The sequence below is a fragment of the Hakea prostrata genome, chromosome 5 (genome assembly GCF_041222555.1).
Source record: "Hakea prostrata isolate BN-2017 chromosome 5, UWA_Hpros_2, whole genome shotgun sequence".
NCBI lineage: Eukaryota > Viridiplantae > Streptophyta > Magnoliopsida > Proteales > Proteaceae > Hakea > Hakea prostrata.
The window spans coordinates 21,263,532-21,407,710 of NC_142604.1; the positions used below are offsets into that span (position 1 = coordinate 21,263,532).

A 144,179-nucleotide genomic window follows, 5' to 3' on the forward strand; every position below is an offset into this window, starting at 1 on the left:
TTCGCTTCTTTTTTTTTTTGTTGGTAATAAAACTGGGTTTTCCTCTTTTGTTGTCTTTTTCTTCTTTGTTTGCTCGCTCCCAAGATCACCAACTTTATCGCACTTTAAAATCGTTTTTGGCCTCTTGTTTCCTGTGAATCCTCGCTACTTGCCTGTCTTCTTTCCCACAATTTCTTTATTCTCCCCTCCTTTCGTGATCGCTCTCTTTCCAGATCTTGATCACCCTTCTTCCCCCCTTTTTCACTCTTTCCTTGTGTGATCGTCCTCTATTTCACTCCTTTTTCCTCCTCTCTCTTTTATTTGCACTGTCGTGATGCATCCTTCTTTGGTGTGCTCATCCTTCCATTGTGTCACGTTTCTTTCCTCTCTGCTCGCTCTTTACTTCTCGTCCTGTGTGTCTTTCTTCATTATCCTTTGATTCTTACTTTTCCTCTGTTCGTTTTTCTTTCTTACAACCTCTCTCCTAGTTGGCTGTTTCGCTCCGCTTTGTTCTCGCTTGTCTTCTGTTTCCTTCCTTGGTGATGCCAGATCCCCTTCCTCTCTCCCTCTTCTTTCCTCCTTCACCTTTCCCCTTCTTTTCCGCCTTTTTGTTTTGATGCTTTAACCTTTACTTGTCTATTAGAAGGATCCTCATTTTGTACACTCCCTACTTTGTTTCATCGTTTTCCCTTTCCTCTCCTGACCAGGATAAGATTGATCCTCCACCTTCGATCCTTCTTTCAGTTCTCCGTTCTTTTTGCCCTTTTTTGTATCCTCATTTCTTCTCTTCTTTTCCTTGAATCCCCACCTTTGCTCTTGTTTTTCTGCTCCTTTCTTTATAACTTCTCCTCCCTTTCTTTCTTTTTTGCCAGTTGTTCCAACCTTTAATTGTTTTGTCCCTCTTTGATCTTTTGAAGAATAGATTACTTTATCTTACTTTGCTAGCCACTTGAATCCTTTGCTTGGTCTTGTTGTTTGAACATCCTTTACTTAGGTTTCGAGAAATACAATAAGTCTAAGAGGACTCACGTTTTAAACCTCTTTACTTGTTTCCGAATACAATAGTCCGGAACTACTCGTTTTCCTGCCTTTACTTGGATTTGATACATTACTCACTTTTACCCTTTACTTAGTTTGTACATAAGTAACTCACTTTTTCCTCCTTTACTTAGGATTTCGAGATACAATATCCGAAGGAACTCACTTTTACTTTACTTAGGATTTCCATCATAGTCCCCTTTTCATCCTCCTACTGAGTCCATTTCCATGTGTTCCCCTTTTTCCTCTTTGTTTCTTTCTTGTTTTTCCCCCAATCAGTGTTTTTGCCATTGCTTTTGTTGTGATTACATCCAATTAAATCATCCTCGGATAAACTTTTGAGATGCCTCATTCCCACTCCAACTCTTTCGTGTTGTGTTCTTCCTAGCTCCCCCTTTCCCCTTTCCTTCCTCTTTTCTTTGGTGTGCTGTTTTCTTACACCAAATCTCCGCTTCCCTCTTCACTTTTTATGACCTTCCTCTTTGTATGTTGGTTTGTGCTTTCCTTTGCTCACTCTCCACAAATCGACTATCACCCCTTGTTCTTTCTTTTCCTCACTCACGATCCCTTTCCATTATCTCCACCTCCCCTTTTCTCTGTGGGTGTTCGAACCGTAGTTCTATAAGCCCACAAGACATTATGAAGTTCTTCGACCCAAGAAGCTTTGTCACTTCGAGTCTTCTCTTTATTCCTTCCAGTAGCGTTCAGTTAGTAACCTCTACCTGTCCACCGCTTTGGGGGTATGCCACCGAGGACATACGATGCTCGATCATATATGTTCCACAGAATTGCTCAAATTGTGGACGATCGAGCCGAGTACCATGGTCGGTGACAATAATCTTTGGAATCCCAAAGCGATATATGATTGATTCAAGCACAAATTTCTCCACTTTTTTCTCAAGAATTGCCGCCAGTGCACCGGCTTCTACCCATTTTGTGAAGTAATCAATTGCTACTATCGATATTCCCGTCCGCTTGATGCCTTGGTGAATTTGCCCATGATATCAATTCCCCACATTGCAAAGGGAATGGGATTTAGAATTGAAGTCATAGTTTCCGCCGGGCGCTTCGACATCATGTAGCATGAATTTGACAGTTACCACATCGACGAACGTACTCCATAGCAACCTCTTGGACCTTAGGCCAATATAACCCAAGTCTCAAATTTTGTGAGCCGTGGCTCGTCCACCCATGTGAGCTCCACAAATTCCTTCATGAACCTCAGCCAAAGCTGATTTTGCTCCTTCGGGGCCTATACATCTCATAAGGGGTCCAGCATAAGATCTTTTGTATAGTCTCCCATTCTGAATGACAAATCTAGCTGATCGAATCTTGATCAACCTTGCCTCTACCGGATCCTCGGTAATTTTTCATCCCTTAGATACTCGATTATTGGATCCATCCAGAACGTTCGCTTCAATATAAGAAATTTCTTTCTCATGATAACTTGGAAAAGTTATCTCTTCAATGTAGACCGAAGGATCTAGATTCTTTTCCTTGGCATTGGCTAGTCGGGATAGCTCATCCGCCACTGAATTTTCATTCCTCGAAATCCGAGATATCTTCAAATTCGAAATTGGTTTTGAAATGCCCGCACTATCTCTTGATATTTCTGCAAGCTTGGTTCTTTAATACCATACTCCCCTGGACTTGGTTGACTATAAGTTGAGAGTCACTATAAATAGTAACATCTGCAATAGATAATGCTTTTGACAACCGAAGTCCCGCTATCGAGCCTCATATTCTCGCTTCTATTATTTGCGTCAAATGCGAATCTCAAAGCATATCGAATAATAAATCTGTTGGACTTTTTAATAGAATTCCAGCTCTGCTCCATCTTTATTACTCGAACCATCCACATATACCTCCCAAGTGGTTGGTATATGGGATCCTCAATGGTGGGTTCCACTGGTGCAGTAGTTTCTACTACAAAGTCCTATGCCCGAGCCTTGATTGCGCTTCGGGTTAAAGCTCACTTGGAACTCGCCGAGTTCAACCGACCAACACACCATCCTTCCGGACAAATCAGGTTTGTTAAGAACTTTACTAAGAGGAAAAGTTGAAAATACCTCAATTGGATGAGCTTGAAAATATGGCCTTAGATTCTGCGCCATCATGAGAGCCGAGCCCCTTCTCAATCTGTGAATATCTTGTCTCCGCATCTAGCAACACTGGCTTACATAGTAAATCGGCCACTGTTTTTTATCTTTTCCCGAACAAGTCTGCTCGCCGCTAGGGACGTCGCTGATATGCTGTTATTTCCCCTTCTCCGTCCGCGGATCTTTGTCAGTGCTTCTTTTAATTCCTCAAAGCTTTCTCGGCACTCTTCGTCCACTTTGCTTCCTTTGCCCTTCGTCTTTAAGTGCCTTGAAGAAAGGCAAACATTTTTCTCCGACTTGGAGATGAATCGATTTAGCGACAACTCTCCCCGTTAAACCCTGCATCCACGTTTTGGGAGCCTCCATATCAATCGAGCTTGTATTTTCAGTTAGCCTCAATTCCCTTTGTGATACCATGAAGCCCAAAAATTTGCCAGGAGACTCCAAAGGCACATTTTTCGGTTTGCTTTATTTGATGTTTCCGCGATCGAATACCTCCAAATCGTATGTTTGCTTTTGTAAGCTTTTCACTAGCATGTCTCAACATGCTTCAACTTCTTTCCTATCAGCTCTTTGAAAATCTTGTTGCCCCTCCGATATGTTGCTCCCGCATTCTTCGCAAAGCATGACCTTGTAATAATAGCTCTCACGATCAGTCATGAAAGCCGTATACTTCTCATCCTCCTTATTCATAAGGTTTGATTATACCCGGTGGCATCCATGAAACTTAAAGTTTCATATCCTGCATCGCATCTATCAAGAGGTCAATCCGAGGCAACGGGTAGCTCTTTTGGGCAGCTTTGTTAAGATCTGTGTAGTCCTACACATCCTCCACTTCCATTCCCTTTTTTACCATTACCACGTTGCCACCAGTTGCACTCATTGGTTCTTGAAACCGATTCTTAAGTTTTTCAACTCCTTCACGCTTCTACTTTTCATGGAGAAATTTCTTCTTTTCCGTATCCGGTTTCCCTTGGGTCTATCCGGTTTGTGCTCTGCTGGCCCGATCGATTCCGGCTGTCCTCACCATGCAATACATCTTTATTCTGTTGAAGAAAAACTTCAACTCATCTTTAAATTCTTCCACTTTCAAACCCGATATAAGTAATCTTTTTCTCATCCTCGGCCTGTTTGTTCTCTTCTCCCATTCTTCATCTCGTCTCTTCCCATCATCTCGACCTGGCTTCCTTTGGCCCTCTTTTTTAAATAGGCAACATACCCAGAGTCTTCCTCGGACTCCATTCCCATTCTTCATTTTATCTTCTCTTTTCACATAGCACCTATCTTGGATAAAGATGGTCCAGGATCATATTATGTCCTTCCCAACCACCAAAATTGATTCCTTTTTCCTTAGGAAAACTTCCATGGATAAATCCAACGGACCAATCCTTCCCCCGTGCCCCGCAAAACCATATGATGTTGATGGTTTCATCAAGTCCCGATCCCGTTCATTTTTGATACACTTCTGATTGGTCCTCCCTTCATTAAAACTCTATCACTTCCCGTCGTGCATCTCTACCTTGATGACTATCATCATCATGGGTAAACAAACATCTCTTTCGTCTTCCTCTAGGTGATAGATCTTCACCATTCCTTCTTCCCTCTGTCTCTCGTTCCACTTTGGATTTTTTTTCACTCCGTGTTCCTTTCCAAGATGTGATCTACCGTAGCTTCAATCACCTCCTTGCCTTCTTGACCCTCCTTATCTTCTCCGACTCCCTTTTCCCTCCCCTCCTTTTTCCTTCCCGAGATATCAATCTCTCAATATCTACCTTCGATGCGCTCTTGTTATCCTGTCCTTGGTCCTCTTTTCTGTCCCTCTCTCCGTTCATTTTGCCCACTTTAATATTTTTTCTTTTGAGGATATTTAAAATATCCCCAGGAGCTTCATGAGTGTACTCACTTTTACCGGGACCTTTGGTGATTTTCCACCCATCCACATTTTCTTTCTTCCTCCTCGAGCCTCCTTCCTTTTGGACTTTATTATCTCCTTGCGCCATCTGATCTCCATGACTTCCCTCTTCCTCTCTGTCCAACTCGTTCCGCTTCCCTGTTACTCCGGTTTCCGTTGTGTCCTTCTTTGCTCTTGTTCTCCATTTTCTATCTCCATCGTCACTTTGTTGAATCTTTTCAAACTCTCGATTGTTCCTCTTTCCTTGTTTGACAACAGGTTTCTTTCTTTTCTTACCTGTATTCCACTATCGCCCTATGTTCCCCTCCTTTCGTTCTCGGGGTTCACCACTTTGTCTCTCCATGTGATGACCAAAACCCCCATAAATTTCATCTTACCCCCTTCCTGTTCCTGTGGCTTTGGATCTCCGCCATCTGTTGGTGGCACGTTCCTTCCTTGGCTTCTTGGGTCTTCCAATGACCGGTAATATCCTCCTATTCTTCCCTTAGCCCCCCTATTTCTCTTGTGTTCCATCCCCATTCGTGTCTTCCAATATGATCCACCTCTTCCATCATCCCGTGCTACTCGATCATCCCCCCTCCTTCCCCTTCCTCTTCCTCTCTCCCTTCTTCGTGGTGTTCTTCCGTATCCACCTTGTGTTTATCATTTACTCTCTTCTCTCACCTCCCCTCTTGTCTTTCCTCCTAGTCCTCTCTCCTTCACAAATTCTCTTTCCTCTTCACCCTCCCTCTTCTCCCTGAATCACCCTCTTGTACCACTCTGCTGTGCTCTCCCTCGTTTCTTTCCGATCCATTGATCTTGGTTTCGGGGTTCTCGACCATCTCCTTTTTGCCGGGGAATATCTGGATTATTCACTCCGGGATCCGAACACCGGAATTGCGTTGTGCAACGGCTGCTGCGGCTGCTGATCTAGTCACCATGGCTTTTCAAGTTGTTTCCCACAGATGGCGCCAATTGATGCGTCCAAAATCTGCTCAGCCCTTAGATCTCCTCGTGATGTCCTGCAAAACGAAAGCGTCAGATGTGGCCCGACCGCCGGGGTCGGGAGTCCACCTCCGAAGGCTAAGTCGCTTGATGAACTTAATCACAAACGGCTCTGCTAGAAGCGTAGAGCTAAGGAATGAAGAGCTGGGGAAGGTGATCTAGATAGCAGATCGCTGATAGTTTAGGTCTATCAGTATGTATTTGAACCTGAGTCTCAGATAGTATTCTTTTCAATCCCCCCCTCTCCTTGTATGGTAGTGAGGTTTATATAGAGTGTACCTTCGAATCTCCTTCGTTGGATGCACTTTGAGCCTTCTTCGGGTAGTCGTTGGATCTTATCAGTTAGATCCGTTGAGCAATAGACTTCTACTAGTTTGGGCTAGTAGAGGACTCCTGAGATAACCTTTAGGTTATGCGATGATTATCCCTTCGATAATGATTATCCGCAGCCGTCAATTCGAGTCTGCCATCATTAGGGTGATTACCCTAATCCATAAGTAGGATTAGGGCACGTTTGCAGCCGAATAAGCTTTCTTCTCCAGCAAGCCATCTTCCGGATCCGGTTCGCTCGGGAACGAGTCGGATCTCTCCGTCTCGACCGGGGTCGAGGGTCGGACCAGGTTTGAACCTGGTCCGATCATAATCTCTCCATATCAAACCTACACAAAGCTTGATGAACTACACTATAGAGTAAGGTGATTTCAGACTTCTTGAACCTTTCCTCTTCATTGTAGTTAGCTAGCTCATCATCCATGTTCCACTAGTCGACATCCGGACTTTATGAATTAATTCAATGGGACATTCTAGGTTTATCTCTTATCTTGGTTTCATGAGAGTTTAAAGAGTTCACCTTAAAAGTCTTATCGAGGACGGCCTCTGTCTCGTGCCTCACCCTCTACTCTCATTCAGGTTAATGTCTACCATAGTTAACACACCCCTACCTTTTGTAGGATTAGTCTATTAAAACTTTTGGATGCCATTCTAGAGGGGATACTTTGTGGACTAAGGGCATGTTTAGTAACGGGCCAAGGAACACTTTTTGGCATTTTTTGGTTTATAGAAAGTTGAAAAATGCCAAAAATCTTTTGGCAAAATGGGTCGTTCTTAGGAAACGAACTTGTCCAAATCTCATGTATGAGAATGCTTTTTGCAAAATAACTTTGACTTGTTTTGTCGTTCTTAAAATCTAAGAGCACGTCTCAAATTATGCACAAAGAGGGACATTCAACCAAATTTCATTCACACAAAGCTTCTAACTCCTTCCAACCTTCATAATAATAAAAATAAAATGAAAATGAAATCTCTATCGTCACCCGTGAGAAGCCTGTTAAAACAATTTATCAACCTTCTCTCTTCTCGGCACAAATTTTACCACTGGGTCAAATTTGATAAAAAAAGAAAGCTAGAAAAATGACGCCATTTTTTAAAAAGACGGTTACCAACCACGCACTAAGACTATAAATGGTGCTGGAGATAGTTATATTTGGAAGTGAGGGAAGTGTGACTTAAACTAGTTAGGTTAAACAAGGGGAAAACGAAGTTGGCAACCGGATGTTTGTTGTGTTAAAATGCTGGAACTCTTGGCAGATCCACAAGGTCACTAGGAATTGGGATCCTCTAGGCATGAGGGTAAAGAATTGTATTCCCCTCACATTTTTCAACTATATATATCAAAGAAATCCACCTCTAGTCCACCTTATCACTTCTCAAAGATAGACTCCCTCCTAAGTGATGATAGAAAGGTACAAAGGAAGCACAATTCTCTACCCACTATCTAGAGTCCATCATTGGAGAGGATTTCTTTCTAGCATCACTTGTAGGATACGGACTCTAAAGGGCATACATATCTGCTGCTACCTTTTATAAAATCGCTATGTACTTACATGACGTGACTGTCTACCTTGGCCCTATGACTGGTTCCTGAAAACATGCATACCAAGATGAGTCGTTCTGTACCTTGCTTCCTTTGGTAATACATCTTAATTTCCCATCAAGCTACTCTCTCTTCTTGATTTCATCAATTGTCCTGCACGCTCCCCGATGGCTTTACCACCATAAATATAGGGGGACCAGGGGTTGGGTGATGAGATTTTTTTATTTTATTATTTTTTACTTGTGGTGGTAAAGCTGCCGGGGTGCTCCCCTGATGGGGTGATGATCCGGATTCCTCCGTCTATGCTTAAGTAGGTTAAAATGATCGCCCGACCCCTTCCCAGACGCCCTGCCCCAGCACAGGGTGGGATAGATCCCGGCTTGTACCTGGTTAGGAGAGTTGGCAAAAGCAGATGAAGTGTCGCCTACTTTGGACAAGCAACCAAACATTTACATTTGAACTCTTTTAATGTTCTAACAAGTCCTCTTAATCTCGGTACTTACAAGTGGTTTGTGCCTAAAATGAGAGAACCCGTTGGGCAATCCCATAAAACCCCTGATCTTCTATATGCAGAAGTCCAGTTTGAATTTGTTTTACCATTTTCTTTTTACAACCTCCAATATTTTTTTTCTTACCTTTTCTAACCTTCAATACATGTTTATAGGTACCATTTGTTTCAACATAAACTTTCACCTGAAAGATATAATTTTTTTGCAGCAGCCATAGTAAGTAGTAACTAAATTCTCAATCACGTCCCAGACATTGAACATGATGCCTCTAGTTTCAACACAGACATAAATATTTTCTTATTCCTTTTCCATTGAGATTTAGTTTCAATCACATTATCCAGCTACGTCTTACAGTAGTTTCTTGCAGTGATTGCAAGGGTGTTTACTGAGACCAATCCATTGGCAGAGAAGGTGACATGAGTTAAATCCGGTCATCCGGAGAAAGCAGCAGGATTATGGATGAATAACTCAGCATTGGGTATGAGTTGGCATCAAGGAAGTGGGCATATTGTTTGATGGCTGCATCCCTTTCTGGTATGTCTTCTGAAAGGAAGTCAAATGGTGATGGCTTGCTAGTATCAACCAGGGGTTCCCATCTATAACCAGGCCTTTCTGGTAGGGAAACAATGACAGGTAAATGGCTAGTGTTGAATGCTACATAAATCTCTCCATGCACTGAATCAATCTGCGGAAAAATAGAGAAAAATTAATAAGGACTAGTTGCATTCAATATCCACAAAATGATTAGCAGCACGAGGGTGAATTAACAATGGGAAAAATATTTTTCAGAGCCAACATGCTAATTCTCCAGGCTTGCAGTATCTTTCGACAGACAATCATAACCATCAGTTAAGGCCACAGAAGGAAACTGTATTGGTTGTTTGTTTGTTTTTTTTTTCTCTCAAAAGAATGGGAAGTTCCACCATTAAAAATGTGTGGCATGATGTCACTGTTCACTGGTATCACACCAAACCTGGCAGTTTGTGGGAACAACAATGGATTTTGACCAGAGCACAGTTGAAAAAATTGGTAGCACAATCCAATCATACAAGCAAAGTTCTTGCTTGTAATTAACCATAACAATTACAACAACATTCAAGCCTTATTCCAACTTAATGAGGTTGGCTATAATGACACAGCCAATTACCATTAATGATAAACTTGTGAAAATGAAACATGGTCAAGAAGCATAAAACTAGAATTGAATCAGAAAGAAAAACAGAGTAGCAACTCACCAACGAGAAGGCCACAAATCGGCTTGTTTCAGACCAGTCTGGGATTCCAGGTATGTGTCCATGCCACTGCAGTCTCTTTGCTGTAGGGAAGTCACTTAAACCCAGGGATTCACATTCACTGCATGTCATTCCATAAGGATGAGCTTATGCAGAGTTTAGTAAATGGAAAGAAAATTCTGTTTAAGAAATAATTGTATTGATAATATGAGGGAGGAATTACCGCCTAAACTTTGTCATGAGACGGCAAAACCTGAAGAAGTCAGAGGAGGACTCTTCCTTCTTATCCCAGCGAAAATAATTAAGCTGCAGTTATAACTGATTAAGCTTAGAAACACTTTGAAAACAATCTTGTTTGTGAAAAGCAAGGGGTTTCAGAGGGAGTAGAATATCACATAGTTATCATGGCAGTATGTATTATTGTTGCCTCCCTTTGTATGACCATACTCGTCACCCATGTAAATCATTGGCACACCCTAACAGAAACGGACAGCTCCAATTAGTGAAACCTTAGTACTGATAGAAATGAATCTACCATTACGTAATGAATATTAGAATGAAGTAGTACTGGGCAGAAAGGTACCCTCAGAATGAAAGTATCCATGCCTTAAACTGTATCCATATTTAACACTGTATCTATGACTAAAAACATAGGAGTGGACAAGTATGCTCTTGAGCTATATAATTTTTGACATTCCCCCTCAAGCTGGAGCACAAACATCACATCCTTGAACTTAATTTTTAAGCAAAAATTTACAGAACAAATCACCAAGCAGTTGAGGAGAAACCAAGAATTGGAGTTGGGAGTACAATAAACTTCAATATGCTCAGTACTTGTGGAACACTAGCAATGCATAAAACAAGTTTACTGCTATAGTACATATCAATTGAAAAACCAAGCTCTTCAAGAAAAGATTCAAACTGCACCGGTACAACTGCATTATGAGCCATTGCCCTATATTCAGTACCAATACTAGACATTACCACTATTATTTGTTATTTAATCTTCCATTGACAAGGTTAATTCCAATAAACATACAGTGACACAAGGCAGATGTATCACCCTCAGCACCAGCACAATCAGCATCAGAGTAACCAACAATATTAGCATGTTGAAGAGGCATGTAAATAAGCATTTCTCTTCAAAAGCACCTTCCAGATAGCAGAGAATGCAAGATGCTGCTTCCCAGTGTACATGCTTAGGTGATACTGTCAATTTTCTCATCACACCCACTGCAAAAGATATGTGGTCTCCAATAACTGTGAATTGATAAGATTACCAGCCAATCATCAAAACTGATGCCTGTTGGCAGGTTCTTGATGCCACAGATTGCAAGCTTCTGATGATGATCCTTGAGAACATCACCAGGTTTACAGGCTAATATATCAGTCTCAATCAATAAATAAAATGTCAGGCAATGCCCCTTTTTTTCTAGGTTTTTGGACGGATTGAGATTCTCTATAACTGAGAATAAATAAAATACCAAGCACTACCCTTGTTTTTCCTAGGATTTTTTGACTGATTGAGTTCCCTATAACTGAGAATCTGTAGGTCCAAAATTGCCAATATATTAGGTCTACTTAGGGCCTATTTACCAGGGTCCTTTGACCAAAATTTGGTGGCCATCTATAACATAGATTTTCTTCTAATTGAACTCCCAAATTCTGGGTTTGTAATTTGAGAATTGAGTTTTTTGGATGCTGGTTTTTATTTCTCAATTTAATCATTATGAATTTGTGATATTTTGGTTTTTGTTCTCTGTTGGATACTTTATCTCACCAGACTTAGTTATAGCCCATCCAAAACATATTTGACTTTGAGTTCCAGTGGTTACTGTCCAGATTTGGTTCTTTATTAGTACTACTCGTGCTGGGCAGTTTGTTTATTTCCTACAGGCTACTGCATTAGTTCTTTGTTATGGTTTTTTTATTGGTAATCACAAATCAGTTTGCTGGTATCAGTTCATATTTATAATGAGTGATTCAGGAACTCTGGCGGATGGTGCTAAATATCCAAATCATATCTATTATCTATCAAGCATATTAGTAAGCAGATAGCAGAAATTAGAAAATTAAGTTTCTAGCTAAACCAGCCATAGGAATGCTAAAGAACTTGGTTGGAACAATGCTATAGTGGACAGTAAATGCATGAATCTGATGTACCAAAAAATCTGCAGTTCCTAATGGAATAGGTAACAAGTGACTTTGCCGCCTATTGCTAATCTGCTACTAAATCACCCCCCCCCAAACGTTAAGCCAACGCTTGTTGTTGAGCCAGGGGCCCTTGCCCCAGCTGCATGGATGTTTTGTATTCATTGAGCAAAGACAGGTTGTAATTGTATAGGGGTATCAGAAAACATATCTTGGGGACACCCTAAAGGCTCTCATGGTATCATTATGAATATACACCAAAAGTGTGAAAGCCTAGAAATATACATGGCCAGTTGAGATGTGATATGCTTGCATCACGATGCCTAAGGACAAACAACAGCAATTAGAAGGTTAAGATAAGTACGCCAAACCAGTCAGATACTGGGCTGAAGGATCAACTGAACCTCTTGCAAATGAGATTTAACCCCTCTAAAGCCCTGCTGGAACAGAGCCCAAACTTGAGAAAAGTTTATTCAAATATTGCAAGCAGCAGAGCAACTTGGGGGGGGGGGTTGGTTATAGCTGTCTTGTGATAAAACATTAGTAAAAACGCTTATTATCGATTAAGGGACTGATTCAGGTATGCAAAGACTCCCAGTGAGATTGTTGCAGAGACAAAGAGACATCAATCAGGGTTAGGAGTAGAGCATGGTTATCAAAGTGTCCGCCTAGGCGGCAAACCAGTTTTTGAACCGCTTAAATTGTGACCGCTTAATTAACGAGCTGATTTCTTACCGCTTTTTTGCTTAGGCACTACCGCTTTGCCGTCTTTTGCGCCATATTGCCGCCTAGATGTTAAAGCAGCCACTTTTTTTTACATTTTTTAATTTGTGCATAGTATTTTTTAATCATAATTTATTCTACAATGCCGTATATAAATTTAAATATGTGAGCCATTTTGGAATCAATGCCCAATTTGCAAATGAACTCCGAGGCTCAAAATGCCCGTCGGCAACAGAATGTGAAGCATGAGCCATATTCAACATTGATAATCAATGAATCATTAAATAAACAATGACTTGGAAATCGAAATAATGAGGCATATTCATAATTGTGATTCTTGAATGTTTTTTTATTTTTATTTTTATGAATGTGATTGTTGAATGTATGTTCAGTACTTTAGTTTATTATAAAAAGTATTTGTATTAAAAGTAGTTAAATTAAAAATATTGACTAAACCGCTTTGGTCACTTTATTGCCGCCTAAACGCCAAGACGGCGCCCCAATTGCTTTGGTCGCTTTGCTGCTATAACCATGGAGTAGAGGACAAAGAAGAAGGGAGAATAGAAGGTAGTGGGAGATAATGAAATTTCTCATGCTCCACACAAATGGGTTTTGGCTCTCACCAGCCAGGCCTCTCAGATCTCATTCATCAAACTTGGTCGGGGTGGTCTTCATGGTTATTATATCTTTATGGGCAGCTATGCTTTCCTAACAAATAAGAGAAAATTATAAATTTGCAAGATATGGAAGAAACTCAAAATAAAAACTTCTAAACAAAACCTAAATTGCTTTTCTAAAGCTGGAACTAGAAACGAAAGAGATAAGGTTGCTTGATAGACAACCACAAAGCATCAAAGAAATTATTCAGAAAAACAAACAATTAAATTCTAATTCCCCACACAGATAAAATTGAGTCTTCTAGAAAAATCATCATATGATTTGGCCTTCTAGTAAAATTCATACCAAGTTAATATAAGAAGCTCTCCACTGGTCCTTGAACATTTGGCCTTGTTTTCTTTATATTTCGATTTGATCACTTCTCATCCTCTCACTGTATATATGGTGAAAGTATCTGTCCAAAAGGTCCTGTATGGATCCTTTCCCAGGAAGGGAGAAAGAGAGATCCACAAAATGTCAAACTGTGGATCCTTCTCCATGCTTTCACAAAGAGCGAGGGTCTTAGATATATATTTTTCTACTATTTCTTTTAATCTAATTTTGAAATTGTTGGGTCCACAGGATGATAACTTCATTACACCACTTGGTGGTTGGCATGGTTTAAAATCTCTTGAAATCTAGAATCTCAACCCCACTAAAATGAGATGGGGGGTCAAAGTTTTTCGTATATAATTTTGACCAAAATTTTGATCCTTTTTTGAGATTTCTACAATTCAAGGGGCATAATTGAAGAAAAAGGGACAAAACCAAGGTCAAACTAGATTGACCAAGCATTTTTCCTCTTTACTTTTGACAAAAAAAACTTCTAGGAGGGGGCTTTTAACCATTTTGAGCATGCTTTACCTAAAATCAAGTGGATTTTTTTGGGAAAAACACTGGCAGACATGTGGATATGGGGGATTGAAACTCCCTACACCAAGATTTAAGTAACCATCAAAACTATATTTTTTGAAAAATGTATAAGCAAATTGTTCACATGAGCACCGTAGCCGACCTATGAACTTAAAATCTGGAAACTTTGGGCCAATCTACAGCTTCATGGTGTCGAAATATTTTTCCATCCCATAATTATTTATTTTAGTTCTCAATATTAGAAAAATTATACAAAAATTATAAAAAATGGGAAACAGATACAAGTTTTGGATTTGAAAATTATGGAAAAATATGAAAGGGCTTTCTACAAGTTTTTGAGGTGCAGCCTATGTCATTTCATAGTCGAATTTGTTATGGTATGCCACTATCATTTTAAAAAATTGTTTTAGTACGGTAAAAATATACTGGTAACGGCAAAAGTGTTGTATTTTGAGAATTTGACACACCTTAAGTATGTACTTTTATTAGGTTAAGTATCTTTCTTCATTCTCAATTGAAATTGCTTATCATTTATGTGAATTTACAATTCAAGCATGTTTAGATGTGTCACTGTGTTAGTATATATTCAGATTTGATCACATTCAGGCAAGCATGAGGGTGAATCTGAAAAATCACTTTGGTTTTTTTTTTCTTTCCTAAACTAACCATGGAAGTTGTTTATAAGCCTTAAAATAAGCTGTCCAAGAAGTATCAGACCCAAAATGGCCTTAAAATAAGCTGTCCAAGAAGACTCAGACCCAAAATGTGCCTGAGACCACTGAAACATAATACCAGAATCTGGTAGACCTTGTATCAGATTTCGGCAAAATTCAGTATCTTGGTCATCTTGGCAGGGTTGAGAAACCAAGACAAGATGAGATCTTGACCTAGGGTGGTAAGGGAGAAAATTCAATCCCATGCTGGTGGTGGGAGAAACCCTCTTCCTGTATATAAACAGCAACATTCATGGTTTGGACATTCAGTCAAACAGGGAATTCTATTATTCAGGTTGTCACATCTCACATCACCTTTTACAAGAACTGATGCCTCTGATATTGTACAGAAATAAACTTATTCAAGAAAACAAGAGATACTTGTCAGTCTTCATCATGACAGCAAGTTCTAATTGGTCGGTGTGATTTTGAATACAAGTTGGTTCCATCTAAAAAATAAGCTTCAGATTACTTACTGCCTGTTGGTTTTCTATTAGTCTATATTTGATTGTAGTTGTTGAGTCAAAATGTGGCTCACACTGCTCACATCCCAACTCCATCAAGGTGGGTGGGTGGGGGGGTTGGGACGGTGGGGGAGAACGAAAAGGTGTTTAGAATGAATTCATTAACAAAAAAAGAATTTTAGTAGAAAGATTCAGAAAGCAAGAAAAAAGAATAAAAAAGATAAACATGACTTACTTGGGAAACCATAAGGCAGAGGAAGAAATTCCGCATTTGCCTTTTCCTCAATCTTTTGACCGGAAGGCTCACGAATTCTCCCTCCTACACATTTAAATAAATCAAACAAGGTGGCTTTTGTCTGGTTTGATAAATTAACATATAGGATCAAAGTGAAAGCCATGGAAACTCAAACCTTAAAGTATCTAAGAAATATTTTGCACAGAAACAGCTAATTCGAAACTGTAAAGTTGGAGGTGATATGTTCAGAATTATTACCAACTATTCAACAACTACAGTTGACAGACAAATTCAAACAAAACTTCAACACAATGTATGCATAAACCCTGGTCCAAGTTTGGTTCAGAGCCTTCAGGTTCAGTTCACCCCCATTAGTAAACATCTCTTCCAAGCCATGAGCTACACTATGGATCATAAGAACTCTCTCGGATGCAATTGCAGCCAAAGGAACCTAAGGGGACTGGCTATGATCCTAAGATAAGTGGACCCGACCAATGGGCAACTGAGCCAGTCCTGCAGCTGGTCTTTTTCGGGTTCACCCCATATCAGGTCATGTGGGACAGTTGGCTATGTTATTAAAGGTCACTCAGAGCAGCAGTAGCAGAGAAGAAGAAGAAGAAGAAGAGATAAGAGAAAAGAGATGGAGAAGAAAGAGGGAAAGAATTGCCCATGCTGTAATTCTCCCCCTCAAGCCATAATTATTACTTTTAATTTTCCAGATTTAGAAGATCGTGTTATATAGGAAACAAATAACATGCAGATCTGGGTATATGCTCATGTCTGGTTACAAAGGAAACAAATAAAATCCAATATTGAATCTTAAACTAGTCTTCCTTGACACCCAAGCAAAAGGAAGAGAAAGGAAACAAATTGAACAAGGAAAGAAATAAAATAAAAGAAGAAAAGTAATCTCAGCATGTGCATTAACCTTGTTAACATGCTTGTTTGTTTACTTCCTATTTCGGATCAGCGTAGAACTTCTTATCTTTCTTCCTAGCCATGAGTATCAAAGTTTTCTTGTGACCTAAAAAATTTGTATACTTGGCTTTAATTATAGAGGTGTATGATGAGCACATTTATGTGTGAAATCTTAGGGCATAAAGCATGCATTTTATACACTTAAGAGTGGAGTTACCTTGGGTTTTATGTTGTTTTTGCAGATTTTAGGACTTTTCAAGATTTAAGCAAATATTTATTGTTTTGGGCTTGAATCATGCTATTTTACACGTCAAGAAGTCCATTCAAATTCTCAAATGCGAAAATGGGCCTGATCTGGAGCATGATGGGCTAGAGATGTGTGATTATGGGCCAACTCCGAAATATTGAAGAGATAAAGAAGGCAAATTTGATCTACGGCTGAGATTTTAAATCAAATCTACCGAGATATTATTGAGAGAGTCCAAATGGAAAAGAGTCCTTGCATACCTCAATATCTTATTTCCTATCTTGGATTTAATTAAAGAAAGAAAAAGAGGAAAAATCCCGTTTTTGAATGCCTCTGTCAAGTTTCGATCGAACCCTTCATCGAACGGTCATCCGATGTCTGATCGTGCTGATTTTTGGAGGAGAGCTTCACGACTACTTAAACCTCAAATCCAACGGTGAAATTATGCATCCGATCACTCTAAGTCGGCGTGATTAGTACGTCAAAACCCTAATTGGCTAAGTTAGATAGAAACCCTGAGTTTTATTCAAATTCAGCCGTGCTTCATATCTCATTTAAACTCTATAAAAGGAGAGCATACTCCATCAAAGGAGAACATGTTCTAGAGCTTAGTAGAAGCATTCTTTCTTCTCTCTTCAGTTTATTCAGGCTTTCTTTAGTTTTCTTTGCTTGCATTTGTGAGATTTTAATTTCTAGATTGAATGTTTAGGTTTAATTTTTTTTTTATGTAATGCATTTGAAGTTCAAATTTTCAAGTTCAAGTTCAAGTTTTTAGATTCGTTTTTCTCTGGGTGTAGCAATTTCAAATTTAGATCATTCTAGATCTAGATCTGGTTGTTAGGGTTGGTTGAGATTCGAATCGTTTGTTCAATTCGCAAGTAAGTAACCTTCTTTATTAATCTTCTCTCCTCCCTCCATTCCCACTTCTATCTACCCCTCCATATTCTTAATTTAGGATTTACTTTCAGCATTATTTATTGTTCTCCCTTCCCCTGGATCCTTGATCAGAGATGCCTACAGTCGTGCCTCTTTTTGGTTAAGGTTTCCATTTACTTTTTGCAATTTCCTTTGAGCACTGTTTATTGTTCTCCCTTCCCCTGGATCCTTGATCAGAGATGCCTATAGTCGTGCCTCTCTTTGGTTAAGGCTTCCTTTTCCTTTTATTGCTTTGTTTATTGCTTTGTTATTTACTTTCTGTTATTTACTTTTTGCACTGGTTTTTTTCTCTTTAATATCCGTTCCCCCGATCGGTGGACTGTAAGCTACGGCAAAGGGTCCACGGTCAAAGTCATTATTATTATATTCCCCTTCCCTCGATCCAGAGCTGACACTCGGATCACTTCCTTTTCCTTTTATTTTTGTTGTTCGCATTTTTTTCTTGTCTTTTATTTTTGGATTGATTGTGTTTAATTTATTTTTCGTTTCAATTTGATTACATTAAATGTATAGATTAGGATCGTTTAGTTTAGTTAATTAGTTAACAAAAATTGAATCATTCCACTCTCGCATTACTATTAAGAAGTTGAATTCTAAGTGGCATATCTCCTTGAGATCGACCCGTTAGCTACACGATACCGTGCACTTGCTGTTACTTTTAAATTTCACAGACAGTGTACATTTGGAGTCTTGTTGAAATGATAAAATTGCTCATGGTTTGAGTCTGGAAATATCCTCTATGTGAAAGCGCTGGGTAAGGCTATGTATACATGACCCCCAGCAAGTGGAAGCCTTGTCCACTGGGTATGACTTTCTTTTAAGCATGAAGCTGTGTATCCAAAAGTCATACCCCATGATTTATTAATGACATTAATTTTTCTTATGTAGAAGACTTAAAGAATGTGAGGTGAGAGCCCTTGAGGAGAAAGGTGGGAGAACCTCTTTATTCTATTTGTCTATCCGTCTCTTTCTTCTCTTATTCCATCTGAGATTCTCTTTCTTTCTGTAGGTAAGTTAGTCATCTCTTAATTTCTAAGGTTTTTTATTTTTTTCTTCCAGGATTTTTGGTTTGTCACCTCCATATTGTGTGGACTTCCCTATGAGCATTCAGTTCTATCCTTTTTAATTAATAGTGAAGTTTAATGATGTATGTGCATTGTAACAAGTCCAGATACTCTCCGAAATTGGCAACTTCTAGTTTCCCACTTCCTAATTTAGTTAGGAAGGTTTCTCTAGTCATTCAACTTCGACTTTGATGAGATTACCAATTTTACATGCTGTTTCCTGACTTTCTAATTCATGCTTTTGTTAGAAGTAATATATTAAAGGTATCTTTCACATGTTATTAGAAGTCATGTTAAGATGTAATTTCAAATTTTGTTCTTATTACCTTTTAACCTCTCTAGGCAGGTTTGGTGTAATGCACAATTGGCTCAAACAATTTACCTCTCAATCCTCTCCTCTCTGCTGTGAACCAGACCGACCTAAGAGAAAACCAAGGGCTGAAAGAAGGGTTGCTGCCCACCCTAAGGACTAGCTCAGCAGCATAGAGTATCTTATCAACAAGGGCATTTTGGTCATACAGCCTAGTCCAGTCCAAGTTGGTCTTGTTAGATGCAGAATTTTATTAGGAATCCAGTCCTATTTTTACATTATTATCTATCTCAGTCATCGTTAAGTTTTGAAAAAGTCCTAGTCTAGTTAGGAGTCCTATTTAGAGAAGGATTCCTTTAGTTATAATCCAAGTTCTACTGGGAGACTAGCTGTACTCTTGTTTTGTAATTTGAATCATCCTAGGTTGAGATATGTGAGAGTCCTTAGTAGAATGGGAGTCATGAATCAACTAGAAGTCCTAGTTTGATTTACTATCTAATTTTCAGTCCTAGTCTAAATCCTTCAATGTCAGGCTATCGATATAGCCCCACACTTGTAAAACAAAACAGCTTTAATTATTAATAAAATTTGATTGACGGAACAGGTATGGAGTGGGTCATGGGTTTCCAATGAGGAGACCGGCGGATTGCTTTGAGCATTCTATTTTCTAAAGTTCTTTAATCAACCTCCATCAACAAGTAGTCACCCCCACGGGCCCCAACCCTCCCCCCTTCTCTTTCTCCGATCATGGCCTTCTCTTTTCACCCTCCCCAAGCTTGCGGCTTCCATATTCCTTTCCCCTAACTCTAATTCTTCTCTTCCTCAACCCTACCCTTCCATCACACATTTTTTCTTTTAATTTTTTATTTCTTGAATTTTCGGACTTTTTTAGAGACCCAAAATTCAAGGTCAAATCCATGTGATCTTAGATCCTAGTTTGACCCCATTCTCATTGTTTGATTTCAAGAAATAATTATTTTATCCAATTTTCGTACTTCCCAAAACCATAAAAACAAGAACCTTCATATCTTCTAATTTTAGCAACCAAACCCCTCCAAACTTGAGAGATCATATCCCTGTATTATTACTATATTCCCTCCAAGTTTCAACCCATTCTAATGCCTATAGACCCCAATTCCCCAAACCAAGGAGTTTATCCCATATCTCCAATGGATGGGCTATGTATCCTTGAGATCCTAAATATCATTTTAGAGCGAAGCATTAACCTAACCCTTCCCCCTAAGAAGGCATCCCTTCATAACTCATATCACAAAAGATCACCATATCCCCTAAACCCTAAACAGCCCCGTCTCCCTAAAGCAGGATTTAAGGAACACTAATTTAAGGTGGAAGTTAATTTAGTTGATCCTAAAGACTGGCCCTTAATTTGGGGGTTACATAAACTGATCCCTTGTTGACCCATTAGCCTTTTCAAACTTGGTATGGAGCAGTCAATATGAGAGTTTATTTATGTCACTTGTGCTTCCTCCACCTCACTTGAAACCCTACAAAGGAAAAGAGTTCCCTAGCTGGATAATATAAGATACATTTCAAAAAGGAAACCTTTAATGGAAGTTTAACTACTCATAAGATGTTCAATTGAAGCAGTTTGATGATTGGAAGGAAAGTTTTGAATCATTTCTGCACCCCTATTGCATTGCTGCCATGACTATGCTTCCTTGCTTCGATTCTCCTTCACCAGACATCTCGAAGAAACTCTAGCTTGGCACTATTAAGGAGGGATACTTTGTAAGGTTGGGGTGCTTTTCAGTCTTGAGGTCAGGCTTCTTGACAAAACTCTCTGGTCCTCATTGACACTACTGCCCACCATACACCATTGTCCGACTCGGTGCTCTCCTGCCTTAAGCCAGGTGCAGGAGATACGGCTCCTCCTCCAATCTTCTCCGTCATACGCTGTAACCAAGATCTTGGACGTCTCATTCAAGTGAGTCTCTTGGTCTAGGTACTATTCATCATAATTGTCCTCTAAACCTGCTTTCAGTGGAGGGCAAAGAAGATCTTTCTCAGGGCATTGGGGTTTCGCACCAAGGACAGACATTCCCCTTCTTTGAGGGCACTCTCTAGAAAAGTGGCCCTTTTCATGACAGTAGAAGCATTCTTTGACTTGCTGCTGTTGTTTGGGGCCCCTACTCCTATATTCTACTCTAGAGGGTTTGCACACGTAAAGGAAATGTGGAGATGGCAATAGGTGAGGATGCCTCTATTGTAGTCAGAATTTTAGGTGTTGTATCTTCTCTAGCTCAACAAGATTTCAACTTTTAGGGGCTTATCAAATAGACCCCTAAGTTCACGTATATCACTCAATCCAAGTGTCATAGGCCAAGTTTGAAAGGGTCATAGTCCTAACTTGTTTTCTTTATTCCCTATCCTAGATGCTAAGGAGTCAAATTGCTGGATGTAATCTACCATAGACAAATTTCCTTGCTTTGGGGTGTGGAACTGCTCTTTTATTTCTAATGTTTGGGTGGATATCACTCTGTCGACTCCCTTCTCATCTGGTTCCAAGTAGTGAGTTCATTACCTTCATAATGCAGTTCCCGTTTAGTTGGGTTCCACCAATCTCGGGCAGCACCTACTAACTTGGTTTGGGCCAACATCATCTTCCTATCTTCTGATGAGTCATACCAATCAAAATACTCATCTAGGGTAGCTCTCCAGTTGTAGAACACCTGGGGTCTAGGGACCCATAGAATTCATTGAGTTCGAACTTGACTTTGTGAAGATCTCCACCTCTTCTTTGTTCCTGTCCTCCATTAAATTAGGATCCGATATGCTCTTCTAGAGTGACTGGGGGTTTGATTGGGTCTTCTTTGGGGAGGTCTTTCATCACCTTTATATTTACCATACATGGGGTTGTCATACCTAGAGTCCCGAGTGTGATGATTCTGCTCTCTGTCTTCTTTGTAACCACCACCTACTGAAGCATTTTCTCTGTGCCTGTGATTTTCACTACTTTCTCCCATAAGAAGAATAACTATTTGAGAATCTAACTGTGAGGGAGGAGTGAGCAGCTCTCTCTACAATTTTGCTCTAGTAAGCCATCCTAGTTGACAAACCTTGTACCATTGCAAGACATCTAGTAGGGATTTTTGTATAACCTCTAAAGCTCTAGCTTTCCTGAATTCACCCATAGCTTTGATACCACTTGATGTAGCTGTAAAGGATGAGGGCCAAAAACAAAGATCAATTAATGAATCAATAGGCAAAACTAGGGTTTCTCAAAACCCTACAGCTAAGGTTTTAGGAGCTGTTTAGGGGTTATAGGGTCTGAGAAGAGGATAATTAGGGTTTGGTTATGGTTTAGATGCTTCGGGTTGAAGAAAACCTAAATCTAAGACTTGAAGTTGTGGTCTCATATTCATGTTTCAGAAGTCTAGGGTTTAGGGAAACTATGATTTCAATTTTCTAGGGTTTTTAGGGGGTGGTTAGGCCTAGGGTGGTGATATAGTACTAAGGAAGGGAAGGAACGATGATTCCAAAAGGGGATCGAGAGATCTAGAATTTAGGGTTTGGGGCAAAGGAGAGGGTGCCACACACTTGGGCGGCGGCCGGGGGGGGGGCAATGGTGCAATGGGGTTGGAGGTGTGCCGAGGTGGAAGGGGTGGGGATGAGTACTCACTGCTTTTAGGGGTTGCAAATGAAGAATTTCAGATGAAAAACACAAAAGCCTAGCAGCAGATGCAGGACCATCCTACACTGGAGAATGCTAGAAATCCAGACCAGACCTTCAATCCTCTACTATAACTCCTTTTCAATAATTTTATTAATCAAAACTGTTTTGGTCATATGCATTTATAGCCTTTACTAGGCAACCTCTACTAGTATTCAACTTTGAAATAGAAACAAAGAAGGACTTCTATTTTGAATAGGACTCCTACTCCAATTAGGAATCCTACTTATCTCAACCTAAACTGGCTCAAAAACAAAACACCAGTAGGACTAGATTCCTAACACAATTGAATTTAGCTGAACCTAACTGTGCTTGGCTAGGATTGCCCAAAATTACAAACTTGCCCTTTATGTTGGGACAAATTTTCCCCTACTTCTGGCAGGGTTGCAGGGTGCTAGGCAGCAACTCTAGGCCTTGTTTGGTTCTTTCTGGGGTGGCTATGGAGCCCTACATCATATGGTGTAGTGGGTGAGGTGTTTTTGGTCTTCTCCGTGCTCCTACTAAGTCCCATTGGCTTCATAGACTAACCCCTTATCTTTTGGACATAGTTAAGAAGTCAGGAGATGCCTGATTTGGAAAGTTTAATAATTATTTTTTGTTAGGATGGTTCAAACACTTGGCTTATAATGACCTAGTTCAACAGGAGTCTCAGTGCTGGATCCATATGTAAGCACCTGGCTTATAATGCCCTAGTTCAACAGGATTCTAAGTGCTGGATCCATATGTAAACACCCAAACTTTTTGTCAATGTGGTTTAAATTAATGTTAGTACTGTTTTATCATTAAAAAACAATGAGATAAATACTTTAAGAAAAAGGGGAGAAGTACTGACTGATACTGAAATTTTGTTGGCATTGGAGGTCAGGATTTTTTTTCTTCTCTCTTTCCCACAAATTATACCTCAACCTTGGTTCTAGCACCTTCTCTCCACTTTTAGTACATAGGAGAGAAGAGAATGGAGCACTTAAACAAGTATGAGGTAGCAGTGGAAACAAAGAGAAACTTGTTGAAGTATATACACATGGGATATTTTACTGTTCACGACACTATTCACATGAACAGTAACTTTGTTTGTACTGTTTACATGAACAATATTATGCTATTAATGTTATTCTACTTTCTATTTCTAATGTTGGAGTCTTGCTACATAAGTTTTGGGAGTTTTTAGAAAGCATAGTTTCTATTTTGGTGGTAGTTTCTATTTTCAGAACTTTCTATTTTTAGAGTTAGGAAGTTACTAAAGTTGTAATTTTTTGTTTCCTTTTTCTAGAGGACAATTACTTGTCTCTCAAGTTGTATTAGATTCATTAGAAGCTATAAATAAAATGGCTTTGTGATTCTAGACTCTTTAAGCAAGAATCACAGGCCTCTTCTACTAGTTCTTCATCTCTCTTCTCTTCTTCTTCTTCTCTCTTTTCTCTGTTCAAGTTCAGCTGTTGTTTTAAGTATTTAATGCTTGTTTTCTAACAAAACTGATGATGGAAATAGATATCTAGATTTTTGGTGAAACACAAAGAATAAGGGATCAGAAAGGTTTACAGATTTCTATACAAGTATCAGGTTCAAACCCAGAAGGAATAAACCACAGTGCATCTAGAGAGGAATACAATTATTTACTTCTCCACAGTTCCAGCTATTGTTGTGATTCTCTCCATCATTATTGTCTTCCCCATTTGCCAAATTATTTTTGTTGTTGTATGTAACAAGATCAGCCAAAGTGAATCCATCATGTGCACATACAAAGTTGATGCTATTCCACGGTCTCCTTCCTCCTCCCTGTTTCAGTCCAAGTGAAGAGCAGACATTAATTAAATATAACTTTCGCATATGTAATATATAAATTTGTAAGTGCACAGCAACTCCAAAATATTCATTCCACTGGAATGAGTAGGGAAGAATACCAGAAAACTGATATTCTAAGCTTGTATGGAATACATCAATTTCCCAAAGAAAAAAAAGGCAAAGGCCACAAGTTTCACACTGGAGTAGTGTGGACTGTCGAGAGGGAGAAAAGGTTTCAGAGCTGGGATCTGATTGACATAAGATCTCACAGAAAACAAGCAGGATCCCTGATCCTTGCTGAAACTAGGATCCTATCAGCATCATCATTGACAATATGAACTTAGCCAATCCACAAGTGGATCCATGGATGCTTAAATCCTTGCCAATAAGGACCATCAACCATAGCCAAGAAAAACGGAATTCAACAATTTGGTTACTACATAAAAAATTTATCACCTGATATAGGTCTGGGCTACCACAAAGACATTCAGCAAAAGCCCCAGCAAATCCATCTGTACCTTTGATGAACTGACGAACTATGTCTCGATACTGGAAAATTATAAGGAAATACAAATTCAAGATAAGGAAAATTGAGGAAGCACAGAAATGTATTTCATACTGAATTCCACTTCATGCCTTATGGAAAAAATTCTAGTAGTCTGACATAATCAGAGCATAAGGACAACTGCAGTAAGAGAAAAATCAAGCAGCATTAGGATGTGAGCAGACCTTCCCATTCCATTCTGACCAAATACCCCAGTGTGGAAATGTACCAACTTGGTAGAGCCCACCAGCATCCCATGCTTCAGCAATAAGCTGCATAAAATTGGATAGATACAAAATCATTTTATTCATTGTGGTTTCTCAAGAAGAAATGAAACGCATGGAGAAATACAACGTCTTTAAAGTTCTATGTGACAAATTGATGGTATATAAATCCTTAATTTTGACACATTTAGTCCCATTTCAACAGTTTCACCCATTCCTTTTGTGAAACCACCAATAAACTCAAAATTCCTGGCGAAATCATATTTCTTCCCAGGATAGCTGGATTTGTCACAGAATCAATTCTTTCACTTTGGAGCATTATTTTTTGACATATGGGTGGATTTGAAGCATCACTGGTTAAATTGTCCCAAACTCAATTTTTAAGAAACATCCCCAAATTTCTTCAAATTTTTGTAGTATTCACTGCATGAATTGCATGATTAGTAGTACGTAATCATTGAAAAACATCCAATGGACATGATTCAAATGTTTGACATGAACTTGATATGCTGTTGACATTAGATACCCTTTTTGGGAAAAATTAGGGTCAATACTCAATGTAGCTTTATCCTGGTCCGTTTTTTATGTGTTAAGATACCATAGGCCGACCCACAAGTTCATGTAGTTGGATTTTTTTTTGTTTTTTGCATTAACTTTCAAAAATTGAATTAGATGTTTTGGAAAAGAAAATGCCATCTAACAAAATTTTAACTATTCGTTTTGTACTAACACTTAGATTGGCAGTCCCTGAAGTTTCATGCACACATCACTGTTCAGCAGACAAAAGGGCACTTCTGTCCATTTTATCAACTGTTGAGAAAACTGATTGTGGTAGAATGGCTAAAATGGATCAGTGTGATCCCAAGCCCTTTATTTATAAAGTGGAAAGAGCACTATTACATAAATACCCTCACATGGGGAATAAGGAATAGAAAATGACATGAACTAAAACTCCTAACAGAGTTGAACTTCTAATAGAACTCAACCAACACTCTCCCTCAAGTTGAGGCATAGATATTATTCATGCTCAACTTGCCTACAATAGGAAGGAAACCTCCTTCTTCAAATCCTTAATGATAACATCAGCCACTTGGTTTCTAGACCTCACAAAAAGCATGCAGATGAGCCTTTGCTCTAGCTTTCCTTTGACAAAAAAAACCTGTTAGTTTCAACGTGCTCAGTTCAATCATGTTGCACAGGATTGTTGGCAATACTAATGGCAACTTTGTTGTCACAATACAACATCATAGGATTTGGAACTTGAACTCCAATATCTTCTAGTGGACCTTTCACCCATAGTAGCTCACAGGCTCCACGAACCATAGCTCTATATTTAGCTTCTGTGCTGAATAAAGCTATCAGCTGATCACATTCTGTTTCTTACTCCAAGTAACTAGATTACCTCCAACAAAGGAACATGAAATTTTCTTCCTGTCAGGAACCTAGCCTAGTTTGCATCAGTGTATGCTTCTACCTTTAGATTGTTAGTGGGTGACAAAAGTATTCTTTGTTTAGGAGTTCCCTTTAAATATTGCAATATATTGGTAACAACCTTCATATGAGCTGAATATGGAACATCATTAATAGACTCATAAGTGAAGTTTGGCTTGGTGTGGAACAAGTAAATAGGCTTTCCTACCAACCTTTGATATCTTCCTTTGTCCACTAGTTCTCCCTCCTCCTTAAGTTTAGCTCTAACCTCAATAATGATATCAACTGCTTTATACCCCAACATTCCTACATTTGTTAACAAATCTAGAACATACTTCCTTTAGGATAGGTATATACCCTTCTTTGATTGAGCCATCTCAATTCCTAGGAAGTACTGTAACTTCCCTAGATCTTTAATCTCAAACACTTTGACAAGAAAATCCTTCAATCATTGTATTTTCTCACCATCATTTCTTATGATGACAATATCATCCACATAAATAATAAGAAGTGTGATATTAGTACCTGACCTTCTTGAGAAATAGTGCACGATCAACATTGCTTTGCTTGTACCCAATAGAGGCCGCTGCCTTCTAGAGGCGTCCAAACCAACATCCAGGAGACTTTTCAACCTATAAATTGACCTCTTCAATCGACAAACTTTCCTTGTAATATTGTCATCAGAGAAATCAGGTGGGATCTCTAAATAGACTTAACTCCTCCAACTGTCCATGCAAAAAAGCATTCTTTACATCTAGTTGGTGCAAGTTCCAGTCTTTGTTCACAACTACAGATAACAAAACTTTGACAGCAACAGGGGCAAAAGTCTCTTATTAATCAATCTCATAGGTTTGGGTAAACCCCTTTGCAACTAGTCTAGTCTTCAACCTGTTGACTGATCCATCCATATTTTGTTTAACCACAAACACCCATTTATAACCTGTAGGTTTTTTCCTTGTAGGAAGTGTAACCAACTCCCAAGTATAATTTTTCTTCATTGCCTACATTTCCTTTACCATAGCTACCTTCAATCTCTTATCAACATAGGCTTTCTACAAACTTTTGGGAATAGAAATAGATGATAAAGATGATATAAAAGTATGGAAAGAGTCAGACAAAGAGTCATAAGAAGCATATTTAGCTATGGGATGCTGAGTATAAGACCTAACTCTTTTTCTAACAACAATAGGAAGATCACAAGAAGATACCTCATGGGGAACAATAGAATCTGATTCTGGAGCAAGGGACTGAAGTGGTAACATGACACCTTTCTCCACTTGCTTTGGCTGATTGTAATTCTTTCTCTAATAAGTCTACACCTCCTTATTCGGGTCAATCTTGTTTTGAAAGACCTTAATATTGTGCCTTATAGGAGTGGTATCCCCCTGATCAAGTTCTTTACATGGTTCAAAAAAGAAAGGGGGAGAATTAGAATCTTCAGGTATATAGGCCGAAGTCTCCCTTGGTAAAGAAACTCTTCCTGAACTCATAAGTTGTGTTGTGGTGGTGTGTGGGAGTCTATGTGTGTGATAGGAAGGTCTAGAGTTAGAAAGAACATGTCTCCTCTAGACTCTCCTTCTGGAGAGATGTATAGTAAGGGCAAGACTCATTAAAAATTACGTCCATGTACACAATGGTTTTCCTGAAAGGAGGACGATAACATTTGTGCCCCTTATAAGTAGCAGAATACCCTAGAATTATGCAACGTAGGTTGTGGGTAGTCAGTTTACTCAGGTGGGTTGTGATTCTAGCATAACACACACATCCAAAAACCTTTGGGGGACTAATAAAGGAAGAGACTCCTTAGAGAATTCTATTAGGAAATTAAAAACCAAGTATCCTACTAGGCATCCTATTCTTAAGGTAAGAGGTGTGAATATAGCATCACTCTAGTATTAGTCAGGGACATTCATAACAATCATAATAAAACGGGCTATCTCTTATAGATGCCGGTTCTTCCTTTCGGCAACTCCATTATGGGCGGTTGTATCAACATAACTGGTATAATATATTATGCCGAGTCCAGAGAAATATCTCTGAAATTCACCATCAATATACTCCATACCATCGTCACTACAAAGGATCTTCACAGTAGCATTGAACTGAGTTTTAATCATATTATGAAAATCATGAAAACATCGAAAAATCTCATTTTTTGTTTTAAAAGACAAATCCATATAGAACGAGAGTGATAATCAATAAAAGTAACAAAGTATCTATGACTAGTAATAGACACATCGGCAGGCCCCCCTATATATCAGTATGAATTAACACAAAAGAAATAGGTTTTCTATTATGAAGAGAAGGTAAATAAGTAAAATGAATATGCTTCACAAAAATGCAAGCGTCATGAAAAAATTCTTCCTTATTACAAGAAGAAACTAAATAAAAAAAAAAAAACTTTCTTAATAGTTCCTAGAGGGGGTGACCTAGCTTCCAATGCCATTGACGAACGTCTGACATTACCAAACAGACCTTATGAGAAGATGCAGCCAGAGCATAAGTATATCCTTCAATCAGCTCCAGCAGATAAAGTCTATTGTCTAGTTTACCACATCCAATATCCATCCCCATTACCAGATCTTGAAAGACACAATAAGATGGAAAAATGTCACTTTACAATTTAAGTCATGTGTAAGACTACTAATAAAGAGCAAGTTAGTAGAGAAAGAAAGAACATGTAAAGCTTTAGACAAAGAAAGTGATGGAGAATGCTGAATGGTCCCTTTTCAACAATGGAAGAATAAAAGCCATCAACAATTCAAACTTTATCTTTCCCAAAAGTGGGAGAATAATGTAAGAAAAAAGAGGATGAACCTATCATATGATCCAAGGAGTAAAAACCGAAGAAACATGGAAGCTTGTAAAAATTTTACCTGAAGTAGCAAGGTAAGAATTGGTATGGGTAGTGGAGGAAGAGGTAGTAGAGGCTGCACCGGTAGTGGAAGACTGCAGAATACGTCGCAGAGTAGTTAATTCCTCCTATGAAAAACCAACGTCTACAGAGGGCGTTGTTGGAACACTCTTAAAGACATTAGCCTTCGGTTTTCCTCTTCTCTGTGCCCTTTTCTGCTCAAAATCAGCAAGCTTCCCAGAGAGCTTCCAATAGTTGGCCTTGGTATGATATGGTTTGTGATAGTGCCCATACTTGATAATTTCCTTGGTTGAATCTGATTTGGTGTTAACAAACTGTAAGGTTGATTACTCTACAATAGGAGCATGAAGCATGGCTAATTGATGGCTTTCTTCACACTAAAATAAGGCATAAGGCCGTTCTAGTGTAGGAAAGGGAGAATGACTCAATACGTGTACCCTGATATGATCATACTCCACATTCAAGCCAACTAAGAAGTCAAAGACCCGAACCTTACCAATATGCTTCCAATAAGTACTCACATCATCTAGATTGGTGGGGTGATAATCCCCATAATGATCCAATTCCTGCCAAAGAGATTGCAATTCAGCATAATAATGGGCCACAGTCAGTTCCTTTTGGGTAGTCTCATGAAGCTTCTTTTGTAGCTCATAAACCTGTGCATTATTCTCAAATTGTCCATATGTTTCTGTACTAGCCTTCCAGATCTGGGTTGTAGTTTTAAATAATAGGTATCCATAGACAATATTTGGATGTATGGAATTTAAAAGGAATGACATGATAAGAAAGTCATTCGAAATCCATTCATCCTGAGAAACACTTATGGTGGTAGGAGTGATAGTGGCACTCGTAACGTGTCCAACAAGTCCTCTTCCAGTATAGTTAGGTAAGCAGATCGAGACCAGATCCAATAATTGGTTTCATCAAATCTTACTGACAGAGGAAGAAGAGTAGGATAATGTTTGGAGCCAGTGGGAGCAGTAATACCATCGGTGGTTGCCATATTTGAAAAATAATCGCTGCCATTCTTCAGTATTCACTCTTATTTAAACAATTGAAATGTCGCAGAACTGAATAGCCTGACCACCCATCTACAAGTTTATAGGATAGAGGCCAGTATCCTTTTTTTTTTCTCTTTTTATTTTTTTATTATTTTTTTATGAAAGTGACCCCTGAATATATAATAAATAAAAAATAAACCCCTGGATATATGAGAAATCACAAATAGACCCTTTAATATATGGAAAATCACAAATAAACCTCTGGATATATGGTAAATCACAAAAAGACACATGGATATGTGGGAATTCACAAATAGACCCCTAATATATGCAAATTCACAAAAGAGACCCCTAAATATATGCAAATTCACAAATAGAACCCCTAGTTTGTTTTAGTCCATGTGGGTTCAATGGATGCTGGTTTGGTCAACTTTAGAATAATAAAGCATCATCTTCTACCTTCGACAAATAGACTATATCATCATCTGGAATGGTCGAGGCAATTGATGGTTCTGGAATGGGTTTTATCTTCCTCAAAAGGTTCGATTCTGGGTTGGAAGTATTGATTCTTCGAAATATATCAGAGGCAATGTGGTGATGGTGGAGAGGCGATGGTTACTTATAGTAATGCTGAAGTATTGGTTCTTCAAAATATATCAGGGGCAATGGTTGCTGTGAGGTCGTTGATGGTAGAGGCGATTGGAGAGTTGCAAGTCTTCGATGGCAGAGGCGATGGTAGAGAGTTGCAAGTCCTTAATGGCAGAGCGACGGTGAGAGAGAAGTCCTTCGTTCCCTAGTTTCTTGTTTCTCTCTTTTTTTATTTTTATATTTTTTTCCTTTCCCTAATCGATTTTTGGCTCTAATACCATGTTGAGAAAACTGATTGTGGTAGAATGGCTTAAATGGATCAGTGTAATCCCAAGCCCTTTATTTATAATAAAGTGGAAGGAGCACTATTACATAAATACACTCACTTGGACAATAATAAATAGAAAAACATGAACTAAAACTCCTAACAGAGTTGACTCCTAATAAAACTTAACCAACATCAACGTATCTTAGCTTTGGCAGTGGTGGAACGGATCACCCTGCCAAAGTTGATACCTAGTAGAATAGTGCAAGGGAGAAATGGTTGAGTCCTTGGCATGCATATGTGGTAGAACACTGAAAAGTGCTCAAAATAATCCTACCTTCGTACATTGATGTCCTAGTGATACAATAAATCTCCTTGTCAACTATTAAGTCTGGATACTTCATTGAACATCTATAATATCTTCCAATTCAAAATAACAGCTCAATCACAGAGAGATTACACATAAAAACTAGGCATGTATGCTGATATCAAGCTTCTGGGTAACTGAAACTTCTATGTTTTTCTGCCTTTTCAACTCTTACATGCCCATGACCTTGGAAATTGAATTTGAGCTATAATAAGGCCCCTGGCAGAAAGATTATGAGAAGGAAGAGATAAAAAACATTGTTTGCATATAAGGGAGAAGTTACTAAAACATGCAAATGTGCAATGCATGGAAACCTATATGACTTGAAACTTTGCAATAAAAAACATGATCAGAACACTTGCTAATGTTTTTTTTGTTATTCAGCTGCAGTAAATGAATAAAAATCATGGTTTTTTCACATGGATAGAGAAGGAACTAGTCTTGATGGTACCTTCACTCCACAAAGGATTGGATCATTACTGATCATATCAATCAATGGAGGGCTACTCAGGGGGGTGCCTGTTGTCAACAAGTCGCCCTCTATTGGATTCCCATACACATTAACTGCATCCCATAGACTGGAAAAAGAAACAGTAAGAACAACAATATACCGGAATATTTAAAATTTCAAATGCATATGGAAATAAATAAGATATATTATGGGGGGGGGGAACCTGCTACTCCTGGTCAGGATAGATGCAAGATCAAAACGAAAGCCATCCACATGCATCTCCATAACCCAATATCTGTTGCATGAAACAGTATTACGCATAACTTTAAAATTCAATGTTGCAAGAAAGAAACAAGTTAACTATTGGAATCAGAAAATGAAGAATTCTGAAAGCTCAAATGGTAAATAAAAAGCCAAGGGACAGAGCATTCTGGATTCTACTGGAATTGTTCCAGAGAAATAGTAACTGGATCACATGATTTCAATCAGAATCAGAATAAACAATCCTGATTTCTTTGGTCAAGCACTCGTTATTTATTGGATGGTTTGAGCTGGATCACTGAATCCACTGAGCTTGCGTTGTGCATGATGATGGGTCAACTCTGGAGAAACAAGCTGTTCGCATTTTCAATGACCACTTTAATCCCTCACTTTCTGACAGCTCCCTCCAGTTTTGACCACGCTTGCCATCATTAAAGGTAACTACAGAAAGAGACAGAAAAGTTGACATTGAAAGCAAGTCGCATGGAACCATTGCAAGGGAATGTTTTCAAGAGTTTCTTGGGCAGCTGTAGGCTGAGGGACAGCTTTGGGTGTGGGGGTGATAGGCACCATTAAAACCAGCTCTATCTTGTTAGTTTTCTTGTATTTTCGTATTGATTCTAAGGTGTTAGAAGGGTCTTATCAAAGAGTATTAGGGTTAGTTGAGGAGTGATAAATAGAAGGGAAATTGATGAGAGAGGGGATCAAATGTTTTCGAGAGTTTCTTGGGCAGCCGTTGGCTGAGGGACACCTTTGGGTGTGGGGTTGACTGGCACCATTAAAACCAGCTCTATCTTGTTAATTTTCTTGTAATTTCGTATTGATTTTCTGAGGTATTAGAAGGGTTTTATCAACTGGCATCGGAGCTGCGTCGATCCAGGGAGGTGAAATGGTTTTGTCACTGTTTTGTGGTGGTGGAAAGGCGTAAGAAACTAAGAATGGTTGAATGAAGTCAAATTTTTTTGCAAGCAACATCAAATGGCGCAGGAGTATTGGCTTGGAATAGCTCTTCAGCATTTGGAAGGAAACAAGTTGGATTGGGTTTATGCAAGATCTTGACCGAAGTGGGATTGGGTAAGTTTCAGAGAAGCCCTGCAGATTGAGTTTGGCGATGGCCACGCGATGGAGGTAAGCGTGGTTTGGGATGGCAACCAGGAAGAATTGAGGGATGACAAAGCAAAACTGATGGAAAGAATGCCGAGTGAAATCGCCGGCAGAGATTGGTTGATTACTATGGTGGTTCCATGCCATGTTGGGAGAAGAGAGAAGAGAAGGAGAAGTCTGGATGTCGAAACCTACTGGATCGAGGTTTCAGCAGCGAGAAATCACGTTGCTAGATCAATAGTCTGCAAGAAGAAGGAGAGTCGAAGGAGGCCAATGGCAGAGGCATCGAATGGAAAGTTGCAGGCGGCGGTGAAGAAATTTGTTCGCAGAAAATGGGAAAGAAGACAATGGTGTTCGAGGGTTTATGGAGTTGGACTGATTCACCCCAAACCGGTTCGTGGGTTTGGTCCAAACCAAATGAGCCAAAGATTGTATTATTTGGGTCACATTCAGTTATGCTTTGACTCAAACATAGGGCCCAAATAAACCCAATACAAAGATTGGGCTGCTAGACCCCTAAAGAAACCCCCTTGGGTCAAGCCCATTTCATTAACCCTAAGCCCAGTCTACCTCATTAGCCCAATCTTCGATCCATTTTCCTTAGCCCATAGGTTTAAGAGGGCAGGCTTAACCGACTCAAAAGCAACACTATGGGCCCAGCCCAGTCCAGTCCTTTAACTCAAAGTCCAACCCAACATTTCACTAACCACGACCCAACAGGTACACATGGAAGGCCCAACCCAGGGACCAATTCAAATCGGGTACCCACCCAGTACATGTCCATATAAACCCCAAACCGACTGGACCATCGTACCCTACCTCTAACTCTCTCGCATGACACTTAAGCGCGGCAAAGGGGCTTTTCAGGTTTGGGCAACAGCAACACTAGAGACAGGCCTTTCTCAGCCCGACGACGCTGGCCTTGTGCCTCAGAGTTGACGATGACGCCGATCGTGAGAGTGCCATCACCAGAGACGAGGGTTACTGTGATGATGGCCACGAGTATAGGGGTTGGGTGCAGGTAGGCTCTGTAATAGGCTTGCTCTTCGGATTACCAAAACTGCTTCAATATGTGATGGATCATCTCGAAGGTAACGTAGCAGAACTAGTTCACAAGGGTTTGCTGGAGGCTTACGCACAAATTGGGTCCCTTTCCCCTAAGTCTAATGGTCGATCGAAAGACCTCTGTTTCGGCGATTTTACTAGTCGGATGGCTACTCCTCGTGTGTTCTTTCCATCAGCTCAAAAATTTTCAAGGTTTTTCCTTCATATGGGCTGCTTAAAGTCGTGGAGGTACCCAGAGTATGGGATGCCAAAGACGGCTATCATTGAAGAAGCTAACCTAGCATGTTTATGAAGCAAGCATGTGAAGCGTGAAGCGTAAAGACCAAACCTCAAATTTTCCATCACCTTGAGGACAAGGTGATTTTCGAGGGGCCTGTAGTTGATAAGACCCTTCTAACACCTTAGAAAATCAATACGAAAAAACAAGAAAATTAACAAGATAGAGCTGGTTTTAATGGTGCTAGTCACCCCCACACCCAAAGGTGTCCCTCAGCCTACGGCTGCCCAAGAAACTCTTGAAAACATTCGATCCCCTCTCTCATCAATTTCCCTTCTATTTATCACTCCTCAACTAACCCTAATACTCTCTCTCCTCCACATGGCGTCATCCTAGGACCCTAACAAGAAGTGATAAATAGAAGGGAAATTGATGAGAGAGGGGATCGAATGTGTTCGAGAGTTTCTTGGGCAGCCATAGGCTGAGGGACACCTTTGGGTGTGGGGGTGACTGGCACCATTAAAACCAGCTCTATCTTGTTAATTTTCTTGTATTTTCGTATTGATTTTCTAAGGTGTTAGAAGGGTCTTATCATAGATCTAGATAATTGTTAACGTTTCAATGTAGCAAATAAGGAAAGTGGATGGCGGAGCATATAAAATCAAATAAGAAAAGTGGATTGTGGACCATACAAAACTAAATAAGGAAAGTGGATCAAGGAGAATATAAAATCAAGTGGTCAAGCTGGCTGATTTGGTGGAACATTGTCTCTCTTTTTTTAGTTAGATTAGATTTTAAGTTTATTGGATTTTATTATGCTCTGTATCCTAAATTAGTAGTATGGATCCCATAAGATATTGGCATCTAATCTTAAGCTTGTACCAGTAATAAATAAAGTGCGAACTATAGGACAGATTCTTGCTTGAGTTGTACCTCTCTCCCATCTCTTTTTTCTCCTTTCTTCCGTCATTTTCTCTCTCGTCCTCTCTCTTCTCTGTCTCTGATTGACCTTCAGAGGTTCTGGTTTTGTTACATGGTAGCAGAGCCTATCTACTGAAGGTATGATCTACCTGCAAATTGGAGTTTGGTAGTTCTCGTGATTGTCTGTGCATTGCAGCTACAGCCTCAAGCTGCAAAAGTATTGTAATTGTCAGAATGCGCTAGATATAAAGAAGACAATTGGATCTTCTATGTTTGTGACAGTTGTTCTAGTCCAAAATTAGTATCATGGTGTAAGTTTGAGCCAATGAGCCTTTGAACAATATGTCCAAGGAAGGTATACCATTCCAAATCACGATTATTAAGTTGAAAGGAGAAAAAAATTATTTTCTCTGGGCAAAGGCAATGCATGCCTTATCCATGCCCAAGGTAAATCAAAGTACTTAAAGAAGGATTGTCCCATTGTTGATTCAAAGGATGCACTCTCAGTTTCCTCAAATGAAACATGGACTCATGATGATGCTGTCATCAAGGTATGGATTTGGAATAGTGTTGATTCTTCTATTGCTAATAATATTATGCTCTATGACACGTCCAAGTAGATTTGGGAGGACTTGCATGATCCTTTCACTCCAAAAATAAATAAACATATTTTGTGTGTTTATAACATATATGATTGGATGTTTAGTTACTCACAGAATTGTCGTCCATTGTATTATAGTGGTTTCAAGGGATTCCTTGAATAGTTGCAACAACATCAGCCTCTCACCACTAATCTTGAAACATTGAAGAAACAAAGGGGTAATTTTATCTCAAAATTTTTGGCCGCTTAAGACCAATAATTTTCCATAGGTAGATGTCAGATTTTAAAATCCGAAACGGTTCCTACCTTGAGTGATGCATTCTACAAATTATTGAGTATTAGTGGAAGTAAAAATCTTCAAGGAAGCAAAGAGAATGCAGCCATAATTGCTGGTTGTGGCCACGGTAACTGTCCATCATGTGGAAGAGATGCTAGCCAAGGAAGAGGAAGACAAGGAGGTTGCTCTTCTCCACCAAATTTGTCAAAAGGTAATCATTGTGTTCTCACTATGGCAAACAAAATACTCTGAAGAAAATTGTTCTAACAAACATGGTTGTCCTAAGTGGGTAGAGAATTATGCTAACATGATAGCATCCACTGAAGAAACTCCTACTAATCATTCTTTTGGGTCCCTTCTTGTGGCATCCACAAGTTCCTCGTCTCCTAGTGTAGACCTCAATCAAATCCTAAAGCGCCTACAACAGTTGGAGCAGAGCCAAAGTACATCCACTTCCAATCTCACTCAAACAGGTATATTGACTGAGCCTTATGCTTTAGGTTCCTGGATTGTAGAATCTGGGGCCTCCAAACATATGACTGGTACCTCTTCCCTACTTTTAGAATTTTCAGAGTTTCCTAACGCTACCCCTATTGTTATGGCCAATGGGGAGAAGTCATCTGCAGTTGATAATGGAAGTGTCTCTTTTACCAAATTTGAACCTTTCCTTTGTCTTATGTATTCCAATATTTCCAGTTAATCTAATTTATGAGTCATATTGCCAAAGCCTTACATTGGTTTGTGTTGTTTAACCCATCTTGTTTTGAATTTCTGGATCTTCAGACCAAAAGGAGGATTGACGGAGGAATTGAAAAAGATGGAATGTATTATCTGACTGATTTTGATTCCCCTGTTTTGAAGGTGTACAGTGTGTCTCTATTAGACTAGCATTATCGTTTGGGACACCTTTCTCCTAATAGGCTTAGGTTGGTAGTACATGAGTGCAAAAAATCTTACTTTAATAAATTGTGAGGCATGTGAGTTGGGTAAACATCGTAAGACAAGTTTTCTTGCTAGGACTGAACTTGGAAGTACAACTTTGTTTTCTTTCCTTCATTCCGATTTTTGGGGCCTCATTATTTTTGTGGATGACTTTTCCAGATTTAATTGATTATTTCTAATGAAGAATCGAAGTGAAGTTTTAAAAATAATTACAGATGTTTTTGCTGAAGCTTCTACCTAATTTAATACCTCTGTCAAGGTTTTTCACACTGGTAATGCCTTATGAGTATACATAAAATGCAATTTCTGACTTATGTTCCACTAAAGGAATTCTTCATCAATCCAGTTGTTCGTAGACACCACAACAAAATGGTGTGGCTGAATGGAAACATATGCATTTGTTAGAAGTAGCAAGGTCTCTTTTACTTCATATGAGTGTTTATGTGATGCTGTACTCACAATGTGTACTTGGATAAATTGAATGCCATCTTCAGTTTTGCAAAATAAGATACCATTTTGAGTTCTTTATCCAGAGTCACCCCTATTTTCCATCTCCCCCAAAGTCTTTGGTTGCGTATGTTATGCACATGTCTAGCCTCAGCCAAAAGATTAGTTTTCAGTCAAGGCCCATAAGTGTATTTTTCTAGGTTATTCTCGGTTTTTCTAAAGGATACAAAGTTTTTGATCTTGTAACTAAGCATCAATTTGTCATGGTTGATGTTAATTTCTTTAAGGATACTCCATATTATGATCCTAACCAGTTGTCTAAAGATGACATGTTTGATCCCCATTTACCTGTGTTTGTGCCGTTTTCAATTGAGACCCCTGAAATGGTTGGGGTGCTTGCAGAAACATCGGAATGTTCTGAGCTTCCCTCTGGAGGCCCAGACTAACCTCTTATATTTCCTAGTCCTGATGAGATGCAAGTCTATCATCAGTGAAAGAAACAAAAATAGTCAGATGGTGTAGCCATCGATATCACTTCTTTCGCAGTTCCTCCTCTAGTGTCTGATAACCTTGATGATTGATACGATACCTCACACTCACACTCAACCAAATGACCCAAATGGTGTGAATGATGTTACATCTGGCACATCAACCATTAAAAGGAGCAACCGCACTAAGAAGCTTCCAGGCTATTTTAGAGATTACATAAAGTGAAATAGAGAAAGGAAACAGATATTTTAAGGGGAAACTTTATCTCACAATGTTGCTTTCTTATTGGCTACTGATGTAACCACCTAAAACAAACAGGATTATATAATGGATAAAGACTACGGTGAGAGAAAAAAAGGCTTAACTCTCATTTTCGTCTCATTCTCATCTCTTTTCTATCATTGCTACTTTCCCCTTTCTTCTGTTCTCATCTAGAATTTCTCAGTTCTATCATTGGTCTGACCTGCTGGATCTCCATGGCCGAAGGAACTCGAGCACGACAAGCTGAAGAACTACTCCGTCAACTGAACCGCACATCCACTGATCATGCCTCCCAAATTAGCTCCATACAAGACGCTATGGCAGAGCAGGACACCATGGTTAAACAAAGAAATCATCTAACAGAGCAGCGACTCATTCTAGCAGAAATCATGGCAAAATTGACAGCAATAGAGGCTAGATCAAGCCAAGTATATTAGGCACTCCACCAGTAACCTCCAGTGTCTCCTCAATTCATCAGACGTTTCAAACCAGAGCAGCTCGCGTGGATTTTCCAAAATTTGATGGCCATGATCCCATCGGCTGGATTTTCCGGGCAGAAAAATTCTTTGAAGTTCATGGGACCCCTGATGAACAAAAGTTGGCGATATCAACGATTCATATTGAAGGACTTGCCCTGCAATGGTTCCAATGGGTAAGTAAGGCTAAACTATTTAATACTAGGTCTGCTTTCACTAGGGCATTAGAAATCAGATTTGGACCATCGGACTATGAAGATCCGAGAGCGGCCTTGGCAAAATTAACTCAGATAGCCACAGTAGCTGAATATCAGGCTCAATACGAAGCATTAGCCAATCGAGTGGAAGGGCATCCTATTGATTTTCTAACCAGCTGCTTCATCTCTGGTCTTCGAACCTACATTCGAAACGAGGTTAAAGCATTTCGCCCATCTGAACTGATGGATGCTGTAATGCTTGCTAGGGTTCAAGAACAGAAAATAAATGATTCCAGACGTGCTTTCATTCAGCCAACACGACCACCGATCAACTCACCGACCACTTTCGTTCCTTCTAGCAGCAATACTTTGTTAAAAAATATTGTCCCACCGGCAACAACAAATGGAATTCCAATTAAACGCCTCACAACAGCAGAAATGCAGCTACGTAGAGAACGTGGCCTCTGTTTCAACCGTGATGAAAAGTATATACCAGGGCATCGTTGTAGATCTCGGCACCTATTACTAATGGAGTTTGATGACGATGAAATCAATACCAGCAAATTATTAAGCGAACCTGAGGTTGTGAGTTCTAATTCAATGCTTACAACAGAATTATCTTATCATTCTATGGCAGGTATCACTACTCCCACCACTCTTCGTTTTGTTGGTTATACTAATAGCAAACCCTTACAAATATTGGTTGACGGTGGAAGCACACATAATTTTGTGCAAACCGGTGTAGCTCGCCGTCTGGGTTTGGCCATTACCGCTGCTCCAAGCATGGCTGTTCTCGTGGGTGACGGTAATAGGCTACAATATGAGGGCCAAATTTCTGAATTACCATTGGAAATACAAAATTATACCACTGTAGTTAAGGCTCATGTTCTACCCTTGGTTGGGGCTGATCTAATATTGGGAGTTCAGTGGTTAGCCCAATTAGGCCCAGTTTTGTTGGATTATTCAAAATGAACGTTGACATTCCAATTAGGAACTACAAGGATGACTTTGGTGGGTACAGATGTTACCACTTCAGATCCCATTCATTATCATGGCTGAAGGGGTTACTGCAGGCCCATGGATCAGCTACCTTATTTCTATTATCATTGGCTACACCACCACCGACTGATGCATCCAATTGGGCCCCAGAAATTCAGCAATTATTATTTGATTATGACGATATATTTCAAGAGCCCATTGGGCTGCCTCCTCCAAGAAGCCAAGACCATAGCATTCCTTTGTTACCAGGATGTCAAGCAATTAAGGTAAGGCCTTACCGATATCCTTATTTTCAAAAGAATGAATTGGAAAGGCAAGTGCAGACCGTGCTATAGTCCGGGATTATACGACCAAGTCATAGCCCATTTTCCTCGCTCGTATTATTGGTTAAAAGAAGGATGGCACTTGGAGGTTTTGTGTGGATTATAGAGCCTTAAACACCATCACTGTGAAAGATTGCTTTCCCATACCAACCATCGATGAACTTTTCGATGAGCTACATGGAGCCCAATATTTTTCTAAATTGGACCTTCGATCGGGTTATCATCAAGTACGGGTACGGGTTGACGACATCCACAATACGGCCTTTCATACTCATGAAAAAAGAAGGCCATACGAGTTTTTGGTTATGCCGTTCGGCCTCACCAATGCTCCGTCGACCTTTCAATCTATGATGAATGATATATTTCGGCCATTCCTTCGCCAATTTGTCTTGGTATTTTTCGATGATCTTTTGGTTTATAGTTCATCATGGACCGCCCATATTCAGCATTTGAAGGAGGTATTTTTCACTCTTCAGGCCGATACACTATTTGCAAAATTGTCCAAGTGCTCTTTTGGACAAACTACCATAGATTACTTGGGACATGTAGTCTTTGGAAATGGGCTGCAAGTTGATCCTAGCAAAATAGCCCATGTTTTGGAATGGCCCGTACCAAAGAATGTAAAAGAGGTAAGGGGTTTCTTGGGCCTCACAGGATACTAAAGACGATTTATTAAAGGCTATGCTAAGGTAGCCAGCCCACTCACGGATTTGCTGCGACACGGGCCCTTTAACTGGACCGAAGTAGTCCAGTAGGCTTTCCATGCCTTACAACACGCTTTGGTACAAGCACCCACTCTTGCCTTACCGGATTTCACTCAGCCCTTTATATTGGAGACTGACGCTTCAGGTTGCGGCATTGGCGCAGTGTTAGCCCAAAATGGACATCCAATTGCTTATTATAGCAAGAAGTTGTCACCTAAGTTACAAGCGGCATCCACATATGTGCGTGAGATGTATGCCATCACCCAAGCTGTGGCGACAATATTTATTGGGCCGCCGGTTTGTTATCAAGACTGATCAAAAGAGTCTACGGGAGTTATGCACACAAGTTGTTCAAACTCCAGAACAATACCAATGGCTCACCAAACTCATGGGCTACACTTTCGATATTGAGTACAAGCCCGGCCCACAGAACAATGCTGCAGATTCTCTCTCACGAGTACCTTCCACATTACTTACTATTCAAGTGGGCTTTCCTCAGTTGGGCTTTTTAGATGAGTTAAAAGCAGAAATCAATAATTCTCCTCAATTACAAGAGTTGTGTATTAAAGTCCAGGCCCATCCACATAAGTATCCAGCCTACTCTTATCGTGAGGGTCTACTCTACCATCGCCATCGACTGGTCACACCTACAGGTTCAGCCTTTTGCAGGCGATTTTTGCAGGAATTTCATTCCAGCCTGATTGGCGGTCACTCTGGGTATCTAGGCACATATAAGCGTTGCCTCAGCAAGTATGCCCATTTCCATCCCTTACCCAAACACTTTTCTAGTTCTACGGCTGCAGAAGTAGTCACTATAGATATTATACGTCTCCATGATCTACCTCGGTCCATTGTGAGCGACAGGGATCCTCTTGTTATCAGTGGGTTTTGGCGAGAACTGTTTCGGCTGCAAGGCACAACCCTCAATCTCAACACTGCCTATCATCCTCAATCGGACGGACAAACGGAAGTGATCAATCGGTGTTTGGAGATGTACCTCCAATCCTTTGTTGACACTGCACCTTCACGATGGGTCAAATTTCTCAGTTGGGCAGAGCTATGGTACAATACCAGCTTCCATTCCACCACTGGCACCACTCCTTTTGAAGCACTGTATGGTCGTCCACCGCCGACGCTCATTCGTTACATACCTGGCAGCACCACCAATATGGCTGTCAAGGAAGAATTTAGGTGCACGAGATGAAGCTCTAGCCCGTCTCAAATGTTGTCTTCAACGTGCTCAGGGTCACATGAAACAGCAGGCTGATAAACACAAGACTGATAGGGAATTTACGATCGGTGACTGGGTACTAGTCAAGCTACAACCATACCGACAAACCACAGTGGCTGCTCACCTCAATCAGAAGCTCTCTAAACGTTTCTTCGGTCCTTTTCGCATCACTGATCACATTGGCAAGGCTGCTTACCGCCTAGAGCTTCCTCCAGCAGCAATGATTCACCCTGTCTTTCACATCTTTGTACTGAAGAAATTTGTCGGTGATGCTCCGCCTTCATCTGCTAGTACTCCGGCGATTCTGCTAGCCCTCACCCCTGTTCTGTTGGCTATTCTCCAGCACCGTCACTTGCTCCGTCAGGGTCAACTGGTTTCCAAAGCTCTTGTACAATGGTGCGACTGCCCACCAGAGGATGCATCTTGGGTTGACTGGCATGTTCTGCGACAACATTTTCCCCAGCTGAACCTTAAGAACAAGGTTCCTCTGGATGGGATTGGTATTGATACAATACCTCACACTCACACTCAACCAAATGACCCAAATGGTGTGAATGATGTTACATCTGGCACAACAACCATTAAAAGGAAGCAACCACACTAAGAAGCTTCCAGCCAATTTCAAAGATTACATAAAGTGAAATAGAGAAAGGAAACAAATATTTTAAGGGGAAACTTTATCTCACAATGTTGCTTTCTTATTGGCTACTGATGTAACCACCTAAAACAAACAAGATTATATAATGGATAAAGACTACTGTGAGAGAAAAAAGGCTTAACTCTCATTTTCGTCTCATTCTCATCTCTTTTCTATCATTGCTACTTTCCCCTTTCTTCTGTTCTCATCTAGAATTTCTCTGTTCTATCAATGATCTTCCCATTGCTTTGAGGAAAGGTAAGTGTTCTTGTTCTCAATGGTCAAATGTTGTCTATCTTAATTCTTATTTACTACCTCTCACTTGCCTACTCGTTATTGCAGCCTCACCACATTTTTGTCTTCTGTTACTATTCCATCTACATACTCTGAGGCTCTCCCTAATTCAAGTTGGAAGGCTGTGATGGAATATGAAATTGAGGCTTTACATTCTAGGAGTACTTGGACTCTCGTGAATTTGCCTCCAGGTAAGGATCTAGTGAGATGTCGGTGGGTATTTGTGATTAAATATAATACTGATGGTTCTATGGAGTGCTTTAAAGCATGGTCGGTTGCGAAGGGGTATATCCAGAATTGGAGTTTCCAGAACTACTTGTAATCTACATTGGATCAATACTAGTAAGATCAATACACTCCATCTGGTTGAACAAGTGTCATTACTACACCCTATGTTGCTTCTGTTGAACAAGTTGGAGATATATTTACTAAGTCCTTACCTGGTCCAGCGGCTCCAGCCTTTGTGGAAGGATGTCACAAGCTAGGAGTTGGTGATCAATACTCTCTAGCTTGGGGGGGGGGGGGTGTTGACGGTCCAATGTTGCAAATAAGGAAAGTGGATTGTGGAGCATATAAAATAAAATAAAGAAAGTGGATCATGGAGAATATAAAATGAAGTGGTCAAGCTGGCTGATTTGGTGGAATATTGCTTTTTTAGTTAGATTAGATCTTATGTTTATTGGATTTTGTTCTGTTATGTATCCTAAATTAGTAGTAAGGATACCATCAGATATTGGGATCTAATCTTAAGCTTGTACCGGCAATAAATAAAGTGTGAGAGTCGTCCCTCTCTCCCATCTCTTTTTCTTCTTTTCTTCTCTCTCTCTCTTGTCCTCTCTCTCTTCTCTGTCTTCAATTGATTTTCAGGAGAGGTTCTGTTTTGTTACACTAACATTGACTCAAATTAGGAATCCCAAACCAGATAGGCTGCTCCAAAGGGCCCAGATCACAAATATTTTCTGATAAATCAGGGTTGAAAAGGCTTTCTGGTTTGTTGGAAGCCAACACAAGGGAAGACAGAGAAGAGGAAGGGATGTTGTGGTCCTTGTGGGTATATGGATGATAATGGTAATAATAACTTCAAGAAACAAGAAGAGAAGATGACACAGATACGTTGCCTGAATGGCTTATGTTTCAAAATTAGCTTTGCATTGGGTTATCTAGGTGTTGGATTTTTGGTACCATGGGTTTACTTTCTAATTGGCCAATTAATGAGCTTAAAGTATTGATGGAAAAAGTATGAAAACGTGATCTACTTCTTTTTTGATCTTATTAGTTATGGATAGGGATAGGCCTTTCTTTTCAGGTGCTTTGAGTCTTCTATATTCATGTACGGAAGCGGCTACAACCTTGTACACGAATTTGATTAATGAGATATTGGCTTGTGCCTTTTCTTTAATCTGTGAGACTCAGATGGCCTTGAGATGTAGTGATATGTAAGGAGATACCATTAATGGCTTGCAGGACTCCAATTGAGGATGGGTGGGATACTTGGTCATTCTTTTTTCTTTTCCATCGATACTCACATACTGCTACTACCATTGATTAATTGATGCTTCTCTGATCTGACTTGAAGTCTGATTTGTTAATCCTTCTACTACTTAGTAGTTTCAATCTTTGCAATTACTCCCTTCTATGTTGGCTGATCTAAACAGCAGCATATACCGTGTTTTTTGGTTAGTTTTCAGCTTATATTATTTGGTCTACAAAGTCTAACCCAAGATCTGTTTCCCCTGAAACTTTCAGAAGTTGAAGTACTGCCCATGAACAGTACTGGACCATTGTTCATGGTCTTTCTGCCAGCTCAACTGGTCAATAAAGTTTTAGTTTTTTCCCAGTCTTCTGAAATTCAGAATTGGAGTTTCCAGAACTACTAGTAATCTACATTGGATCATCCTGAACCTTAGAGCTCTAATTTGATTTACTGAGATCGAGTCTGACCTGAATTTCAGTTTGAATGTGTTGGTTGAATTATGTTTAATTTAGTTTTTTCCCATCTCAGTGATCTCTGCCAATGCGACCATTGTTTATCAAATTACTCGTGAACTATTGAATGGATAGGGATCTTATCCTTCTTAATAATTACTGTTTTCAATAGTTTGGTGTTATTCAAAGGGTTTGAGTACTGACTTGTGAGTCAATTTTCCAGTTCCATCTAGGTGTGGTTTTTCAATCGGGATCCTATCCAGAAGAGTAAGAGTTGTTCCTACCAAACTCCCCAACCCAAAAGCTCGCCCAAAGGGGTGGCAGTGAGGAACTCAAAACTAAAGAGTTCCATAACTCTTATTCAATCATATGAATTGAGAACAGGGTTACACCCTTATATGAAAAGTAAACACATAAACAAAGATTTAAATACTTGCAACACCTAGATATAGGATAAACAACAACAAGAAAAAGCGTTATCCCAACGAAATGGGGTTCACCACATGGATCCTTACCTTCAGTCAGCTCTATTTGAGGCCACTCTAGAGTCAAGGCCTAAGCCATGCATACCTTTTCCACTGATCCTAAGGTTATTTTAGAGCTAGCCTTAGCTCTTCTAATTCATTCAATTTGGATTAAATCACTTCTCTGTACAGGGGCATTTAAAGGCATCTATTGAACACAACAATGCCACCTTAATTGACTTTAATGTAGCTTATCATTTATCAAAGCTACTCCCTAAACCAGCTCTATTTTGATAATTGCTTACCTTAATTCTTCAAAGCATAGATTGTCAAGGCGTTGCCTTGGCATCCAGGCGCTTAGGGAGATGGTGAGGCGAGCCTCGCATCATAAATAAGGCGACGTTGACAAAGTTTTGACTTCATATCAGTAGATTCTAATCTAAAAAATCCTATTGGCTGAATGTATACTTATCTTTACATCAGCATTATATGGGATCAAAATTATTTTATTAAAAAAAGGAAAAACATAACAAATGAACCTAAATCTTTTTGCAAGAATCGCAAAACCAAAATGTTGAAACCTCTCAAAACCTCTCGTAGTGGCGACTTGGAGTATTAAGGTAGTCTCTAGTTCTTTCCGATTGTCTTCTTCTTAGGCGAAGGTCAGTTCCAATCTATTCCTCTCGCAGCAGCTCTTTTTTTTTTCTTTTTTCTAAATATTATTGACTTTGGTTTCACAGCGCACAAGTCGAATCCGACACTTGTGAGTGGTTTTTTTCAAAAAGATACTGACACGATTGTTGCCTCTTATTCTGAAACATCTGTTCTACTCAGACGACAACCTACGTCGTCATCTTCTCTAGCGAAGGTGGTTCCAACTTCTTCTTCTTCTTCTTTTTCTTCTAATTCCTACTATCATTGAGGCACTATGCCTCTTCTTCTCAGACAATAGCAGGTTTCCTCATCTGCTCCGGCGAAGTTAATACTGACACCTTTTTATTATTCTTATATTTTTTATAACTTTAACTTTGTTATTGTGGACTGCTTTAGTGTTTTTGTTATATAATGTCTGATATACTTATAATAAACTAGAGTTTAGGGAAGCACACTAAAATTGTCATTTGAAACGCCTCGACCGCCTCGGCTGGGGCTTCATCGCCTCAACTGGCCTAATTAGCCTCGCATCGCCTTGTTGCCATGACAACCATGCTTCAAAGTTTTGCCACTCATCCATTTTAGCAGCCTCATTTCTGCTACATTGAATGTACGTATATGATGTTTCTTAAGAGCCCAATACTTTGCACCAAACATTATAGCTGGTCGTACGATGGTCCAACGAATTTTTGCTTTGATTTTTAAAGGAATGCACCAATCACACAAAACCCACGATGCACCATTCCACTGCATCCACCTTATTTCAATTCTTTGGGAAATATCATTCTCTATATTACCTTATTTATATATGTTTCTACCAAGGTACTTGACAAACTTCTTTGTGGAATCTCCTTCTCATGAAGTTTCAACACCTCATCATCTGTTTGATCACAACCAATGCTAAAAACTAGGTATTCCATCTATGTTCTACTTGGTTTAAAACCTTTTTTTATTCCAAAACAATTTCAGCAGCAAAAAGCATATACCAAAGAACCTCATCTTGAATATCTTGGGTAAATCATTCATTAAAGTGCAAAAAGATATAGGTTTAAGCTGATCCTTAATGAGTTAATGTAGCCAATTCTAACCGGGAATTCATCACCTTGTCCCCTGAACATTCTTACACATGTCATTGAATCATCATACAAATCTATAACTATGTCCACCTCTTTTCTTGCAACACTTCTCTTCTCTAATACTTTTGCTGACTTAACTCCCTAAAGACTTTATATAAGTTTCTTTTAGGTCAATAGAAGACCATATGAAGATCTTTTTAACACTCTCTATATCTTTCCATAAGTCTCCTGATAAGGTAAATAGTTCTAGTTGTAGATCTTCCTAACATAGAATCAAACTGGTTCTTCGTAACGGTGGACTCTTATCTCAAACAGGTTTCAGTCACTCTCTCCCATAATTTTATAGTATGACTCATCAGTTTTATGCTCTATAATTATTATAGCTTTGAATATCCCCATTACTTTTATAAATTGGGACCACAATGCTTTTCTTGCATTCATCTAGTGTTTTATGCTAAACTAGCCCATAGTTTCCTGAGCTCTTCCTATCCAAAGTATATATTTATTACATAACCTAACTAACAAATTGACAATAACCAAATTCATTAATGAGACCCAATTCTAGATAAACAATTACCCTGAAAGTAATTAACCCCAAGATCAAGAGGATCTCACATACTTAAAAGAAAAAATAGAAAGAAATAACCATTTACCTCATATGAGCCTAAAATTTGAGCCTTAAAACTGAAACCATGACAAATAAAAACACTTAAAAGCAAAGGCACACAACAAATTAAATCAAAGCAGGCCTTAATGTTGCACATACTAAATGAAGTGTGTAACTTGGTTTTCTAAGTCTTTTAAAGTTGAGAAGGTTTGGGTACAACCATGATGGATTACTGTAGGTTGCAGAGAGTTGTTTTTGGAATAAAGCTCAGTTCAGAAAATCTGCCTGAGAATAAGGCTGTGAGCAATATATGCTTGAAAGGGGACTCAAATGTCTGGATGAAGTTTTGATGGTCATCCAGGAGTTCAGAAACCTCATCCCGAACATAGTTCAAGAACCTGTGAGATCTTGCCATGCCAATTCACTGTTTGCACACCTTTGTACTCACAACCGGTATCTGCATTGCTGCTCTACTGACCCAATCTGATTGCTCTCTGTTGAACAATGACAAAACTATGCTGATAACAACACCACCACCATACATGCACCAACATCTGATGTATACTAAATAAAGACTATAACTTCACCTTAAATAGACAACTAAAACCCTACCTATAGGCCAAAAACACAAGTTAGGAATGCTTCGTCTGGGCTTGAGTTTCTAAACCCAATCATGCTGGTGCAACCATTCAAGTACCTGCATCAACTTCAGTTAGACAATCCAGATGCTAAGGTATTATGTTTCTATCCTTTTCACCACCAATCCTTACAATTCCCATCCTGCAATTTAAAATATGTAATGCACTTCTCCACTAGTCCCCAGGTATATGCTTCTTGATGACAGTAGAAGATGAGTTGGAAAAATCCCAGAAGCCAAGATGGAAAACTAGCCAATTTAGAAAGAGAGAGATCAGGGGTGAGGGATAAAGGATGACAGAGATGGAGGCAAAGCCAGAGAGTAAGAAGGAGAGCCTGAGAGGGAATGATGGAAGACAGAGTGCTACAGTGAAGAACTAACTTGCTCGCCTCTCTCCTTTTTTATGCAATACCAAAAAGCTCACTACTGTAATTGGCCAATTACACATGATTCCTTCTGATCTGGATCTGGATCTGATCAGAAATGACAGTTATTGGTTCCAGTACTGACTCCATTAATTAAACCTTGTTCAGAGATCACAGCCTTTACCTCTAGTAGAAAAAATAGAGTACATTTTATCACAAGTTCTGGTAGAGTAACCTGCTTCCGCAAATGATTTGTTAAACTTAGAGGTCCTATATTCTTTTAACAAAATAATTGAAGAGAATCTTCCAACTGGAAATATGAGTAGATCCCATTCGTCTTCTTGACAAGAACTCTAATTCAGAGGAATGTGAAAGCTAGCCTAAATATTTCTGAACTTGATTAGTTAGTCACTGCAACTTGGAACAGTTCTCTTTTACCTTAATTTGCAAGCACATTTTGGTGATTTAGCTTTTTACAGTTAAATTGAAGAAATCTTGTTAGTTTCTGAGACACCTTACTAGTAAAGCTACATTATCAGATATTCTCCAGGGAACTCCAGCTAATTACAAAGTTGTACTTATGCGGAAGAAATTTGCAACTGTTCAATTGGAAGAAGGAAAATTAATAAAAAATGCTGAGATTTTGGAGGCCTACCTTAGACAATCCACAATAAATTGCCGCACAACAGGATGATTGCAGTTGAAAGTGTTGCCACAACCTGAATAATTATAGAATTCTCCCTGCAGCAATAAACTATAAGATACACTATAATAAAATAAACAGTTCGAAAATAGTAGGTCAGGAAACTGGAAAAGATATCTTAGACTAAAGAAATTCAAAAAGAAAGGTTTCAATGTTCAAGGCAAACTATTGAGGAATATAACCTTTCGAATGAGGATAATTGTTTCTAAACATGAACCAAAATCAGATCTTTGAGATCAGAACTGGGTGGCTCAAAAGTTCTCTTCATTTGACATGGAATAAGGAAATAAGTTAAAAACTATAGTCTGTGAGGAAATGGTGGAAAGAACACCGTCACAGAAAATTCTATAGGGTTGCCTTCTCAGTCTACTTTTGTAATCATTGGGTAAGGATGGGATGTTGCATTGTTTGCTTTAAGGGGGCATAATATTAGATAATAGAAAGGGTACTCATATTTACCTCATGTTGTTGATGAGTTTAAGGGCAGGGAGAGGGTGGTTTTGTTTTACTGCTTCCTAGGGCCCTGCTCTAACCTATATCCGTATATCCTAGGGTGTTAGGATTGGAACTTAGAATCAAAATATTTTACCACTCCAGCTTCCAGGTTAGGGTTTGGTTATAGTATTCAGATCTTATTTGGATGTAGACCCAGGTCCTCCAAAATTTAACTTTCACAGGCTTTACAAGTGGAAAACAATTGAATTAAGTATGTGGGATCCCAAACAAAATACAATCCACTGGGTCAGGAATGGATCTAAAGATATGGATTTGAGTTGGATTTCAATTTCTGGAGGAATGGTAACAGAAAATTCCCACCTTGAGTTGAACTTCTTTGGCACGTTCAGATGCACAAAAATCCGTGTCCAAATCTCATTACTCTAAAACGGATCCAGGTTCATCCAAGTTTAAATAACATTTGAAGAAACTGGATAATACAAAGCCAAAATCTTTATGGGTTTGGTCCTAAAAGCTAATTGGATGTGAATGTTAATGCATGATAAGTCTTTATAGAGCAAAGAGGGCTTTCCTCTTTTCCCCAATAATCATATAAAATTTTCGTCAATCTTTACTGTGCAACCAAACAGATGACAGGATACATGTTTCTCTTACTTTCGCTTCCTAACTTGTTTTCTTAGGGAACCAAACACTCCTAAATTCCATTAATTTCTATCCATTGATTCTCGTCTAACCCCTTCCCACCCCCCCCCCAACAGAAAAAAAAACCTTTGTTTGTTTCTGATTTCTTCTCTGCAGATGTGATCACCAGAATGACATTCACTCGTTTCACAGCTAAATGGTTGGCTGCACTTAAGGTTCTCTGCTCATGGATGTGATCATTTGATCTAGTTCCATGTCATCATCAGTAAATAATGTGATCTACGCGTGATGACATAATTCATTTCCAGTAACTATTTTAAGGTATTATCTTCCATTTGGATACTATAGGATACTCTTTCTCAGTTCTTCTTTTGTCTAAGCTATCTCTGGGATGCACAATGTTTGAATTCAGTTCTTCTTCCCTTTTCTAATAAGACACAAAAGCAGAGAGCAAGGATATGTGATATGAGTATGTATCAGTATAACTGCCTGAGAGTCAAAAAAAAACAAGCACATGACTGATTAAAAATGAAGTTACACATTTTATAGTGTAATATGATGGAACCCACTGGCCATGGTGTAAATTCCTGAACATTGAACTCAACTTTTCAGGCATTTCTCATACTTGTTACAGGCTGAAACTTGAGTAATAAGATGGATGTGGGTAAATCACTCGAACTATTTGTGAGACACTGTGATTGGATGACAAAGGGAATTCATCACCAACTTCAACATCGAACAAGACCGCAGTGTTTGCCTTCCTTGTTTCATGTTCTTTTTATTTTTATTTTTTTCTTTCTTGGAGTTCATTGAAGATGGGGGTGAGATAAAGCAGGCCCATCACAGTCTTTATACCATGGAAACCCGGGAGAAATAGTCTCGTTCCCTCACCATCGAAAGTGTTAACTCATGTTACTAACTTTGAAGTCCCCCCCCCCCCTTCTTTTCTTCCTTAACCCAGAATTTGGTCACAACCATATACATGCAGGAACCAAAATTTTAGTTTCATTCAAACCCCAAGAAATAAAATATAATCTTCACATGGGGGATGGGGTTTGACCCCACCATTGATTCAAGGCTATCCTTAGACCATTTAACTTTCAGATTTTAAAATGAGAAATTGGCAGCAACCTCCAGAAAATAGAAGCTTGTGAAATGTCTAGTTATACATATTCCAAATCAGTTGATTGCATTATTGAAGTGCTTTTAGTTTTTGTTTAAAGTCCATTCCACTTCTCCAATAATGCAAATGAAACTAAGGATACCAAGTCAATACCTTTGGTGCAACCATATAATAGACACTGTTATCAACACCCCTAAATGATAATATAGGACCATTTTCATTGCCTTCAGCTGTATGATTGAACACAACATCCAGGATTACCTGTAAAAAAGAAATAAGTGATATTCTTCATTGGGTGGGTGAAATAATAGACAATTGTCACCTCGCATTCTTTAAGAAACAAAATAGAATGAAAAAAAAAATGCTAAAAGCTATCTTATCACCTCGATTCCTCGTTTATGAGCTTCTCTGATAAGAAGTTTCACTTCATCTATTGCATCACGGCCACAGTTAAGGTTGCCTGATGAGCTGTATCTTATCATTGGTGAAAAGTAATTGACAGTTGAGTATCCCCAAAAATTCTTGCTGAAGCAACAGATAGTATTTGGAACCAAAGACAAAGATTAGTGTAACTGCTCGATTTTTTTTCATTTCCCCCTTTTTCAATGAAATAAAAAGTAATAAAAACTTAAGAAGATATCAAAAGCGATACGAAGTGTTACTGTGTATATATATGTGAGTGTGTGTGTGATTGGACATATGCATATTTTGGATTTTTCACATCATAGATCAAGTTTTGGCGAAATCTCAGCGAGACTTTGGTTCTGGGGAAAAACAAGACATAACACATAGAGAGTTATAAAAGTACCCATTTTCAGTTGGTAATCTTGTTTCATTTCAGTTGACGGAACCAACCCATAAGGTTTTATCCTTAGTTCGACAAGATCTATGAAATTTCACAGATCTTGTCTCCTTTGTTTATACAGTCTTAAGCTCCCATGCCTATTTTTGACCTACGACCTCCATTTTTCTTGCAAATCTCTGCATTCCTTCATCATTCTTCCTCCAATTTGCTGGTTTAAGATCGACTGAAGCTTGTGAAAATTCAAACAAATAAAGTATGTGTGTTCTTTCCCAAATCTTGAATTTTTGATAGTTGACCTGTAAATACATGTTATATCTTGTTCAAATTAATGTATGTTTAGTTTAGAAGCCTAATCTATGAATCTGTGTTGTTCAAATTAGTATGACTATGATATGAATTATATCATACTTTTGAACCCAAAAAAAATAAAATTACATCATACTAAACATTAGATTAAATATTTAAAGTACATTAGATTACAACTCTTTGTATTTGTCAGTAACTGATTATGTCTCTACATTAGTATGATATGAATTATATCTTTTCACTGATATTTTATAGAAAATAACTCATTCATTGTGTTTAGACCCTTTAAATAAGGTGTATGCCAAAAATCAGCTAAAAAAACACTCTAAATATGGCCGAAACTAGGAGACGAAATTTCCCTGGTTTCAACCCATCTTGACGAGATTTCGTCTAGATCTCGGTTTTTGGCTGGTGAAAACCGGCTTCAAAACTGTGATCTTGAACCTTAACTGATATACATACACAAACTTTTACATGCACAGAGTTCCACATTTCCAAAGAAAGGATTCTTATATTTTGTTGACTTATTTACAAAGGGGCACATGACCCATATGTTCTGTGGGGTTACATATATGTGCTGCGTAAGTTATTCATTGGACTTTTCCTTTTAGGTCCCTTGGTTGCAAGTTACTGTAGCCTTGGTACCAGTGAGTCTGTGACTGCTTTATTTCTGAATATATGTCTCCTTTTATTGACTAACAAATTCAGGGAGGAGTATTTTTGTAAACTGGACCATTCTCCTTTTATAAATAATACTATCATGGGGAAGATCATAATTCTTTCTCATACAATATCTGGTTGATTACTGGATTTAGAAGTTACATAGTATCAGAGGAATAATTGAACCAGAGAGTGATTCCCACACATGCTGTTTTGAGAGTGTTCTTCAAGAAAACTGATGCTGCCTCCCTGCTAATGTTTTACTGATATTTTTGCAGTTCAAGCCATGAACTAAATTTTCCTATCAATTTAACAGGGATTATGAAGACTTCATTATTTTGCTGCCTCACTTTATAATGATTATTCCTATGGTTGTAGCCTTTGGAATTCTTTCTTTCCCAAATCTTTCGAAAATTTATTGCTGTCTACTATGATTATCCTCCAATCTTGATGAGTTAGGGTTACCATACCCATCTAGGAGGAAACTCGATCTCAGTTTGAAGAGATTCTGGTGGTTTGATCTCCCACCACTTCTAGGCAACCAATGACCTGCAGAAGTTCTTTCTTTCCTGCACTTTTCGAAACTGCTGTTTTGGACTCCAGGATGGGTATTTCTGGTTTATTGCACATATTCGTTTCAGATCTGTGTTGTTCTGCTTTAATTTACATTTGCGGGATCAGTATTATCTATCTGAGTACTCTACTACTCTCAGTTTTAATCATTTATTGGCTACTGTTTTGAGAGTTCCGAAGATTATCTAATTGTTGCTGACTTGCTGCAAGTGCTGTCCGTTAGGTGTTTTATAATTGTGTCGGGTATGGATTTGAGTTGGATTTTGGATTTCCAGAGGAATGGTCACAGGAGATTCCCGTCTTGAGTTGAACTCTTCTTGGCAAAGTTCAGATGCACAAAAATCCAAGTCCAAATCTCATTACTCTCAAATATATCCAGGTTCATGCAAGTATCAAGTATCAACTATCATTTGATGAAAAAGGACAACACAGTCAAAAACCTTAAGGGTTGGGTCCTAAATACGATTTGGATGTGGACATTTCAGGATAATTCATCTTTACAGATGAAGAATCATCAACCCATTTGATGTAAACCCAAATTCTAGGATTTGTGATTTTGAAATTAGGCCCAAAAAATTGGGTCACTCCAGGATCCTCTAACTATGAACCAGCAGTCTACTAGGGTAGTAGAAGCTTGTAATTGAAGGGCTCTTGGAGGAATTGAGGTTGGCAAAGGTTAGGGTTGGGTCTTGGAGGTTTCAGCCAGCTTAAATATGAGTTTTAGGGGTTAGCATTATGCTGTGATTGGGTTTAAGACCTGGGAAGTAAGCATAGCAATACATTTCAGGGTTTTAAAGCCAAGTAGAAGGGACTTAAGAGTTTCAGTGGTTTCTTCTTCTTCTTCCTTTCTTCCTTCTTCATTTTAGCATCTGATTTTGATTCTTAGAGTCGGATTTTTGATAGTTTTATAATTTAAGGTTAAGTCAAATAAGTGTAAGTCAAACCTAGATGTATTAGGATGCATTTGAAGTGTCATATAAGGGCTTGGAATTCTTGGATTTGATTGGGACTGGGATCGAATATAGCAAAAGAGGTGGGATGCTAATCCTAAAAGGGCAACGTTATTACAATTATGGGTTGGAGAGATATAGGTGTTCGAAGGTTGGGTAAAATTCTGGGTTTCTAGAGGTTGAAGATGAAGTGCAGGAGTTTCCAGAGTTAGGGTTGATGATTTGTTCAAGGCACTAAGGGTAGGGTTAGGTACTAGTGACGGGACGATTCTTTGGTGGAAGAAGGGAGGCCTAAAGGGAAGAGATGAGGGAGAATTATGGGTTGGCTTACTGATGCTATCGCTGGGATGGAAGGGGGGAGGCTTGTGGCTGGACTGTAGAAAAAGGGGGGTGGGGGGGTGGGGGGAGGGGCTGTACTTGGTGTTGGACTTGAGCTGCTGTTGAAGTTGAATGGCTGCTCAGACTTGTTGAAATAATGCTAGAAATTGAAGAACAACAGCTGAACTTGAAGAAGAACAGTCAAATCTGCCGTGGCCCTCCAAAGAAGACCAGAACATCACTTGCCTCCAAACTCATTATTTTATTCATCAATTCAACTTGTCTTACCATGAAGTAGGGTGGGCTATTTATAGCCATACAAGTGAAGGGAAAAGACTTGGACTCTAATAAGGAAACCTAACTTGACTCAACTAGGAATTCCCTTACAGAATAGGATCTCCTTACAACTCAATAAATAACATCCAGAAATAAAAGAAACCATCTTGGAAAATAACACCTAATTATATGGAGTCCTAACTATTAGAAGTTTAAGAGGCCCAAGTTGTAAGATCCCCACCTAATTGAGAATTTCACCTACACAAGGACTCTTATATAACTTGCATAATAATAATAAATATAAAAAAGAATAAAAATAGATCTATGGTCTAGATGACACACTGAACTCAATGGGACCTAGACCTAAGCCTCTTGAACTTTGTCAAAATGACCAAAATACCCTAGTAAGGGCTCAACCAGCTCTTTTGTGAGCCAATTGGGCATGGGTTTTTAGACACAATCATAGGGGTGTCAACCCTATTCATATCACCATTATTATGCACTATCAAAGAGGTTTTTTCTCTTTTCCTCAATTCAACAACTACAAAAAGGCATAAGCCTTGTCCCAACAAATCTACTTGGATTCTTGCCTTCCAATCAGCTCTGTTTAAAGCCTTGCAAGATGCAAGACCTAAGCTATGCATATCCATTCTCACCACTTCTCTTAAAGTCATCTTAGGCATGCCATAGCTCTTCCAATTCCTTCAATCTAGATTATATCATTTCTCCATACAGAGACATTTGCAGGCCTTCGGTTAATGTGGTTCTGCACCTCAAACGACTTTCTCATAGCTTATAACTTATTGGAGCCACTACCAAACCAACTTTGATATGATCATTCCTTATATTATCCTTCCTAGTTTTGCCACTCATCCATTTTAGCATCCTCATTTTTGCCACACTGAATTTATCCATATGAGGCTTTTTAACAGCCCAATTCTCTATACCATAACTATAGCTGGTTGAATGACGGTCCTATAGAATTTTCCCTTTAGCTTTAAAGGAATACATCGATCACACAAGACCCCAGACGCACCCTTCCACTTCATCCACCCGATTTTAATTTTTGGGAACTATCATTCTCTATATCACCTTTTTTATTTATGATTGAAATAAGATGCCTAAAACAATCACTTTGGGGAATCTCCTTATCATCAACTTTTACCACCTCATCTTTTGCCCAATCATGACCAAAGTTACAAACTAGATATTCTGTCTTCCTTCTACTTAATTTAAAGCCTTTTGATTCAAAAGTTGCTCTCCATTATTCTAACTTGGTATTAATCCCTACTTGTGTCTCATATATCAACACAATATCATCAGCAAAGTAGCTCTCCATGTTTCTCTTTTCCCCATTATCATATAAAAATCTTGTTTTTTTCCTCGTAGAGTCATCACATAATATTTTCGTAAATGTTTATGGCACAACCAACATATGACAGGATAAATCTTTCTCTTACTTTTCCTTTCTTTTTTGTTTGCTTAGGGAAACAAGTAGACTCCTAAATCCATTTATTTCTATCCACTGAGTCTCCCCCATGCCATCTGCCTTTTTCTTTTAGTTTCTGATTTCCTCTATATCAATCTGATAGTCAGAATGACATTGCCTTGTCTCACAGCTTTGGAGCAACTAAATTTTTGGCTGCACCTAAGGTTTTTCTGCTCACAGATGTGATCATTTGATCTAGCTCCATGGCATGATCAGTAAATTGTAATCTATGGATGATGAAACAATTAATTTCCAGTCACTATTAGATACTCCTCGTCAGTTCTCCTTTTGTCTAAACTATTCTTGGAATGAAAACTCCGTGAATTTGATTCCTTATTATCTTACTTTATTTTAAGTAAGATTGGAAGGAAAATAACAAGGATATGTGACACGTCTATATGACTTCTCAAGGTTTGAAGACAAAAAAAGTAATGAAAGGTTAAAAATGAATTTATATGTTTCATAGAATAACATGGATGCCACGTTCCTGTAAATATATAATGGAATTCAATAGCCATCCTGGAAATTTCCAAAACTTTGAACTCAATTGTTTAGGCATTTCTCATACTAGTTTTTGGCTGAAACTTGATCAAGAGATGCAAAATCCCCTCTGCAACTTTCTTCTTTCTTTTTTTTTTTTTTTGGGGGGGGGGTGCTTGGAGTGTGGGGAGCACTCCAACCATTAGTGTTGTCATATATAATTAGCACAAGATCTAAATTTTTCTAACTTTATTGGAAATACAATTACTAACATAATTATTCAACCCCTTCCCACCCCCACCCCAAAAAAAAAATAAAAAAATAAAAAAAAATAAAAAAATAAAAAAATAAAAAAATCTAGGATGTTTGGCAAAGTTCAATTCACATACTTGTATCCACCCAAAATAGAATTGTGGCTGTAATACTCTAGCTCATTGAACTCTTGACATGGCATAAGCTCTATACAGTTGATTCCAAGTTCCTGTCAAGAAACTTTAGTATGTAAATCAGAGGAACTTTATGAAGTATGCAATGTGGTCATGCTAAAAAAATGTTCCCATCATCTGAGTCACACAATTATAAGTTACAAACTATCCATCAACGTTATATAAAAAATGTGGATACCCACCTTGAGTAAAATCAACCCTTCGACATTTCTACAACATCCATTATCTTGGCCTTGTTTCAGCTAAACTGCAAGGCTACATAGATCTTTGATTTCTGATTAGCTCTATTTGAGGACATCTGATACATGCCCTAAGTTATTCATGTCTTTTCTCATATCAGCGGTACATATCAGGGATATGTTTGTAATTTTATACTTCAAGGAAATATTGAAATTTTACACCACGGGTTTTTTCTGATCCATTCATGCAAAGAGAAGGGATTTAAAGCTCTAAATTTGTCAGGGCACTTCTTGGCATGCATACTATCTATGATGCCCCAGCATAAAGGGCTATTTCTATGAGAAGAGCTATGATCTATCCCGCCCAAGGAAAGAGAAGAAAATGACCAATGACATCACCAGGGCTCAGCAAAGAAGCTCATCTCAAAGTGAAGGATATCTTCATAATTTTTTACCCTAGAGGCATTTACTGAATTTAATATTGTCTTTGATACAATTTGTGTAGAATCTGGTTCGGTCATAACCTACTATTAAAATCAATTTTAAACATTAATTCAAATTTGATTTGCGGACACAATTACAAATGAGCATCTAGCTCCCTTCATAAGCATTAAAAGAAGGGGGTAATAATTTATTCTTTTTTTATGGCCCTAAATAAACAAAATTAATCATACTATTCTTTAAGGTACAACCTATTTGGTTCTGGTAAGCGTTTTCATTAGACTAAAATGTCCCTCCTTTATTTTTGTTTAGAAAATTTAACCCCTATTTTCTCTCAGCACTCCTGCCTCTTCCCCCCCCCCAACCCCAACCCCAACCCCAACCCCAAAATTTTGTGACTAATGGAGTCACATTTCTCACACATAAACTTATTATTATCAATTCGTTATTGCCACATCATTCTTTTTTTCTCAAGAGTCATGCCTCTCATTAAATACAACTTTTTGTATTTTATTTATGGATAATTTCATCCCCTGGCACCTGCAAGGCTACAATTTTGTCAACTACAGTTTGAAATCTCGCAAAATTTCAGACGTTTCGAGGTTGCCGAAACAAAACATATCTATGAAATGAAATTGACTGACTGACTAGAATTTCATCGAAATTACGGTATTTCAGTCTAAATCTTGGGAATATATGAATCTTTAATAGTATATAATAATTATTCACTTCAATACTTGTTAAGACTTTAAATTGCTTATTCTTTATGCTCTTTGAGTACTTAACCAATGTACAAAAATATGTAAATATACGTGAGGATTCAGCAATACAATACCAATCAAGGGTGAATACAAACACTTGGTTAGGTAACTATTTTTGCAAATATGATCATTTAAATGTGTTAGTATAGAGAAAAATAGGGTTTCATTAATATGAATTTATACTTATACTTCAACAATGTTTAAATGTGTGAAAATACATTTAGATTTGACTGCATAGACACAAACAAAAATCTAGACGACCATTTTGGGTTGTTTTTTCTACCAAATTAACCATGCATATGAGTTTATAGGCCCCAAAATAGGTTGTTCAAAAATAACTAGGTCCATAATATGCTTAAAACTTACCAAAATCTGGCAGAATTTGTACCAATTCTCAGCAAGATTTCTATCATCACAAGGTGGCCAAAACCACAAGATGGAAAGAAATAATAAACCTTGGTTTCAATTACCCTCCCCCCCCCCCCCCCCAATTACACAAACCTCCCTCTTATGCAACAAACATGACAAAGTAACCCATTCTACTTTTAACCATTAAGTGATGATAGTATTGTTAGGATTTTCATTTTAACCCAAAATATTCTCATCCCTAGTCTCATAGAGGTGGGTGAACCACCCTCACTCATCTCTAACCCCATAGAAGTGGGTCAAGAAATACCCTCGTTATCTGATCTTCTTTTTGTAGACCAAAACCTAGAACCTCCACAGCCACCAAAAACCACCTAAAGAAAGGGGGGGTTTTCTTTCTGTCTTCCTTTTTTTTTCCCCTGGTGGGGGTGGGGTTGGTTGTGGGAATGAAAGGAGTTGTGAGTTTTGAAGCACAAAGAGTAAAGCTATCCTACAAACTCCTATTGGTGGTCCATCGGGTAAGTAATATGGGCCAAAACCTGTTGGACTAGCAGAATTAATTTAGTTAAAAATGCCATTTTCTGATGCATAAAAGGAAAACCGATGCTCCAAAACTCATTACAAGTGGGTCACAGCAACTGGACCCAGTTGGAAGACTTCATACAGCTTAATCCAAATCCAAGCTACCTAAGGATAGAATTTAAACATTTGAGCAGAAATCACAATCACAGTAAACAGTTTTGAGATTTTTAGAAGACTTGCAACAACAACCATATCAAGGATCTGATCTGGCCAAAGGTCTCTGGTCAAGTCCCTCTAATTTTGCCAGGCAAAAATGGGGCTCAATCCAGCTGTCAAATTCCTAAAATTTAAAGAGTCCAAATTGAGATAGGAATCCCCAAGTTCTAATAATTGGAGTTCTCAACAAATCAAGAATAATAGTCAATTGGAACATACAACATAAGAAATGATCCCAAGATTGAAATCCAAAAAAAAAACTATCAAAACAGAATTTTAAAGCTGAGAAGCCTATAATAACAGAAGTTGGACTTGAACTATAAAATTAGGAAACTAAAGGTTGAAATCACGAATGTGTTCAGCATAGGAATCGATGGATATGTATGGAACCAAATTCGAAATCCAGTTGAAATTCAAAAATATATTTGGAAGGAAGGGTGGAGGGAGGTTCCATGTTCTTGTTTGGGAAAATAAGAGAAATGAAGGGCTCATGTCTTCACCCACCTGCATTAAGTTAGGGATTAGGGTATTTGGGGGTTTAAATGAAAATCTTAACAGCAGTAATCATCAGTTAACAAGTTTTTTCACTGAATCGGATAGTTTGTCATGTTTAATACATAAAGAGGGAAGGTTTGTGTCATTCTTAGATTAAGAATGAGAGAGGTTGGGATTACGTAAGCAAGCAATGGAGGAAAGTGTCACTCACCTGTTATTTATTCATTCATATCCGTACCTAATTATTACAAAATTTTAACTGTTATTATTATAACGTCACCCATTATTTCTCACAAGTCACATCTATCATATTTAATGGATTTTTATTAAAAAATGGAGAAAAATTTTCTAAAAACAGGAATAGAAAAAAGAAAATAAATTATATTATATATATATAGATAGATAGAATATAATGGATTCTTATAAAAGAGGGAGAAAAGAAAGAAGAAAATGAAGAAAAACAGATTAAAAGACAACATAATCGATTAAAGATGTAAGAACAAGGGTAATTTGGACATTCTGAAATATCAGAGGAGAAGTAGAGGTAGTAGTTCACTTATTTGGGAAAATAAGAGGTGAAACTTTTGAAAGGTAAGTAAGAAAATAGAGAGTAAGTATACGGGAAGAGAGAAATATTCTTGTAAAAAAAACATTATTCATTAATATCCATTCCAATTTATCTCTTTGAAAATTAAATAATGTACAGCACTTACGAACAAAGATTAACAACCCTCTTGCTCAAGCTTATACCTCTTAGCTAAACAAAAGTTCCCTCCTTCCAGTCCTATAAATCCTCTTCTCAACAGTGAAATGTTTCATTGTTCATTAAACTATATATTCCTCTCACTTCAGTCTTTTCGCTTCTCTCTCACTCTCTCTCACCCTTAGAGTGTCCTTGGTAAACAAGGTCTCCCTCAAAAAATCCTCCTCATCTCTTCAATCTTTTCCATATTTATCTTATTCTCCTCGGTGAACTCTCGTACCTCATTATAACCAACTAATCATTGCATTTCATTGTTGATATTTGCCTTTTCCTATTCCCAACTAATCATTGCATTTCGTTGTTGATATTTGTCTTTTCCTATTTCTTTATCACTTTTACTGTTAAAATGAAAACAAGTGCTGTCATCTCTCAGACTAATGTCTCTAATGAAAATTTATACACAATTTTTTTCTTAATAAATAAAAGTCCACAGCTCACTCTTATTTTCTCTCAGCAAATATTATTCTTCTAATTAATTGTTCTTATTCACTTATAAATTATTGAATTGGAGTTTCCTAAGATGCAAAAGTAGGTTTATATATAGTAAAAAAGAAAAATTTAGACACATGTTCTTGTTCGGAAGGCTTATATATTTATAGACATGAACGTTCAAACAAGAAAGAGACGTAGCTATTGAGAAAACATGGGAATGAGGTGTGTTTTAACTTTTAACTATCTAATTTTTTTACGATATATTATATAAAACTAGTTTGCCGTTGGTCCCAATCCTAGATAAAGGAGAAGGGTTGGTATGTCAGGTCAACAGCCAGCACTGGAGAACAAAAAAAACCAGCCAAACCCTTTCAACTTTTTTCTATACGACAGGATTTTTATCCTTTTACTTTCAGTTTCAGTTACATGGTATATCAATAAGGTAAAATGTCTTTATGCTACTTATTTAAGGTAAATAATTGGATTTTCAATAAAGTAAATAAATCAAATATTTTAGAGAGCAAAACATAATGTTGAGATAAGATAGGGGTGATGTGATTTTCATCATACTTCTTTGACATATATATTTTTGAGAGCGGTTTAACAAAACTTTCATGATATATAATTTGATTCATACTATAATTTATAACTACCTTCAATGTATTTGTATAGAAAGAAAACCTAATACGAAAACATCAATTGATTTTAAATTGTTTTTTATCGCTGTTTGGACTTTGGTCCATCATATGTCCAATTTTTTTTTCCAGTCTGATTAGTACTAATCTATTTGCAATGGCATATATTTTTTTGAAAACCATTTGAAGCCTGCACTTCTCCATGTCTCAGCCAGCTACTACAGCAATAGATCAGGGGTTTATCTACAACTCACAGGGACTATTCGATGAAAAGACATACTATAGTGAGTTTCTTTCTATGATTTCTATCCTTTATTGTTCGCCTCTTCTGATTGAATGCAAAGTCAGGAGATGCCCTTGTTGCCCCTGGATCTCTGTTGATCATTCTAGTAAAGTACCTGAGTGATGTACTGTTCTTTTTGGAAAGCCTTGCTGCTGTTATTTTCCTTTTCACTCTTTTTTTGGGGCCTGGTTTTTGAAGACTACAGCTAGTTCCTTACCTGTGTAAAGTCCCTAGTTGTTTCTAAAGTTCTGTAGTACGTTGCTTTTTTTTTTTTCTTCAGCCAGGTGCTGGGACTATAACATTGTTGACATGTGCTGATTGCTGCCTTTCGTTTCTTACTTTTCTCTATTCCTTTTTAAATACTTTTTCAGATCAACCCTGTAGTTGTTTAATACTATTGGTTCTATGGTGCCTAGAACCAATAGCGAAGTGTAAATTGGGAATTACAGAGCTTAATTCCAAAGAGTAGCAGGATAGGTAGAATAGTTAGAGGTTCTGTTAGCATTAAAGGAAGGGGATAATCTACCCAAAAATTAAAAAATAAAATAAAATAAAATAAAATAAAATAAAAAATTTAAATGAGGCTTAATTTAATACTGTTACATAGGGGTTGTATTGTGTCAGCCGTTGCCCCCAAAAACAGATCTTCTCAAAAAATAGTTAAAATGAATCTTTGCAAAATACCTGCACATACATACATACATACATAGATACATACCTCAACAGTCAAGACTCTCTTACTCTCAAAAATTCAAGTGCATCTAACAAGTGAAAGCTTACTGATAATAATAAAGCGAGATCACATGGCAGGAGAGAATACTGAAATGCGAGACAGACAGACAGAGAGGGGACAAATAATCATAGGCTTTAGGAGCTGAGAAAGTAAAATGGAGAAAAAGGAGAAGAGACAGACTGAGAGGAGGAGACAACAAGTGGGAAGAGATCAAGAAAGCACAACAAGAAAGGACAGGAAAGACAGAAGTGAGATAAGGGAAGGAAGAGAGGGAGGAGACTATATTTCTCTAAGGTTTCTTTTTGCTCATACTAATCTCTAGAATGGTTAAAATGACAAATCTGCACCATATTAAAACACTGTCTACATATCACTAGGTTCCATAGCTGTACTGAGGTAATTATACGCAAAAAGGCCTGAAGGTAGCTTTATGTTGATTGTTATTCCTCTTTTTTCTCTTTTATATATATTTTTTTTTCTTTTTTTCAATGAAAAAGAAACAGGATGTATCTGGATGTAATCTAGTTGATATTTCTATACTACACAATGTTTTCTTCAATAAAAGCTAAAGTGATATAAAAGCAAAATGACGTCATTCACTTCATTCTTAAAGAAATACGAGCAACGTGTTATATGAAAAAATGAAAGAGAAAATAACTAGATCCCACAACCCAATGGATAGAACAAAACAATGATAAATGTGTACCTTTAAGTGATCAAGTTTTTCCACCATGCCAAGATATGTCCCAGGAAATCTACTCATGCTTGATTCATGTTTTGTAAAGCCTCGTACATGCATTTCATAGATTATAAGGTCCTTCTGATTGTATTTTAAAGGCAAATCTCCCTCCCAATCAAACTGAAAACATATAGATCAAAAACATGAGATACGTTCGGGATGAATAACCATATCTTATAAAAATAATCATACATTAAACATCTTGACAAAATTTATCAAAGCTAGTTAATAATAATTATAAATGTTACACTACCCAGCTGAACATATAGAACATAGTACCTCAGAACATACATGTATAAATGTTCAAGTCAAGAAGACTCGGATAAGCTTTGCAGTAGTAGTCAGGAGGTCAGAATAAAAATTATAACTAGGCCAACCAATCAAAAATGAAAATTAAGAAATTTAGATTTACCTCACAACATGCACTTAACACAATTTCTATCTAAAAGGTTTGAGTATTCACCTTGAACTTTTCATTGGACAAACTTCTATTTGTAACGAAATTCATCACACAACTTTGCCACAGGCACCACTGCTCCTCCATTTTTATATTTTTCCTTCATCAAGGGCCTCTCATTTAGTCAGAAAGTGCTACATAAGGGCCAGAAGTTACAAAATTCTCAAATGGTTTCTGAGGTTTAGCCATTAGATTTGCCTTGCTTATTTCCAGAAGCTTAGATTTATCATGAGCCAGGATCAAATCTGAGTATTGTCATTGTTCGTCTTCTTCAAGCTCATAATGTTACAGCCATGGATCAAAATTTTGCTGCATTTGGCTAGTTTTGGCACCCACTGAAACGAATTCTAGATCGAAATCCGACACGTCAAAACTTTGGCAGAATTTCAACCATGGAAGAAAATTCGATCGAAATGGTCGAAATTTCGATCGAAATGCCTGCAAAAATCCAAATCGAAATGTCGTAGTAGGCACGAAATATATCCATATCGGGCCGAAATGACACTTCCACAAGTTATAAAATACCCAAAATCGAGTCATTTTCGACATTTTGAGCGATATCGCCCTCTGCATTTCGACCTCATTTTGAAATTTTTGCTGATTTCTCTTGCTTTCATCCCATTCTACACCTAATTTCTAGTATTCCATTTCCTTCAAACACTTGATTTGCTCCTCCATTTGTGCATTTTCTCAAATCTTGCAAGGTGAGTAACCAACTTCCTTATTTTTTAATTTTTGTTTCATTTGTGAATTGTCATGGGGGCTGATGTGGGGGACTTCATGGCCCAGGAGGGTAGGCCACATGCAGAGCCCGCCCGTCCCATCGTGCCACACCCCAGTGCATCCACCCAGAGTGAGGATTTGATTTTCTGGTCCGACACTGAGGATGAGGTGACTCAGGCCTCCGGCGATGACGACGATGGTGGTGATGATGACGGTGATGATGGAGGGGATGAGGAGGGTGTGGGACCTCGTGATCAGGATTCAGCTGATCCTAGGGACAGACCACCACCACCACCACCACCAGTACGTGAGAGTCAAGGGGGGGAGGACGACCACCGAGATTCACAGGAGAGAGTCAGTTCACCCACGCGACACAGGATTCAGACCATACTGGAGCTGCATCTCGAGGCAAAAATGTTTCCTCTACATATTCGAGGAAGGGGAAGGGGAGACAGCACGGCTGGAGCACAGAGGCACAATATTCCACAGCCACAAGGCCCACCACCACCAGTTCCTTTGGAGATTCAAAACTTCCCACCGTTAGGGAATCTTATGCATGTGGATGAGGCCACATACAGAGGTGTAGTTCTTGACTATGTCCAAAACTATATGGGGCGGGGGCAAACATCATGGGAGTTATATTGTCATTTGTATGGGGTGCAGACGGAAGAGGGAGACCTTGAGGCTTGAATAGAATAGACTTGTAAGTAATAACATTCCAGCTTCTTCTCTGATTCATGTACTAATGTACTATTATATACTTGAAAGGTTGGATGTTACATTTTCAGTAGTTTTTTAGTAAACTAGTAGTTTTATAGTGTTTATTATGCTTGAAATAGCTAGTATGCAAAAATCCAAATCAATTTGAGTGCATTTGAGGCTCGAAATTGAGTTTTCAAGAATCAGGAAAAAAGTATCCAGTTTCGGTCGAAATTTCGACCGAAACCTCGAAATTTTAACCTTTTCCAAGGTCAAAATGTTCATTTCGATCGAAATTTTTACCTTGATTTCAACGGTTGGCGAAATCTTGTTGAGATGGTCAAATTCTCGCCAGATATTGGCACTAAATACATAACATCGACAAACAACAACAACAACAAGCCTTATCCTAACTAAATGGGGTCGGCTACAATGGATTCTTTCCTTCCAATCAGTTCTGTTTGAAGCCATGCTAAATACAAGGCCTAACCTATGCATATCCTTTCTCACCACTCTTCTTAAGGTTATCTTAGGTCTACCCCTAGCTCTTCTAGTTCCTTCAATCTGGATTATATTACTTCTTCGTAAAGGGGCATTTATAGGTCTCCATTGAACATGGCCGTGCCACCTCAAACAACTTTCCCAAAGCTTATCACTTATGGGAGCAACTCCCAAACCAACTCTAATATGATCATTCCTTATCTTATCCTTCCTAGCATCCTCATTTTTGCTACACTGACTTTATTTATATGATTCTTTTTAACAGTCCAACACTCTGCATCGTACATCATAGCTGGTCAAACGACAGTCTTATAGAATTTTCCTTTAAGCATTAATGGAATACATCGATCACACAAGACCCCAGGACGCATCTCTCCACTTCATCCACCCTATTTTAATTCTTTGGGAAACATCATCCCCTATATCACCTCTTTTATTCATGATTGAACCTAGGTACCTAAAAGAATCACTCTGAGGAATCTCTTTATCGTCAAGTTTCACCACCTCATCTTCTACCCGATCATGACTAAAGTTATAACTAGATATTTTGTCTTCGTTCTACTTAATTTAAAGCCTCTTGATTCTAAAGCTGCTCTCCATGATTCTAACTTGGTATTAATCCCCACTTGAGTCTCATCTATCAACACAATATCATTGGCAAAAGACATACACCAAAGGACCTCGTCTTGAATGTCTTTGGTTAATTCATCAATTACAAGTGCAAAAATAAATATGGGCTTAAAGTTGATCCTTGATGTAGCCCAATTGTAATTGGGAATTCATTACTTTGTCCCCCCAAAGTTCTTATACTTGTTACTGAACCATCATACATATCCTTAACTATGTCTACATATTTACATGCAACACTTCTTTTCTCAAGTACTTGCCAAATTAACGCTCTAGGAACTCTATCATAAGCTTTTTCTAGGTCTATAAAAACCATATGAAGGTCTTTCTACACTCTTTATACCATTCCATAAGTCTCCTAATTAGGTAAATAGCCTCCGTTGTAGATCATCCCGGCATAAACCTAAACTAGTTCTCCATAATTGTGGTTAAGTGTCTCAAACGGGTTTCAATTACATAACATCGGCAAAGTTTCACCCATTTCATGCGAAATTTTGACCAAAGCCTCTCTGAGTGAAATTCTATACATACTTTGGTTTTGGGTGATTTTGAGTTAATCTTCATCATTTCTTATATGTTCTTACGTGGATATTGTCGGCAAATGCGTGCATTGGGTGGATTGAGCCTCATTTCAATCAAATCTTGGAGTTTTTCATCTCTGAGGTAATACATTCTTCCCTAAAACAAATTTTTAGGAAATGCAAGTTAGATGGTTCTTGGATGGGCATGAAAATAATATATGTTGAACACTATAGGCCAATCTATGAACTCACGGTGTCAAAAAATTTCATCATAAAATGGATTATTTTTCATTTCTTGTGTCAAAAATAATTATTTTAGTTTTTCAAAAATTAGTAAGATAATAAAAATTATAACTAATTACAGGAAAATAGGAAAAAAAGGTTTCGAAATTTATGGAAAAAATATGAAATGGCTTTGCATATGTTTTTGAACTGTTGTCTATAAGGTTCATTGCCAATTTTGCGATGGGCAGTCAATTTAATGATTTTATATTACAAAAATACATGGGGAAGTGAAAACTTACTAGATACATACATCATTGTTTTCTTTATCTAAAAGAAATTAGTTTGATGTTTCAGTGTCGTATGCAATCATTTTGTGTATGCAACAATGGTCATGTGTGAGAGTAGGACGCAATAAAGGTCACAGCCATAGAAGTAGGGGGAGGGTAAAGAGGAGAGGTAGAGGGAGGATAGAGGACAAAATAGGCTGGAGCAGACCCACCGAGGGGTCTGCCTAGCAAAATTGCACACCAATGGATGGTAATAAGCAGAACACCCAATTTAATTTATGTGGCCATAGGTATATGGGAGGTGGCATCAGTAGGTTTAAGGCACACCTCACCAACAATTTGAAGGACATTGTAGTGTGCAACATGGTAATTACTGAGGTTGTATAGGGAGTAAGAGATCTGGAAAAGGAGGCAAAAAAGAAGGACAAGAAAAAAAGTCGTGGCTGCACTTGATTAGGCAGTGAAGGGGGGGCCTTCGGCTTAGCCCGTTAATAATGGTTCCAACGAGGACAATAATGATACCGTAGATTTAAGTACAGCTGCAAAGTCCAAGGAGTTGAGGCGGGCAATGGTAGAGAGCAGGGCTTCGCTGGCACAAGAGCAGGGAGGGGCTAAAGAAGGACCATTTTTTGGATCTAGTGGTGTTTTAGTATGTTTAGGAGGTCTTAGAATAAGTGGGCCGCTCCTTCTCCATTAGTAGATCCCTCTATGACAACAAGATCCTATACTAGAGTAGGATCTAGATGTCTTCAGGAAGAGGGGGCAAAGCAACTCTAAATCACAGGAGCTTAGAGAACATGAAGGGCAAGGTGAAGGAAGCAATGGCGAAATGGATGCTCTTCAACAACACTCTAGCCAACACAACATAAGGCCCATATTATCGGTTGACAATTGAGACCATCGCACATGCAAGTCCAATTTACCATGGCACGACACCTTATGAGATCATGAACAAGTTTCTCCATAACAAAAGGAGGAGCTCATGGAGTACATTGCATTAATGAGGGCCTTCTGAGAGATATATGGGTTCACTATAATGTATCATGGACACACTGGTCCAACTAGAAAGCCCTCATCAACTTTATGGTGTATTGCGATGGGAGGACACTATTTTTTAGATTTGTGGATGCATCGAGGCAAGTGCAAGACCACGTGTATTTCTATGGGCTCCTGCAGGAGGTGGTAAAGGAGGTAAGGGTGAAGAATGTCATGTAGATTGTCACCAACAAGGGAAGTAACTTCAAGAAGGCTGAAGAGATGATTATGCAATCCAGGGATTACAAAGTCTTTTGGAAACCTCATGTGGCCCAGTGCAACCACCTCATGTTGAAGGATATTGGGAGGATCAAGATTGTTAAGAGTGTAGTGGATAGGGCTAGAAAGGTGACAAACTTTATATAGAAGCACAACTATATCTTCACATAATGAGGGAGATATGCAAGGGTGACCTAGTGCGACCCAATATCACCAGATTCGCCATGAACTATATTGCTTTATAGAGTAATAGGGGCAAGAAATGGGTTGAGATCCATGTTTTCATCTCAAGATTGGTTTAGTTGGAGAAGATCTAACACTTAGAGTGGGCACACAATGCACACTACCATATTATCAAAGAACTTTTGGAAACAATTGGGGATGGTGGTGGAAGTGATGGACCCCATCATAAAGGTCCTATATATGGTGGACTCCTTTTTGAAGGGGCCCACTATTCCCCATCTGTATGCAACTATTGTTACGATGAGAGATGCCATCTATCAAGCAAATTCAAGAGGCTACAGGAACTTCTGGAATATCATCGACGATAGATGGATTGTACATCTTTTATGTCCACTTCATAAGGCTAGTAAGTAAATATGCAATTTGTTGATAATTCATTCATTTGATGTTAAATTGATAGCCTATATCTAATTGCGAATTTTTAAGTTGTGCAACTTACCATCTTAACCGCAAATATTAATACTGCAAGCATTTAGAGTTAGATACAGGGCTTATTAAGGCGTTGATAATCATTGTTGCAAAGTTAGAACAGGACTCTATGCTCCAATCGTTATGTAACAATGACATGAGACAATCGGGACTTAGGAGTTGTATTTGAATTTTGAAAAAATTTAACTAATTATTATTACAAATGATTGTAGATCAAGGTTTTTGCACGGACCGATTTAGGTCCTTCAGTTGAGATGTTGTTGTGCAAGGACAGGGATGCACAGTTCCAGATCAGAGCAATAACTCTTAAAGAATTATTACATTCTACAAAAAGCAAATTTCTATCACTCCCTTATACTTAAGACTCTATTTACTAAAATTCCCCAAATCAAACTTTCACATCTTATTCCCTTAAAAACCACTCTCACATCTACTTCTCCCCTGATGTTATTAAATATCCAAGTTACCCCTCTATTTTTCCAACTTAGTTAACTTCTCTGTTTCAAGTTAAGACGATTCACATTATTTGGTTCAAACTTATTCCGTAAACCATCGAATTATCCTGTATATTCTCAAACACTAAAATCAACCTTGTCATCTACTTCTCTCTATCGTTCAACCAAAGGTATGACCTCATCAATCATTTTACTATTCTTTTATTATTATTTTTTCTCTTATATGTTCCAATCTATTTGTTTCTTCAACATCTGAGGACATCTCAGAACCTATTAATCAAAAAAAGAAAAAGAAAAAAAAAGGAATAAATTGCAACATTTCTTTGGAAGTATAATGAAAAAGGTGCTTGAGAAGCAAGATAAGATGCACAAGCAGTTTTTCTTTTCTTTTTCTTTTTTTGGGAAATATACACAAGCAGTTAATAGCAATAATTGAGAAGACAGAGAAAGGTAGTGAGTTGTAATGTCCGACTGAAGTTGCATTTTTCTGTGTCAGTTTTCAGTTCTAATTTTCATTGTCAGTGACTTTCTTGGTTCGTGTTTTCGATCTCTGCTGCACAAAACCTCATTCTTTAATTGGCTTCCTAATTATCTTCCTTTGTTTTCCCCCTTTTTGGAAGTGGAGCAGGTGGTTATAACTTATGACTGCTTTTTTCTTTCTATTTTCCTGGTTATTTGAAGAGAATATCAATTTAGAACTTCAAATATTCAGCCCAACAGCTTTAGCCGGTCATTACAAATCATTTTTTTTTCTTTTTTCTTCTTTTTTTTATTTTTTATTATTATTATTTTTTTAACTTGAAAATAGAAGTTGATTTCAGTGCTTGAAAAGATATAGAATAGTTCGGTGGTTCAAGTAACTTTGAACCAAATAATGTGAACCAACTTAATAAAGAGAAACCGATTGGGTCAAAGAAATAGAGGGGTAACTTGGGTATTTAAAAACATTAGGGGAGAAGGAGACGTGAGAGTTTGGTTTTTTAGGGGAATCAAATGTGGAAGTTTGAGTACAGGAGCTTTAGTAAATAGAGTCTTAAGTATAGAGGAGTGATAGAAATTTGCTCTTTTACAAATTATTAGATTATCTATTAAGTAATAACTCAAATTATTAGATTATCTATTAAGTAATAACTCAATGTTTTCATTATAATGCAGCTGAGTGGTGGATTTTTTATGGTGGGAGTGCCAAGAACCTCCAGATGGTGACAAGCAAAGCCCTCTCACAAACTTACTCCACCTCCGAATGTGGAAGGAACTGGAGCACCTTGTCCTTGATCTACTCAAAGCGGTGGAACAGAGTGGGTTCCAAGCACTTAAATGACCTTGTATTAGTCCAGTATAAAATGACGTTGAAGCTCCAGCATGTACAAAAAAATGTTGAGGGTAATAGACAGTGGGATTTGATCAGTCTTGACAATTTTTTAAGGACCCATCATCGATTGGGTGAGGACAAGGGTGAGCCATTATTGCACCAGCTTGGATGGAGGCCTAACCAACATATTTCTCAATAGCCTGGCGTTGATGTCAATGTCCATAGCTGTAATGGGTGGGGAACATGCTCAGGAGAAAGTTAGTGCTCTTTTTAAGAGATCACCTAGTGGAGCTCATTTGCAAATGAGGTTGGTCTGGCACAATGATGAGGTTGGTCTGGCACAATGATGAGGTTGTGGCTTCGACATGTGCACAAGAAGTGCACAAGATGCAGCCACCTAGTAAAACTCATACTAGGATTGGTACCAAGGATGATGGTGGTGACGGTGGTGATGATGGTGACGATGGCGATGTTGATGGTAGTGATGATGGTGGTGGTGATGATGGTGGTGGCGGTGGTCAACAACTTCAAGAGCATTATGCGGTTCCACTATCAGAGACAACAACGAGCCCCATCAGATTCACCAGGAAGTCACAGTTCACGCATGCCACCCAAGATGAGCAACATGGTGGCATACCTCATCATAGGACCAGGGGCTTTCGCACCTAGGGGTTACTCTAGAGGGCCCCGTGTCCAATGCCACCCACCAGGTCAGAGAGATGTGGATGTGGCTAGCTTGGCAGACTAGATGGGATCCATGAGCTTGGATGGTAAGGAGAGTGTATGCACCATATGGGGCTTATGGGTCTGGCTGTGGATATGAATATTGGGGAGCATATGGTAGCTCATCTACTGATTCGGGCGATGTGTCTGGATATGGATCATACTAGTCTACTACATGTGTATTTAAGGATGGATCCGCATTGTTTGTGGAGTCCATTTTTGGTTATACATCAAGGCCAGTAGTACCAACACCAATATCACAGCCACAACCATGGTTCTCGAGTTATTTTTCTTATGACACATTGCCTAGGATGGGTCGGCTACTTTATGCGGATGATGTTACCTATATAAGGGCAACAAATGACTTCATCGACCACTATAGGTATGGCATGAGATGGGCTGAGTATGTCCAATGTGTAGAGAGCTTTATGGCTCAGGGGATGGATCCAACCTACAACAGCAACTGTTATTAGATTAGAGTAGGTCTCATGTGTATTGTATAGTGGAGTTCTTAGTTCCTATATGTATTGTCCTCATTCATTCATTGCAAATTGTAATTCATTCATCTACTATTATGTTATACATCATTCATTGTAAATTTTAACCGTTGTATTGAGTTCAACACTGCTACTTGTGTGTTGAATTCTAAGTTTCTAACTACATTTGTTGTTGCATTTTAATGAAAACCTAAGGGTTGTCTTGCATAACATCCATAGAACAAGATTCCATCAAAACTTGCGAAATTTCCACCGAAATTTCCCATTTTGGAAAATGCGAAACGAAACTCATGAGGACCGGAAAAAAGTCCTCAGTTTCGATTGAAACTGTCGAAATTTCTTCGAAACTTGTCGAAACCTCGAAACCTATCGAAACTTGGTTCAACCCAATTGGACCAGCTGGTTCATGAGGAAAAAAAATTCCCAAATTTCGTGAGAAATTTCGTGGAAACTTGGGAAATTTCGTAGAAACTTGGAAAATTTCGTGGAAACCTAGAAAATTTTGTGGAAACTTGGGAAATTTCGTGGAAACTTGGGACTATTTCCGGTAAATTTTGTAGCTTTCCCAAATTTTCAATTTTTTTGTTTATTTCATGTTTTCCCAAATACCCCCTCCATCAGGACTTCCCTATCCAAAGTGCATATTCCCTCATGTTGGTTATCTTAAGCATATTGATGACCAGACTCATAAAGTTACAGTTGTCGATTAACTTGACAACCATAGGCATAAAATGTCATGGGATGTCTATGTTCGTTGGTTGGAGGAGAGGGTGTTACAGGCATAGTACCACTCAGCTCACAGGATGAATCCACTCTTGGCACTCCTCTTAACACTAAGTTGTATTTTCCTTTTATTGTCAACTATTTTGAAGTTAGAAATTATATATTGAATGTTATGTGCTTAAGTAGTTAGGTTTATAATGTACTTTTTTGACAACTCTACATTGATGTTATGTACATTGAATGACATATCTACATTGATATTTTTAGCAAAATACAACAAATGTATTCTTTATACTCTAATTAGCTTAAATACAGGATCCCACCCCAAAATACTCTCTAAAACCTGTCGAAACTTGATGTCGAAACTTGTACGGAAAAGTCCTCGATTTCCTCGAAATTTCACAACTTTCCACCTAAGTTTCCCATTTTCACCTGGCCGAAACTTAAGTTTCCCTTGAATTTTTTACCATGGTGACTGATTAATCCAAAAGCTTATCAGCAGAAGCTTAGGTACTTCGGGCCTTCCTAAACAAGACATACTATCAAACAACATTAGTTGGGAAGGCTAGACACTGCCAACTCCTTCCTCTCCCTATAATATCTGATGTCCAAGGATATTTTGCCTTCATTTGCCAAACGACCTAATGATACGGGGGGATAGCATAGTTGGCCTGCATCTTTTTCCAGCATTTCAGCTCCAACTTGGGAGTCCTAATCACTCGAAAACACTCAAAATAGAGCTAGAATTTGAACTAGCGCTAGGATTTGCATTGAGGATCCACTAACAAATCCTATTTAAGATTACAACTCCAAAATAAGGTTTAAATATAAGAATACTACTAACAACTAAACCCATGTAGTAACATTATCCCTATGGGCTCCTAAATTAGGCCCTTTACACCAATAACCCTAAAAACAAAAAGCCAACGACCTCCATAACACAACCATCAGCCAGGAAAAAAGTCTTCAGCAGGTCAATCTGATTCATTTGGACAATCTTAACTGCATCACAATCATTTCCCCAGTTTCCAGTTTTTGTAGAAGACAATTAGGAAAGAAAGTTTTCCAAGGTTGGAAACTTGGAAGTGAGACAAACAATAAAAGGAGAACTGTAGCAAAGTTAGGAAGATGTACAGAAGAATTTAATGTCAAAGTCAGAAAACATGTGATGGACCCCTTCCCAAAAACAAAGGAAAGAGAGCCATCAGCATTGTGAACCCTCTATCCACCAGAACAGCGAGAACACTTCAAGGAAAAATTGGCTATGCCAATAATGTGGTCTGAGACACCAGAGTCAAGAACCCAAGACTGGAAAATAGTTGATAAACAAAGACCAACAAAATAAATACATATTGCAAAATCCTATCACCCCAAGTCAAAAGAAGAAATGGAAGCAGAGCTGGCAGCGCTGGTGAGGTCCAACCTGGTTACCGATGACAAAGAAGCTTGATGAATTCATCCTGAAGGGTATAAGGGGCAGCATCAGGTGGAGTACCAACTGTAGTAGCCTCTCTGTGGTTGGTTGAAGGTTTCTTACAAGCATGAACCTTGTTGGATGAGGCAATAGGATGCCATGTAGCTTCCAATATAACTCCTCGCTATGTCATCCTTTCCCACAATAATAAAGTTGACAGGAATACTATCAACAGGAGAGAAGAAGATGCCGTCACTCAGTGACGCTAAAAGGAGTCGGAGAAGGTGCGAAGTGTTGGCCATGGTGTGGTGGAAGGCAATGGTGTGGGTTTAGAGGAATGGGAGACACGTAAGGAGAGCAGCAGCAGTGCAATGAATTTGATGAGGGCATCAATGGGCAGTTCCGAGTTTACCGGCGACGTCGACGTAAAGATCATCCCACAACAGCATCTATGTGGATGGACGATGAGTTCGGAGGTTATCGGATTGCTAGGATCCTATGGTTCGATGGGAGGCATTGGTTATAGGTAGTTTGTCATGTTATTTTCCTTAGTCTTAGTGGGTTGGGTAGTAGTTTGCTATTGAATTTTTAAATTTCACATTTGAGTCTTTATGGGCTGGGCCTAGAGTCTATTTTGGCTAAATTTTGAATTATTTTGGGTTTGGGTTATATGTAATACTTAAGTTGGGGGTATTTTGGAAATTAAACATGTAGGGTTGGGAGGGATCAATTCTTTTATTTAAACCTTGTATAGAATTTGTTTTTCACAGCAATGAATGAAAAAAAAAAAAAAAAAAAAAAAGATTATCTCTCTCTTCGCAAATCTCTCTAGCTTGGTTTCCTCTCTCTCTCGGGTAAGTCCTCACTTTTCCTCCTTTCACTCTTGCATGATCAGACTCATCTCTTCTTCCCTGTCTAGGATAGCTGTTTTCTTCTTTCTTCTCTCTATCGATTCTCTCTATTCTTCTTAGATTTCTTTCTTTTCTTTTCTTTTCTTTCTTCCTCTTCCCTTACTATTCTGTCCTTCAGAATTTTCTTCTTTCTCTGTGTACTTTTTTTCTTTATTTCTTCTTTTCCTTTTCTCCTTCTCTTTTCTCACTATTCGTATAGCAGTCTTGTTGCATTTCTCCATCTTAACCCTATGCCCCTTCTTGGATTTCATCATTGTTTAGAAATATTTTCCTTCTATTATTTATGTTCCTAGATGTTTTCTAACCCCTATGTTGGCAGCTAGAACCAGCAGGTAACTTTATCTCTCCTTAAATATTTCTCATTTATTCTTTGCCAGTAGTTTTCTTTAAAACAGAACTTCCTAAGATTCCCTTCACATTGTTAATTTCTGAATTCTTTGTTAGAAATCTGATATTGATTAGGACAGCTCTATTTTCTTAAAGTTTCTTAATACTTTTGCATTCAATTTAGTGTTATGCTGCCAAGATCCCCATCCCCTTGTTTCCCTATTGATTCTTGTTTAGTTGTGCTTACCAGGAGGACTTATTGTGTTTATTTCTCTACTTTAGTTGTCTTGCATGCATGATTAATCATATTTCAAGTGCTGCAAATTCCTTTTCTTTACTATCTGTCAAGAATATGTGTTTCATTCAAAGAGTCTAGTAGCCCACTTTGTAGGTCCCCTAGTTTCTAGGGTTTCTCCTACATCAATTCTGGTATCAAAGCCTGGTTTAGAGTGTCAGTACTGCTAGACTTTTAGGTTTCAGATTGTTAGAATTGCTGGTTTTAGTATAGGTGTCTTTAGGTCAGACCGTGTATGGTAGTAACCCGAAGTGGAAATGAATATTCCAATATGACTGGTTCATCCAATTAACCCCTGACCAATTGACTCAGCTGCTCCAACAAAATGGAGAGATCTTAAAGGCCATTCAAACAACTCAAGAGGAGTTAAATAATCAAAGGGCAGCACAGGCAGCCCAAGCCACCAAAATTCAAGCCATAGAATGTAATGTTTGGACCCTTGCAACATGACTTACAGCCATAGAGGGACAATGATGTAGGAGAAACCCTAGAAACTAGGGGACCTACAAAGTGGGATACTAGACTCTTAGAATTGAACACCTATTCTTGACAGATAGTAAAAAAAGGAATTTGCAGCACTTGAAATATGATTAATCATGCATGCAAGACAACTAAAGTAGAAAAATAAACACAATAAGTCCTCCTGGTAAGCACAACTAAACAAGAATCAATAGGGAAACAAGGGGATGGGGATCTTGGCAGCATAACACTAAATTGAATGCAAAAGTATTAAGAAACTTTAAGAAAATAGAACTGTCCTAATCAATATCAGATTTCTAACAAAGAATTCGGCAATTAACAATGTAAAGGGAATCTTAGGAAGTTTTGTTTTAAAGAAAACTACTGCCAAAGAATAAATGATAAATATTTAGGGAGAGATAAAGTTAACTGCTGGTTCTAGCTGCCAAAACAGGGGTTAGAAAACATCTAGGAACAGAAATAATAGAAGGAAAATATTTCTAAACAATGATGAAATCCAAGAAGGGGCATAGGGTTAAGATGGAGAAATGCATCAAGACTGCTGTACAAACAGTGAGAAAAGAGAAGGAGAAAAGGAAAAGAAGAAATAAAGAAAAAAAGTACACAGAGAAAGAAGAAAATTCTGACGAACAGAATAGCAGGGGAAGAGGAAGAAAGAAAAGAAAAGAAAGAAATCTGAGAAGAATAGAGAGAATCGATAGAGAGAAGAAAGAAAAAAACAGTTATCCTAGACAGGGAAGAAAAGAAGAAGAGATGAGTCTGATCACGCAAGAGAGAAAGGAGGAAAAGTGAGGACTTACCTGAGAGAGAGGAAACCAAGATAGAAAGATCTGCGCAAGAGAGAGAGATAATCTTCTGTCTTAGGAAGTTTTTGTTTTAAACAAAACTACTGCCAAAGAATAAATGAGAAATATTTAGGGAGAGATAATGTTACCTGCTGATCCTGGCTGCAAAACAGGGGTTAGAAAGCATTTAGGAACAAAAATAGGAGAAAGAAAAAAATATTTTGTAGTGGTGAATCCTAGGAAAGGAGAAAAAAATATTTTGAAGTAATGGTGTATCCTAGGAAGGAGAGTAGGTGATAAGAGAAAGGGAGAGAAAGAAAAGAAACAAAGAGAAGGGAAGGGAAGACTAACAAAAGAAAAACTAGACTGCCGTAGAGTAGGAAAATAAAAGGAAATAAGGGGAAAAGGGAAGAAAAAAACAAAAAAATTTCTACAAGAAAACAGAAAAACCGTGGGGTTTGGGGAAGAAGAAGAGGATTTACAGGAAAGCAACTAGGTCTTTTTCGAGAAAAAAAAGAGTAGATCTTTGTAAAGGAGAGCAAGGGGAATTTTTCTAGTGGGAAACAATGGTGAAAGGAGGAAAGAGAGGTTACCTAGAGAGAGAGAGAGAAGTGCTGATTCCGCCAGGAGAGAGAGAGAGAGAGAGAGAGAGAGAGAGAGAGAGAGAGAGAGAGCAGCGTGAGCTTCTTTTCTAATTCTTTTCTTTATTCATTGATTGCCAAAACAAATTTCATACAAGGTTTAAATAAAAAAATTGATCTCTCACAACCCTACATGTTTAATTCCCAAAATAACCCCTTAACTTAAGTTGTATATATAACCCAAACTCAAATAATTCAAAATTGGGCCAGAATAAACTTTAGGCCCAGCCCATAAAGACTCAAACATGAAATTAAAATATGTCAATAGTAAACTACTACCCAACCCACTAAGACTAAGGAAAATAACATGACAAACTGCCTATGAGCAGTGTTTCTCATCGAACCATAGGATCCTAGCAATCCAATAACCTCCGAACTCATTATCCATCCACATAGATGCTACCGTGGGATGATCTCTACGTTGGAGTCGCCAGTAAACTCGGAACTGCTCACTGATGTCCTCATCAGATAGCAAGAGCAACAAGGACATAATGCTCAAGCCAATGGACCTAGGAATGAAGACTACCAAGTGGACCTCCAAAATTTTGACCACCGCTTCAAGGATCTTGATAGTACTGGGGATAATTTCCAAGGTAATAGAAGAGGTAGAGGTAGAGGTCGGGGAGCACATGGACATCTTTGTCCTATGCATCACGCAACCTATGAGCATGATGATGTTCTTGACACCCATGATAGAGGGTTCGATATTAAAAGGATAGTCAAGGTAGAGGCCCCATCTTATGATGGCCAAATAGATGCAAAAGCCTTTAGGATTGCTCTAGAACTTAAGACGTCCATGAAGACTTTTCCCCAAAAGAAGAGCTTTCAGCCCAGAGAATCTAGTTTTCGAAGGTCTACCCTTAACACTACCAATTTCCAAAGACCCATGTTAATCCACACCATACAATTGATAACAAGGGTAAAGGCATTTTGGGAACTCCCCCTATGAAAGTTGGCCAACTCCAGTGTTTCCAATGCCAAGGATTTGGACATGTTGCTAGGGAATGCCCCAACAGAAACCTTTATGTTAGAGGGCAAGACCATGTGGATTTAGATCAAGATGATGATCAGGAGCCTGAGTATGAAGACCATAAACCAGATGAGAACATATCTGATGAGGATCTTGATATGGTATATGGGTCTAAGCTTGGAGTTGTGCATTGTATGGTATCACAACCCAAAGATACTGATGATTGGCGACGGACTAATATTTTTATTACCTACACTTACCATCAAGGTAAGAACTATCAAGTCGCCATAGATAGTGGTAGCTACATGAATGTAGTTGCTCAAAGTGTTGTTTCCGAATGGGGCTTAACCCAGAGGGTCACCCTAAACCGTACAAGGTTGCTTGGGTAGATCAGTTTACTATCCCTGTAACTCTTAGATGTTTAGTTCCCCTACATTTTGCTGGTTATGAGGATAGAGTGTTGTGATGTCCTAGAGATGGATGTTGCTCACATCATTCTAGGGAGAACATGGATATATGATAGGGATGTCACTACCTATGGGAAATCTAACATCTGTATCTTTGAATATAAAGGGAAAAAGATCCGATTGACCCCTAGCACCCCAAAAAAGCTTAAGGTTGTAGAGCATAAAGGCAATACCATCAAACAAACTCGCTCTAAAACACTTGGCATACTAAATCAGCAAGAATTTGAAGTTGAGTGTAAAGAGTCAAGAGTTGTTTATGCTCTAGTTGTCTCGCAAAGTAATCCAGATACACATCACACATCAGCCAAATTTGTTAATGTTCCAAGAAAGGTACAACCCTTATTAGAGAAGTTTCGGCAACTTCCCGAGGAACTACCAGATGAATTACCGCTTATGCGTGATGTCCAATATGCAATTAATTTAGTCCCGGGTTCCTCATTGCCAAACTTGCCCCATTATTGCGTGAATCCCAAAGAACACGCCGAGTTGAAGTGGCAAGTAAATGAATTGCTTCAAAAGGGATTCATTAGGGAGAGTCTTAGCCCTTATGCAGTACCTACCCTACTCACGCCCAAGAAGGATGGCACTTGGTGTATGTGTGTAGACAGCCGAGCCATTAATAAGATCACCATTAAGTATAGGTTTCCCATGCTTAGGCTTGATGACATGCTAGATATGATGGCTGGTTCATCATTCTTTTCCAAGATTGATCTTAAGAGCGGGTACCACCACATTAGGGTTAGGCTTGGGGATGAATGGAAGACGGCCTTTTAAGACAAAGGATGGCCTCTATACATGGTTAGTTATGCCTTTTGGCTTAACTAACACACCTAGCATGTTTATGAGAGTAATGAATCAGGTGCTACAACCATTCAATATCAAATTTTTAGTGGTTTACTTTGATTACATCCTCTTGTATGGTAAAACCCCGTCTTCCCACTTATTAGATCACTTGCATCAAGTTTTCCAAGTGCTCCAACAAGAAAAGTTGTATGCCAATCTCAAGAAGTGCACATTTATGAGTGATCAAGTCATTTTCTTAGGATTTATTGTGTCAGCTTAGAGAGTATCTGTTGATCCTGAGAAAGTGAGAGCCATTGTTGAGTGACCAAAAGCAACTAACATCCATGAGGTGCGAAGCTTCCATGGCTTAGCCACCTTTTATGGGAGGTTTAGGGGTTGTATGGTAACGATTTTGGCACACTTATTCTGTGCCATTTGCCCGTTTTGGCACAGAAGTGACCAGAATCTTGTATGGTAAATCGGTTCGGATTTTCTGTGGTGGTTCAGCAAATGTGTGCCGAACCAGGCAATGGGCACACTTTTTCTTTGTGCCAGAGAAGCTCCAAATTGGAGCTTCTCTAGCATAGAAGTGATTCTTTATAAAATGCGGGGTACACTGGGTTCGTTGACGGTACTTAGGGTTACCGATGTAATTTCATCGATAACCCTAAAGCTTTATCTGCGATTCTCTAACATCTCTCTGCACTCTCATCTCTCTGCAATCGACGTTCCAAAGGTCATCTCTTGCCCTAGTTCTACCTCTCGGATCTCTCTCGTCTCCCTCATCTCTCACAACTCTCCCAAGACTCGCATCATTCTCTCTTGTCTCTCTCATCTCTCCCAACTCTCTCAATCTCTCATCATTTGGAAGCATCTCTGCAGGCCCTATCTGTTTGGAAGCGTCTGTGCAACCGATCGTGGGGAGTGTCTCTGCAACTCTCTCATCTCTGCAAGCCGAAGCCCTCTTGTGTCACTCGGATCCCTGTCTCTGCAAGCCGAAGCCGTCTGCAACCCACTTCTTCATCTTCGTTCAATGTGAGTGGAGGTTATCGGTGTTTGCCCTATCTCTGCAACTGTTCATAGTTTTTTTTTTTTTTTTTTTTTGCACATAGTTGTTCTGAACCACAAAACCAGATTCTTTCTTATTTTTCTGTTCCTTTTCCTTTCTTGAATGCAAGCTATTGCTGCACTTTTTTATTTTTTAAATGCATCATATTTATCTTCTCCATAAAACGTAGGTAGCAGCAGCAGATTTTCTCCTTTTCTTTCTATTCTCTTCCTCTCTGTTTTTCTGCAATAGAAAATTTTGAAAAGATCCTAACTTCTGTAGAAAAAATGGTTATCTGGATCCATAATAATGGTCTACTAGTGATCTAAGGTATAAGCTATGGGGGGGGGGGGGGTACGGACAGTTGATAGCTGGAAGGGGCTCCAATTGCCAGTCCTTTTCTGCTGTTTTGTGGGTTAGACTTGTTTCTTTATGACTAGTATGTCTTTCCATCTCTAATTGAAGTTGTAACTTTAAATCTGTACACAAAGTTAATCCCTTTTGGCACCTTTGCAGCAAGTTCTGTAGAGGTGACTGCTAATAAGGGAGTTGACTATTCATGCTTAGGAGCCTAATATTTTTCAAGAAAAGGATTCTAGGGACCTTTACATGAGATTTAGCTGCATTATCTTGAAACAGCACCCTTTAACCTGTGATATCAATTACCTTGGCATTTGGTGCCAGGGTAGTCATTACTTTGCAATAAACTCTATAAGTTAAGGAGACATTTGAGATCCTGGCTTTGTTTTGATTTTTAAGCAACAATATTTTAGTAAGACCATCTAGTAAGTTTAGATCTGTTACTGCCATTGGAAAATTGGGAGAGAGAAGAAAAATGGACCTTCACTTAGGCTAGGATAGTTTGTATTGAGAATCATTGAACCTTTCATGCCAAGCATCTCTGACTAAAGCAAGGACAGGATCGTTTAATCCTTGCCATGCTAAAGATTTAGTTGCAATTTCCACAACATCTATTCAAATAATTATACTGTCAGCTAGTATATTCTTGGATTTGGGAAGAAATGAACAGTTGACATTGTTCTTGATCATTGATAACTGAGATAGTTCCTATTGAGAATCAGTGAATCATTCATGCCAATCATCTTTGACTACAGCAAAGACAGGATCATTTGATCCTTGCCAATTGCCATATTAAAGATTTAATTGCAATTTCCACAAGATCTATGCAAATAATTATCCTGTCAGTTAGTATGTTCTTGGATTTGAGATGCTGTGAGCAGTTCATATTGTTCTTGCTCATTGATAAGTGAGATAGTATTTTCTGAAATCTTAATGGCATGTTCACTTTTAAACTGAAGGGTGCCTTGATGATAATTTTTGGTATACTCCAATTCTCCATGTGTTTTCTTATGCTTCTGAAAGTAATTTCTTCTGAATTCTGAATATTTCTAGAGTCCATAGATAAACATCTAGATGAAGAGCGAAATAGATTTGCCATAAGGGAAAATGTTACTGGTAACTATCAACACAAATCAGCCCTCAAAACCATGCCTTGATTTGCTAAAGTTGGTTTCAAGAAGATTATAATCACATAGAAGTTCCTATGGCATCTACAAAGCAGCCTTCATAATCACTTTGTTTAACCTTTATGGCTGTCAAACGAGACTAAAACAAACTAGCCCACCAAGTGGTTGTTTTTGCATAATCTAGAGTTAGCTTTCCTTCATTTAAAAAAACAAACATGAAATATATATAATTAAGAGTGTTGATGTGTAAACTTCAATTGTTATCTTTCACTTTTTCTCTATATTTTGTGTAGGGAAGCTAGTAATTAGCAAAACAACGAATAATCTACTGTTGTCAAATCCTTTTTGAACATGCCTCACTTATAGTTTAGTTGGATACTTTACTTTGTGGTCTATTTTTTAAACACAAAAACTTTGTATCAGGATGTCAACATCCAGTGTCAATGATGTCAGAAGTTCTTATTTGAAGTTCAACAATGCAAATTGCAATTGTGGGAACCTAGCTGCAGTCAAAATTTCAACATCAGTCCGACATCCTAATAGGTTATATCAAGTATGTGCATCATTTCCGAGGGGATGTAGTTTTTTTCAATGGTGTGAACCAATAGGAGAAGTGCGGACAGCCACTCCTTCACATGGGATTGAAAGAAGCCAAGATGACCCACTAGTTAGGGAACTGTTGAAGTCCCAAAAGAGGGGAATGAAACACATGGAGAGCATAGAGAAGGATGTAATGTTAATTAAACATTTAGTGATAGAAGTAGTTGTATTATGTGGTGTATTTTTTTTTCTTATTTGGTTCACTTGCAGTGTAGTAGTTTGTGATGTTGTTATGGACTTTTAACTGATATTATGATTGTTCTTATGTAATTTTTTTAAATGTTAGAATCATTGTCAGCACCTTTACTAGTTGTTAAGTAGTATAACATATCATCATTATTTGTATGAATTAGTAGTTTCAAAAATGGCAACATCAAACACTCAAACTGCCACTTGGAGCCAACAAAATACATAGATTTTTATTGAGATAATGGTTGAGGAGGTTAAGGCAAGGAATAGAACAACATCCACATTCAACAAGGTAGGGTGGAAAAATATTTTGGAGAAATTTCTAAGTAGATCAAACATCAATTATGAAATGAAGCAGCTGACAAACAAATTCAACAAGTTAAGGCAGCAGTATGCTAGTTTCAAGAAATTGATGGAAACATCATGATTTGGGTGGAATCCTGTCTCCAAAATTGCCACTATTGAAGATGAGTCATTATGGGAAATGCACATCAAGGTAATTTCGGCTATGGTGCCACTGTTTATATTATTTTATTAAAATTCGTACATTTTATAGTATTAATGTTTTTTTTTAATAATAGAATATGAACCGTATGCTTATGTACAATGACTTGCAATGTTTATGACAGGACAATCCAGTCTGGGCTAAGTTTAGGAAGCATGGCCTTACTGAGTGGGAAGACTTGTGTAAATTTTTGGAGGTACTTATGCTACCGGTGAGGAAGCGATGACTCCTGACACTGCACTGCAGCCTTCAGTGGACTTGAGCATGGATAATGATGAGTTTTGTGGGTGTTGCTAGCTCAGATAAAGATAACATGAATATGTTTTCTAATGTCAATCTTCAGATGTCATCTTCCCATCAGCTTCAAACACCCAGTGGACCGGTCCCTCCAACTGAAAGACATGACAAGACTCCAAATGCAAAGAGAAGGAAGAGAAAGAGCTCAAGCCCAGGATTAAGCAATTTTACTGCAGTTCAGACCTTCTTAGATATGTGTTCGGCAAAGCGGGACAAGTACTTAGCTCAGACTACAACAACGTCCACTGTTAGTAATGACTTCAGCATCGCTAGGACCTTTGATGTTCTGATGTCAATGAATTTGGATCCCGACACATTAGGCGATGCAATCTTGCATGTTAAGTCGGATCCAACTTTCAGAGAAGTGATAATATGTGCCCCCCCTGAAGTCAGACATCTTACACTAAAGCGGTTGCTTCAGCCTACCCAACCACCCCGTGATCCTACTCAAAGTTGAACCGTTTGTGTTTGCTTTTAATGTTTTTTATATCTGCTTTTTGAGGATAATATTATATGCAGACCTGGTGTGTTTTATGTTTGGATATATATTTCTAGAACTCTTTTGGTGTGTTTTTTTCATTTTTAGTTATGGATTGTATGGATGATAAGTATTTTGAAATATGGTATGGCTCTTCCTACTTTGAATTTGCAGTGTATGCATGTGTTTGCTTTTAAATAGGGTATGGAGGATATTCCATAGTGGATTTGCATGTTATGCATTATTTGTGCTTTTTAATAGATTATGCATTATGAAGATAATAGTTGTGCTTTCTATTTGAACATGGTTTATATGATTATTTTCAGGGACTATCGTTATAATATGTCAAGTTCTTCCTCTTCTGATGAAGATGATCTTATCGAGTGATTAGGTTTGGAATTGCTACTGACGGATCAAACACAAGTGACCCATGTCCCTGAGCCAATAAGAGATAGCAAACTCACGGGACCGGAACGTGTTAAAGAAATATTAAACGGACACGTAGATCGTGTCTTCGAGAGATTCAAGATGGAACGACATGTGTTTTATAACTTAGAGGTGAAGATGCGGCATCGAGGATGGTTAGATGATACTAGGTATATTCGTGTTGATGAGCAACTTTGTATATTTATGACATTACTTGGTCGAGACTTTAAATATAGAGATGTGGCCAAAGATTTCCAACGTTTGCCTGAGACAATCACAAGAGTATTCAAGAGAGTGTTAAAAGCTTTTGTGATGTTAAGCAGAGAAAACATAAGGCCTCCTAACCTTGATGCAATTCTGCCAGAGATACTCACAAATCCAAAACACTTTCCTTACTTTAAGGTATGATACAAGCTTTTATTATTGGAATACAATCTCCCACATGCATACTTTATGCTCCTCACCACTTCTATTAATGGGTTTGAGAATGTTCATTGTACTAGGATTGTATTGGTGCAATCGATGGCACCAATGTGCATGCAATGGTACCGGCTGGAAAACAAGTACCATATTGTGGAAGAAAAGGAATCACCACACAAAATGTCATGTGTGCGTGTTCCTTTGACATGAAATTCACATTTGTCTATTCTGGCTGGGAAGGTTCTTCAAATGATTGCAAAGTTTTTAGACAAGCGATTACAGACCCTGCGATAAATTTTCCTCGTCCTCCTCCAGGTAAATTTAATACAACTACTTCATCGATAATTTTTTTATCCCTTTATTATATTTAAACTTATGGGACTTAACTTTTATTATCTTAAATTGTCGTAGGTAAGTATTATGTGGTTGACTCCGGATACCCAACTTTATCTGGATTCATGACACCATTCAAGGGTACTCGGTATCATTTGCGAGATTTCAGGGGGAGAGGTCGAGGGCCTAGGACTGCTATTGAACTTTTCAACCACAGGCACTCTTCAGTAAGGAATGTTATAGAAAGGTCTTTTGGATGCTTAAAGAGCAGGTTCCCAATTTTGAGTAAAATGCGTCACGGGTTCACATTACGTACTCAAGCTAGAATTGTCATTGCTTGTTGTGCTATTCATAACTTCATCCGCGATGAGCAAATTGCGGACAAAAAGTTTGAACAATTCGGAAACCCGCATTGGATATCTGAAGAAGTAATATCGGATCCTGATATTCCCCCTGATAACACCCAATCAGAAGCAAGACAAATGGAAGAGCAAAAGAAGAAAATTGCAAATGAATTGGCAGCAAGAGCGAGACTCCCATTAATCACTTGAAAACATTATAATCTCACTTGATTTTATGTAAGCACCTATGTATGAAATGAACATGCATGTTTAGTTATTTTTAATGTCTTTTATATTTATCTTTTTAAATATTTTATTAAAAAAATGTACCCATTTTGGCACAGAAGTTGTACATACCATACAAGATTCTGTGCCAAGATGGGCCAAAGAAACGTGCCCATCTGTAGGTTACCATACAAGATTATGGCAATGATTCTGTGCCAAATTTGCCCACTTCAGCACAGAAGCATAAAAAATGGATTATGTGCTAAAGTGGGAATTTTGGCACAGAATGGTTACCATACAACCCCTTATCTACCGGTTTAGTACCATTATGTCTCCTATCACAGATTGCATGAAAAAGAAGGAGTTTCAATGGACTAAAAGTGCTAAGAAGGCTTTTAAAGAGATTTAAGAAGTTGATGACGGAGGCTCCAGTCCTACGCCTTCCAGACTTCTCTAAAGTCTTTGAAGTTAATTGTGATGCATTTGGAATTTGGGATAGGTGGTGTCCTTAGTCAAGGACATCCTGTTGCATACTTTAGTGAGAAGCTTAATGAAGCTAAGCAACACTATTCCACTTATGGCAAAGAGTTCTATGTGGTTGTCCAAGAATTGCACTATTGGCGCCCTTATCTTTTACCGAAAGAATTTGTGTTATATTCTGATCACTAGGCCCTAAAATACTTGAGTGCCCAAAAGAAGTTAAATCAACCAAGTGGATTGAATTTCTACAAAAGTATGCCTTTGTACTCAAACATCGACCTGGTGTTGAAAATACTGTTGCTGATGCATTAAGCCGGGTTAACATGTACCTCCACCACACAAATGCTATAAGTCGGGCCAATGTGCTACTTCAAACAATGAGTGTTAAGGTTATAGGATTTGAGCGAATCAAGGGTCAATACCCCACTTGCCTTGATTTTAGTGAGGTATTCACTTCCCTCAATGGAGATCCCCCTATTAGCAGCTTAGATTACCTTCTGAGAGATGGTTTCCTTTTTAAAGGAACCACACTATGCATTCCCAAGACCTCACTTTGAGATTTCCTGATCTGGGAATTGCATGCTGGGGGAGTTGCTGGTCACTTTGGTCGAGATAAGATGATTAGCCTAGTAGAGGGCCGATTTTACAGGCCAGGACTCAAAAGAGATGTTGCTAGGGTAGTGAGTCAATATAAGACATGTCAAACTGCTAAGCAACAAAACAGAACACAGGGTTGTATACTCCCTTGCCTGTACCACATGCTCTATGGCAAGACTTTAGTATGGACTTTGTGTTTGGCCTTCCTAGGACTTTAAGAGGTCATGATTCTATATTTGTGGTAGTAGACCGTTTCTCAAAGATGGCTCATTTCATTCCCTGTTCTAAGACATATGATGCATCAATTGTGGCTAAACTCTTCTTCCATGAGGTTGTCAAGTACCATGGGTTGCCTAATACCATAGTGTCTGATAGGGATGTTAAGTTCACCAGTCACTTTTAGCGGACTCTATAGAGGATGATGGGGGACCAAACTCTGTTTCTCTTCTGCATTCCACCCCCAAACCAATGTTCAAACCGAGGTTGTTAATAGAAGTCTAGGGAAGTTGCGTTGTCTTATAGGAGAGTACCTTACTAGTTGGGACCGGGTCCTTACCCAAGCCGAGTTTGGCTATAATAGCTCCAAGAACCGACCCACTGGTCTGTCACCTTTTAAGGTTTGTCTAGGATACCAACCCAAGGCTCCTATAGACCTTATTCCAGCTGTGTCCAGCTCAAGGACTTCCCCATCAGCCGAATCTTTTGCGTAGCACATATTTGATTTACATGCAAGTATAAGACAGCAAATAGCACTGAGTAATGATCAATATAAATCCAAAGTTGATGTGCATCAACGACTACAAGAGTTTCAAGAAGGAGATATGGAGATGGTTAGGATCAGACCGTAGCGTTTGACTAAAGGGAAAGCAAGCAAGCTACATGCTCGTAGTGTGGTAACATTCAAGATTCTAAAGAAAATAGGAGCTAATTCAATGTGGAGGACCTTGTCCCCTTCCATGGCACTCCTACTACTACATCTATCTATCCAGATGACCTTGACACCCTTTCTTTGTTTTTGATGACCCTGCTGGTAAGACCCCTTCACTCCCTACTACTTCAGTACCACCTATGCCTAACTTTCACAATAGAGTTGAGACAGTTGAAAAGATCCTTGATGAGAGAGTTACAACTACAAAAGAGAGAGGTTATAGAGAATTCCTAGTTAAGTGGCGGGGACATCTTGAGATTGACAGCACTTGGATCACGATGGAGGAGCTACAACGACTTGATCCAAACATGCTAGAGTACTACCAGAGCCTTTATTCACCGGAGGTGAATTCTTCAAAATCGAGGAGAGTTGATGAGGACATCAATGGGCAGTTCCGAGTTTACCGCCAACGCCGATGTAGAGATCATCCCACAACAGCATCTATGTGGATGAACGATGAGTTCGGAGGTTATCAAATTGCTAGGATCCTATGGTTCGATGGGAAGCATTGCTCATAAGCAGTTTGTCATGTTATTTTCCTTAGTCTTAGTGGGTTGGGTAGTAGTTTGCATTGAATTTTTAAATCTCATGTTTGAGTCTTTATGGGTTGGGCCTAAAGTCTATTTTGGCCAAATTTTGAATTATTTTGGGTTTGGGTTATATATACTACTTAAGTTGGGGTTATTTTGAAAATTAAACATGTAGGTTTGGGAGGGATCAATTCTTTTATTTAAACTTTGTATGGAATTTGTTTTTGGCAGCAATTAATGAAGGGGAAAAAAAAAAGAAGATTATCTCTCTCTTGCGCAGATCTTTCTATCTTGGTTTCCTCTCTCTCTCGGGTAAGTCATCACTTTTCCTCCTTCTTTCTCTCTTGCATGATCAGACTCATCTCATCTTCTTTTCTTCCCTATCTAGGATAGCTGTTTTTTTCTTTCTTCTCTCTATCGATTCTCTCTATTCTTCTCAGATTTCTTTCTTTTCTTTTCTTTCTTCCTCTTCCCCTACTATTTTGTCCGTCAGAATTTTCTTCTCTCTCTATGTACTTTTTTTCTTTATTTCTTCTTTTCCTTTTCTCCTTCTCTTTTCTCACTGTTCGTACAACAATCTTGGCATTTCTCCATCTTAACCCTATGCCCCCTTCTTGGATTTCATCATTGTTTAGAAATATTTTCCTTCTATTATTTCTGTTCCTAGATGTTTTCTAACCCCTTTTTTGGCAGCTAGAACCAGCAGGTAACTTTATCTCTCCCTAAATATTTCTTATTTATTCTTTGCCAGTAGTTTTCTTTAAAACAAAACTTCCTAAGATTCCCTTCACATTGTTAATTGCCGAATTCTTTGTTAGAAATCTGATATTGATTAGGATAGCTCTATTTTCTTAAAGTTTCTTAATACTCTTGCATTCAATTTAGTGTTATGCTGCCAAGATCCCCATCCCCTTGTTTCCCTATTGATTATTGTTTAGTTGTGCTTATCAGTTAGGATTTATTGTGTTTCTTTCTCTACTTTAGCTGTCTTATATGCATGATTAATCAGAACTCAAGTGCTGCAATTCCTTTTCTTTACTATCTGTCAAGAATAGTTGTTTCATTCTAAGAGTCTAGTAGCCCACTTTGTAGGTCCCCTAGTTTCTAGGGTTTCTCCTACATCAAAATTTCCACTTGATTATCCCTAGGGGTCTGATATAGTGATGGTTTTAGGAATTGTGACCTGTGTCAACAAGAAACCGTTATTTGTAATAATCAGATATGAGGCAGAAATGCAACATATTCCCTAGGAAATCTTTGTATAATTCCTAAGGATGACTTAACCCTTATACCCATGTTACAACAGAAGAGATCAGGACGTGAACCACCCCATTTCCATAATTTGATACCATGCTGTGTGGTTGATACACAGTGTGGCTTACAGATGGGGCCACGCATAACTCATAAGTCAATGTAGTAATTCAGTTGACAGATTTTGTTAGGCTTTGCTTGTTTCCTGATAAAAGCTCTGCAAAAGGATCAGCACACTTGGCTAGTTTGATGCAGAGGAATTAGGCAAGTAACTAACGCTTATGCTCCAGGATCAGACTGCAATCGAAATCCAGATTCCTTTCAGTGACAGTGATCTCAGCTGAGTTTGGTTGATCCTGATTCGGTATTGGCTGTTAACAGGGTCAAAGACCTAGATAGCCAATATTTTTGGGCAAATAACTATAGGACCAGGATCAGGCTCTACGATCCCAAGTAGACTTGGTTGAGTTTCACAACCTGTCCTAATAATTGCAATAGTACAAGGAGGATGTCATTGATTTTACCAGTGACATGGATTCTTAAAATCAATAGATATAAGATCACAATCACCAACTCCATATATCAAGAAATTGGATTAATATTACAGAGGACCCTACACACATTCCAATGGTTTTGGTTCAAAAGACACAGTGAAAGTGATCTACAAAATGAGTTTGTAGCATGCAAAATGTACAGAAACACCATCATATTTTTCACATTGACATGCTTTCCTGTAATTTTAGAAATATATATAACTCGTTTTCAAGTATGGTTTGACATTATTGAAAAAATGAAAAAGCACCTCCCTAAAATTAAATACCTTTATATCTTGAGAAGGTACCATTCCAGCCATTTGGGGCCAGCAATTATCTTTAACACCCAAGGCACCATACTCTGCTCTGCTTATAACCGCCTGTATAATAAAAACAAGAATTAAGGGGCCCGTTTGGGACTTCAAAAGCATGCCACTGCAACAGGTATAAGATCAACTCTCACTGAACAGAAAACAATTCATGGCACACTTGTCTTCTCAGACTTCAAAAGCATGGTACCACATGGCACATACCAAGATCTTTCTGGCCCAAGACCAATATAGATTTGGCTATCTAAATAATCCATTACCAATCCCTAAACCACGACTGTAACAGCTAACATGTGTGCTGTAGATCCCAAAATATACATTAAACATGGTAAACCTGGCAATGTGCAATAACAGCTCTATAATAAAAGAACTAGAAAAGAATCTACCAAACCAGAAAATGGTAGGACCTATCAAGGTGGGGATAAACTCACTATATACAGAAAGAAAGATGAATCTTATGGCATCACTTAAAATTCACTGACCTTAGCATAAGGATCCAAAACAATTCGAGAAGGATCGAAGTAATGCCCTTCTTCAGGGGTTGATTTTCCATCAAACTTGTAGCCATACAGCATATTTCCAAAATCACCCTTCAAAAACACATGCCAAATATCCCCCGTTCTGTTACTTAGTGGATCAAGGGAGATCTGCTCAGTCACTCTGTTCTGCCTCATATTAACGGAAAGGTTCAGTAGCACATAATGTATAATATGAAATAAAGAAGCCAACAAAAGTTAAGAAAGGGTCAAAGATGAGATTCTAATTCACTAACTCAATACCATTTAAGATGAGATATTACAGTAAACAAGATAATTCTAATTAAAGGACCCTTTTTTTTAAGGACAACAGCCTGTGGGCTTTTTTAAAATATAGGAGATGCAGCTTACAGATGATAGAATCCAAAATAACCTCTCCTTCAACTCCCACTAACTACCATGGGCATAACACCAGACAAGTTGCAGACAGTAAAACTTTCTCAGAAGATAGATAATAATAGAAAAATAATAACAATAAAATTTCAAGAGAATTCTCTAGATTGTCATTAATCAGTAGCAGACAATTGCTGCTTTAACCATGAAAATTACAGTTCTACCCAACGTTCAAAGTATTGGTAACAAGTATCATAGCAGTTGGGTAATAAAAGTACTGCTTAGTATCTAACAATAATAGAGAGAATGAAAGGAGAGAAAGAAGAACATGAATGTTTCAGTCAAGTTAAGGCTCACACTAATGTAGAGACCTCCAAATAAACTTGTATAAATAGAGAACATTAAGAGGGAGTTATAGTCTAAATAGGAGGATCGAAAATAAAAAAGCAAGCAGGATTTCCAGTGGAATCTCAAGACTGGGATTTCATCCTCTGTTTGACCCTTTCGGCGCCCATAATCAAACAATGCCCCATAAGCTGGTGTTTATAATCATGCCCAACTTGTTACAAATATAATCAACTCTCAGCTTGTAATCTTTAAATGTTATTCAATTGATTTGCCATACTCTATGACAGTAACTTATTGTAAAGAAAGATCCTTCCACTGCAACAATTCATAGTTAATTGAACGTTATGCTGAATCCACAAACCACGGAATGTCACATCAATTCACCTTCTGTATAAAAGAAAAATTAAGTGAAGAAATGAGACCATAAGAAAAATATGACATGTTACCTCTTGTAAATCTGAGAGGCTGATTAAGCAAAGCGTGGCAGACTTTGCACCGCTAGAGTATATTGCAAAATTCACTCCACCATCTTGCGCAATGGCACCGAAGGGCAATGGACTGCCCCTGTATACTTCGTAAGTTCGCACCTTGGGCTTCTCCACTACTGCAGTCTCCACTTCTCCTCTTCCATCACTTGCTTTAACAACCAATGATCTTCTGGAACTATCAGAAACTTTTTCGACTACCCTAACGATCAGAGAGCTTCTTCTCTTCTTACAGGTTGCCCGACAGCCTTGCCGAGTATTGAAAATGCTACTAAGATTTCCCCATTTTCCTCGCCCAGAAATACACTTATGAGTACAGCCGAAAATTGCAGCACTCTGTGCTAACTCCATAGTTAGACAATCTTCAGGACCATTAGAAGAAAAGATCTATAATAGTTGTCAAAGCAAAAAAACGCTCCGAAATTGCAGAAATAAGAATAGATTAATCAAGCAAACTGATAAATCACCAGTACAAGATTAATGTGATTTTGTAAAACAAAAATAGAAATCAACGACTGTTGCGAATTCCGAGGAACAGAACCCGCATTCTACTCCGATGAAACTGAAATCCAGGAACGGTATAACACAGAAATCTAGGGTTTTGACGCTGAAGCTGCTAAAATCATAACAGAAGAAGAAAATGTAGATACTTGGGGTGAACAATTGAAGCTTTGGAAGTATAAAAGTGGCACTTGAAAATACTGTAATTCATTCCTTTAATTCTAAGTTTTTTGTCTGATCGAAACCTTCGAATGATTGAAGCTATGAAATTTGTTATTGAAAAAGAAAAGGCTTTGAAATCTGAATCCTGTGAAAAATGTTATTTTCGTTTACAGAGAAACGGTGATTTTAAGATTTAGTAATGTCATCTGATTCCCGCTAAAGACAGTTGAGCGGTGACCGGAAACTGCAGACCACCATGGAGATGGTAGAATTTGCAGACCTTAGATAGTTACCATTAGATCAGTATAATGATAATCAAGCTTCCAATCCAAGCGTCAACAGAAGAGATAATAAATATAGATAGCAATGGTACCTTTATAAATTATAACTCCTTGAACATTCGTGTCATGAGTTGCCATGTAAGCAATGTGAGTGGGTCCCACGAGATTTCAGTTTCTACAACAAAATGTACTGAATCTCTTTCTTTTTCCTTGTGAGAAACTGATCGAACATTCCAACCCCATGGCTTTTTATGACCACAAGCGTCCTTTTCATTTTCATAAGCTAAGTAAAAAATAGAGACTCTATATAGGTTCACCCCTTAATAGAATAATATTTTCATCCTTAACTTATCCATATGTAGAAGGTGTCTTTGAACCCAAAAAAAAAAACGACAATAGATTTTATGATTTTTTTTTTTTTTTCAAGGTAGGAAGTAAATTATTTTATTGAAAGGAAAAACCTCTATTACGACCTAAGCCTAATATATCAAAAAGTAAAAGCCAATAAATAAGGAGGGAGGGGTGTTGATAGTTAATAAGGCTTTTTAGGTGAGAGCGCTCTCTTTAGCTAATGAATCCGCCATCATGTTTGCTTCGCGTAGGATGCATCTAAAGGAAATAGTCTCGAAAGACTTCTTGAGGTGAAGGATATCGGCAATAATTGGATAAACCTTCCAGGGTGCATCTAAGAGGTGATTTTGTAAGATGAGAGCTTGATTGTTTGATTTTACATCAATCTTGGGCAATTTGAAGTCAATCGCCTAGATTAATACTTGTCGAATAGCTAGGGCTTCAACCTTCTTCAATTCTGCAACCGAAACAGAAGAGCATATGACCTTGGTGATCTCTAGCCATACTCCCATTTCCTGCAACTTTTCAAGCCTGGAAAAGAGAGCCATTCACATTTATCTGAGAAGGAATAGATTCTATGACTATGTATATACCAAAAAAACATTTCAACCATAGTAGTTAGTTTCATGTATATGTTCAATCTACTAACAAAAACATCTTTAGAGGGAGAAACCGAAAAGATCTAGATTTTAATACCTATTAAATTTTACTAAAAGAAAATTTTTGTTTTAAATTTAATACATTTCATGAGTCTAATCATATATAAGTTGGAAAATTTCCTCCCCACTTAACTAGAGGAGTTAGACTCACTTTAAACCCGTTCACATTTTTTTCTTCGAATTGAGATTTGTCCAACCCAGTTTTTGTGCACCTCAACTACATCCTCGAATGTAGCTTTATATCTATTTAAATATAGAGTGGAACTTTATTCTTAGCTCCAAAGATATTTTTATTCTTGATCTCATACTACGAGGCATTAGTTTTTACCAACAAAGCCAATCCCTTGAAGTTGGTTGACATTTTATAATCAAAGTCGTGATTATATAGGGTTTGGTTCCTTCTAATTTGATATCCATGTAGAGGATTGCACTACCTCATATTTCTCTACTATATATTTGGGAGGAGTATCCACCTCTCAAATGTAGAGACCCCAGATGTATGGCAAAGGAGTGTTAGAGTAAAGTAATCCTCAACTTGAAATTAATCTCAATTTCAATAATCTTATCTTGATTTTCTATCACCATATATTTAGGGGGAGATCGACTCTTTCAATATTTAGAATTAAAATTTTCTCCTAGACGTATGGTGACTGTTGTAAATATGTTTAAAACTTATTAATTTATTTTATATAAATTTCTATTTTAAATCATGTCTTTTATCCATGGTTTTATTTAGTCCCACATCGGGTTGAGAAGATCTGAGTTTATGATTTATATATAGTAATGGCCCATGTATTATTAATTTGTGTGACCCAAACCGAGCCTGAATCCTGTTGTGACCCTACCATAGTTATATATATATATATTAATATTAATAATAAATCTATATGACTTAGGACTCCTTCCATTTTGTCATGGGTCATATTCTGGAAAGCCCACAGCTGGGTGAAAACGTGGAGATGCCATAAGAGAGGCACTCTCCTTCAAGGAGGTCAGCTGGATAGGTACATTCCTAAAGGGAGTTGAGCTGAAAGGTACCCTCTCAAGGAGAGATGACCTTACCTTTCTCTCTCTCTCTCCTGTTGTTGTTCTATTAAGCAGTAAAAAATACGTATGCCATTTCGTAAGGGATTTCTTATTTCCTTTTTTTCTTGTTTTGTTTTTCATTTGGTCGGCCTTAGGTTCGTTTTGCGGTTTGTTCCGGGCTTTGGGTTTGCTCTTTGGTTCCGTCTCCTTTTTTGGCTGTTTTCCTTTTCGGTGGTTTTTCCGGAGTGTGAATACCCTGTTTGAAGATTGGTGTGCGTTTCCTCGAAATTGGGTTTGTTCAAGTGTTTTTATAGATTTCACAACAACGTTTCAACATGGCAGATACGCCAACGGAGGGCTATAGAGGATGTCAAGTTAGACTAATTAGATGATCCTTATCGGTTTTTGTAAAATTGATATAGATATCAAGTGGTTACATGATGATATATACAAAGAAATCAAAAGTTTAACATCGATTATATACCACGTCATTTTTCGCATTAACCATATCATTTACACGTCGTGCTCTAAAATCATGATCGAAGATTTCTATTTTATAATTGAGGGCATTTGTCAAGGAAACAAACAAGACCTTTTGTTACTTAGCATCGAACAAGTGGCGAAAGCAAGCCCGTCGGAGTTGCATGTTGTTTGGAGGAACGTAGTTTGGTGGGTTTCTTCTTTTTTCACAAAATCTTGGCATTATGTTGCAACTTGCAACCAATAAAAGAATAGGAGAATCCTCGATGCTTTTAGGGCATGTTTGATTAAGCGAATCCAGAGATTTGAAATCTCTGAATTCACAAATGGGAGATTTTTACCTGTTTGGTTGTGTGAATCCCTAGATTCATGAAATCTAGAGATTCACATTTTTACACTAAAAACGTGAATCTGTAGATTTATGGGTATGAGGTGAAATCCAAAGATTTCACCCATACTATCAAAGCATTAAAGATTTGAACCATAATTTAATAAATATTTTTTTAGGATAAATCTAAAAATTTCATTCCAAAAATTCAAACTAACCAAACAATTAATTTTAAGAACCATGACTCGAGAGATTTGAAGTCTGTAGATTTGAAATCTCTAAATTTTTGAAATCTACAGACTCAAGTAACCAAACAGGCCCTTAGGGAATCTTGAGGTTCTAGAGGTATTAAAATTATCCAATCTGCAACTGAGATGTTGCTATCAAATCTGAGGGATTGGATCAACCCGACTTGAATCGGCGGCGTGGAATGAACCTGCAAGCAAGGTTTAAAGTATCGATATTGAGTATCGTATCGGTCAAATGATTTTAAGAGACGTATCGTCTTGTATTGATTATTGTATCACTTTGACTAATGTATTTTAGTATAATTCAATGGAGAGATGTATCGAGATATATAGTATCGGTTTGATCAAATATGGATACGTATCGACCATTATCGTCTGGTATTGTAGGATTACTTTAAACATTGCCTGCAAGTGGAAGAAACAGCGGTGTGGGTTGGAAAACTTCCTCCTACACCTGGGTCAGATTTGATACTAGATACGATGTAAAACTAAGTTATAGGGTTTAAGCTTAGAGAAATTCGGAAAGAGCTTGAGGTTCAAGAAGATCACACATGGTTACATGAGGTATTTATACCCGTAGGGCATTCCCTGAGGTAGTTCGTTGTATGTGTCCTAGTCAGCATAGATATTTCTAAAAACCGAGTCTACTTTGGATGAGATTTGATTTAAAACAAAGAGGAACCTGAGAATAAATTCAAAGGCCAGAGAGACGAAAAACGAAAAATTGAAGCTAAAAGCTAAAACTGGAAATTTACAATTAAAGGAACCCAAAAAGAAAAGGAAAAACGAAACTTTTTTAAATCGAAGAGAATATAATTATATTAATAAGTAAATATGCTAGAATAAAGGGAAAACTATATTATAGATTATAACCGTAAGTACTGTCTTCCTCCAGCCTTCTCATCCACAATTGATTTGAAGTGTTCAGGCAACCCGCGGATAAAAGATCACCTCCGTATTCACCAATATTAGACCTGCGAACAGGTCAGATCCGTGGTTCATCCCCCTTACTGGGTGCATAATGACAAACTACTGAAGAGTAGAAGTGAGCTCCCAGATAACCTCGAGTACGCCTAGCATACGTCAGTGCCTGCCAATGTTGCCATTAACCATTCCAACTACATTCATCGAGTTAGAATGGACTATGAAGAACAAATCCATAATTGCAGCGGAAATAAAGCACAAAACCCACCACAGAGACGAGTTTTTCACTTGGTTCAATTGGAGACCTACATTCAAGGATGAGTTTAAAGAACTCACAGCACCACACACTAACCAAATAAGTGAAAAGAGGAGTTACAAAGTCATGTACACATTGCTCACCAACACCTCAAGAAAAAGAACACAGAGACCACAAGAATTACAAAATTACACCACCGAATGAACCTACGAAGGAAGGATCTAACTAAGGCAAGAATGATCTGAAAGTCCACACATCATCCTCACCAAATTTGAAGGGCAAACCACCATCAACCAAGAGTGTCAAGGGTTGGAAGAACCCTAAGCCCAGAGCAACAACAAAGCAAAAACCATAATCCCAAACACGATGGAAGAGAAATGAACAATACTCACAACCCTAAACCCGAAACAAAACTATTTATACAAAGCCCTAAAATGATAGAACTACCCTTAAAACAAACACTTAAGACATTTAAGTACAAACACTGAGTAATGACCAAAATAACCCGCGACTTAAACACCTAAATCCTACATCTTTCCACCTTGACATTGATTTTAGTTGTGCAAAGTTCCTGAATACACAATGAACTCATCAAATAAACATAAAATAAGGAACTAAACAACAAGCACATTTAATTGGTACTAGGTAGTCTTGAACTTATCAATAGATACAATTTTAGTTATAAATATCAGCAGGATTGATAGATGTATCAATTTTTTGAATCTTAATCAAGCCTTTAGAGATAACATCCATAATAAAATGCAGTCTAACATCAATATATTTAGTACATTCATGGGACCATGCTATTTTTCGAAAGACAAATAGCACTTTAAGAATCACAAAACACAATGGAATGTATATCACCAAATTCAAGTTTTCTGAGGATGCCCTTAAGTCATAGAGCTCTTAATAGCCTCACATAAGGCTATATATTCTGATTCAGTAGTGGAAAGAGCTACCAGTACTTGCTAAAGGGTAGACTTCCAACTCATCAAATCACCACCAATAGTAAATAAATAACTAGTCAATGACCTCCTTTTGACCAAGTCAGCGAGCAAAGTCGAGTCACAGTAACCCACAATACTCAAATTATTAGCATAAGAGTTATCATATAACAATTTATAACCAACTTTCAAAACTACATTCCAATGTGTTAAGCAAATCTAGTCTAACGCAGCGGAATACCAACAAGAATCGAAGAGACATAAGCAATCACTCACACAACACAAAGTTTTACTTGGTTCGGTCAGAGACCTACATCCAAGGATGAGATATGCTCTCACCAAGCTTATGCAATCGAAGAACAACAGAGAAGGATTACAGCCCTAAGATCAGTGTGATAACTCTATACAAAAGGTAAAAGAAAGAAACATCAAGACAAGGAACAATCACACCTAAAACCACAGATGACAGCCTTGCTTCTTCTTCCCTGGAACGCACAACCGAGAGTACCAAACCAGCACCTCCACGCCCAAACAGCAAGTGATACTTGCACACCTTTACAAGAGTAATCCTCACAACAAAAATCAAGTAAGGAGCATCAATGGAGTCTTCTTGAGCATGAGCAGAACCACCAAAACCAGAGGAGAGCAAACCCTAGAACCCGTGAGAGAGATAGAGAGGAGAGAGAGAGCAAATGATCGAATGAATCTAAAATCCCAAAACCCCCAAATTACATACATGAGATAGAACAAGTAAAATTACTCACATACCCTCTAAACAACTCAATAAGACTTAACCTATCCTAACCATAGTGAAAAGACTAAACTGCCCCCGTATCATATTACAACATTCTCCACCTTGACTCTGTTATTTTGCCGATGCATAAACCTGAGAGAACACAACCCATCAAATAAAATATAAAACAATGTAAAGCAAATTATAGAGATAATAATTTCAATGAGTTTAAGGCAGACTTAAACTTATTAACAGGTACAACCTTAGTCATAATATCTGCAGGGTTAATGGAAGTATCTATCTTGCATATATCAATTAAACCCTTAGCAATTATGTCATGATCGATATAGTATAGTGCTCGAGTACTAGGAATCTTTGTTTTGGATGCCTACTGACAAGCATCTTCAGGCACTTTGAGGTGGGATTTGATGGTGAGGAGATGATAGACCGGGACATGGGATATCCGATCGGCACGAGGATCATTGGACTCATGCAAATGGATGATGCTATGAGGTCACCAGGTCCGGAGGATGAGTCTGAGTTTGAGGATGAGGTGGCACCAGTAGATGAGGGACAGGATGTTGCAGACTCTGATGATCAGGATGGAGGGGATGCAGAGATGCGTGATGCCAGTCAGGATGATCAGGGGATTCCTACATCACACTTCGAGGTTGGGGGCCCATCACATGCCGCTCTAGAGACACCAGACTAATATGCACAGATGCTCTCCATGACTTCCATGCTAGAGAGGATGGAGGTCAGACAGGAGTAGATGTATGAGAGGATAGAGGCGAGGCAAACACAGATGTATGAGAGGATAGAGGCGAGGCAAACACAGATGTTTGAGAGGATGGAGGTGAGACATGCATAGATAGAGTCCAGACAAGATCGGATGCAGTCTCAGCTCACATAGATTTTGGACGATGTCCGAGCACTTAGAGATCAGAGACGGTCTCCTAGATAGACTCATTGTACTAGGGTTTCAGTTTATTTTTTCATATGTAACTCGATGTAAAACTTTCTTAAGTTAATGAAATTCGCCTTTTGTTTCACTTTATTATTGTGCATTATTCACCTTCTCTTCTATTGCATTAAGTGATGCTTGTTAAATTATAATTAATGTATATTTAAAAACAATTCCTTTATGCTTCATTAATTGTGTCACACCCCACCTGCCGGTCTCAGTTATCCGCCCGACAACCCATGGGAGTGATCCATCACAGGATCCACAGTTCTAGTCTATCAATAATAATAAATGCAAGTAAAGACAACCACGAGCAAAAAAAGGATCAATAATTAAATGAAAGAATCACAGGAGTCCAAATACTCCAATAAAATAATCAAGGAAAGAATAAATAATCAAAATGTAAATGAGTTCAGCGGAAGCAATTCAAAAGGTTTAAATAAGTTTCTTTCCGGTTTCTTTTTCTAAAGCTAAAAACTTAGACTCAAGTTTATCAAGATGAGGGGTTCTCCAATTCTCCTCCATACGGTGAGCAAACTGCCTACCAACCTGTTTCCTTCGCCCATCAATGGGTGCTATAAGCGCATTCCAAGCACTCACAGGAGCTCCCGCACAGGCTATCTTCATTTCCCATTGTCGGTGCCACATCTTCTTCATACGGGAAGTTTCCTTCATAGGAAACCAATCCATCTTCTTGCGTATTTCCTCCATCTATACAAGCTAATAAAACATAGACAAATAAAGGAATGAGTTCTGGAGAACTCAGTAAGAACAAACAATGATTCCCATCCATATGTCAAACCAATCAGAAATGCATAAATGATATGTATGAATGAAAAATATGAATACCGCTAAGATCTAATCATGCAAGTCTCTAATAGTTGACATGCTTTAAGATATACACCAGCCCTCCTCTGGGTAGGTCTAGTCACTTTGATCTGGCAAGGACTGGTTACATCTGTAGGGATCCGGGTAAAATAGAAAATCCACACCTGGCTCTCAAACCATGGTTGGGGTTAAGTCAACACTCTCTCACCACGACCATTGGCATGAGTACTGGCGCATGTCGGGGTTTCTAATCCAATGTAGGTCATAAAGGTAACATACTACATGAAGTTCGGTTACATCCCCTATGGCACCAACCAACTCGGTTCAGTATCCTTCGCAACCTAGGAATGAGAACCCTCACGGATTGGCTACCGCTATTGGACTCCATTCCATAACCTTATGGTCATCCACATATTGTTGGGGCGGAAAGCTCTCATGACTCCTCACGACACCCGGTTCGTTCCTTGGACGTCCATGAGCCCAACCCTAACATATGCAACCCTACCATTTATATGACCAACAGTGGACCATCGTCACATCACTGTCATCACAGGTCATCCGGCTTCAATTCCCCTACCGAAAGGGTAGTAGCATGTGGGGTACCTAGCCATGCAACTCTAGACTCTACCTAGGTATGTCATCCAGTAGTTATGATAGAGCTAGAGACATCAGCGAGCATGTGTCCCATACCACAGCCCTTTGATATCCCAAACTAGGATATCCTAATGGAATACCCCTTCCATCAGAACCACAAACCATCAACCATTATCATATCATATTTAATATCAACAAAGTATAAGTAAAGATAGTACAAACAACAAGCATATAATAAGATCAGCATGCTAAAAAGGTTACAACAACATATGAAATGAAAGAACAATAATAACAGACACTGGACTAGCATGTTTAAGTCATTTCATAAAGATAGGATTGTATGTCCTTACCTGTGATTATGCAGAATCCCTCTAACTTGCAATCCAGAAACTATTATTAGACTTTTATTTGAAACAGAGAACACCTATATAGAGGGTTACAATAAGGTATAAGTCGAATGAATCAAATCGGATCAAAACCAAAAGTCATTTGGTCACTGGAAATCAGCCGGTCGCTTAGGTTGAGCGACCGCCACTAGTGATCACCCCAAAAAACAGAGATCTTCAATCCGAAACTCAGGCTTCTGATCATCCAATTTCAATCCGAATTTTGAATGATCATAGTCCAAATCTCAAATCTATCACTCCCATAACCATGGGTGATATTAAACCTAACCAAAGACATCAAATTGGTTATCCAGAATCCTCCCTCTTGATTAGATCATCATTTTTCATGAAAGCAGGGTTTCGTTTTCGAATATGATCTCACCAAGATCAACAAAAAGGTAGACAGTGCAATAGAAAGATCAAGAATAACCAAAGGGAAACACTAATCTACTTTTATCATAGCAAGTGGTGAAGTATGAGTGAACAGGGAATCACTTACCTTAACCAGATCAACTATGAAGGACAGTAGAACCTTCTAGGACTCTACCAGCACTTCAGATATGCTTCCAGCACATCTCCACAGCCGTCTAACCTCCAAAAATAGTAATTCCGAATATAATATTTGTAAAATAGGCGAGGGTTACTATTTATAGGAGTCTGGGGGTAAAATATGGCAAAACCCCGCAACCAGGACCAGGCGGTCGCTTGGTCTAATCAACCACCACTAGCAACCGCCCCCAAGTATATTGCTATATAGGTGCTTTGCTCAGGGGGTTGTTGTCCAAGTACAACCTAACCCTAATGAAGACATGGGGGAGGTCTTACCTTCATTCCGGACATCTCTAGACATCACTTGACTTCCAGAAGTCCAACTACAAGCAAGGCAGGCTCTTCATCAAAAGAATTCAGATCCATGGGTTCAGGGTATGGATCATGGACTTCTATCCGGACACTCCACAGATTTACCCGGCTAGACCTTCGGGTTCTCAGACCTGCAATATGGATCCCGGGTTAGAAATACGGGAGTTGTTACATCCATCCCTCCTTAAAAGAAATTTTGTCCCCGAAATTACAACGTACCTGTAAGTCCGAAAAGATGAGGATACTTGGACCGCATCTCATCTTCTTTTTCCCAAGACGCTTCTTCAAAAGAGTGATTCTTCCATTTGATCTTCACCAAAGGTATAGACCGGTTTCTCAAGTGCTTATCTTTCCGATCCAAAATCTCAGCCGGTTCTCATCATACGTCAAATCCACACTCAAACCTTCCTGTTCATGCTGGAGCAACTGCTCTGCGCTTGCTAAGCATTCATTGCCTTAGCATAGATACGTGGAAAACATCATGCACACCAGCAAGAGACGGAGGCAGAGCCAACCGATAAGCTACTGGTCCAACCTTTTCAATAATGTCAAAGGGACCAATATACCTAGGGTTGAGCTTTCCTTTGATTGAAACACATGACTCCCTTTGTCACATCCACCCAGCTGGTATCCTATCTGGCATACCAGGGATGTGATCCATAGCCCGAAGATCCTGATCGAGCGGCCATGCCTCCCACATACACGATAACATAATCATGAACAATATAATCAATGTATAAAGTAAACAATAAATAGAACAACTGAATGAGAAAATGGTAATTAATCAGAGTGCGGAAACATTAAGTAACATCTTCTAAGTAACAAAGTCTCAAAGAGAAAGAGTGATCAGAAGTCACTCCTTCACAATCAGCGGAACAGTGGTAAATCAAGTTAAGTTACAACCAGTGTTATGAACAAATCCATAGGAACTAAAGAGAGAATATCCAAATGATTACAGTCATCCAGGGAAATGGGGCCTACAAATAGGTTTCCTCTATCATAATGATATCCTCTTCGAAAGTATGGATGAAGTAAACCCAACGTGGCCGCTCCCTCACTAATGTGGGGCTAACCCTGGTACGCACTATAATCCTCCTCGGTATAGCAATCCTGACTCTCCGCGTAGCCATCACCCGAAGGGTAGTATGCGGGATCATAGCTCGGGTCATAGGACGTGCCATCAAGGTCTTCTGTACCTACAGTATAATCTAACAAATTGCACAAAGGAATGAGTTCAAAAGAACTCAGCAAGGCAAGTCGTTTCATAATCCACAATTCACCCAACACAAGTCAAAATATGATGCAATATGATATGAGACAATGATGAAATATGATTCTAATCTTAAGTATGCTAGTCTCTAAGGTAGACAAGCTTTAAGTCATGGCACCATACTTCTTTGGGTTGTCATTCACTCCCCCTCAATCATAAGATATCTTGGGTCTGCCCTAGGAAGTTCGGTAAAGTCATCTCAAAAACCATGGTTGGGGATTTAGTCACCACTCTCTCACATCACCATTTGGTATAAGTATTGGCGCATGTCACAATAAAGCCTAGCCCAATGCAAGTCAAAATATGATGCAATATGATATGAGACAATGATGAAATATGATTCTAATCTTAAGTATGCTAGTCTCTAAGGTAGACACGCTTTAAGTCATGGCACCATACTTCTTTGGGTCATCATTCACTCCCCCTCAATCATAAGATATCTTGGGTCTGCCCTGGGAAGTTCGGTAAAGTCATCTCAAAAACCATGGTTGGGGATTTAGTCACCACTCTCTCACATCACCGTTTGGTATAAGTAATGGCGCATGTCACAGTAAAGCCTAGCTCAATGCAAGTCATCTACTCAGTCATATCATATCAGATCCAGATACGTCCATTCCTCGCCCCCGGATATCCTTTTTGATATCCTTCACACTAGAGTCAGCATAATCCTGGATTACGGACTCATCAACCCTATTGGTCATCCACATATAGTAAACGGGAAGCTCTCACGTCCTCTCACGGGTTGGTTACCGGTCTTGAACGCCCATGAGCCCAAGTCTATCCATATGCAACCCTACCAATAAATGGCCCTTTTCGGGTATCCGCAATATAGTTTAAGTCCTCTCACGGAGTGGGTACCGGTCTTGAGCGCCCTTCAACCATACTCTACCACGGGTCGTTCGGTCTCAATACCCTTCCGATTCAGGTCTGAAACGACAAGGGAAATCCTAACCATACACCTAGACAATCCTATACATGTCATCCAATAACCCGAGAAAGCGTCGATGGACACCGTCGGGGAATATCCCATACTACTCCCTCCAATGTCCAAGGACAAAAGTGTTGAAAGGACACTTCTCAATCCCAAGTCATACGTAGTCGATCACAATCTCAATCTCATCATATTATACTAAATCAATGATTCATCATATAAACAAATACATATCATAACATGATTGATCATACATGAATTATAAAGTAAAACTGAACATGATATTCTAAATGATATATACATTCTATTATTGATAAGAAAACACATAACATTCATGCATAGTAAATGATTACTCATATGATCATAACCATTAAGTTCCCATAATGTAAGCATGTTGGTATAATTAACATACTTGAGTTAACGACTGTCCTTACCTTAATCAAGTTGTAAATAGATTCAATGATTACCAAGTATGGTCCCAAAATTAGTGTTGATACCCTAGATAATCATACAATTAATGTCAGAGAAGAAAGCAATTGAATTGGGGTTCAAACAGATCAAATTGGCTGAGTACAGGGCCTTAACAACTCTTGGTTGACTGGCTTGGTCAACTGTCAGTCGACCAAGCAGTCAACCAAGACTTGTTATCTTCAGGACATCAATGGAAACTTGATCCAAAACTGCCTTTCCGGTGCTCCGATCGTCATGAAATTTGGAGGGCATGTTTATAACAGTAAGAGGATACTACACACTAATTTTCATGATGATCCAACGGTTCAATCAAAAATACCCAAATCGAATTTTAGGTTCTATATGATACTTAGCAAGAATTAAATTGGAATTTATAGAAATTGAAAAGGATGATAAGAATCAATCAAATGAGTGTTAAGAATTAAGCTAGAATCTTAATTTCATTATAGTCTAAGCTTATCATGCATCTACATATCAGATTTGAATCAAATAGGTTAGATTGAATAGAATCAAAGTGATGGAGTGCAATTAATCTCATTTGAATCATAGCATAGCAAGAGTGGGGAAGGATTAAGGAATTGAAAGGGGGAAACCCATGGTTAAGTGTTTGCAAGGTTGCAGCACTTCAGCCATGGTTTCAATGATCATTAATTGATAGAAACATGAAGAGATTAGGAGAGGAATAGAAGAAATGATACCTTGAGTTGATGATTAGTGTATACAATAATGATTGGAGTCAAAGATCTTCCCAAACATCAAGGAATAGCCCAAGAGAGTGTCCAACCTCGAGCTCTGGAGTGCCAATGATTAGTTTAGGTCCTCATTCACGAGTTCCAAAAAGTTAGGGGCAAAATGGGAAGAGATTTAGTGCAAACTCGAATTCCATTACTCTTGGTCGACTGGCTGGTCGACTGTCAGTTGACCAAGCACTCGACCAAGCTATGGCAGCAACTTCAGGAGTGGATTCGGAAGGCTATACAGGGTCAAATCGAGCGGGGTTTTCTCCTACAAGTCAATCAACAAGTCTAGTTTCAGAAAATACCTTCGGATTGATCACGGGGTTCCGGGAAGTGCTTCAACTAATTCAATCTTCATCGATGCGCAGATTTTCACCCAATATGGACAATGTGCTCAAGTGAGGGGCATCATTGTCAATGTCCATAGGCTCAGCATCAAGCATCGAATCATCCACTAAGAGGGCCCACATGTCTCTTCTACCACCACTTCGGGTGTTCGGACCTACAACATTATAAAATCCGGGCCGGGTCAGGGTTAGGATAAGGCCGGATTTTACACCCTTAATTGGCGAAACTTTCAAAAACGCACACTCACCAACTTGAGACTCAAGATCTGATCTTCTTTTATCCGCATAAGACTTCTGTCGAGACTGAGCAATTTTGATCCTTTCTCTAATCATATCCACCATGGTACTTGTGGTTTCAATTAGATCAGGGCCAAGAACACACCTTTCCCCAACTTCATCCCAATACAGAGGAGTTCTACAAGTCCTTCCATACAAAGCTTTAAACAGGGCCATTCCAATAGTAGACTGATAACTGTTATTATAAGCAAACTCCACCAAGGCTAGATGATCATCCCAGTTACCACTCATATCTATAACACACACTCTAAGCATATCTTCCAACATTTGTATGGTCCTTTCTGATTGTCCATCGGTCTGAGGATGATGAGCAATACTCAAATTCAGCTGAGTACCCAGAGCTTTCTGCAGACTATTCCAGAAACGTGAAGTAAACTCGGGTCTCTATCCGACACAATGCTAACAGGAACACCATGCAGTCTCACCACATTATCAACATAGAGTTGGGCCAACTTATCCATAGTATAGGTGATCTTCATCAGAATGAAGTGTGCCGATTGGTTAGTCCGTCCACTACCACCCACACTGAGTCATTTCCTTTGCTAGTTCGGGGTAGACCTGTGACAAAATCTATAGCAATTTCCTCCCACTTCCAACTAGGTACTTGAAAGAGGATGCGAAGGCCTGACGAAGGCTGCCGGATAGCTTTCACACGTTGACAAGTTCCACACTTAGCAATGAAGTCTTCCACATCATTCTTCATGCCAGACCACCAAAAAATACCCTTTCATATCATGGTACATCTTCACACTTCCGGGATGAATAGTAAAGATGGATTGATGAGCATATGTGAAACCCAGCCCTAACCTAACCTTGACCCGGAAACCCGGTTGTTTTTAGGTCCGAAGACCCGGAGTAAAGGAAGAAGCCAACTATGGGCCATCTCAGTAGAAGACATGGTGTTTGACTCTGAACCCATGGATGTTGATGATGGAGTTCCATACTTGGAAGTCTGTGCAGATCTTGAAGGAAAGCTGCAGCTTGAAGAAGATGAGATTAGTTGAAGGACTTGGAGTATTATCTGACTTGGTTTGAAGGCATTTCTACACACTAGGTATGTCACTTGTTGTGTGTGCAAAAGCCCATGAGGTTTGGACTTGAGTTGGGCCTCCATTTCCCTATTTTGGCCTTGCTGACCTAATTGGTCGACTCATTGATCGACTGGGCCAGTCAACCAACTGTGTGTTAAATCCGAGAAAATCCAATTTTAGGATTTTTCACTTCTAATTAAACCCTATTTCGTGTTTCTTAGTTACGGCTGCCTCCTAAACACTTTGTGAACGTGGGAAGACCTTTCCAAAACTCTTTTTGGTGATTTTGAATATTTCTTTGCTAGATCTGAAGTCTCTCATCTCCGATCTATCATTCTAAGGTTAGTATCTCTTCTATATTATAATTTATTCTTTCTTCGATCTTATTCTTGATTGAGATCAAGAAGAAGATGCTACATTCTTGCAACCATCTATTCCATGATCTCATTCTATTCTTTGAGATTTATGATCATCGTCATGATCTTAACCCTAACCCTGAATATTTTCTTGAAACCCAGACCCTGGTATGATCTTTTTGGAAACTTTTGGTAACCTCCCATGTGAGGGTAACCACATGAGTTTTATTTATGTTAATCTAAACTCTTTTCCAATGATTTTCTTGTTAGCTAATTGCCAAGCAATTATTCCCTTTCATCTTGTAACCCTAGCCTTTTCATGAGAGCCATAAGGTTGAAACCCTAATTTCTTGGTTCAAATCAAGAACCCATCTCTTGACCTTGACTTGATGATTTTACCTTCCTATATAGTTCTAATACGTTCTAGGAAGTTCCCCTTCGAATTTCGGATCAATCCGACTTCAAACGAAGAAGTTATGACCAATCTAGTTTTTGCATTTCCGTCTTGACTCGGTTGGTCGACTGATTGGTCGAATGGGTCAGTAGACCAAGCAATCGACCAATGAAGGCAATAGCTTCATTTTTTGCTCAGTTTGATTTGATTTCTCTCTGATCTTTTAGGCATCTTTCCTAATGTTATATCTATGATTGTTAAGGGTTTATTTGCTAAGTTTGGAGTTGCTCTCTTTGATCTTTGGATTATCTTCGGCGATAATCAAGGTAAGGACAGTTATTTCATAATAACATAGATCACATACTCTTTGGTTTCTACTTTAAGAAACTCTGAGTTTATATATTGTTCTTGTATTTTATACTCCAGATGTACTATTGTAAGTACAGTAACACTTTAGTTATGTGTTCTTTTTCATTATTCAAGCTTATATGAATTGCTTATTACTATATTGTTTAATAATTAGATCATGCTTTTATATTCTCTTTTATATGATGAGTTGTTGATTGTGTATGTCATGACTGATCTAAGAATGTGTTTGATTAAGTATGGTTTGGGATTGAGAGGTGTCCTTTTGATACTTCTGTCGTTGGACATTACTGGAAATAGTATGGGATGTTTCCGGGGTTGCCCATTGACACTTTCCCGAATCATTGGGTGTCATACCTAGGATTGTCTAGAAGTGTTTGGCTAGGATGTCCCCATCCTATCAGACCCGATTCGGAAGGGAATTGAGACCTAAAGACCCGTGGCAGCAGTGGGGATTCACGGGTGCCCAAGACCGGTAACCAACCCGTGAGAGGACGGGAATCACATTGTGGGGGCCATTTATTGGAGGATTGCATATGGATAGACTTTGGCTCATGGGCGCTCAAGACCGGTAACCAACCCGTGAGAGGACATGAGAGCTTCCCGTTTACCATATGTGGATAACCAATAGGGTTGATGAGTCCGTAGTTAGGGACTATTAGGACTCTAGTGTGAAGGATACCGGAAAGGATCGTCAGGGACGAGGAATGGACATATCTGGAACTGAGTTGATGTGACTGAGTAGATGACTTGCATTGGACTAGGCTTAACCCTGACATGCGCCAATACTTAGACGGATGGTGATGTAAGAGAGGTGACTTAACCCCCAGCCATGGAATGTCCCGAGGGATGAAGGACCCACTACCAACCGGAGCTAAGTGATTTGAGACCTCCCCAAGGAAGTATGGTGCTATGACTTAAAGCATGTCTGCCAATAGAGACCAGCATACATAGAGTTTAGATGCATACATACATTATTTGTTTCATATTGCATTGCATCTTGTTATGTTCTGCCGCATGTTACTTATGTTGTTATGAGTTAACTTGCCTTGCTGAGTTCATTCAAACTCACTCCTTTTTTTGTACAATCTTTTGTTAGATTATTCTACAGGTACTAACTACTATGAAGGATAGTACGATGAAGCACAAGCCGAAGAAGCGTACTACACGCAAGGTGCTGACAACCATGAAGATAACCCTGATGATCCCTCGAGCGATCACATTGCGTACTACGATTAGTCGTAATGTAGAGCTGGAACATCTATGATTGGATTGATGAAGTCCACTATTTTGAAGATGTCATCTATAGATTAGAAAACACGTAGTTTACTTTGAACATTCTATTCTTGCTTTTCTTTATAAACAGTTGTAATTCTTTTTAAACTTACGCACTACACTTCCGCTGTAGTTGTGGAGTGAGTTTCCGCCTCACTCTACTTCTTTTTGATGTGATTACATCTGGTATCATTTCCGCACTTTGATTATATTGATTATTCATTTCCTGATTTGAATCTTTTGTTTATAATATTAAAACCTTGATTATTTCCTGTTTATGATTATGTTATTGTATATGTGGGAGGATGATTTCCTTGATATTTGATCTTCAGGGCTATGGATCACACTCCCGGGTATGCCAGTTAGGGTACTGGCTGGGGGATGTGACAGCATCAGTCAAGATATCTTTTCTGAGATCTTATACAGCAAGAACACAAACTCTATCTCTGAAAACAAGAGCACCATCAAAGGCTAGGGAGAAATCTTCCACGTCCTTGGTCTTCGAAGTGATCAGGTCAATCTTCTTCTTCAATTCAAGATCAGTCGACTGCAGAGCAACAATTCGGTCCCTCAAACTCGGTCAAACTGACACAGCTGCCAAAATAGCAACGGAACCTTCCGACAAAATCTCAAGTCCAAATCTAACAATGGAGAACAATAAGGGCTTATTGAGAGATGTCAGATCTACACTTTCTCAATTACTCTTCCTACTCAAAGCATCAGCAACCACATTAGCTTTTCCTGGATGATACTGAATATCACAATCATAGTCCTTCACCAGTTCTAGCCATCTTCGCTGTCTCATATTCAACTCCTTTTGAGTAAAGAAATACTTGAGACTCTTGTGGTCAGTGAAAATCAATATCTTTTCACCATACAGATAGTGACGCTAGATCTTTAAAGCAAAAACCACAGATGCTAATTCCAAATCATGAGTAGGATAGTTATGCTTGTTGTTCTTCAACTGCCTAGAAGCATAAGCTACAACCTTCCCATGCTGCATCAGAACGCAACCCAAACCAACTTTAGAGGCATTGGTATACACTGTCAAACCTCCGGAGTCATTTGGTATCATCAACACCGGAGCATTAGTCAACCTTTTCTTGAGTTCTTGGAAACTCTTTTCACAGGCTTCGTTCCACTCAAACTTGATTCCTTTCCTGGTAAGCTTTGTCATAGGAGCTGATAATCTAGAAAAATTCTCAAAGAAGCGCCTATAATATCCCGCCATACCAAGAAAACTTCAAATCTCAGTGACTGGCTTAGGTCGGTCCCAATCGGCAACAGCTTGAACCATTGCAGGGTCAACCTTAATACCGTCAGCAGAAATAATGTGACCTATGAACATAACTTTAGGTAACCAAAAGTCACATTTACTGAACTTGGCAAACAACTTCTTCTCTCTCAAATGCTGCAGAGCAAAACTCAAGTGCACAACATGATCTTCCTCGCTTTTAGAATAGATCAGAATGTCATCAATGAACACAATGATAAACTTATCCAAGACATCCTGAAATACTCGGTTCATCAGATCCATGAATGCTGCCGGTGCATTAGTAAAACCAAAAGGCATGACCCGAAATTCGTAATGCCCATATCTAGTGTCAGCCGGTACCCCATTTGGAATACCCGGGATGTGATCCACAGTCCAAGGATCAATGATCTGAGGTCCATGCCTCCCACATACACGGTAACACAATCATGAACAATAATAATCAATGGTAAAAACATTTAATACTAAATATCATGAATAAGATAAGACTAAATAAATCAGAGTGCGGAAGGCAATAACATTAAAGCATAATCATAAGGGTGAGAGAAGGTATGATAACCACTCTCTCAGAACAGCGGAAAAGAAGTGTGATGACGTCAAATACATGTCTAAGTGTCAAAAGATAATCTCAAAGATAAGTTAGTTACAAGACCAATGGTTCCACAAATACACCAGGGGAATGGGGCACTATGCTAGGGTTTCTTCTATACTAATGGTAGTCTCCTCAACGGTACGGATGAAGTAAACCCAGCGCTGCCGCTCCCGCACAACTGTGGGGCTAACCACAGGTGCGAATAATAATCCTCCTCGGCTCCAATATACGAATCCTCACCGACGCCACTACCCGGAGGGTAGTATGTGGAATCATAGTCCGCCTCATAGGAGGTGCCATCGTAATCTTCGGTACCTGGAATGTAATCTAAAACATTTGCACAAAAGGAATGAGTTCGAAGAACTCAGCAAGGAAGTTATTCCATAATTAGAAATCATACACATTCAGAACATATAATAATGCAATGTGATATGGAACATATGATGCGAGATATGAGCCTAACTCTATGAATGCTGGTCTCTAAGGTAGACATGCTTTAAGTCATAGCACCGTACTTCTCTGGGTCGTCGATCACTCTCCCATTTCCATATCTTGGGAATGCTCGGGGAAGATCGGTAAAGTCATCAAAAACCATGGTAAGGGGAATCGGTCACCGCTCTCTCACATCACCATTTGGTCAAGTACTGGCGCATGTCACAGTAAAGCCTAGCCCAATGCAAGTCATCTACTCGATCGGTCAAGTCGATTCAAATACGTCCATTCCTCGCCCCGGCGATCCTTTCCGGTATCCTTCACACTAGAGTCAGCGAAATCCCGGATTTCGGACTCATCAACCCTATTGGTCATCCACATATAGTAAACGGGAAGCTCTCACGTCCTCTCACGGATTGGTTACCGGTCTTGAGCGCCCGTGAGCCCAAGTCTATCCATATGCAACTCTACCAATAAATGGCCCCTTTCAGGTATCCGTAGCATGGTTTATGTCCCCTACCGGATTGGCTACCGGCCTAGAGCACCCATCCAACCATACACTACCACGGGTTGTTCGGTCTCAATGCCCTTCCGATTCGGGTCTGACACGACAAGGATGAACCTAGCCACACAACTAGACACTCCTATGTATGTCATCCAATAACTCGGGAAAGTGTCTATAGGCACCATCGGAGAACATCCCATACTATTCCCTCCGATGCTCAAGGACAGAAGTGTCAGTAGGACACCCTCCAATCCCAAGTCATATGTAAGCAATCACACATCAAATCTCATCATTTCTCATGCATCCATTGCATATTCATAATAGTACTCAAATCATGATATTGAAACGAATCATTATAAACATAAGCAAATCAAAATGATAGAGTAACACAACAAATGTATAAAGATTTAAATGTTACTGTTCTAACACATATGTATCAGTATCATAATGATTGAAAGAAATTTAGGGATTTCATTCTTTGAATAAAGCATAGTTCAATATTTGATGACTTATATGTTTATGGATATAACCATCCTTACCTTGGATGAGTTGATGATGAATTAAGAATACCAAGAATAGTCCAATAGAAGTGTTAAGGCCCTAAACAAACATCAATAATAAGTTAGAAAAGAAGTCGGGAAGATCAGATGTCATTTGAGTCAAAATCGACCAAGGTTGTTGTCGACAAACAACTTTGGTCGATGGTTTTGGTCGATGGTATCGACCAAAATGATTGACCAAAATAGTCCTCAAGCGAAATAGTGGATTTTGGGGATTTTGGTCCGAAATGAGTCTTCCGGTGTTCGGATCAATCTGAAACTTGGAGGCATACTTAAAAACAATAGTAGGACACTATAAATCAAGGAATTAACCCAATCCAATGGTCTAATTAAAAAGCCCCAATTTGAGCTATCAAGTTCAAGTGATAAACATCATGGCAAGAGTTGGAATTGATTGCATTGATGAGGAATAGCATGCAATAGCTAGAGGAACTAATAGAAATTCGATTGGAATCATATGGCAATGTTAAACATGAACATAATACACTTTATAGCTAAGTTTGATATCAAATGGCATGATGTTAATAGGTAAATCATGGAATACATATGCTAGGCATGAGATATAAGCATTAGCATCAATGAATGGCTAAGGGAATCATGGATTGAGCATGAGTAGGCACTTGGAGTGGTGGTTGCAAGGTTGCAGCACCATTCCAAATGTCCCATCAGCAAGATGACAATAGAAAAGAGTAGAAAATGGTAGGGTAGAGAGTGGAATGAAGAGTCATACCTTAGTGTAGAAGATGAAGGCAAGAATCAATGATAAACTAAGTGTCTTTGATGAGATACCCTTCACACTAACCAAGGAGCTGCTTTGGGAAGCTCTCCCCACGTTCCCAGGTGAGAAAAATGATTGCAAAAGGCTCAAGGCTCGAGGTCATATTAAATAGAAAAGGAATATTCCATGGAATCATTAACTTGGCAGACTGGGACATTTTGGTCGATGGTCCTTGGTCGATGGTATCGACCAAAATGATCGACCAAAATGTTTTCAGCAGAAAACTCAAGTTTAGAACAGCAACTTCAAGTAGGGATTTGAAAGGCTATACAAGGTCAAATTGAGTGAGGTTTTCTTCCACAATTCAATCAAGAAGTCTAGTTTCGGGGAATACCTTCGGATTGTGCACAGGAGGTCATTTGGTACATCAACCATATTAATCTTCTCCGATGCGCAAACTTTCCTTAAACACTGACAATGCATTTAAGCAAGGGGTATCATTGTCAATGCCCATGGGCTCGGTCTCCGAATCATGATCATCAATCAGGATGGTCCATAAATCTCTTCTTCCACTACGCTCGGGTCCTCGGACCTGAATACAACAAAGTGGATCCGGGTCAGGGTCAAGGTTAGAATAGGGTTGGATATTACATCTAGTCCTAAATGCAGTCCTGCAGACATCATTGGACTTCACTCATAATTGATGATACCCAGATCTCAGATCGATCTTCAAGAAAATAGCGTCACCTTTCAACTGATCAAACAAGTCATCGATCCTAGGAAGAGGATATTTATTCTTGATCGTCAACTTGTTCAATTCCTGATAGTCTATGCACATCCGCATACTACCATCCTTCTTCTTCACGAACAACACCGGGGCTCCCCAAGGCGAAACACTGGGTTGGATGAACCCTTTGCTTGTCAAATCATTTAACTGGGTCTGAAGTTCTTTCAACTCAGTCGGAGCCATCCATTACGGAGCTTCCGAAACAAGAGCTGCTCCAGGAATTAGATCAATTGAAAATTCTAACTCCCTTTCTGGAGGCAAACCAGACAAATCATCAAGGAAAACATCAGGAAAGTCCCTGACAACTTCAATATCGAACAACTATTTCACACCTTCTGAGACATCCACAGAAGAGGAAAGAAGTCCAACATCTTTGGTGTCACGACCCCAGTTTTCATAGGCTTGGTGGGGCCCACATCATGTACATTCCACTAGAGCGCGTGACAGTTCATTCCTTAAAAGAAACCTGTTTTTAACTACTAAAACCAGACTAAACATTCTTTAGCACAAACAAACAACCTCTCTGATAATTTGCCTCATAAACATATATATGTCCGTCTAAAGTCCGGTTATATTTACATTTGACCTTTCAACGGTGTCTAGGTCAATACATGCGTCTCAAAGAAATATATACATTCAGTCCTCTTATACAAACATCAAACGTCGAAATGAATGAGATTACATCTTCAACTTTAAAGGCATTGACAAATGGCAACACCTTGCCTTTATCATGAATCTGAGTACTGTCAACATTTACAATAATGAGCTTTGCGGCCCGGAGCAACAGACAACCATGTGTAAGTCGGCAATTTATCATGTATCAATCATCACATCGGTGTCATCAAAATCATATAACATCATACATTCCAACTTTCCTTTCTTTTTCCTTTTCTGTTCATTTTCTTTTTCTTTTCTTTTCCTTTTTCCTTTTTCCTTTTCCCTTTTCTTTTACTTGCATTTCGGTTATCGACATTATGTCTTGAGCCTAGGCAAATCCGGAGGATGCACATATCTCTTCACCACCGGTGGCTTCCCTCTTCACCACCGGGTGGCTTCGTCTCTTCACCACCGGTGGCTTCGGTCTCTTCACCACCGGTGGCTTGTCTCTTCCCACCGGTGGCTTCCTGCGTCTCTTCCCCCGGTGGCTTCTAGGCCAGGCCTTGTACACCTCATGGATTTCCATCAGCATAGACTCAATCTTTTCACTTTTCGGTCTTGCTTCATGCCTTCCCATTTGGGTACATAGTCCGGGGCTTCGGCCATTACATTTTATTCATTTTCTTTTACACTTTTCATCTTCAATTCCAGTATTGCATTACCATGCTCGCCCATTTCAATATACATTTTCATTTCAATCATCATTTAACATCATATGAGTAAGCTGGACACAACTCCATACAATTCAATCATTTAAACATGAGAGCATGATATCATTCAATCTCATCTCAACCGGTTCATGACATTCCATCATTTACATATGAAAACATGATAATTACATTTAACATGCATAAACATCCTTGCAAATTCATGATTAACAGTTCAAACACACTATCCACATTCCATTTCAACCAATTCAATCTAATCATTGACTGTCATCCAATTCAATGCATTTTGTTCAATACACAAATTGCATCATCGAATAAATAACATAAACTTTATGTTGCCATGTGCATGTTACATATCTATTAAAGAAAGAAAACACCAACTTATCATACATAGGTTGGTCAATATTACTTACCTTCCCGTGCGTGTCCGACCTTGGTTCCATCATATCCGCTCTCCCCATCTCGATCGATCACGGCAATTCGCGCAGGAGCCACGGGATTTTCCCCTTTTTATATTATTTTCTCTCTCCTCTTCCTTTCCTCTCTCCTCCTTTCTCTCTCCTCTTCCTTTCCTCTCTCCTCCCCACGGTCTTCCTCTCTCTCCTCTCTTGTCTTCTCTTCTCTCTCCCTTTTCCTCCACTCCTTCTCTCTCCACTTCCTCTCCCTCCTTCTCTCTCCTTTCTCCTATTCATCTCCTCTTTCTTTCTTTAATAGTCTGCACCGCCGTATTCCTCTTCCTCTGTCTTTCCTCTCTCCTATTTACCTCTCCTCTTGCCGCCTCTATGGCTTCTTCTCCCTCTCTGTCTTCTCTCTCCCTAATTTTGCCTTCACCACTATCTCTCTTTCCTTTCTCTTACCTCTCTTTTCTCTCTATCTTCTTCTCTCTCATGCTCATCGCCCGTTCCCCCTATGTATTCTCCGGTTCAGGCGAAGCAAAACCCTCAAATACTCTCTCCTGGACTCTCCACTTTGCTTCTCTCCTCTCCTCTCTTCTCTCTGCTCATAAATTCTCTGCAGCGTTTTCTTCACTCCACTTTTCTCTCTCCTTCCTCAATTTTTCTGCAACTCGCTTATTCTCCACTTTACTTGTCTCTCTCTTCTCCTCTCCGTCTCTCTCCTCTCCTCTTCTCATTTACTCCTCCCCTCCATCTCTATCTCTTTCCTCCCTTAGTCACAGGGTCGGTGGGAAAGTGGGAGGTGTCACCTCCTCCCTCTTCCCTCCTCCCTCACCTCCTTTCACCCTTTTCACCCTATCGGGTACACCTCACCACTCTATCTCTCTCCTCATTTCTCACATTTTACAAAATAATATATTATATACATAATATATATAATATATATAATAATATATCATATATGATATATATATATATCTTTTTAATGGGATTCTTTATGGGCTTGTGGGCTTGTTCTTTTACTTACACAGGGCCCACTTTGGAGTGTGAAAATTCATACCTCGGGGTTCGAAATTCCCCGTCATTTCCTCGCTTTCGGTTCGGTCTAACTCCCCGTTGTGGGCCCACGCGATATCCGATCCGACCACAATGCCGTTCACCCACAATAATACAATAATGAAAAGATGCGGGGCATTCATTTGGTCCCTGCTGCTTTCCGGTACGCCCGATCTTCTTGCTCAACTTCTCTTGACTACCTTGATACTCAAATGGACTATCATCCTTAGGATGAAACAGTACCTTCCTTTCAGAACAAAGGATAACTGTGCCATGCTTAGACAACCAATCCATTCCAAGTATCACATCAAAATCAGACATATCCAACTTGATCAAACGGGTTTCTAGGGTTCTACCAGCAATATCAACAGAACATGATTCAACCACTTCATCTAATCTAACAACAGATCTGGTAGGAGTACTAATAACTAGTCCTCTTTCCAACTTAGCAAGTTTAACAGGTATACGACTCACAAATGAAGATGCTATGAATGAATGAGATGCACTAGTATCGAATAATACGAAAGAAGAGGTAGATGATACTGAAATAATACCTGTCACAACATCGTGATCTGTCTCAAATTCTGAACCAACAACACTGAACACTTTCCCTAGAGGAAACATTCAAAGCATACTTCAAAGCTGACATCTGAGGATTCACCTTCTGAAGGCAGTTCCGGGAATAATGACCCGACATCCCACAATTAAAGCAAGAGCTGTTGAAGAAGGATATGTAGGTCTTTGGTTATTAACCACTGGATGGGGGTAATCATAGATCGATCTAGTACCCTGACTTCCTGCAACAGGATGCACCGAAGAACTGCTAGAACCATAACTCAAGGCAGAGCTAAAGCTAGGACTAGCTCCTTTAGGCTGAAATGAAGGGGGAGCAGGCCTAGAGAACCTTCGGTTACGGTTCGCAACAGAACGCTGGAGCTGATAATTTTCTCTTTCATTATCTTCCACCTTCTTCGCATTCTGAACCATCTCAGCATAGTCCACAATCGGATGAATCGCTAGATAAGTTTTCAGAGACTGCCTCAAACCTTTGAAGAATTCTTTGCCTTCTCTCGATCACCTTTAAATGTTGCAGGGGCAAAGAAGAACAACTCTTCAAACTTCTTCTAGTACTCCAGAATAGTACTAGGTCCCTATGTGAGTGCCATGAACTCAGCTTCCTTAGCATCTTTCATAGACTCAGGAAAGTAATTCTTGCAAAAGGCTTCCTTGAAAATTTCCCAAGTAAGATACTGGGTGCGAAGATTCCAAAATAGGTTTGGTAGCATTCCACCACACATCAGCTTCATGCTGTAGTCTCTGTTTTGCACACAGAATCTTCTGAGCTGAGCTTCATTACAACGGAGGTTGCGAAAAGCTTTTTCCATCTCCCAGATACACTTGTTAGGGAACAATGTATCAGTAAAAATACCAGTGAAAGCAGGGATCTGCAACTTCAAGAAATGCTCCATCAATCTTGCATGAGGACCAGGGGCAAAACCGTCCACAAAAGTACCAACTGCAGAAGTACCAGCACTGTGAAATCCCACCTAACCCTAACCTTGCTGCTGTGCCAATGCATACATACTATATGCATTGTTTGATTTATTCTCTGCCGTATAAGTTGCCTAGTTTCGTTTGGTAGAAGTTTACCCCTAAAGCTGATCTATTCTCTCCATTATTTCTTCTAGTGCCTTTTATTCCCTTTGATAGGAGGTTGATCTTAAGTCATTCCCATGACTAATCCTTCTATCCCTATTGTTCTAGAGTGGATCTCCATACACTCTATAACCTTGTGAATTCTCCACATGGGGGGGGGGGGGGGGGGGGGGGGGGGGGGGGGGGGGGGGGGGGGGGGGGGGGGGGGGGGGGGGGGGGGGGGGGGGGGGGGGGGGGGGGGGATAATTTTGAAGGGAAACCAAGTGCGATCTTCATGATTTGTTAACCCTTCTAATTCTTTATGATTTCAAAGCATGTTAGATTTACTCCTTTGTTTTTCTCTTACAAAACACCTATCGTCATTTGTTTCCTGTAAATGTTGGGAGAAGAAAGTCAAGATACAAGTGAACTCCATCTCTCTGGAAGCATAGTACTCCCCCAATTTCGAGGATGAAATTATTTTAGGGGGGGAGAATGTAAAATCCAGCCCAAACCTAGCCAGGACACCCTATCTGTTTTGGGTGAAGAAGGGCTTATTTAATATTTGACCTAGAGTTGGACCTTAAGTACCGTGTTGTTATCCTTGGAAGGTCCTAAGAAGTCTTTGTGGGCCATCTCAGTAGATGACATGGTGTTTGATCCCGAATCCCACGGATATTGATGATAATGTTTCCTTATGGAAACCTTACTTGATTTGGAGTTGAAGTGCCCATTGATGTAGAAGAACTTGGTTGATGGGCCTAAAGCCTAGTTGGACCTAATTTGAATAATCCCTCCATACTAGGTAAGTAGTATGATGTGTTGAAAGAAGCCCATCCAAAAATATTGAAGTTAGGACCATTAAATCCCTATTTTTGAGCAAGTTACCAAGGTAGGGGCAATTTGGTAAATTTCTATTTTTAGGGTTTTTAAAAGTTTTATTTATTGGAAATTCGTGGTAAACAATCCCACTAGGCTTCTAAGTCTCTAGAGAACGTGGAAAGGACCTTAGAACCTCTTCTTTGGCAACCAATCAACCAAGAGGGGCAGTTTGGTGAAATCCTAGTAATTTAAGGACTTCTTATGCTATTTAAAGGGGGGGGGGGAACTCCATGTTTTTTACTCACAATCAGTTCTAAGCCTTTGGAGAACGTGGGAGGAGCCCTAGAACCTCTCCTCCAAAGCCAAGGATGATCCTCAAGCATCCGTTCGAGTTTCTTCATCGGTTCCTCTTCTAAAAGGTTAGTAATCAATTCGTTTCTTCTTTGATTTGTTCTTTCTTCTATACTTCTGATCTCCTGACTATGAGAAAGGTATTACACTACTGTAATGGCCTCTTCTCTAATTCTATTAGCCCTAGAGTGAATCCCCCAATTCACTCTATGTTCTTGAAGCCATATGGCGATGATTCTTGAAATTGACTTTACCCATGATCTTGATCACTCCCTCATTATTATTCTACTGATTTGGTGATTGTGGGAAAGGTCTCACATCAGTGCTTAACCTTTCTTTCTATCCCCATGATTGTTAGGTTGATTCCCTCTTTCACCCCATCCTTGCCAAACAAAAGTAAGGGTTATTCAATGAGAGCTGATTTTGGGGTAACTCTCATGAGAGGTAACCAAATTAGGAAACCCTAATCATTTATTAATTGGTAGATCATTTCCAAAGCCATTCTTGATTTTGAAATACTAATGAGATGTTTCCTTTATCTATCTTGGGTGATTTGTGAGAGTCCAAATTGGGTACTCAAATGAGCAGTGACCAATTAGGTAAAAACCTAATCTTCCTCTAAATTATTGGATCCTCCCCAAAGACTTTCTTTATTATGATTTCTTTATCTTTATTTCCTAGGGTGAATCTTTATTCTCCCTAGTCTTCCCGTGGGATATTAGAATTTCTTTCCTTTGACTTTATTTACATTGTTTTCTCTCATTGATAGACTTTTCCAATACCTTCTTTATTTTAAAATACTATTCTTTATTTCTTAGAGTGAATCCCCCATTCACTCTATATTCTTGAAACCATAAGGTCATATTCTTGTTTCTTGATTTATATTCTTGTTTTTTGATTCTTGACTATTCTTTCTTTCTTAGAGTGAATTGGAGAATTCCCCAATTCACTCTATGTTCTTGAAGTTCTTGAAACCATATGGTGATGTTCTTGTTTCTTGATGATTTTTTATCTTACCTGAGATCTTGATGACTCTTTCCATGATTTTCCTACCTATCTTTATGATTGTGGGGAAGGTCTCATACCATTACCATGACCTTCCCTTATGTCCCCATGATTAAGGTTTCTCATTATTGGATGAATCCCTTTCTTTCCTAAATGAGAAACCTTAATCATGGGGACACAAGGGAAGGTCATGGTAATGGTATGAGACCTTCCCCACAATCATAAAGATAGGTAGGAAAATCATGGAAAGAGTCATCAAGATCTCAGGTAAGATAAAAAATCATCAAGAAACAAGAACATCACCATATGGTTTCAAGAATTTCAAGAACATAGAGTGAATTGGGGAATTCACTCTAAGAAAGAAAGAATAGACAATAATAAAAAAACAAGAATATGACCATATGGTTTCAAGAATATAGAGTGAATGGGTGATTCACTCTAAGAAATAAAGAAATAGTATTTTAAAATAAAGAAGGTATTGGAAATGTCTATCAATGAGAGAAAACAATGTAAATAAAGTCAAAGGAAAGAAATTCTAATATCCCATGGGAAGACTAGGGAGAATAAAGATTCACCCTAGGAAATAAAGATAAAGAAATCATAATAAAGAAAGTCTTGAGGAGGATCCAATAATTTAGAGGAAGATTAGGTTTTTACCTAATTGGTCACTGCTCATGAGAGTACCCAATTTGGACTCTCACAAATCACCCAAGATAGATAAAGGAAACATCTCATTAGTATTTCAAAATCAAGAATGGCTTTGGAAATGATCTACCAATTAATAAATGATTAGGGTTTCCTAATTTGGTTACCTCTCATGAGAGTTACCCCAAAATCAGCTCTCATAGAATAACCCTTACTTTTGTTTGGCAAGGATGGGGTGAAAGAGGGAATCAACCTAACAATCATGGGGATAGAAAGAAAGGTTAAGCACTGATGTGAGACCTTTCCCACAATCACCAAATCAGTAGAATAATAATGAGGGAGTGATCAAGATCATGGGTAAAGTCAATTTCAAGAATCATCGCCATATGGCTTCAAGAACATAGAGTGAATTGGGGGATTCACTCTAGGGCTAATAGAATTAGAGAAGAGGCCATTACACTAGTGTAATACCTTTCTCATAGTCAGGAGATCAGAAATATAGAAGAAAGAACAAATCAAAGAAGAAACGAATTGATTACTAACCTTTTAGAAGAGAAACCGATGAAGAAACTCGAACAGATGCTTGAGGATCATCCTTCTCTTTGGAGGAGAGGTTCTAGGGCTCCTCCCACGTTCTCCAAAGGCTTAGAACTGATTGTGAGTAAAAAACATGGAGTTCCCCCCCCCCCCTTTAAATAGCATAAGAAGTCCTTAAATTACTAGGATTTCACCAAACTGCCCCTCTTGGTTGATTGGTTGCCAAAGAAGAGGTTCTAAGGTCCTTTCCACGTTCTCTAGAGACTTAGAAACCTAGTGGGATTGTTTACCACGAATTTCCAATAAATAAAACTTTTAAAAACCCTAAAAATAGAAATTTACCAAATTGCCCCTACCTTGGTAACTTGCTCAAAAATAGGGATTTAATGGTCCTAACTTCAATATTTTTGGATGGGCTTCTTTCAACACATCATACTACTTACCTAGTATGGAGGGATTATTCAAATTAGGTCCAACTAGGCTTTAGGCCCATCAACCAAGTTCTTCTACATCAATGGGCACTTCAACTCCAAATCAAGTAAGGTTTCCATAAGGAAACACTATCATCAATATCCGTGGGTTTCGGGATCAAACACCATGTCATCTACTAAGATGGCCCACAAAGACTTCTTAGGACCTTCCAAGGATAACAACACGGTACTTAAGGTCCAACTCTAGGTCAAATATTAAATAAGCCCTTCTTCACCCAAAATAGATAGGGTGTCCTGGCTAGGTTTGAGCTGGATTTTACAAGCTCCATTAGGATTAAGAGCTGCTTGGGCATTTTGCTAAGTAGTCGCGAAACCTTGCATCATGGCAGTGAACTGATCCTGCTATTGATGCAACATGTTCCCCAAAATGTTCATCACATCCTGAATAGAGACTACTTGCGGCGCCTCTGGAGGAGGATTTCCGCCAGGAAGAGGAATTTCCACTCTCGGAATCTTAGTTCCAGTGCTTCCAATAGGTATCTCAACACGGTTCTGATCTTCACTACCATCTTCACCTCCTTGACCATTAAGTACAGCGCGATTCCTTAACTGAACCATTCTGTGAAAAGATTTCCAGAATTTAGAAACACTATATGATCAAGTCCGGAAAAAGATTCTTCAAACCAAAAAAACACCATAACAAGGCCAACACTCATAAACAGAGGCAACATTAAGCATAAAGTCCAAAAAGAATCAAAATAGGGCCAAAATCAAATTTTCTGTGCAACAGCAACTGGGCCAATCGCTCAAACCGGTCGCTTGAGACAATCGACTGCTAGTGGCAACCGCCCCAAAATTTGCGCGATAGAAATGCTACATATTCGGTTTTGGGTCCCATTTCACTTCTACATTTCTCAAATCAGTGTTTGGGCTCTGGGGATTTTGTGCTTAGGCTAAGGAAAGTATTTTGGAGACTCTGTTGGCTTCGGATCTACTTCCCACGCAATCTACACACGCTACACAGGTAATCTTCTCACAAAACCCTTCATTTCTATGGTTTACATGTAAGAAACTACAATGTGCAACTATTTTTAGGTTTTCTTGGATGCAAAATGTTTCTTTTACTTCCCAAAACATGTCTAGGCATAGATCTACTATTCACTATGCATTTTTTATACTAATAGGTAGTTACTAGACAAGTTCTAACTCTCATTTCACATTCTTTTTACCCAAAAACAGATTTTTCACACTAGATGGCTGCCCGCAGAGGTAGAAGAGTACCGATTTGCGGCCGAGGTTGTGGTCAGGGTAGAGGTGACGCACATGACCCAGTCCATCCAGCCTACTTCAGATCACCAGAGGCGCAGGAGCTATACTTTGGCCACTTTAGTCAGCGCTCGATCGAGTATGGTCAACTGGTGGTGACTTCAGAGGTAGAGCAGTTCCAGGTCAAGGACAGGTTTGTGGCAGTGGGCTGGAGAGGTACCTTGTTTTTGAATGAGGATGCGTATCCAAAGCTAGTCAGGTTATTCTACAGAAACCTGACCTTCCACAAGAGCGAGTGGGAGAGCATGACACTAGGCTAGTGATAGAGAGTCGGGTGAAGACTACATACATACGCTTCACCACTGAGGAGCGGGCTCACATCCTTGAGGTGCCATACATCCATAGTGACAGGAGATGGTTCGAGCTGGGGGCAGAGTCAGATGATGTCATCTTCTGGGAGAAGAGAGCTCTCATTTACTCAGGCATCAGCTTACGGGAGTGCAGCGGTGTAGAGTCGGTGACTAAGTTGCTTCCCTCATGCCAGATCATCTCACGGATCATAGCACTGAACTTGCTACCTAAAGTAGGTCATCAGAGTGAGATCTCACTTATGCAGGCCATGATGACTTTCTCTGTGTACACCCACTATCAGATAGACTTGGCATACATTATTCAGAATGACATGATCTATCGAGTGACACATCCGAGGGGAGTGAACCTTGGATATAGGTGACTATTGACACGGATCTTCGAGCACTTCGGGGTCGACTTCGAGGGAGTGGAGGCTATTCCTGTCGGTCATGGTGGCACAATAGGTCATAGATTGGTCGCTCAGATGCACTTACTGGGCGGACCAAATTCACCAGAGATGCCAGCCGAGTCGGAGGACATGGATGCAAAGGCTGATGATACAAATCATGCAGACTCACCACCACCTTCTCAGTTCGAGGCCGGGGGTACATCCGGGACTCTGGACACTTCGGAGGTCGCACCACCTTGGGCTAGAGGTTTGTTCACTCGGATGGACCAATTCAAGTAGGGGCAGGCAGAGATGAGGGGCCAGATAGCAGAGTGCCTTGATATTCTCCGCCAAATGAGACTAGCACCACCACCACCACCACAACAGTAGTTAGACTTAGGCTTTTGTCCTTTTTGATTCAGTACAGACTGACCTTAGGATTTAGATATGTTTATTGTAGTTTTTATTCAGCACATGTTCATTCCCTATCTTTTGTAAAGCGTAGAGCACACTCCAAGTTATGTAAAGTTTTTATTTATTTATTAATGAAGTACAGTTATGCTTGTTGCATTATTATTATTGTCTCTTATGCACTTTCTTTATAATTATCATGTGAGCATATGTTTCACTTGACTTATAGTAAGTTATGCAAAAGAAAATCTCACTTATTTTCTTGGTTTGTTTCTAACGAAAAATTTTCCTATTATTCACTTTAGTTCTTTTGAGTCACTTCTGGATCTATGACTCAGATTGCTCATCTAACACTTGTATTAACTATTATTGACTTTGTAAAACCATGGCTCGATACCACTCCTGTCACGCCCGACAACCCGTGGGAGTGATCCATCACAGGATCCACGGTTCTAGTTTATCAATAATAATAAATGCAAGTAAAGACAACCACGAGCAAGAAAAGGATCAATAATTAAATGAAAGAATTACAAGAGTCCAAATACTCCAATAAAATAATCAAGGAAAGAATAAATAATCAAAATGTAAATGAGTTCAGCGGAAGAAATTCAAAAGGTTTAAATAAGTTTCTTTCCAGTTTCTTTTTCTAAAGCTAAAAACTTAGACTCAAGTTTATCAAGATGAGGGGTTCTCCAATTCTCCTCCATACGGTGAGCAAACTGCCTGGAAACTTGTCTCCTCCGCCCATCAATGGGTGCTATAAGCGCATTCCATGCACTCGCAGGAGCTCCCACACAAGCTATCTCCATTTCCCATTGTCGGTGCCACATCTTCTTCATACCGGAAGGTTCCTTCATAGGAACCAATCCATCTTCCTGCATATTTCCTCCATCTGTGCAAGCTAATAAAACATATACAAATAAAGGAATGAGTTTTGGAGAACTTAGTAAGAACAAACAATGATTCCCATCCATATGTCAAACAAATCAGAAATGCATAAATGATATGTATGAATGCAAAATATGAATACCGCTAAGATCTAACCATGCAAGTCTCTAACAGTTGACATGCTTTAAGATATACACCAGCCCTCCTCTGGGTAGGTCTAGTAACTCTGATCTGGCAAGGATTGGTTACCTCTGTAGGGATCCTAGGTAAAATGGAAAGTCCACACCGGGCTCTCAAACCATGGCTGGGGTTAAGTCAACACTCTCTCACCACGACCATTGGCATGAGTACTGGCGCATGTAGGGGTTTCTAATCCAATGCAGGTCATAAAGGTAACATACTACATGAAGTCCGGATACATCCCCTATGGCACCAACCAACTCGGTTCAGTATCCTTCACAACCTAGGAATGAGAACCCTCATAGACTGGCTACCGTTATTGGACTCCATTCCATAACCCTATGGTCATCCACATATTGTTGGGGTGGAAAGCTCTCATGACTCCTCACGACACCCGGTCCGTGAGCCCAACCCTAACATATGCAACCCTACCATTTATATGACCAACAGTGGACCATCGTCACATCACTGTCATCATGGGTCATCTGGCTTCAATTCTCCTACTTAAAGGGTAGTAGCATGTGGGGTACCTAGCCATGCAATTCTAGACTCTACCTAGGTATGTCATCCAGTAGTTATGATAGAGCTAGAGACATCAGCAAGCATGTGTCCCATACCACAACCCTCTGATATCCCAAGCTAGGATATCCCAATGGAATACCCCTTCCATCAGAACTACAAATCATCAACCATTATCATATCATATTCAATATCGACAAAGTATAAGTAAAGACAGTACAAACAGCAAGCATAAAATAAGATCAGCATGCTAAACAAGGTTACAGCAGCATATGAAATGAAAGAACATTAATAATAGACACTGGACTAGCATGTTTAAGTCATTTCATAAAGATAGGATTGAATGTCCTTACCTATGATTATGCAGAATCCCTCTAACTTGCAATCCATAAACTATTATAAGACTTTTATTTGAAACAGAGAACACCTATATACAGGGTTACAATAAGGTATATGTCGAATGAATCAAATCAGATCAAAACTAAAAGTCATTTGGTCACTGGAAACCAGCCGGTCGCTTAGGTTGAGCGACCGCCACTAGTGACCACCCCAAAAACAGAGAGTTTTCAATCCGAAACTTAGGCTTCTGTTCATCCGATTTCAATCCGAATTTTGAATGATCATAGTCCAAATTTCAAATCTATCACTCCCATAACCATAGGTTATACTAAACCTAACCAAACACATCAAATTGGTTATCCAGAATCCTCCCTCTTGATTAGATCAGCCCTTTTCACAAAAGCAAGGTTTTGTTTTCGGATCTGATCTCACCAAGATCAACAAAAAGGTAGACAATGCAATAGACGGATCAATAACAACCAAAGGGAAACACTAATATACTTTTATCATAGCAAGTGGTGAAGTATGAGTGAACAGGGAATCACTTATCTCAACCAGATCAACTATGAAGAATAGTAGAACCTTCTGGGACTCTAACAGCACTTCAGATCTGCTTCCAGCACGTCTCCACATCTGTCTAACGTCCAAAAACAGTAATCTCGAATATAATATTCGTAAAATAGGCGAGGGTTACTATTTATAGGAGTCTGGGGGTAAAATAGGGCAAAACCCCGCAACCAGGACCAAGCGGTCGCTGGGTGACCGCTTGGTCTAATCAACTGCCATTGGCAACCGCCCCCAAGTATATTGCTATACAAGGATGCTTTTCTTAGGGGGTTGATGTCCAAGTACAACCTAACCCTAATGAAGACATGGGGGAGGTCTTACCTTCATTCCAGACATCTCCAGACATCACTTGACTTCCAGAAGTCCAACTACCAAGCAAAGCAGGCTCTTCATTAAAAGAATCCAGATCCATGGGTTCAGGGTATGGATCATCGACTTCTATCCGGACACTCCCACTGAGTTACCCGACTAGACCTTCGGGTTCTTGGACCTGCAATACGGATCCCGGGTTAGAAATACGGGGGTTGTTACAAATTGGGTTTCTAATCCGAGTTATCTATTACTCGCTTTAAGAATACGGGAGTCAATTCTGGATCTATGACTCGGGAATGTTCCGTTATTGTTTCTGTGGTTGGGGTTTCACTTGAACTTAGGCTCTGATTCCACTCTATCACATCCACCCAGCCGGTATCCCATTGGGCATACCCGGGTATGTGATCCATAGCCCCAAGGATCAAGTATCGAGCAACCATGCCTCCCACATGCATGATAACACAATCATGAACAATAATAATCAAGGTAAAAGCATATAATAAAAGAATCATGGATAAGATAAACAGATAATCAGAGTGCGGAATAAAATGATACCAAAATATATATAATCCAAATGAGAGAGAGTGGGCGGAAAGTCAATCCCTCAATGGCAGCAGAAAGTAGATAATTCAAATAAGGTTACAAGTCCAAATTAAATTCAAAGGAGTATATCAAGAAAGTTAAATTACAAATCCAAGTTCCAGAATAACAACATAAGACCTAGGCTAAGGTTTCCTTGGTCTTATACAATACGTCCTCATAAACATAAATGTAAGAAACCCAGCACGGCCGCTCCCACACCAGTACAGGACTAATCTTGGTACGAAGCATGATCCTCTTCGGTACCCTCACCGTGATCTTCATAGTAGCTACTACCTTGAGGGTAGTATGACTCATCATAGGGCGCCTCGTAGGACGTGCCATCAGTCTCTTCAAAACCTACAGAATATTCTAACAAAACAATTGCACAAAAAGGAATGAGTTCAAAAGAACTTAGCAAGGCAAATATTCCATAATACATAAACCATATGTTACAAGTCATAACATGATGCAAGATGATATGGAACACATGATGCAAATATAATTCTAACTCTACATATGCTAGTCTCTATGGTGGACATGCTTTAACTCATAGCACCATACTTCTCTGGGTAGGTCTCAATCACTCAAGCCGGGGAATTGGGTCCTACATCCCTTGGGACAAATCCATGGTTGGGGTTTAAGTCACTGCTCTCTCACATCACCATTTGGTCTAAGTATTGGCGCATGTCACTGTCACATCCACCCAGCCGGTACCCTATCTGGCATACCCGAGTGTGTGATCCACAGTCCACAAGATCCAGTAGTTAGTAAAATCAACTTCCCACATTCACAACAATATAATCAAGAACAAGACTAAATCAATGTTAACAATATTATTCAAATGAATCAAAGTAAAGTAACAAGATAATCATCAGAGTGCGGAAAAGATACCAATAGATATATAAATCAAAAGTAGAGTGAGGCGGAATCTCACTCCACGAGTACAGCGGAATGTAGTTCAAAAATCAAATGGAATTACAACTGATTCTAAAGACAAGAAAGAAAGATATAAGTCTAACTAAACTAGAGTCTTTTCTACTTCATAAAGGATGTTTTCATAAACGTAGACTTCATTGATTATGCTCAGACACTCCCACTCCACAGTAGGGCTAATCCTGGTAACAAGAGAGACCACTCGAGGGATCCTCATAGTAATCTTCGTAATCGCCAACACTTTGCGTATGATACGCTTCTTCATCTTGCGCTTCCTCATATTGCGCTTCATAGCCATCAAAACCTGTAGAATAGTCTAACAAAAGATATTGTACAAAAGGAGTGAGTTTCAAAAGAAACTTAGCAAGGCAAGTTATTCCATAATAGCATAAATAACATAGTATCACAACAAAGCATAAAGTGATATGATATGAGACAACAATGCATGTATGAGTCTAACTCTATGTATGCTGGTCTCTATAGGCAGACATGCTTTAAGTCATAGCACCATACTTCTTTGGGTAGGTCTCAATCACACATCATCGGTTGGCAAAGGGTCCTTCATCCATGTTTGTGAAATTTAAAAGTAACCGCAAGCGCACGGTATCGTGTAGCTAACGGGTCGATCTCAAGGAGATATGCCATTTATAATTCAACTTCTTAATAGTAATGCGAGAGTGGAATGATTCAATTTTTGTTAACTAATTAACTAAACTAAATGATCCTAATCTATACGTCTAATGCAATCGAATTGAAACGAAAAATAAATTAAACACAATCAATGCATAAATAAAAGACAGGGAAAAAAATGCGAACAATAAAAATAAAAAGGAAAAAAAAGTAAAGCCAGTTAGTATGTTAAAGCAGTCAGTAAAATTTAGTTCATAGCTAAAATGCATATGCAACTCCACCCGTCACCAGAAGTAGAGGCACGACTGTAGGCTTGCTCCGGTTATGTGGTCCAAGATTATGAATGAATAGACAAAAAGTAAATAACAGAAAGTAAATAACAAAGCAATAAACAAAGCAATAAAAGGAAAAATAAACCTTAACCAAAGAGAGGCTCGACTGTAGGCATCTCTGATCAAGGATCCAGGGGAAGGGAGAACAATAAATAATGCTGAAAGTAAATCCTAAATTAAGAATATGGAGGGATAGTAGATAGAAGCGGGAATGGAGGGAGGAGAGGAGATTAATAAAGAAGGTTACTTACTTACGAATTGAACAAATGATTCGAATCTCAACCAACCCTAACAACCAGATCTAGATCTAGAATGATCTAAATCTGCAATTGCTAGATCCAGAGAAAAACGAATCTAAAAAAATTGAAACTTGAACTTGAAGCTTGAACTTGAATTGCATTACATAAAAAGATTAAACATAAACATTGAATCTAGAAATTTAAATCTCACTAATGCAAGCAAAGAAAACTAGAGAAAGAGAAGAAAGAATGCTATTACTAAGCTCTAGAACATGTTCTCCTTTGATGGAGTATGCTCTCCTTTTATAGAGTTTACATGAGATATGAAGCACGACTGAATTTGAATAAAACTCAGGGTTTCTATCTGACTCAACCAATTAGGGTTTTGATGTAGTAATCGCGCCAACTCAGAGAGATCAGATGCATAATTCCACCGTTGGATTTGAGGTTTAAGTAGTCTTGAAGATCTCCTCCAAAAATCAGCACGATCGGACATCGTATGACCGTTCGATGAAGGGTTTGATCGAAACTGAACAGAGGCATTCAAAAACGGGATTTTTCCTTTTTTTCTTTCTGAATATAATTCTTTTTCCTTTTTTTCTTTATTTAATTAAATCCAAGATAGGAGATAAGATATTGAGGTATGCAAGGACTCTTTTCCATTTGGACTCTCTCAATAATATCTCTGTAGATTTGATTTAAAATCGCAGCCGTAGATCAAATTTGCCTTCTTTATCTCTTCAATATTTCGGAGTTGGCCCATAATCACACATCTCTAGCCCATCATGCTCCAGATCAAGCCCATTTTCACATTTGAGAATTTGAATGGACTTCTTGACGTGTAAAATAGCATGATTCAAGCCCAAAACTCCAAATATTTGCTTAAATCTTGAAAAGTCCTAAAATCTACAAAAACAACATAAAACCAAGGAAACTCCACTCTAAGTGTATAAAATGCATGCTTTATGCCCTAAGATTTCACACATAAATGTGCTCATCAATCCATCTCGGACAATCCATGGTTAGGGGTTAAGTCACCTCTCTCTCACATCACCGTTTGGTCTAAGTATTGGCGCATGTCAAGGTAAAGCCTAGCCCAATGCAAGTCTTCTACTTAGTTACATCAACTAAGATCCAGATACGTCCATTCCTCCCCTCTCGGGATCCTTTCCGGTATCCTTCACACTAGAGTCAGCGTAACCCACTCTCTCAAATACGGACTCATCAACCCTATAGGTCATCCACATATAGTAAACGGGAAGCTCTCATGTCCTTTCACGGGTTGGTTACCGATCTTGAACGCCCATGAGCCCAAGTCTATCCATATGCAACTCTACCCATAAATGGCCCCCACAATGTGATTCATGTCCCCTCACAGATATAACTCCCGGTCTTGAGCACCCATGAATCCTCATTGCTACCACGGGTCATTCGGTCTCAATACCCTTCCGAATCGGGTCTGATATAACAAGGGTATAACCTAGCCAAACACTGCTAGACAAGTCCTAGGTATGAAAACCAATAATCCGGGAAGGTGTCAAAGGGCAACATTGGAAATATCCCATACTACTCCCAATGAGGTCCAAGGACAGAAATGTCAAAAGGACATTCCCCAATCCCAAATCATACCTAAACAATCACTATCATAATTCAGTCATATCATCCACGACAAATATCTCATCATATGAAAGAATATAATAGGACAAGATTAAATAAATAAGAAAACATACATGAGTAAGTATTCATACATAATCAAGTACATAAAGTAAATAAGGAAATAAGATGCTAATGTACTTGCAGCATTCATATCATAATAGAAACTAACATAACAGTAGCAAATCTAAGTAGTTCCCAAATTAGAAACTAAATCTATGCAATCTATGTTAATATGGTAACAACTTTCCTTACCTTAAATAGATTCGAGAATATTCCGGATGGACAAGAGGATGAATCCAAAGTTAGCAAATAAACCCTAGAATAGCATCACACAATCATTAGGAAATAGTCCTAAAAGAATAAGCATGAATCGAATCGAATCGAATCGGATGAAGAAAACAGATTCTATTCTTGCGGGTTGATTGGCTGCGTTGAGTGCTCCAGTCGACCCAGGCAATCCGCCCAAGACCAAATCCGAAAATAAAAAGAGACTCTTGATCCGAAACCTATGCTACACAAACCGGAATGCGACGAAACTTGGAGAGAATGTCTAACACAGTAGTCTAAGACTAAAAAGCATAATTTAGACATCAAACCACCATTGAAACATTACTTACTAATTTAGAATCATAGTTTCTATTTTGGTAAAAATCATAGTTTTCATTGGAAACATGCTATGAATGAAAGAGATGAACTAGAGATGATTAGATCTCATTCTAGTACAAGAACACAGTAGATCAGAGGTATGAATAATCATAGAGAAGCATCTATAATGCTAGAATGAATCAAAATAGGAATATTATCATAGTTTAAGAAGAAATCATTAGAATCATGTCAAGAATGAATGAGATGATCGTAGTACAAGAGAATGAAAAGAGATTGTAAAGATATGACTAAAAGGTTGCATCATCTTCATCATAATCTCAGTTCAGAGATGAGAGTGATCATGGAAAGAATAAATCATTAACATAAAAGATAGAATACTAACCTTTAATTGAAGAACAAGAGAGAGAGTTTGCAAGATTGCAAGATTAGGTCTTCTTCTTCACTCTTGGAGGCTTGGAGATGGTTTCCCTTCGTTCTCTAAGTGTTATGGAGGCTAGGGATACTAAAATCACGAAGTCATGGGGGTATATATAGCAAGATACTCAAAACAAAAGATTCTGTTCGATTTCAGCATCTCTGGGTCGATTGGCTGGGTAGCATGGCCCAGTCGACCCAAGCACTCGACCCAGACTGATAGCAAAGCCAAAGATAGGGATTTGAGGGTCTTCCACTACTCGGAATCAAACAAAACTTTAAACACATATTCTATAACATACCTAGCATGGAAAAATGGCTTTACATCATATCCCACCAAGCTCTAAGGTCATCAACTAATCTTCTCTTCATCAAGGTGCAGTCTCTTCTCTATATCCAACACTGTCTTCAAGTATGGGGCATCATCTTCAATCTCCATAGGTTCAAAGTCGAACACTATATCTTCTACCAATATGGCCCATAGTTGACTTTCACTTCTACGTCGGGTCTTCGGACCTACAATCAAAGAGTATCCGGGTTAAGGTTAGGGCCGGGTTTCACAGTCACAGTAAAGCCTAGCCCAATGCAAGTCATCTACTCAATCATATCATGTCAGATCCAGATACGTCCATTCCTCGTCCCCGACAATCCTTTCCAATATCCTTCACATTAGAGTCAGCATAGTCCCGGACTATGGATTCATTAACCCTATTGGTCTTTCACAAATAGTAAACGAGAAGCTCTCACATCCTCTCATGGGTTGGTTATCGGTCTTGAGCGCCCATCAAACCACACTACTACCACGGGTCGTTCGGTCTCAATACCCTTCGGATTCGGGTCTGATACGACAAGGACATCCTAGCCATACATCTAGACAAGTCCTATATATGTCATCCAATAATTCGGGAAAGTGTCAATGGGCACCTTCGGAGAACATCCCATACTATTCCCTCCGATGTCCAAGGAGAGAAAATGTCGGAAGGATATTCCTCAATCCCAAATCATACTTAAGCAATCACATGCTCAATTCCATCACATCATACATGATTGACATTTCATCATATAAAAAGAGATACAATGTACCACGATTGATCACATATGTCATTATCAAAATAAGTAAGCATGGTAACTCAAAATAATATATAGCATGGTACTACTGTTATGAAGGGTATACAACAGTCATATGATGTCTAACATATTACTAGGAAAGTAAATCTACCACATTTCAAACATAGTGGCGAGATTCACATAATTCATGTAATTATGACCATAACCGTCCTTACCTTAATCGAATCGGAAATTATACCAAGTGTCACTAGAATAGTCCCCCTACTCAGTGCTTGTACCCTAGACAACATATGTGCAACATTAGAGAAGGAAACAATCAAATCGGAGATCAAACGGAGCAAATCGAGCAAAGACAGAGTTGTTATTTTTAGCTGGTCGACCGGGTTGACTGACTTAGTCGACCAAGCAGTCGATCAAGATGAATAGTAACGGATAGCATAGTGATTTTGGTCCGAAACCGATCTTTCCGGGGCTTGGATCGATCCGAAACTTGGAGGGAATGATTGTAACAGTATAAGGACACTATACAACAAGTATTAACATGATCTAATGGTCCAATTAGGAATACCCAAATTGAAACCCTACGCTCTACATGCTAAACATCAAGAATTGAATTGGAAATTGTTGCAATGGCAAGGAATGATGGGGAATTAGCTAAGGGCCTGTTTGGTTACATGAATCTAGAGATTTCAAATCTCTGAATTCATGAATGTGAAAATTATACCTGTTTGATTGTAAAAATCTCTAGATTCATGAAATCTCCAGATTCACGTTTTTAGTGTAAAAAGGTGAATCTGTAGATTTATGGGTAAGGGGTGAAATCCAGAGATTTCAAAAAAGCTATACAATTGTACATTTACAAAAATCATGTCGATCAAATAAATTTTAGGATGATTCCGTTTCATTCCACAACCAAACACTTAATTTTTAAATTATAACTCCATGTTTGAGTCTATGATTTGAAATCTCTAGATATTTGAAATCTCCGCTCTGTCCCGGCCCTAAGGAAGTGATAAGAACTAGATTAGAATCATAAACCAATACTAAATCAGACCTAGCATACATCTACACATCAGTTTAGACCAATAAGACAAGTTGAAATGAAAAGAATCATAGAAATGCAATGCTAGTGATTGAAATGGAAGCATAGCATAGCAAGAATGGAAAGAAACTAATGGAGATGAAAGGGGAAACACATGACCAAGTGTTTGCAAGGTTGCAGCACTTTAGTCATGGTCTCAATAGCAAGAAAGAGTAGAGAAATGAGTAGAATAGAGGATGAGAGAGAGAAATCATACTTTGAGGAAGCAATGGAGGTGGAATGCAATGATTGAGACCAAGAATCTTCACCAACTTCAAGAAATGGCCTAGGGAAGCTCACTCCTCGTTCTCTGGAGTCCAAATGATTAGAATAGGGTTCTATTCACGAGGTCCCAATAAGTAGGCTTAAAATAATCAAGAAATTTGTGATTTTCGTATTTAATAAACTGCTGGTTGACTGGGCCAGTCGACCAAACCATGACAACAACTTCAGATAGGGAAATGGAAGGCCAGACAGATCCAAATTGAGTTGGGTTTTGGGTTTTCTCCTACAAGTCAATCAACAAGTCTATATTAGAGAAATACCTTCGAAACAAGATCGGAAGTGCATCAAGTACTTCAACTAAGCTTCCCCTCTTCTAGGTGCAGTTTCTCACTGAACACAGACAGTGTATCCAAGTAAGGGGCACCACTGTCAATATCCATAGGCTCTGAGTCATACACAAAATCTTCAACTACGAGGGCCCATAAGTCTCTTCTTCCACCACTTCGGGTCTTCGGACCTACAAACATCAAAGGATCCGGGTCGGGGTCAAGGTTAGGATAGGGCTGGGTTTCACATATGTAGCGCTTGCCAGCAAGTCGAACGACCATTTGATTTTCAATAAAATCTACGTCTCCATTTTTTATATATCTTTTCCCATGAAGAAAGTTGTAGTGAAGAATTCACAAGTGCTCCCCAAACAAAGAAGAACCCAAGAGAGTTCTTGACTTAAGATAAGTTCAAGAACCGGAGAGCGTTCTTAAGATTAAGAAGAACCCAAGAGAGTTCTTGACTTAAGATAAGTTCAAGAACCCGAGAGCGTTCTTAAGATTAAGAAGAGCCCAGGAGAGTTCACAAATACTATACACATCTGCACCTCATATTTAGGGGCAGAGCACCTTTGAACACTAACAAGGTGAACTTTGCTCCTAATTATGTGGTAAAGAGCCGTGAGGGTCCTACTACCTTGAACAAGACTTGGATGTAACATATACTTGTTCGGTAGAAAATCATTACATTCCAAAATACATTTTCACAATCTAAAAATTTCAAAGCATCTTATTTTAAATTAGGTTCTTTCCATCATAGTCATAGGACTAAGCATTACTTGTAGACGATATCTATTCCATCGATGCACCAAAGTGGTTTCAACCTTTGTCTCTGTCTCAAGGGTTTCGGATACTAGATTCCAGTCTCAGTCTCATGGCCCAAAAGCCTTCTATTCCTCGCAAAATAACTATCATTGTCTATACTTTATGCCTGCCCATTCAACATTCCAAATACTAGGACTTACAAATGGTATGCTCATCAATATGATGTCCAAGGGCAAGCTGAATTGGCAATTAGAGTCGGTTAGAATTAGGGTTTTTGGTTTGTGAATTTGTAAAATATTGAACTTTAGAATGTAAAATGAGAAAATCATAATAATTATACCAAAACAGTGTTAGTTGCTTTGCCTTCATATTACATGGGTTATGCAGGTATGTAACAAGCTAGACTCCATTGGAAATAAATTCTAGAATGGAATACGGGTAAATCATCTAATCACTCTTTAATTTGTTGGGACGAAAACATGTTTACCAATCTCTCAAATCCATAATGATGCTCTGCTTACTAAGCAAGCTTGGCAATTTTAATGACTGAACCAACGACGGTTTGCACTTTACTGTTTGCATCCTTGAAAATTTCAGGCGTTTCACACCTCGCTATATAGTAGCAATTTTTTAAATTAACCTCTCCACGGATTGCTACAGTCAGCTATCAATGGCCCAAATTTTTCCATATCAACAAAATATAATCGGATGGATGCAGTTAAAATGGAGAGTCGTCCTGCAAAGCTGAGAGAATTGAATTTCCAACTTTCCAATCTTGACAACACCCCTATTCACCAAAAATTGGAAGTCCTGAACTCTAGAAGAAAGCTAGGAAGAACAGTCCAGAACTGAAGATGACATGGAAACTGAACCTGCAGAAGTGCAACATTTTTTATCTCATATCCCTGTGGAAGCTGGGGGTAATCAGCTCCAAGAGAAATCGTGAGGATTATAAGCTAGAACTGCCAAGGCATGGGGAGAGCCTTGACAACCCAAAGCTTGAAGAATCTCACCAAACAGATCGTCCAAACATCCTTTTCTTAATGGAAACCAAAAACAAGGAAAAGAAAATGAGGAAATTATGTAAGGTGTTGCAGTTCGAGGATGTTGCTGTAGTTGATTCAATTGAGAAAGTAGGGGGTCTTGCAGTGTATTGGAAAGGGGCGTTCAAGATAAAAATTTTGTATGCTAGACAAAAATGTAATTGGCTGTAAGGTTTGGAATGAAAAGAAATAAGTTTTTTATATGACTTGCACATATGGTGATCCAATTCGTTCCCAAAGAAGAAATGTGTTTGAGAAAATAATTAGCATCACAAAGGATAGGGGAGATCCTTGGGTTTGTTTAGGGGATTTCAACTCCTACTTAACTTGGAGGGAGAAGGTAGGAGGTTCAGATAAAAGTCATGGTGACTCAAAGCACTTTAAAGAATTCATCCAAGAGTGTGGGCTGGTAGATTTTGGAGCCAAAGGACCATTATACACTTGGACAAACAAAAGGGCTGGACCAGCAAATATACGGGTAAGGCTGAATAGAGTTCTCTATAATGTTGGATGGATTGGGAAATTTTAGAATTCCATGAATTTTGTCAGACCTGCAATCGGTTCTGATCACTACCCAATTGTTGGAATTTATTAATATAATAATAAATTAGATGCCCAAGGGCAAATCTGGAAACTCACATACTAGGGCGGTTACAAAATATAGGTTATATATTTGTAACCACCGCATCACTTGAGTAAGTGTGATTCATTCGAGAGGTTTTTCAGAAAAGAAGTGGCTCCAATATCTCTCTCCCTTTCTCCAAGAAATGCATGAAGGAGAAACTCATTGGAGGTTTCCTTCCTTTGCTTTAGATCACGCTTCCATCCTTTCCACACGGCATTTGGGTTGTGGAAATACTTCCCTTTCCTAGTGATTGTGGAATCACCCTAGTAGAGCTTTGGTGGTGGAACGAGAACGTAGGATCAAGATTTACTTCCGCTGCGAATACTTCATTATTTAGGAAAGCGAATCCAGGTAAGGATCTTTCCCCATCAATTATAGATTTGAAAATAAATGGATTATTACCAACATTGGTATCAGAGCCATTGGTTCCCACAGTTCTTTGTTTCTCCCCATTGTTTATTTTCATTGTATGAATCTAATGGGAGGATCAAGGGTTTAATACGAAACCCATGGGAGAATTGATAGGGTTTTAGAAACCCTTATGTTTTGGGTTCGAATCCGAATGGGAGGATCCTTGTATGTTTCCCTTACGAATTTTTGCATGAATTGATTATCCATGATAATTATTTTTGTTTAATAATGATTGCTGGATTTTTTTTTTCATGTGTTTTTGGATGATTTTTTGGGTGAAAAAAATGTTTTACCGTTTTTTGAAAAAAAATTCTGAAAAACGCCGTTTTTTTGTCACTATGGACCAGACGGACGACATCCATCTATTGTCAAACAGTACACAGTGACCCAGACGGATTTTCCGTCTGGGAGACGGTCATCCGTCTAGACTAGACGGACGATCGTCTAGTTGCAGAAAGACAGACGGAGAGCCATCTCAGAATCCGTCTGATTTTTTGTCCAGTTTTTTAATGTGTTTCTATTTACTGGATTTCAATGGCTCACAATCTATGTGATGTTTGAGCATTGAGGGCCTAATGGGGCCTAGTGGGAGCTAATGAGGTAGAAGTGTTCTGTGTGAACGACCTCATAGCATTAACATGATTGCATGTTTTATTTTATTAAAACTGTTTTTAATTATGGGTCTATCAATCATGTTTCTTGCATATAATGAAAATAGTATATAAGTCCATGTGGGTTTGCATGAGAATTTGATTGAATGTTTGTTAGCATCTCTTTTGGTTTAAATGCTTATCCCGTAGGTTGACTATGATAGTATGATTTGTTGTTGCATGAGTTGTGTTTTATGCTAGAATAATTGAACTCATCCTAGTATATAATGTCTCTATAATAAATGGCTACTACCAAGAGCATTGTTGCTAACTTCACGAAAGGAGATAAACTGAATGAGAGGTATTATGACCTTTGGCACTGAAAGGTGCAGTATCTCCTAGAAGAACAGAACATGCTAGAAACCGTAAACTAGACCATGTACCCACTTGAGGAAGGTACCACTGCACAGTATCGCAGGGACCTTGAGACATACAATGCTTGGAAGAGGAAAGACCAAGTAGCCAGGATTACAATCTTGAGCTCCATGAGAGATGACCTGATGCTTCGTTTTGAGAAGCATAGGACTGCAAAGTCTTTGTGGGAGGGTGTAAAGTTCCAGTACGGAGGGACTTCCACCACAAGAGGCTGCCAGCTCGGACTCACCTTTGATGGTTATAAGATGCGCCAGGGTCACACCATGAGGCAGCATATAACCATCATGTCAAACACGATTAGTGAGTTGAGTGCATGTGGGCGCCGAAGACTTGATGAGGAGCAAGTCTCCGCAGTCATCAGGTCATTGCCTAAGACTTGGGAGCATATGAAGATCTTCTTGACTCATTCTGATGAGGTCAAGACTTTTGATCAAGCTGCCAAGCACCTTGAGCTAGAGGAGGATCGTACGTTGGCCGATGCTCCTCACACTAAAGTACTTGCTACTGAAGTAAGCACTAGTAAGGGTGCAGGCTTCAAGCGCAAGAAGGAGAAAGCTCAACCTCAGCGGTCTCGGCAAAGTAATAGAGGTGGGAACAAAAACAAGAGTGGTTTATGAGACATGGTTTTTAGAGTTGTATTTGAAAACAATTCTTTGGTTTTTGCATCTAGGTGATACAGTTATGGTTATGGTTTTCTTCAGAATGGTTTCATTGTATTGGATACAATTGATTATTCATTTAATTGTAGTAGTGCTTTTGTTTGCCAAAATACTGTGTATATTGATGCTAATTTGTGGCATGCTAGACTAGGACATATTGGCTTAGATAGGATGAACAGGTTGGCAAGCGAAGGTCTCTTAGGCCAAGGTTCACTATGTGATTTGCCAACCTATGAGTCATGTCTAGCAGGAAAAACAACTAGAAAACCATTTGAAAAGGCTTTGAAAGCCTCTCTTCCTTTAGAACTTATTCATTCAGATGTGTGTGGACCCATGAATGTGCATACTAGAAAAAGACAGGCCTTATTTCATCACATTCATAGATGACTATACACGGTATGGTCACATTTATCTAACTTCTCATAAGTCAGAAGCTCTAGAATGTTTTCGGAAATTCATGAGCTTAGTTGGGAATCAGTTAGATAAAAGGATTAAAACTCTTAGAACGGATAGAGGTAGAGAGTATCTCTCCAATATGTTCAAAGGGATGTGTGATGAAAAGGAGATATCTAGACAACTTACTATTCCAGGGACTCCATAGCAAAATGGGGTTGCTGAGAGGAGGAATAGAACCTTGCTAGACATGGTGAGATCCATGATGGCGCAGGAAAATCTACCCATTTCTTATTGGGGAGATGCTTTGTTGACTGTGGCCTA

General features: G+C 38.9%; 1 protein-coding gene across 1 annotated transcript; it reads right to left on the bottom strand.

Annotated features, from left to right (window-relative positions):
* Nucleotides 1-8,181: 8,181 nt before the first annotated feature.
* ISA1 (isoamylase 1) lies at nucleotides 8,182-95,529 on the bottom strand. The gene is made up of 18 exons (XM_089154929.1): nucleotides 94,513-95,529; nucleotides 93,332-93,514; nucleotides 92,808-92,900; nucleotides 65,071-65,223; nucleotides 58,482-58,573; nucleotides 52,619-52,760; nucleotides 52,389-52,496; nucleotides 49,967-50,052; nucleotides 32,360-32,431; nucleotides 32,137-32,263; nucleotides 25,120-25,206; nucleotides 24,847-24,939; nucleotides 24,226-24,384; nucleotides 15,443-15,526; nucleotides 10,022-10,102; nucleotides 9,850-9,932; nucleotides 9,630-9,747; nucleotides 8,182-9,079 (listed from the first exon to the last, which is right to left on the bottom strand). The coding sequence occupies exons 1-18, from the start codon at nucleotides 94,900-94,902 to the stop codon at nucleotides 8,816-8,818; spliced, it is 2,415 nt and encodes an 804-aa protein (XP_089011055.1). The 5' UTR covers nucleotides 94,903-95,529; the 3' UTR covers nucleotides 8,182-8,815.
* Nucleotides 95,530-144,179: the final 48,650 nt, after the last annotated feature.

Bases quoted from the DNA above. Each gene is read 5' to 3' on its own strand.
- ISA1 (XM_089154929.1), bottom strand. From the start codon at position 94,902: ATGGAGTTAGCACAGAGTGCTGCAATTTTCGGCTGTACTCATAAGTGT. The intron at 93,515-94,512 runs GTAACATGTCAT...AATATGAGGCAG, and splicing joins GCCTCTCAGATTTACAAGAG to AACAGAGTGACTGAGCAGAT. The intron at 52,761-58,481 runs GTATGTGAATTG...CTGTTGCTTCAG, and splicing joins TCTATTTTGGGTGGATACAA to CAAGAATTTTTGGGGATACT.